Source organism: Oncorhynchus clarkii, chromosome 17, assembly GCF_045791955.1.
Source record: "Oncorhynchus clarkii lewisi isolate Uvic-CL-2024 chromosome 17, UVic_Ocla_1.0, whole genome shotgun sequence".
Taxonomy (NCBI): Eukaryota; Metazoa; Chordata; class Actinopteri; order Salmoniformes; family Salmonidae; genus Oncorhynchus; species Oncorhynchus clarkii.
In genome coordinates, this window is record NC_092163.1 from 81722205 (window position 1) to 81866383 (window position 144179).

Consider the following 144179-nt stretch of genomic DNA (forward strand, 5'->3'; position numbering starts at 1 on the left):
TATTGTGTTGTAGTGTTCCTATTGGTTGTGTGATGTATTGTGTACGGTAGTGTTCCTATTGGTTGTGTTGTAGTGTTCCTATTGGTTGTGTTGTAGTGTTCCTATTGGTTGTGTGATGTATTGTGTACGGTAGTGTTCCTATTGGTTGTGTGATGTATTGTGTACGGTAGTGTTCCTATTGGTTGTGTTGTAGTGTTCCTATTGGTTGTGTGATGTATTGTGTACGGTAGTGTTCCTATTGGTTGTGTGATGTATTGTGTACGGTAGTGTTCCTATTGGTTGTGTGATGTATTGTGTATGGTAGTGTGTGATGTATTGTGTACGGTAGTGTTCCTATTGGTTGTGTTGTAGTGTTCCTATTGGTTGTGTGATGTATTGTGTACGGTAGTGTTTGATGTATTGTGTACGGTAGTGTGTGATGTATTGTGTATGGTAGTGTTCCTATTGGTTGTGTGATGTATTGTGTACGGTAGTGTTTGATGTATTGTGTACGGTAGTGTGTGATGTATTGTGTATGGTAGTGTTCCTATTGGTTGTGTGATGTATTGTGTATGGTAGTGTTCCTATTGGTTGTGTGATGTATTGTGTAGGATGGTGTTCCTATTGGTTGTGTTGTAGTGTTCCTATTGGTTGTGTGATGTATTGTGTAGGATGGTGTTTGATGTATTGTGTATGGTAGTGTGTGATGTATTGTGTACGGTAGTGTTTGATGTATTGTGTACGGTAGTGTTCCTATTGGTTGTGTGATGTATTGTGTAGGATGGTGTTTGATGTATTGTGTATGGTAGTGTGTGATGTATTGTGTACGGTAGTGTTTGATGTATTGTGTACGGTAGTGTTCCTATTGGTTGTGTGATGTATTGTGTAGGATGGTGTTCCTTTCCTATTGGTTGTGTTGTAGTGTTCCTATTGGTTGTGTGATGTATTGTGTAGGATGGTGTTTGATGTATTGTGTATGGTAGTGTGTGATGTATTGTGTACGGTAGTGTTTGATGTATTGTGTACGGTAGTGTTTGATGTATTGTGTATGTTGGTGTTCCTATTGGTTGTGTGATGTATTGTGTAGGATGGTGTTTGATGTATTGTGTATGGTAGTGTGTGATGTATTGTGTACGGTAGTGTTTGATGTATTGTGTACGGTAGTGTTCCTATTGGTTGTGTGATGTATTGTGTAGGATGGTGTTTGATGTATTGTGTATGGTAGTGTGTGATGTATTGTGTACGGTAGTGTTTGATGTATTGTGTACGGTAGTGTTCCTATTGGTTGTGTGATGTATTGTGTAGGATGGTGTTCCTTTCCTATTGGTTGTGTTGTAGTGTTCCTATTGGTTGTGTGATGTATTGTGTAGGATGGTGTTTGATGTATTGTGTATGGTAGTGTGTGATGTATTGTGTACGGTAGTGTTTGATGTATTGTGTACGGTAGTGTTCCTATTGGTTGTGTTGTAGTGTTCCTATTGGTTGTGTGATGTATTGTGTAGGATGGTGTTTCTATTGGTTGTGTGATGTATTGTGTACGGTAGTGTTTGATGTATTGTGTACGGTAGTGTTCCTATTGGTTGTGTTGTAGTGTTCCTATTGGTTGTGTGATGTATTGTGTAGGATGGTGTTTCTATTGGTTGTGTGATGTATTGTGTACGGTAGTGTTTGATGTATTGTGTACGGTAGTGTTCCTATTGGTTGTGTTGTAGTGTTCCTATTGGTTGTGTGATGTATTGTGTATGGTAGTGTTCCTATTGGTTGTGTTGTAGTGTTCCTATTGGTTGTGTGATGTATTGTGTACGGTAGTGTTCCTATTGGTTGTGTGATGTATTGTGTACGGTAGTGTTCCTATTGGTTGTGTTGTAGTGTTCCTATTGGTTGTGTGATGTATTGTGTACGGTAGTGTTCCTATTGGTTGTGTGATGTATTGTGTACGGTAGTGTTCCTATTGGTTGTGTGATGTATTGTGTACGGTAGTGTTCCTATTGGTTGTGTTGTAGTGTTCCTATTGGTTGTTTGATGTATTGTGTACGGTAGTGTTCCTATTGGTTGTGTTGTAGTGTTCCTATTGGTTGTGTGATGTATTGTGTTGTAGTGTTCCTATTGGTTGTGTGATGTATTGTGTTGTAGTGTTCCTATTGGTTGTGTGATGTATTGTGTACGGTAGTGTTCCTATTGGTTGTGTGATGTATTGTGTACGGTAGTGTTCCTATTGGTTGTGTGATGTATTGTGTACGGTAGTGTTCCTATTGGTTGTGTTGTAGTGTTCCTATTGGTTGTGTGATGTATTGTGTACGGTAGTGTTCCTATTGGTTGTGTGATGTATTGTGTACGGTAGTGTTCCTATTGGTTGTGTTGTAGTGTTCCTATTGGTTGTGTTGTAGTGTTCATATTGATTGTGTGATGTATTGTGTATGATGGTGTTCCTATTGGTTGTGTGATGTATTGTGTAGGATGGTGTTCCTATTGGTTGTGTGATGTATTGTGTATGTTGGTGTTCCTATTGGTTGTTTGATGTATTGTGTACGTTGGTGTTCCTATTGATGTTTTGTTTTGCTCTAACCCTTGATCGTGACTTTCAGTTCCATTACACATAAGAGTCATTGGACTAAGGTGTCTTCTGAATTAACCTCTGAAAAATGTGTATTTTATAAGTATTTTCAAAGAAATTTCGCTTACTGGGACTAATCTAGTTTTGTGGGGTAAAGGAGGAGGGCATTTCTTTTGTCTCACCCAGGGCGGCAGAACGGACAGGACTTGGCCTGACTACATGCAACTCCTCTGCTGAGAAGTCTTCCAGTCCCAGGAACTGACGATTCCACAATGATGGATGGCTATTTTCCTGGTCTTTTGCTCCACTTTGGCAGTGCCGTTATCCACCATATCTATAAAGGCCACACAAAGTCTACCTTCTTGACATATAAAATATCTGGGTCCTGCTTTTCAACCCCTGCCGCCACCATGCGATCATTCTCTTCTACATCGACAGTTAAAATCAAATGATCAAACAGTATTTGTCACATGCGCCGAATACAACCAAGAAATGTTTACTTACTAAGCCCTTAACCCACAATACAGTTCAAGAAGAGTTACGAAAATATTTACCAAATCATCTAAAGTGAAAAATAAAATGTAAAAAAGTTACACAATAATAAGGCTATAAACAGGGGGTACCGAGTCAACGTGCGGGGGTACAGGTTAATTCATTGAGATGATTTGTACATGTAGGTAGAGGTGAAGTGACTATGCATACATAGTAAACAGTGATTTAGCAGCAGTGTAAAAACAAAGGGGAGGGATGTCAATGCAAATTGTCCGGGTAGCCATTGGATTAATTGTTCAGCAGTCTTATGGCTTCGGGGTAGAAGCTGTTAAGGAGCCTTAAGGTCCTTAAGGCTTGGCACTCCGGTACCACTAATTACCACTGTTCTAGCAGAGAGAACAGTCTTTAACTTGGGTGACTCAAGTATTTGACAGGACCTATAAACCGCCAAGTATAATAGGTCCTGGATGGCAGGAAACTTGGCCCCAGTGCTGGGCAGTACACACTACCCACTGTAGTGCTTTCTGGTTGGATGCCGAGCAGTTGCCATACCAGGTTGTGATGCAACCAGTCAGGATGATCTCGATGGTGCAGATGTAGAACTTTTTAAGGATCTGGGTACCCATGCCACATCTTTTTAGTTTCCTGAGGGGGAATAGGCTTTGTCGTGCCCTCTTTACGACTGTCTTGGTGTATTTGGGCCACGATAGTTTGTTGGTGATGTGGACACCAGGGAAATTGAAACTCGACCCGCTCCACTACAGACCTGTCGATGTGAATGGGGGTGTGTTCGGTCCTCCTTTTCCTGTAGGCCATGATCATCTCCTTTGTCTTGATCACGTTGAGGGAGAGGTTGTTATCCTGGCACCACACTGACAGGTTTCTGACCTCCTCCCTATAGGCTGTCTCATCGTTGTCGGTGATCAGGCTTACCACTGCTGTATCGTCAACAAACTTAATGATGGTGTTGGAGTCGTGCGTGGCCACGCAGTCGTGGGTGAACAGAGAGTACAGGAGTGCACTGAGCACGCACCCCTGAGGGGCCCCGTGTTTAGGATCAGTACGGCAGATGTGTTGTTACCTACCCTTACCACCTGGGGGGTGGCCTGTCAGGAAGTCCAGGATCCAGTTGCAGAGGGAGGTGTTTAGTCCCAGGGTCCTTAGCTTAGTGATGAGCTTCGTGGGCACCATAGTGTTGAACATTGAGCTGTAGTCAATGAACAGCATTCTCACATAGGTGTTCCTTTTGTCCAGGTGGGAAAGGGCAGTTTATAGTGTGATTGAGATTGCGTCATCTGTGGATCTATTGGAGGGGTATGCGAATTGGAATGGGTAATTTAGGCAGATTACCTTCACTTTCTTGGGCACAAGGACTATGGTGGTCTGCTTGAAACATGTAGGTATTACAGATTCGGTCAAGGAGAGGCTGAAACCTCAGGGAAAGGTTGACCCGCGCATGCTCTGAGTACACCTCCTGTTAATCCGTCTGGCCCTTGTGTATGTTGACCTGTTTAAAGGTCTTGCTCAAGGCTATGGAGAGCGTGATCATACAGTCATCCAGAACAGCTGGTGCTGTCATGCATGCTTCAGTGTCGCTTGCCTTGAAGCGAGCATAAAAGGCATTTAGCCTATCTGGTAGGTTCGAGTCGCTGGGCATCTCGCGGGAGCTCTAGCCTTTAGCTCGGTGTGGATGTTGCCTGTAATCCATGGCTTCTGGTTGGGATATGTACGTACGGTCCCTGTGGGAATGACGTAATCAAATCAGTTATTGATGAAGCCAATGACTGAGGTGGTGTATTCCTCAATGCCATTGGATGAATTCTGGAACATATTCCAGTCTGTAGCGTAGCATCCGCGTCATCTGACCACTTCCGTATTGAGCGAGTCACTGGTACTTCCTGCTTTAGTTTTAGCTTGTAAGCAGGAATCAGGAGGATAGAACCATGGTCAGATTTGCCAAATGGAGAGCGAGGGAGAGCTTTGTGCGCGTCTCTGTGTGTGGAGTAAAGGTGGTCTAGAGTTTTTTTCCCTCTGGTTGCACATGCAACATGCTGGTAGAAATAAGGTCAAACGGATTTAAGTTTGCCTGAATTAAAGTCCCCGGCCACTAGGAGAGACGCTTCTGGATGAGAATTTTCTTGTTTGCTTATGGCCTTATAGGAGTTGGTTGAAAGCAGTCTTAGTGCCAGCGTCGGTTTGTGGTGGTAGATGGCTAAAAATATAGATGAAAACTCTCTTGGTAGATAGTGTGGTCTAGACATCTAGCTGTTATTGACAAACACCCCTAGCCCTCGTCTTACCGTACGTAGCTGTTCTGTCCTGCCGATGAAAACACAGCCATGTTTTTGTTCAGCCATGACTCTGTGAAATATAAGATTTTAAAATGTTTTATGTCCCGTTGGTAGGATAGTCTCGAATGGAGCTTATCCAGTTCATTCTGGATAAGTGGTTACGCCAACAAATTCTCACAAGGCACCCTGATCTCCGCCCCTTGTAATTCCTTATTTTCTTCACGCGAATGACAGGGATTTGGGCCTTGTCTGGGAGCAGCATTATATCATCTGCGGAAGACTCATTAAAGAAAAACAAAATTGTTCGAGGTGAGTCGCTATTCTGATATATCCTGAAGCTCTTTTCTGTCATTATAGATAGTAGCATAATCATTATGTACAAAATAAGTTACAAACAATGCGAAAAAAAACACATAAAATAGCACAATTGGTCAGGAGTAAAACGACGGCCATCCCCCTCCAGCACCATTCTCTTCAATGATGAAACGCTGTTGCAGACCTGCTGTTGACTCACTACCGCCACCTGCAGTAAGCTTTTTATAAATTATAGATTTCCACAACTAAATGGAGACAAAGTCAAAATCAAATCTCTGCTCATTTACTGACTATGGGCCTTATTCATGAAGCAGGTCCGAGTAGGAGTGATTATCTAGGATCCATTTTAACTTTTGGATCAAAATTAACAATATATTACATGGACATGGGGACCCCCCTGATTCTAGAACCGCACTCTTACTCTGAGATGCTTGATACATACGACCCTAGAAGTTTCTTTGGTAAAGAAACTTTGCTACACTTTTGTGAAAACGGCCTTTGAATGTTTTGGTACACCAACTGGAGAGCTCTTCTTTGTCTACACCCAGTCAGCATTGTTCACACCCTCATCGTTCACACCCTCTTAAACTATAGCCCCGCTCGTAAACTCAGAGCTAGTCAGATAGTCCGTTTGTAAATTCAGAGCGTTTTCGCTTTTCGTTTTAAACTGGACGCTCTGGCCGAGGAGTAGGGTTGATCCTAACAACTGCAGTCAAGGACGCATACCTCTCCTAGTCCTACATCTCCTAGTCCTACCTCTCCTAGTCTTACCTCTCCTAGTCAAGCCTCTCCTAGTCCTACCTCTTCTAGTCTTACCTCTCCTAGTCTTACCTTTCCAAGTCTTACCTTTCCTAGTCTTACCTCTCCTAGTCTTACCTCTCCTAGTCTTACCTCTCCTAGTCTTACCTCTCCTAGTCCTACCTCTCCTAGTCCTACCTCTCCTAGTCCTACCTCTCCTAGTCTTACCTCCCCTAGTCTTACCTCTCCTAGTCTTACCTCTCCTAGTCTTACCTCTCCTAGTCTTACCTCTCCTAGTCTTACCTCTCCTAGTCTTACCTCTCCTAGTCTTACCTCTCCTAGTCAAGCCTCTCCTAGTCAAGCCTCTCCTAGTCCTCTCCTAGTCCTACCTCTCATAGTCTTACCTCTCCTAGTCTTACCTCTAATAGTCCTACCTTTCCTAGCACTACCTCTCCAAGTCCACTCCAAATCCTACCTCTCCTCGTCCTCTACTAATCTTACCTCTCCTAGTCCTCCCTTGATAGTCCTGCCTATCCTAGTCCTAAATCTCCCAGTCCTACCCCTTCTAGTCCTCTCCTAGTCCTACCTCTCCTAGTCCTACCTCTGTTTTACCTCTCCTAGTCCTACCTCTGTTTTACCTCTCATAGTCCTACCTCTGTTTCACCTCTCCTAGTCCTCTCCTAGTCTTACCTCTCCTAGTCCTCTCCTAGTCTTACCTCTCCTAGTCCTCTCCTAGTCCTCTCCTAGTCTTACCTCTCCTAGTCTTACCTCTCCTAGTCTTACCTCTCCTAGTCCGACCACTCCTGGTCCCACCTCTCCTAGTCCAATCTCTCCTAATCTTACCTCTCCTAGTCCTACCTCTCCTAGTCCTACCTCTCCTAGTCCTACCTCTCCGGGTCTTACCTCTCCGGGTCTTACCTCTCCCAGCCCTCTCCTAGTCCTCTCCTATTCTTACCTCTACTAGTCCTACCTCTCCTAGTCCTACCTCTCCTAGTCCTACCTCTCCTAATCCTCTCCCAGTCCCAGTAGATCGTGTCCACACACTAACAGATAGAGTGTCGGCATCCCAAATGGCACCTTATTCCCTATATAGTGCTTTAGACCAGAGCCCTATGGCACTCTATTCCCTTATATCGTGCACTACTTTCGACCAGGGTCCATAGGTCTGTAGAAGGATGAAGGTGCCATTTGGAAGTTACCATTGACTCCTCATAGAAAGATGATATGTGGAAACAGAAACAGTGAGTAACTAGAAGTGTGTGTCTGGACATGAATCAAACTAGAGAAGGTTAAAATAATGACTAGAACGTCAAGTCCCTGTGTTTAAGTGTTTTTGAAGCAGCTAAAACTGTTAATTTTTTTGTTCATATTTAGTTTATAAATCAGCAGTGAGACATGTATAACTCAAATGGTAGAAATTACCCAGATGTATTAGACAAGACTTTGAAGTAACTAATGACTTTGTATTGTTGACTAGTTACCGTGTTCGTCTCTAAGTATGTACATGATTTATTATTAGTTTCTAGTAATCTTTTGTGTCTCAAGAGTTCTTACGTTTCACATTGCTTCTGTGATTTACGATTCATAAAATGAATAACACAGAGATTCATTCCAGGTTCACATGCCATGCCAAATCTAGAGCCATGCCTGTAGATAAGATCTCTTTAATTCGGATAGCAGTTACTCTCAATCGGCTAAGGCTTCTCTTCATAGCGACCGATAAAACACCTCGTCACGCAGTGTTCTTTAGGGTTTCCTAGCGCCGGACAGGCGTGATAAAATCACTATATAAATGACTATGTCTGCTTCTCAAAATGGTTCTATATAGTGCCAACTTCTTTGGCTTGTAACCATAGAAGAAGAAACCCTTTTCGATGATAAATGGAAACTTTGTTTCAAGGTTCAATAAAGAACCATGCTCATATGGTGCTATAAAATAACCAATTCCTAAGGTTCTGTAACGAACCATTATAAAACAGTTTATATATCACACCAAAAAAGGGTTCCGCTATGGCTACAACCCTTTTTTTTTATGGAGAATGGTTCTATAAAGAACCTTTCTCAATCTCAAAAGGTTCTTTGTAGAACTGTACAGTTTTCTTCGTTAATAATCTTTATTATTGTGTTCATTAACAAGTTGAAAACTCTGGAATAGCTGAGGGTCCCTGATGAGAGAATTATAAGAACTACTGACTAAATCAACCGTTCTCAAATGACACAAGGCCGTACATGACTCGTTCACAAAACACTGTCCATATTCATATACATTGCACTAAGAAAGTATTCAGATCCCTTGACTTTTTCCAAGTTTTTTTTACTTTACATTCTTATTCTACAATGTATTAAACAGTTGTTTCCCTCATCAATCTACACAGAATACCCCATAACGACATCACAATACCCCATAATGACATCACAACACCCCATAATGACTAAGCAGAATACCCCATAATGACTAAGCAGAATACCCCATAATGACTAAGCAGAATACCCCATAATGACTAAGCAGAATACCCCATAATGACTAAGCAGAATACCCCATAATGACTAAGAAGAATACCCCATAATGACTAAGCAGAATACCCCATAATGACTAAGCAGAATACCCCATAATGACTAAGCAGAATACCCCATAATGACTAAGCAGAATACCCCATAATGACATCACAATACCCCATAATGACTAAGCAGAATACCCCATAATGACTAAGCAGAATACCCCATAATGACATCACAATACCCCATAATGACTAAGCAGAATACCCCATAATGACATCACAATACCCCATAATGACTAAGCAGAATACCCCATAATGACATCACAATACCCCATAATGACTAAGCAGACTACCCCATAATGACATCACAATACCCCATAATGACTAAGCAGACTACCCCATAATGACATCACAATACCCCATAATGACTAAGCAGACTACCCCATAATGACATCACAATACCCCATAATGACTAAGCAGAATACCCCATAATGACATCACAATACCCCATAATGACTAAGCAGACTACCCCATAATGACATCACAATACCCCATAATGACTAAGCAGAATACCCCATAATGACTAAGCAGAATACCCCATAATGACTAAGCAGAATACCCCATAATGACTAAGCAGAATACCCCATAATGACTAAGCAGAATACCCCATAATGACTAAGCAGAATACCCCATAATGACTAAGCAGAATACCCCATAATGACTAAGCAGAATACCCCATAATGACATCACAATACCCCATAATGACTAAGCAGAATACCCCATAATGACTAAGCAGAATACCCCATAATGACATCACAATACCCCATAATGACTAAGCAGAATACCCCATAATGACTAAGCAGACTACCCCATAATGACATCAAAATACCCCATAATGACTAAGCAGAATACCCCATAATGACTAAGCAGAATACCCCATAATGACTAAGCAGAATACCCCATAATGACATCACAATACCCCATAATGACTAAGCAGAATACCCCATAATGACTAAGCAGAATACACCATAATGACATCACAATACCCCATAATGACTAAGTAGAATACCCCATAATGACTAAGCAGAATACCCCATAATGACTAAGCAGAATACCCCATAATGACTAAGCAGAATACCCCATAATGACTAAGCAGAATACCCCATAATGACTAAGCAGAATACCCCATAATGACTAAGCAGAATACCCCATAATGACTAAGCAGAATACCCCATAATGACATCACAATACCCCATAATGACTAAGCAGAATACCCCATAATGACTAAGCAAAATACCCCATAATGACATCACAATACCCCATAATGACTAAGCAGAATACCCCATAATGACTAAGCAGAATACCCCATAATGACTAAGCAGAATACCCCATAATGACTAAGCAGAATACCCCATAATGACTAAGCAGAATACCCCATAATGACTAAGCAGAATACCCCATAATGACATCACAATACCCCATAATGACATCACAATACCCCATAATGACTAAGCAGAATACCCCATAATGACTAAGCAGAATACCCCATAATGACTAAGCAGAATACCCCATAATGACATCACAATACCCCATAATGACTAAGCAGAATACCCCATAATGACTAAGCAGAATACCCCATAATGACTAAGCAGAATACCCCATAATGACTAAGCAGAATACCCCATAATGACTAAGCAGACTACCCCATAATGACATCACAATACCCCATAATGACTAAGCAGAATACCCCATAATGACTAAGCAGAATACCCCATAATGACTAAGCAGAATACCCCATAATGACTAAGCAGAATACCCCATAATGACTAAGCAGAATACCCCATAATGACTAAGCAGAATACCCCATAATGACTAAGCAGAATACCCCATAATGACTAAGCAGAATACCCCATAATGACTAAGCAGAATACCCCATAATGACTAAGCAGAATACCCCATAATGACTAAGCAGACTACCCCATAATGACTAAGCAGACTACCCCATAATGACATCACAATACCCCATAATGACTAAGCAGAATACCCCATAATGACTAAGCAGAATACCCCATAATGACTAAGCAGAATACCCCATAATGACTAAGCAGAATACCCCATAATGACTAAGCAGACTACCCCATAATGACATCACAATACCCCATAATGACTAAGCAGAATACCCCATAATGACTAAGCAGAATACCCCATAATGACTAAGCAGAATACCCCATAATGACTAAGCAGAATACCCCATAATGACTAAGCAGAATACCCCATAATGACTAAGCAGAATACCCCATAATGACTAAGCAGAATACCCCATAATGACTAAGCAGAATACCCCATAATGACTAAGCAGAATACCCCATAATGACTAAGCAGAATACCCCATAATGACTAAGCAGACTACCCCATAATGACTAAGCAGACTACCCCATAATGACATCACAATACCCCATAATGACTAAGCAGAATACCCCATAATGACTAAGCAGAATACCCCATAATGACATCACAATACCCCATAATGACTAAGCAGAATACCCCATAATGACTAAGCAGAATACCCCATAATGACTAAGCAGAATACCCCATAATGACTAAGCAGAATACCCCATAATGACTAAGCAGAATACCCCATAATGACTAAGCAGAATACCCCATAATGACTATGCAGACTACCCCATAATGACATCACAATACCCCATAATGACTAAGCAGACTACCCCATAATGACATCACAATACCCCATAATGACTAAGCAGAATACCCCATAATGACTAAGCAGAATACCCCATAATGACTAAGCAGAATACCCCATAATGACTAAGCAGAATACCCCATAATGACTAAGCAGACTACCCCATAATGACATCACAATACCCCATAATGACTAAGCAGAATACCCCATAATGACTAAGCAGAATACCCCATAATGACTAAGCAGAATACCCCATAATGACTAAGCAGAATACCCCATAATGACTAAGCAGAATACCCCATAATGACTAAGCAGAATACCCCATAATGACTAAGCAGAATACCCCATAATGACTAAGCAAAAAGAGTTTTGTAAAATTATTTCAAAATGTATTTAAAAAAAATACAATAATAGGAAATGTCACATTTACATAAGTATTCAGACCCTTTACTCAGTACTGTGTTAAAGCACCTTTGGCAGCGATTACAGCCTTGAGTCTTCTTGGGTATGACGCTACAAGCTTGGCACACCTGTATTTGGGGAGTATTTCTCCCATTCTTCTCTGTAGATCCTCTCAAGCTCGGTCAGGTTGGATGGGGAGCGTCGCTGCACAGCTATTTTCAGGTCTGTCAAGAGATGTTCGATCAGGTTCCAGTCAGGGCTCTGGCTGGGCAACTCAAGGACATTCAGAGACTTGTCCTGAAGCCACTCTTGCATTGTCTTGCCTGTGTGTTAAGGGTCGTTGTCCTGTTGGAAGGTGAACCTTCACTCCAGGTTTTGAGCAGGTTTTCATCAAGGATCTCTCTGTACTTTGCTATGTTCACCGTTCCGTTGATCCTGACTAGTCACACAGTCCCTACTGCTGAAAAACATCCCCACAGCATAATTCTGCCACCATCATGCTTCACCGTAGGGATGGTGCCAGGTTTCCTCCAGACGTGACGCTTGGCAGTCAGGCCAAAGAGTTTCATCAGACCAGAGAATGTTGTTTGTCATGGTCTGAGAGTTCATTCAGGCCAAAGAGTTTCATCAGACCAGAGAATGCTGTTTGTCATGGGCTGAGAGTTCATTCAGGCCAAAGAGTTTCATCAGACCAGAGAATCTTGTATCTCATGGTCTGAGAGTCTTTAGGTGCCTTTCGGCTTCCGTCTGGCTACTCTACAATAAAGGCCTAATTGGTGGGGTGCTGCAGAGATGGTTGTCCTTCTGGAAGGTTCTCCCGTCTCCACTGAGGAACTCTGAAGCTCTGTCAGAGTGACCATCGGGGCATAAACTGGGTACGTGCCACACCCTAGTTCAACACCAACAATTTAAAATAGATCCACCAAAATCATGCCAATCCCCATTAAAAGACAAAACGCAGGTTAGTCTTTAGCACCATGTGGATGTCTGGGAGTGGAGGGAAGGCCGTTTGTTTGGCTGGCTGGCTGGCTGGCGAGGGCATCAATGAAGCTACAGGGAACAGCACAACTTTTTCTCTCAAAACAGAGCCAAAGTAAAGGTGGCTGTAGTAGATTGCTTTGGCTCTGTAACTGCTGTTTGACTTGACATGAAACTAAACCGAAAGGTTTTAATCCCGGATGCTGAGCTGGTGTTCAGCAGGCAGCTAATTATTGCATGAGGTGTTTGTAGAATGGTATGTCCCCCGTGGACTGGTGAATGACGCATCAGTAACAAGGTTATAAAGGCTGCGTTGACTGAGGTTCGTTAAACCACTAAAGCAGCTTAAAGAGCCCTGGCAATCGTCCTTACGCAACGCCAGCGTAGAATAATATTATAAAGCATGGCATTGGGCATCTCATCTGAGCTGGAAATAGATAATCAACCTGAATAAAGAACATTCCATCTCCATTATGTTATGCAGTTCGGCCCCCCAAAATAGCAGCCTGCATAGCTCCATTTCAATCCTATGAAATATCACAATCATTTATTTTGTCTCTTTCTTTTTTTTATCCAGGAAGGAAATGGGTAGGTCTGGTTAATTGTGGATGACGTAAGGACCTGACAATGTAGAATGAGTTCTAGAAGGTGGAATATCAGGGATTCTTACTGGGGCTATGTCAACACACATGGGTTATTGTTAGCCCTGCAGTCTGTCATCAAATAAAGAAGCATGGGTTTAGGGTCTAAGTTATCTTATCGCTTGCCAACTAACTAACTGTCTGTCTGTCTGTCTGACACTGACTGTCTGATACTGTCTGTCTGTCTGACTCTGTCTGACTCTCTCTCTGTCTGACACTGTCTGTCTGACACTGTCTGTCTGACACTGTCTGTCTCTCTGACACTGTGTCTGTCACTGTCTGTCACTGTCTGTCTGTCTGACTCTGTCTGTCTGTCTGACTCTGTCTGTCTGACTCTGTCTGTCTGTCTGACACTGTCTGTCTGTCTGTCTGACTCTGTCTGACACTGTGTCTGACTCTGTCTGACACTGTCTGTCTGACTCTGTCTGACACTGTCTGTCTGTCTGACTCTGTCTGTCTCTCTGACACTGTCTGTCTGTCTGACTCTGTGTCTGACACTGTCTGTCTGTCACTGTCTGTCTGTCTGACTCTGACTCTGTCTGACTCTGTCTGTCTGTCTGTCTGTCTGACTCTGTCTGTCTGTCTACCCATCCTCCCGTCCGTCAGTCTGTCCGTCCGTCTACCCATCCATCTGTCTGTCTGTTTACCCATCTGTCTGTCTGTCTGTCTGTCTGTCTGTCTGTCTGGATGGATGGGTAGACGGATGGATGGGTAGACAGACAGGCAGACGGAGTCAGCAGGAGGGGATACGAGAGGCTAGGACCATTTACCTGTCTGTCTGTCTTTGAGGTTAGGTTCTGAGGTATCCTATCACTTGCCAAGGAACTGGAATCCAAGAACTGTAAAATCAAGAAGAAAGTATCCTGCGTGTTGATGCTTAGCTGGGCAGTGGTGCATAGTAAAAATGGTCCATGTTCCAAGCCAGCAAACACACTCACATATGCACACACACAAAATATACTGACAGGTACCAGTTGATCTCATGCAGCAATCAAGTAGCACCTTGTTTTTTTTTTATGTATTGGGCACCGTAGCCACAGAGTGATGTGGATATTTAGACTACGGGGGCCCATGCGGGACATTATTGTGGCTGAGGATCAAAACAGATGTCCTTTCGCGGACCAATGCCAGGAGTTTAGGAGGTTTGGGGAGAATTAAATCAATACTCCTTTCCGAAGCCCCAGATATGACTTGAGCGAATGTCAAAACCAACATCACAGGGTGTGTCCCAAATGGCAACCAATTCCATATTTAGTGCCCTGATGACTTTAGGGCCCATCTGGTCAAATGTAGTGCTCTACATAAGGACGGAGTGCCATTTGGGACACAGGGTACAGACTCTCAGGTCTGTGCAAATAAAAAGCTAAGCCACAGAGTCTGAAATTCCACTTGGTTTAGGTTTTATGTCCCTCATATGACTTGGATAAATGGATGTATGGATACATGCCAATGAGATCTCACGTTCTCACTTCAGTATTCAACGTTTGTCCAGGGGGGGGGGTAAACGTCTATGAGTGAAAGTAGGTAAGGGATATGTGATCTCGCTGTACTGTATATGCACAACTGCACATTGTCCAAATGTGTTATTTGGGGTTCTGGGACTGATGTGAGAGATTTTTTAACAACAGTAAATGTTTGATGTTTTTTACAGCAGATGGCAATTCATTAAAATTATCAAGCACAGAGGAGTTTAAAGTGAAACTAATTTCACTCAACAAAATGCAGCTGTTTTTCGTTTGTTTTTCATTAGTTTCAAGGAAATACACTAGGTACAGTGGGGCAAAAAAAGTATTTAGTCAGCCATCAATTGTGCAAGTTCTCCCACTTAAAAAGATGAGAGGCCTGTAATTTTCATCATAGGTACACTTCAACTATGACAGACAAAATGAGAAAAAAAAATCCAGAAAATCACATTGTAGGATTTTTTATGAATTTATTTGCAAATTATGGTGGAAAATAAGTATTTGGTCAATAACAAGAACATTCCATGCCCTTGCTGATGGAAGGAGGCTTTCACTCAAAATCTTACGATACATGGCCCCATTCTTTCCTTTACATGGATCAGTCGGACGACTCTCTCAGTTCATCATGATCACACAAAATCTCTCCCTTCTAAATGGCTCCTTATTACTCCAGCATAGGAAATGCATTCCAAATGGCCCCCTAATCGCTTGTACATGTAGTGCACTACATTCGACCAAGGGCCCGTTATGTTCCGGACAAAAGTAGTGTCCTGTATAGGGAATGGAAAGCTTTTTCCTACCATGTGTCCTTGTGATCTAAATATCTCTCCTACTGTGCGTGAGGACGCCATGTAGTTTATTTATTTATCTTTAATTCACCTTTATTTAACCAGGTATTTATATATATAACCCTAACCCTTTATTTAACCAGGTATTTATATATATAACCCTAACCCTTTATTTAACCAGGTATTTATATATATAACCCTAACCCTTTATTTAACCAGGTATTTATATATATAACCCTAACCCTTTATTTAACCAGGTTGGCCAGTTGAGAACCAGTTCTCATTTACAACTGCGACCTGGCCAAGATAAAGCAAAGCAGTGCAACACAAACAGAGTTACACTTAAACAAACGTACAGTCAATAACACAATAGAAAAATCTATATACAGTGTGTGCAGGTAGAGGATTGCATTCAAACACACATATACACACACAGACACACACTCTCGTGAACTGAAGGAAATATATATATATTTTTTACAAAGGTTGCCACGGTGCCTCCATCCCATAATACACAGGGAACCTAGAAGGGAAGGTGACGGACAGAGCATGCTCAGTACAATGGAAAAGAAATGGAGCTCATTTGTCCTTCTTTGTGGAACCTCTTTAGAACTTAAACAAGATGGTGGAAGCTGTCTTTTTCACCTGGTCAGTTATTTCAGATCAGTGCAATGAGAATTAATTATTTTCCAGTAAAAAATGAAGACAAAATAATGAGCTGAAGTGAAGATGTCAGCTTAATGATGTGGTCGTTATCTGTTTATTAAGATGCTTATGGTATGCATTTTTAGACTTGTGGATATATTGGTGTTTAATTAAATACAACAGTTGTTTTGGACCACCAGGCTGCTGATGTCAGCCTGTAGTTTCTGTGTTGATACTTTTTCATAATGACAAGTTTGATGTCAGATGACATGATCTAATATTGAGAAAGTCTCAAGGTTTTACTCTCCTGAGGTAGAGTATCTCATGATAAGCAATAGACCTATTTACCAAGATAGTTCATCTATATTTTTCATAGCTGTCTATTTACCACCACAAACCGATGCTGGCACTAAGACCGCACTCAACCAGCTCATCCAGAGGCGGTGCTCCTAGTGGCCGTGGTTTTGACCCTTGCATGCCCCTGACCCTGAGCCTGCCTGTCTGCTGACCTGTACCTTTGCCCCACCTCTGGCTTGTTGACCTCTGCCTACCCTGACCCTGAGCCTGCCTGTCTGCTGACCTGTACCTTTGCCCCACCTCTGGCTTGTTGACCTCTGCCTACCCTGACCCTGAGCCTGCCTGCTGTCCGGTACCGTTGCACACACTCTGGTTTACTGACCCCTGCCTGACCCCTGCCTGACCCCTGCCTGCCTTTGTCTATTTCCTGCCCCTGTTGGAAAAATAAACTATTACCAATTACCTTGATTACCTTGATTCCTGATAGTCCCCACAGTGACCGTACGTACATACCCCAACCAGAAGCCATGGATTACAGGCAACATCCACACTGAGCTAAAGTGTAGAGCTGCCACTTTCAAGGAGTGGGACTCTAAACCGGATGCTTATAAGAAACCCCGCTATGCCCTCAGACGAACCATCCAACAGGCAAAACGTTAATACAGGACTAAGATTGAATCATACTACACTGGCTCCGACCCTCGTCGGATGTGGCAGGGCTTGCAAACTATTAGACTACAAAGGGAAGCACAGCCGTGAGCTGCCCAGTGACACAAGCCAACCACCACGAGCTAAATTACTTCTATGCTTTCTTCAAGGCAAGCAACACTGAAGCATGCATGAGAGCATCAGCTGTTCCAGATGACTCACGCTCTCTGTATCCGATGTGAGTAAGACCTTTAAACAGGTCAACATTCACAAGGCCGCAGGGCCAGACGGTTTACCAGGAAGTGTACTCTGAGCATGCGCTGACCAACTGGCAAGTGTCTTCACTGACATTTTTAACCTTTCCCTGACTGAGTCTATAATACTAACATGTTTCAAGCAGACCACCATAGTCCCTGTGCCCAAGAACACTAATGTAACCTGCCTAAATGACTTCCGACCCATAGATCTCATGTCTGTAGCCATGAAGTGCTTTGAAAGGCTGGTCATGGCTCACATCAACACCATTATCCCAGAAACCCTAGACCACTTTGCATACCGCCCCAACAGATCCAAAGATGATGCAATCTCTATTGCACTCCACACTGCCCTTTCCCAACTGGACAAAAGGAACATTCATTGACTACAGCTCAGCATTCAACACCATAGTGCCCTCAAAGGACCCTGGGACTAAACACCTCCCTCTGCAACTGGATCCTGGGCATCCTGACGGGCCGCCCCCAGGTGGTAAGGCTAGGTAACAACACATATGCCATGCTAATCCTCAACACAGGGCCACTCAGGGGTGAGTTCTCATTCCCCTCCTGTACTCCCTGTTTACTAATGACTGCACGGCCAGGCACGACTCCAACACCATCATTAAGTTTGCCGACAACACAACAGTGGTAGGCCTGATCACCGACAACGGTGATCCCCCCAGGAGACTGAAGAGCCCCCCCCCCCCAGGAGACTGAAGAGCCCCCCCCCCAGGAGACTGAAGAGCCCCCCCCCAGGAGACTGAAGAGCCCCCCCCCCCCAGGAGACTGAAGAGCCCCCCCCCCCCAGGAGACTGAAGAGCCCCCCCCCCCAGGAGACTGAAGAGCCCCCCCAAGAGACTGAAGAGCCCCCCCAAGAGACTGAAGAGCCCCCCCAAGAGACTGAAGAGCCCCCCCCCAGGAGACTGAAGAGCCCCCCCCCCAGGAGACTGAAGAGCCCCCCCAAGAGACTGAAGAGATGAGCTACTGTGTACTGGACTCCACCATGGATTTATTCCCTATCCTTTGCACAATGTAGATTGTCTGGTTCTAAACCAGCTCAGATGGCATTTTACTGTATATGACCTTTTATATAGCTCTAAGGATTGATGTTTAATTCTGTGTGTGTGTGAACAATGAACGTTTGTGGAACAATGAATAAAAACTCTGACCAATAAGACTGTATTCTGACACATTGACGTTTATAACACCAAGAAAATCAAATCAAACATAAAGACGGGATCAAAATACTTTTATTATATTATCTATAATAAAAATACAAACCAAGAGAAACTATACTTACTATATGTAGAGAGGTAAGAAGAAAGTACATGAAAAAAAATTAACAAAATGTACTTCTACAAGGCAAATATTGAGCACGATCACATGCAAACAATAATGACATTATTATTTGGGAGAATCAGGTTAATATAAATCGTTTTAAAAACTTTTACATGCTTTGCAAGAAGAAAGATATCTGCAATCAGTCTACTGATTGTCAATTTTCTGCATTTATCAAAAGTCCAATCAGAATAAAACGTTACACCACAGTGACAATGTGACTATTTGATTCCGAGTTCGGGACATATAAAAAGTTTGTATGCGATAACTTTTTATAAAAACATGTACATTCAGTTTTTCACCAACTCACTTTACTCACAGACTTTACTGGCACATACAGAGGGAGGCTTGCGTTGCTGATGCTGGCACACGTGCCGCTCCAATACACCCCTGGGACTCCGATTTAAACAGTTTACTTGTATTAACAATTTGAAAGATTGTTCAGAAAACCAGGTGTTTTTTTAAATCGGTGTCTTGCTTACTTCGATTTTGACGCTGATTAATTAAGACAAGCAGAATAAAGGCGTTTACATGACTAACGCCATACTCTGCCTTCTACCATAATCAATTTAATATCAGATTATTAGTGTGCATGTAAACGTACTCATTGTCAAATTGCAAAAAAAGAGCTCACAGTCATCTACTGTTTTAAAACAAACACCACAACATATTAACTTTCTTATCTAACAAGATAACTAACCATAGAACTAAAGTTTCAACAAAAACTGCTTTAGATCACTTTAATTATACTACTATTACATGTCAGAAGCATTTCTGAAAGCAGAAGCCCATCCAAGACACATTTGTTCGTTTTAGTCCATATCCACACGAACACTCCTGGAGAAAAAAATTCTGAACATATTATGATCCTAAAACCTAATAGAGTAGTCAAATAACAAAGTAATAAAAACTGGAGAATTTATTAAAAATGTGTATTTAAAAAAAATATTCTGCTTTGGGGAATTCCAGGTGTCTACCACTTAATTCCAGTTTTATGAACAAAAATCTGGTTCCCAAACGGCACTCTATTCCCTATATAGTGCACTACGTTAGACCAGGGCTGGCACCCTATTCCCTATATAGTGCACTACGTTAGACCAGGGCTGGCACCCTATTCCCTATATAGTGCAGTACGTTAGACCAGGGCTGGCACCCTATTCCCTATATAGTGCACTACGTTAGACCAGGGCTGGCACCCTATTCCCTATATAGTGCAGTACGTTAGACCAGGGCTGGCACCCTATTCCCTATATAGTGCACTACGTTAGACCAGGGCTGGCACCCTATTCCCTATATAGTGCAGTACGTTAGACCAGGGCTGGCACCCTATTCCCTATATAGTGCACTACGTTAGACCAGGGCTGGCACCCTATTCCCTATATAGTGCACTACTTTAGACCAGGGCTGGCACCCTATTCCCTATATAGTGCACTACTTTAGACCAGGGCTGGCACCCTATTCCCTATATAGAGCACTACTTTAGAGCAGGGCTGGCACCCTATTCCCTATATAGTGCACTACTTTAGAGCAGGGCTGGCACCCTATTCCCTATATAGTGCACTACTTTAGACCAGGGCTGGCAACCTATTCCCTACGTAGCGCACTACTTTACACCAGGGCTGGCACCCTATTCCCTACATAGTGCACTACTTTAGACCAGGGCTGGCACCCTATGCCCTACATAGTGCACTACTTTAGACCAGGGCTGGCACCCTATGCCCTACATAGTGCACTACTTTAGACCAGGGCTGGCACCCTATTCCCTACATAGCGCACTACTTTACACCAGGGCTGGCACCCTATTCCCTATATAGTGCACTACTTTAGACCAGGGCTGGCACCCTATTCCCTATATAGTGCACTACTTTAGACCAGGGCTGGCACCCTATTCCCTACATAGTGCACTACTTTAGACCAGGGCTGGCACCCTATTCCCTACATAGTGCACTACTTTAGACCAGGGCTGGCACCCTATTCCCTACATAGTGCACTACTTTACACCAGTGCTGGCACCCTATTCCCAATATAGTGCACTACTTTAGACCAGGGCTGGCACCCTATTCCCTATATAGTGCACTACTTTACACCAGGGCTGGCACCCTATTCCCTATATAGAGCACTACTTTAGACCAGGGCTGGCACCCTATTCCCTATATAGAGCACTACTTTAGACCAGGGCTGGCACCCTATTCCCTATATAGAGCACTACTTTAGACCAGGGCTGGCACCCTATTCCCTATATAGAGCACTACTTTACACCAGGGCTGGCACCCTATTCCCTATATAGTGCACTACTTTACACCAGGGCTGGCACCCTATTCCCTATATAGTGCACTACTTTACACCAGGGCTGGCACCCTATTCCCTATATAGTGCACTACTTTAGACCAGAGCCCTATTCCCTATATAGCGCACTACTTTAGAGCAGGGCTGGCACCCTATTCCATATATAGTGCACTACTTTAGAACCGTCTAAAGGGAACAGGGTGCCATTTGGGACACAGTCCAGGTCTACTAACTACTCTACATCATCCCAGGTCTACATCATCCCAGGTCTACTAACTACTCTACATCATCCCAGGTCTACATCATCCCAGGTCTACTAACTACTCTACATCATCCCAGGTCTACTAACTACTCTACATCCTCCCAGGTCTACTAACTACTCTACATCATCCCAGGTCTACTAACTACGCTACATCATCCCAGGTCTACGTCATCCCAGGTCTAACTAACTGCATCATCCCACGTCTACGTCATCCCAGGTCTAACTAACTACATCATCCCAGGTCTACTAACTACTCTACATCATCCCAGGTCTACTAACTACTCTACATCATCCCAGGTCTACTAACTACTCTACATCATCCCAGGTCTACGTCATCCCAGGTCTAACTAACTGCATCACCCCAGGTCTACGTCATCCCAGGTCTAACTAACTACATCATCCCATGTCTACGTCATCCCAGGTCTAACTAACTACATCATCCCACGTCTACGTCATCCCAGGTCTAACTAACTACATCATCCCAGATCTATTAACTACTCTACATCATCCCAGGTCTACTAACTACTCTACATCATCCCAGGTCTACTAACTACTCTACATCATCCCAGGTCTACGTCATCCCAGGTCTAACTCACTACTCTACATCATCCCAGTTCTAACTAACTACATCATCCCAGATCTATTAACTACTCTACATCATCCCAGGTCTACTACCTACTCTACATCATCCCAGGTCTACTAACTACTCTACATCATCCCAGGTCTACGTCATCCCAGGTCTAACGCATTACATCATCCCAGGTCTACGTCATCCCAGGTTTAACCAACTGCTCTACATCATCCCAGGTCTACTCACTACATCATCCCAGGTCTACATCATCCCAGGTCTACGTAATCCCTGTTCTACTAACTACATCATCCCAGGTCTATGTCATCCCAGGTCTACTAACTACTCTACATCATCCCAGGTCTATGTCATCCCAAGTCTACTAACTACTCTATATTCTCTACCCACAACCTCTGTGTGTGTGTGTGTGTGTGTGTGTGTGTGTGTGTAACGTAGGCACATGAGAGGGCAAGCGAGACAAAGCCTGTTAGAACATTTTAGACCATCTCTGGCAAGACTTACTAACTTCTGAACCAGAGAGGAAGTGTCTTTGATCTTTAAAAATAGACCCACATCAGGCTAATGACCTTCTTTCATCTCTGGACTGTAATGATCATTAGGACCATTATAAAAGGAAGTAAAACTACAAGAGAGTGGAGGGTGCTCTACAAAAAAAATAACATTTTATTTCTCTAACATGGTCATCTTCTTAAAATGGTTTCATCATGTCATAAAGATACACAATGGACAACCTCATGACTGAGAGGCAGACATACATTTTTATCTACAACTGTGACAGACAAACCCAATGTGAATAGGAGACAGACGGCAGGCCTGAGTGTTCCTAATGTTTCGAATACTCAGTGTATAGTGCTCTACTTTTATCCAATGCTCTGGGTAGTGAATCTGGTCCAATAAGGACTTCAGGACAGGACTCCAGGACAGGACTCCAGGACTTCATAACAGGACTCCAGGACTTCAGAACAGGACTCCAGGACTTCAGAACAGGACTCCAGGACTTCAGAACAGGACTACAGGACAGGCCGTCATTGTAAATAAGAATTTGTTCTTAACTGGACTTGCCTAGTTATATTTTGTTTAATTACATTGTTTTCTTTAGGAATGTAGTGAAGTAAAATTATGTCATTTTTACTCCATACATTTTCCCCTGACACCCAAACGTACTCGTTACATTTTGAATGCTGAGCTGGACAGGAAAATGTTCTATTTCGCACAATCATCAAGAGAACATCCCCGGTCATCCCTACTGCCTCTGATCTGGAGGACTCACTAAACAGAGAACATCCCTGGTCATCCCTACTGCCTCTGATCTGGAGGACTAACTAAACAGAGAACATGCCTGGTCATCCCTACTGCCTCTGATCTGGTGGACTCAGTAAACAGAGAACATCCCTGGTCATCCCTACTGCCTCTGATCTGGTGGACTCAGTAAACAGAGAACATCCCTGGTCATCCCTACTGCCTCTGATCTGGTGGACTCAGTAAACAGAGAACATCCCTGGTCATCCCTACTGCCTCTGATCTGGAGGACTCACTAAACAGAGAACATGCCTGGTCATCCCTACTGCCTCTGATCTGGAGGACTCACTAAACAGAGAACATCCCTGGTCGTCCCTACAGCCTCTGATCTGGAGGACTCACTAAACAGAGAACATCCCTGGTCATCCCTACTGCCTCTGATCTGGAGGACTAACTAAACAGAGAACATACCTGGTCATCCCTACTGCCTCTGATCTGGTGGACTCAGTAAACAGAGAACATCCCTGGTCCTCCCTACTGCCTCTGATCTGGAGGACTCACTAAACAGAGAACATGCCTGGTCATCCCTACTGCCTCTGATCTGGAGGACTAACTAAACAGAGAACATGCCTGGTCATCCCTACTGCCTCTGATCTGGAGGACTCACTAAACAGAGAACATCCCTGGTCATCCCTACTGCCTCTGATCTGGAGGACTCACTAAACAGAGAACATCCCTGGTCATCCCTACTGCCTCTGATCTGGAGGACTCACTAAACGGAGAACATCCCTGGTCCTCCCTACTGCCTCTGATCTGGAGGACTCACTAAACAGAGAACATCCCTGGTCATCCCTACTGCCTCTGATCTGGAGGACTCACTAAACTGAGAACATCCCTGGTCCTCCCTACTGCCTCTGATCTGGAGGACTCACTAAACAGAGAACATCCCTGGTCATCCCTACTGCCTCTGATCTGGAGGACTAACTAAACAGAGAACATGCCTGGTCATCCCTACTGCCTCTGATCTGGAGGACTCACTAAACAGAGAACATCCCTGGTCATCCCTACTGCCTCTGATCTGGAGGACTCACTAAACAGAGAACATCCCTGGTCATCCCTACTGCCTCTGATCTGGAGGACTCACTAAACGGAGAACATCCCTGGTCCTCCCTACTGCCTCTGATCTGGAGGACTCACTAAACAGAGAACATCCCTGGTCATCCCTACTGCCTCTGATCTGGAGGACTCACTAAACTGAGAACATCCCTGGTCCTCCCTACTGCCTCTGATCTGGAGGACTCACTAAACAGAGAACATCCCTGGTCCTCCCTACTGCCTCTGATCTGGAGGACTCACTAAACAGAGAACATCCCTGGTCATCCCTACTGCCTCTGATGTGGAGGAGAACATCACTAAACACAAATGCTTCCTTTGTAAATGATGTCTGAATGTTGGAGTTTGCCCCTGGCTCTCTGTAATTAAACAAGAAAACATCTGGTCTGCTTTATATAAGGAATTTGTAATGATTTATACTTTTGATACTTAAGTATATTTTATAAATTACATTTACTTGTGATATTTAAGTATATTTAAAACCCAAATACTTTTATTCAAGTAGTATTTTATTGAATGACTTTCACGTTTACTTGAGTAATTTTCTATTAAGGCATCTTCACTTCTACTCAAGTATGAACATTGGGTACATTTTCCACCCTGCTGCAATATGAGGGAGGTGGAGACTGTTGATGATAATCATTGAGTCAGTGCATAAAGTATTCGAGTGCAATAGACGGAGGCTCACTGAGAAGAGCACACATAACAAGGAAACACTACCAGAAGTATGTGGACACCTGCTCGTCAAACATCTCATTCCAAAATCATGAGCATTAATATGGAGTTTGTCCCCCCCATTTACTGCTATAACAGCCTCCACCCTTCTGGGAAGGCTTTCCACTAGATGTTGGAACATTGCTGCTATAACAGCCTCCACTCTTCTGGGAAGGCTTTCCACTAGATGTTGGAACATTGCTGCTATAACAGCCTCCACTCTTCTGGAAAGGCTTTCCACTAGATGTTGGAACAATGCTGTGGAGACTTGCTTCCATTCAGCCATAAGAGCATTAGTGAGGTCGGCCACTGATGTTGGACAATTAGACCTGGCTTGTTCCAATTCACCCCAAAGGAGATTGATGGGGTTGAGGTCAGGGCTCTGTGCAGGCCAGTCAAGTTCTTCCTCACGATCTCAACAAACCATTTCTGTATGGACCTTGCTTTGTGCACTGGGCATTGTCATGCTGAAACAGGAAAGGGCCTTCCCCAAACTGTTATCAAAGGAAGAACAGAATCTAGAATGTCATTGTATGCTGTAGCATTTAGATTTCCCTTCCCCGAAATTTAGGGGCCAAGCTTGAACCATGAAAAACAACCCCAGACTACACAGTTGGCACTATGCATTCGGGCAGGTAGCGTTCTCCTGGCTTCCGCCAAACCCAGATTCGTCCGTCTGACTGCCAGATGGTGAAGTGTGATTCATCACTCCAGAGAACACATTTCCATTGCTCCAGGGTCCAAAGGCAGTGAGCTTTACACCACTACAGCTGACCCTTGGCATTGCCCATGGTGATGCTTGTGTGCGGCTGCTCGGCCATGGAAACCCATTTCATGAAGCTCCCGACGAACAGTTATTGTGCTGACGTTGCTACAAGAGGCAGTTTGGAACTCGGTAGTGAGTGTAGCAACCAAGGACAGACGATTTTCAGAGGTCCTGTTCTGTGAGCTTGTGGCCTACCACTTCGCGGTTGAGCCGTTTTTGCTCCTAGACATTTCCACTTCACAATAACAGCACTTACAATTGACCTGCTTTAGCAGGGCAGAAACTTTACAAACTAACTTGTTGGAAAGGTGGCATCTTATGACATTGCCACATTGAAAGTCACTGAGCTCTTCAGTAAGGTGATTCTACTGCCAATGTTTGTCTATGGAGATTGCATAGCTGTGTGCTTATACACCTGTCAGCAATGGGTGTGGCTGAAATAGCCGAATCCACTCATTTGAATGGGGTGTCCACATACATTTGTATATATATAGTGTATTTCTGGATAATGTATAGTGGTGAACCTCCCGAGACAGCCCTTCCTAATGACTACCTGATACTGCCAATATAAGCTAGTTACTGCATTCTAACATGGCACCCATGACTAGTCATGTATGCGTTTCAGCCTCTAAGGAAGAGCCCTTAGTTCACAACCAATCACTGAGGACTTTATTAAAGGTTTAAAAGGAAATTAATGGAAATCCTGCAGGGGTACTGTAGGTCCCCGAGAGAAGGGTTAGCTCAGTGACATCATTATCATATACATATTATGTGATTTTATCTCTAGAAGATGGCCAGCCTTGGTGTAATGGCTTTGCTGGTGGGTGGGTAAAGGGGGAGTTTAAACCAGTCTTGGTGTTTGGTGTAAAGAGCATGGGCCTGTCAAACTGGTCTTGGTGTTTGGGGACAGGAACTGTCAGAAGCGGTCTTGGTTACGGCTGGGTGGTGGAGGGCCTAAACAGGCTTGGGGCTGGGTGTTTGGGGACAGGAACAGGGGCTGTCAAGACTCTGGCCACACCGCCAGCAGCAGTAATGGTCCTGGTGCCACGCCTGGCCATCTCCCCCCTTCTTGTAGTCCTCACAGAAGATCAGCTGCAAACCAGAGGAGAAAAGATACACACATCCTAAGGGTTCTTTATTGGATCAAATGTTTCTCTAGGGAACCAAAAAAACAGATCAAAATACTGCATCTGACTGCAGAGATGCCGTTTCTGGACTGCAGAGATGCCGTTTCTGGACTGCAGAGATGCAGTTTCTGGACTGCAGAGATGCAGTTTCTGGACTGCAGAGATGCCGTTTCTGGACTGCAGAGATGCCGTTTCTGGACTGCAGAGATGCCGTTTCTGGACTGCAGAGATGCCGTTTCTGGACTGCAGAGATGCCGTTTCTGGACTGCAGAGATGCCGTTTCTGGACTGCAGAGATGCCGTTTCTGGACTGCAGAGATGCAGTTTCTGGACTGCAGAGATGCCGTTTCTGGACTGCAGAGATGCCGTTTCTGGACTGCAGAGATGCCGTTTCTGGACTGCAGAGATGCCGTTTCTGGACTGCAGAGATGCCGTTTCTGGACTGCAGAGATGCCGTTTCTGGACTGCAGAGATGCCGTTTCTGGACTGCAGAGATGCAGTTTCTGGGCTGCAGAGATGCAGTTTCTGGGCTGCAGAGATGCAGTTTCTGGGCTGCAGAGATGCCGTTTCTGGGCTGCAGAGATGCCGTTTCTGGGCTGCAGAGATGCCGTTTCTGGACTGCAGAGATGCCGTTTCTGGGCTGCAGAGATGCCGTTTCTGGACTGCAGAGATGCCGTTTCTGGACTGCAGAGATGCCGTTTCTGGACTGCAGAGATGCCGTTTCTGGACTGCAGAGATGCCGTTTCTGGACTGCAGAGATGCCGTTTCTGGACTGCAGAGATGCCGTTTCTGGACTGCAGAGATGCCGTTTCTGGACTGCAGAGATGCCGTTTCTGGACTGCAGAGATGCCGTTTCTGGACTGCAGAGATGCCGTTTCTGGATTGCAGAGATGCAGTTTCTGGACTGCAGAGATGCAGTTTCTGGACTGCAGAGATGCCGTTTCTGGACTGCAGAGATGCCGTTTCTGGACTGCAGAGATGCCGTTTCTGGACTGCAGAGATGCAGTTTCTGGACTGCAGAGATGCAGTTTCTGGACTGCAGAGATGCAGTTTCTGGACTGCAGAGATGCAGTTTCTGGACTGCAGAGATGCAGTTTCTGGACTGCAGAGATGCAGTTTCTGGACTGCAGAGATGCAGTTTCTGGACTGCAGAGATGCAGTTTCTGCGGTCGTCTCCCATAGAATCAGAATGAATAGCACTGGGATCCCTCATTCAATTAATGTATTTTGTCTAGTGTGTAATGTACAGTCGTGCCCAAACGTTGAGAATGAAACAAATATACATTTTCAAAGTCTGCTGCCTCAGTTTGTATGATGGCAATTTGCATATACTCCAGAATGTTATGAAGAGTGATCAGATGAATTGCAATTAATTGCAAAGTCCCTCTTCGCCATGCAAATGAACTGAATCCCCCAAAAAACATTTCCACTGCATTTCAGCCCTGCCACAAAAGGACCAGCTGACATCATGTCAGTGGTTCTCTCGTTAACACAGATGTGAGTGTTGACGAGGACAAGGCTGGAGATCACTCTGTCAAGCTGATTGAGTTCAAATAACAGACTGGAAGCTTCAAAAGGAGGGTAGTGCTTGGAATCATTGTTCTTCCTCTGTCAACCATGGTTACCTGCAAGGAACATGTGCCATCATCATTGCTTTGCACAAAAAGGGCTTCACAGGCAAGGATATTGCTGCCAGTAAGATTGCACCGATCCTGCAGCTGAATCAACTTTAGGAGCCGGTCCTGGTGCTTGCTGGACTTTCTTGGGCGCCCTGAAGCCTTCTTCACAACAATTGAACCGCTCTCCTTGAAGTTCTTGATGATCAGATAAATGGTTTATTTAGGGGCACCACCAGTACAGAGCTTGCTCAGGAATGGCAGCAGGCAGGTGTGAGTGCATCTGCACACACAGTGAGGCAAATACTTTAGGAGGATGGCCTGGTGTCAAGAAGGGCAGCAAAGAAGCCACTTCTCTCCAGGAAAAACATCAGGGGCAGACTGATATTCTGCATAAGGTATAGGGATTGGACTGCTGAGGACTGGGGTAAAGTCATTTTCTCTGATGAATCCCCTTTCCGATTGTTTGGGGCATCCAGAAAAAAAGCTTGTCCGGAGAAGACAAGGTGAGTGCTACCATCAGTCTTGTGTCATGCCAACAGTAAAGCATCCTGAGGCCATTAATGTGTGGGGTTGCTTCTCAGCCAAGGGAGTGTGCTCACTCACAATTCTACCTAAGAACACAGCCATGAATAAAGAATGGCACTAACACATCCTCCGAGAGCAACTTCTCCCAACCATCCAGGAACAGTTTGGTGATGAACAATGCCTTTTCCAGCATGATGGAGCACCTTGCCATAAGGCAAAGTGATAACTAAGTGGCTCGGGGAACAAAACATCAATATTTTGGTTCCATGGCCAGGAAACTCCCCAGACCTTAGGTGGGTGAACAAACAAGAACCCACAAATTCAAGAATGGGCTGCCATCAGTCAGGATGTGGCCCAGAAGTTAATTGACAGCATGCCAGGGCGAATTGCAGAGGTCTTAAAAAAGAAGGGTCAACACTGCAAATATTGACTCTTTGTATCAACTTCATGTAATTGTCAATAAAAGCCTTTGACACTTAGAAAATGCTTGTTATTATACTTCATAGTTCCGTAGTAACTTCTGACAAAGATATCTAAAGACACTGAAGCAGCAAACTTTGTGAAAAAACATATTTGTGTCATCTTCAAAACTTTTGGCCACGACTGTACAGAGTCTATTTTGTATACAGCAGTTCTGTGTCTCAAAGACAATTTTCCCGTTGGGACAATAATGTTCATCCTATTTCCATGAGTCTCCCCTCACCTCGTCAGACCCTGAACAGCGTGTTCTGGTCCTCTGGCAGTACCATCTTCCACAGAGTACCCTGCTCCGCCCCCCTCCTGCCCCCCTTCCTCTCCGTCCCCCCCCCCCCCCCCCCTCACCTCATCACATCCCGAACAGCGTGGTCTGGTCCTCTGGCAGTAGTGTCTTCCACAGAGCAGCTCTCCCTCCCTCCAGTAGTACACAAGATCCACCAGAGCCTCTCCACACTCTGAACACACGAAGCAGGTCGGGTGCCACTGCTTGTCGTAGCCCGCCCACTCTGCATACACCACAGGACTGTCCAGGGGGGCGAGCTCCCCGCAACCACTGCAATGCTGTAGGAGGGGAGAGTCGAGGGAGAATTGGGGGGGGGGGGGGGGGGGGGAGTGGAAAGAGAGGGAACAGGGGGAGACAAAAACAACTCCATTGAGCAAACTGACACCACAGGAATGGGGGGTGGGGGGGGGGGATAACCCACTTGCCAGTATATTGTCAAATCCACACAACATGATGATCGTGCATCGTCCTCTCTCAAAGCCCACATCACCACAGCACTAAGGCCAAGCCCGAAACATGGTGCAATGTTATGATACAAGCAATCAAAGGCAGATGTTTAGTCAGCCTTTAAAATCATTTTCATACTGCTCTCCGTCTGTTTGCTGTCGTCCTCTCTCGTAATGATGGCCTGTGTACTACATAGAAGTTTTTTTATATAGCGTTCGATGGAGCCACAATGACAATCAGTTGAAAGCAATGTCAACGTACAGTCACTTTGTAGTGAGACTAACATCTGAAGCTAAAGGATTGTCCACACTTGAGCGCACACACACACAGAGAGAGATGGAGACAAAGACAGAGAGAGAACAGAACTCCTCCGCCCACATTTGTAAGACATTTGTAGCCAGCAGGGTTTATTCCGTTGATATTTTAGCATAAACACGTCCTTTCCTTAGCAGCTGAACACAGACTGCCTCACTGAGTCATAAATCCTTGGTTTTATCACCATCCACAAACGCACTGACTAGGGTGAAAAGACAAGGGCCCTACAGGCACTTACAAAGTTGTGTCCCAAAATGTGCCCCATGGGCCCTGGTCAAAGAGCCCAGTGGGCCCTGGTCAAAGAGCCCAGTGGGCCCTGGTCAAAGAGCCCAGTGGGCCCTGGTCAAAGAGACAAATGGGCCCTGGTCAAAGAGCCCAGGTCAAAGAGACAAGTGGGCCCTGGTCAAAGAGCCCAGGTCAAAGAGACAAGTGGGCCCTGGTCAAAGAGACAAATGGGCCCTGGTCAAAGAGCCCAGTGGGCCCTGGTCAAAGAGACAAATGGGCCCTGGTCAAAGAGCCCAGGTCAAAGAGACAAATGGGCCCTGGTCAAAGAGCCCTGGTCAAAGAGCCCAGGTCAAAGAGACAAATGGGCCCTGGTCAAAGAGCCCAGGTCAAAGAGACAAAATGGGCCCTGGTCAAAGAGCCCAGTGTGCCCTGGTCAAAGAGCCCAGTGTGCCCTGGTCAAAGAGACAAATGGGCCCTGGTCAAAGAGCCAAGTGGGCCCTGGTCAAAGAGACAAATGGGCCCTGGTCAAAGAGACAAATGGGCCCTGGTCAAAGAGCCAAGTGGGCCCTGGTCAAAGAGACAAATGGGCCCTGGTCAAAGAGACAAGTGGGCCCTGGTCAAAGAGCCCAGTGTGCCCTGGTCAAAGAGACAAATGGGCCCTGGTCAAAGAGACAAATGGGCCCTGGTCAAAGAGCCAAGTGGGCCCTGGTCAAAGAGACAAATGGGCCCTGGTCAAAGAGACAAATGGGCCCTGGTCAAAGAGCCAAGTGGGCCCTGGTCAAAGAGCCAAGTGGGCCCTGGTCAAAGAGCCAAGTGGGCCCTGGTCAAAGAGCCAAGTGGGCCCTGGTCAAAAGTACTGTATTATAAAGGGAACCATTTGGACCTCAGTGTGTGAAGACAACCCATTCACCGCTTCCTTCTTATGAGTTCAAGAATCCTACCTGGGTTTTTCCCATCGTCACTGTCGGGTGGATTGAAGAAAAAAAAAAACAGTAACTACGTGTAAAACTGTTCTGGTTTGGAGATCAGATGTTTTCATCTGACAACAACGCTAGAAGACAGCGTGTCTCATGACTGTTTCAGATGTGAACTACTTGCATACATTTGCTGTATGTGCTGTGCTTTTACCAAAATGATTGTCCACAATACAAAATTAACCGAAAAAAAAAAGAAAAAACATCTATATCTATCTTGTCATAATCCTAGACTATAGTATAACTGTCACTCTGAAAAGGCTTGATAGACATTGTTTTATAACGTCTATTTGGTATTGGCTATTTTATTAGGATCCCCATTAGCTGTTGCTTAAACAGAAGCTACTCTTCCTGGGGTCCAACACAGAACATGACATAACACAGAACATTAATGGACCAGAACAGCTCCAGGATAAAACTACATACGATGCATTCAGAAAGTATTCAGACACCTTGACTTTTTCCACTTTGTTACATTAAAGCCTTGATGACAATTTTTTTTTCCATATCCACACACACACACACACAAAAACAGGTTGACATTTTTTTGCAAATTACAAAGACAGAAATACCTTGTTTACGTAAGTATTCAGACCCTTTGCTATGACACTCTAAATTGAGCTCAGGTGCATCCTGTTTCCACAGTTCACCTGTGGTAAATTCAATTTATTGGACGTGATTTGGAAAGGCAAACACCTGTCTATATAAAAAATAAATTTAAAAAAAGTGACTAGTTTCAGGAAACTAGGCGTATGTCGCAAGTCACGACTTCACATGTTTATTTTGCTTTATCCAAATGCTTTTTTTTGGGCAGAAATGCCTTCTGGAACATTTGATCTTTCATGTGCCTTAACAAATGTGTATGTCATCTGTAAATATGAATAAACTTGTTAAATTATGAGCCTAGTTGGTTTAGCCACAGAAAAAAAAAAAAAAAGATAGGAACCTTCCCGCTAGCCATGATTGGCTGAGACCGGCAACAACCAGTGCCCCCGCACATCGACTCCTGTATATAGCCTCAATTGTTATTTTATGGCTGCAGTTTAATTATTTAACTTTTAATTTATTTTTTTATCTGAAAACTTCTTAATAACATCTTGTTGGTTAAGGGCTTGTAAGTAAGCATTTCACTGTAATGTACAACACCTGTTGTATTCGGCGCATGTGACAAATGCACATAACGAGCAGTTAATTTTATGTACAAATGATGCTACACGGCAGACCATTCCGAAAAGCATCTCCTCTCGCCATGTCCAGCCCGATTCATTATCAAATTGTATTCATTTCTACTGCAGCTTTTTATTTTTTTTCAAAATATATAAAAAAACATTAGCCATGGAGAACTGCAAATGTGTTGCTACTGCTCTCAATAACGTCGCTGCCCTGAATTTATCAGGCGCTATCGACAAAGATCAGTGGGAGAAAGTTGTGACGGACTACTTTCTGCACGCGGTCAGTGTGAACCGGAGTGACTTGACACAACAGCACAGGACAGCTTATTTAATGAAAGGGGTTCCGGTCTGCCGTGAAGCGTTCATCCATGTATACAGGTAAGAGTCTAGATACAGTTTCAGATATTATATGTTGTTACGCACGCCTCTATGAAGAGGGAACGCAACACCCTGCTACAACTCAACTCTCCGTGAAGTGAAAGAGGTATGGACTGTAGGCGTAAGCAAGGATGACAACAGACAGAATGTGGTACCGTTTACAAGGACTTTATTCCTTTACACGGTAATATGGGGAAAAGGGGCTGGACGGAACCAAAGCAAAGAAAGTAAATCTCAAAGCCCCCCCCTCTCCTATCTTACCTGCCTACCCACTACTTACCTAATTTAGCACCACCTGGTGCCCTAACCTAAAAATACAGGGGGTGGTCCACCCAGGTCTTACCTTTTGTGCCTAGACAGTGAATATACTACGGGTATATGTATGCCCGCGGGCCTCTTGCCTAAACACTCCCTAGGTGCCTTCCCCTTCCCCCCCGGGAACAAATCATTTCCCAAACAAACTAAGAAACAAAGGACATCAAATAAGCTCTATCTGAGCAACTCACTCACAGAACATACCAACTGCTACCAACAACTAACACAGCAAATTATCCACAGCCATCAGCCTCCTCTCTCTGCACTGACCTCCCTCACATTCAATCTCTCTGAACTGACCTCCCTCACATTCAATCTCTCTGCAATGACCTCCCTCAGATACAATCTCTCTGCAATGACTTCCCAGCAATGAATCTCCCTCACATTCAATCTCTCAGCAATGACCTCCCTCACATTCAATCTCTCTGCAATGACTTCCCAGCAATGAATCTCCCTCACATTCAAACTCTCTGCAATGACCTCCCTCACATTCAATCTCTCTGCAATGACCTCCCAGCAATGAATCTCCCTCACATTCAATCTCTCTGCAATGACCTCCCAGCAATGATCTCTCTCAACAATCCCTATCTCCAAAAATCTCTCTCTCCTGAACAGAACACTGGCTTTTATATAGCTTCAGAAGGAATGGGTAATTGGAGACAGCTGCGTCTTGACGAGGGGGCGGGGTCAGCTCTCCAATTAGCCATGGAGTTGACCAATCAGCTGCTTGAGGGATTTCAGGAAGCCATTTCTTGAAATAAAACACATGCAAATACACGAACTACAACAGAAACTGGGGAACTTAACATACGTTTCTGAATTTTGTCAGAAAGTTATTTTTCATTGCAAGTTAAAGCTTAATGGTTAGCTAGCCAGCTGACATTAGATGGCTGTCTCTCTAGCTAAAATTACATGTATGATCTGTGTAGTAATAGTATCTCAGAAATCCATTTGCATTGCTAGCTAACATTGAACCTATTTGATTAGCCAGCTAAAGTTATGACAATCGGTTTGTATTGCTAATACTCTATGGATTGCATTATGGTTCATTGTTTAGCTAGTAGCTAGCTACAAGTCTAAACAAAAGACTCCACTTCACCAGAAGATCATGACCCATCAAGTTAGCCAGGTGTGTGACTGATTGCGGGTATCCATTCTATAATAATGGAATTTGCATTTCTGTTCCTAGAACGCGCCCGACTATATTACTCTCCTCAGTAATACAAGGAGATCTAATGACAGGTGGTTTCTGAGATGCTTTGTCTATTTATGTAGTGTTGTCTCGTCTCACACACCGTTCAAAAGTTTGGGGTCACTTAGAAATGTCCTTGTTTTTTTTTAAAGAAAAAAACTATTTTTTGGTCCATTAAATTAACATCAAATTGATCAGAAACACAGTGGAGACATTGGTAATGTTGTAAATGAATATTGTAGCTGGAAACGGCAGATTTTCTATGGAATATCTACATAGGCGTACAGAGGCCCATTATCAGCAACCGTCACTCCTGTGTTCCAATGGCACGTTGTGTTCGCTAATCAAAGTTTATCATTTTAAAAAGGCTAATTGATCATTAGAAAACACTTTTGCAATTATGTTAGCACAATTGAAAACTGTTGTCCTGATTAAAAAAAGCAATAAAACTGGCCTTCTATAGACTTGTTGAGTATCTGGAGCATCAGCATTTGTGGGATTGATTACAGGCTTTCCTGTATAAAGCCACTATATTGTGATCCCTGCATCCAATGGGTTCAGATACAGGTTTAGAACTAAGTTCTACAGTATTAGTAAACATGTGATCGATACATGTGGATGATCTTGTTCCTGTAGTGTTTGTAAACACCCTGGTAGGTTGATTAATAACCTGAACCAGATTACAGACACTGGTTACAGTGAGAAGCTTCCTCTTGAGAGGACAGCTTGATGAAAACCAGTCAATATTCAGGTCCAAGAAAGTAGACCTCACTGTTTACATCACACACACTATCAAGCATTTCACACATTTAGATACTGAATGTTACCACTTGGTGGCCTATAGCGACACCCCAAAAGAAAAGGCTTTAGATGTGCCAAGTGAACCTGCAACCACAACACTTCAATAACACTTGACATAAGATCTTCTCTAAGCATTACAGAGATGTGGTTCTAAATATATACAGCAACACCTCCCCCATGAGATCTCCTCTAAGCATTACAGGAATATGGCTCTGAATATATACAACAACACCTCCCCCATAAGCATTTATGTCTCTTCTATAGATGTTATATCCTTGTATTGCTACTGCTGTATCGTCAAATGAATTATCTAAGTGAGTCTCAGAAATGGCTAATATACAGTACCTTGCAAAGGTATTCATCCTCATTGGTGGTTTTCCCATTTTGTTGCAGTACAACCTGTCATTTAAATATATTTTTGATTTCATGTATTGGACACAAAATAGTCCAAATTGGTGAAGTGAATTTTTATTTATTATTTAAAACGGAAAAGTGGTCTGGTCATATGCATTCACCCCCTTTGCAATGAAGCCCCTAAATCAGATCTGGTGCAACCAATTACCTATAAAAGTCACATAATTAGTGAAATAAAGTCCATCTCTGTGCAATCTATGTCACATGATCTGTCACATGATCTCAGTATATATACACACACCTGTTCTGAAAGGCCCCGGAACCTGCAACACCACTAAGCAAGGGGCACCGCCACTAAGCAAGGGGCACCGCCACTAAGCAAGGGGCACCGCCACTAAGCAAGGGGCACCGCCACTGAGCAAGGGGCACCACCACTAAGCAAGGGGTACCACCACTAAGCAAGAGGTACCACCACTAAGCAAGGGGCACCGCCACTAAGCAAGGGGCACCACCACTAAGCAAGGGCCACCACCACTAAGCAAGGGGCACCATGAAGACCAAGGAGCTCCCCAAACAGGTCAATGATAAAGTTGCGGAGAAGTACAGATTGGGTTATAAAAAAAAATATCAGAAACTTTGAACATCCCACAGAGCACAATTAAATCCATTATTAAAAAATTTAAAGAATATTGCACAACAAACCTGCCAAGAGAGGGCCCGCCCAACAAAACTCACAGACCAGGCAAGAAGGGCATTAATCAGAGGCAACAAAGAGACCAAAGATAACCCTGAAGGAGCTGCAAAGCTCCACAGCGGAGATTGGAATATCTGTCCATAGGACCACTTTAATGCACACACTCCAGAGCTGGGCTTTACATAAGAGTGGCCAGAAAAAAAAGCCATTGCTTAAAAAAAAAAAAAAAAAAAAAACAAGTTTGGTGTTCGCCAGAAGGCATGTGGGAGACTCCCCAAACATATAGAAGAAGGTACTCTGGTCAGATGAGACTAAAATGTAGCTTTTTGGCCATCAAGGAAAACGCTGTCTGGCGCAAAGCCAACACCTCTCATCACCCCGAGAACACCATCTCCATGGCAGCATCATGCTGTGGGGATGTTTTTCCATCGGCAGGGACTGGGAAACTGATGGATGGCGCTAAATACAGGGACATTGAGGGAAACCTGTTGTTTCAGTCTTCCAGAGATTTGAGACGGGGACAGAGGTTCAACTTCCAGCAGGACAATGACCCTAAGCATCCTGCTAAAAGCAACACTCGGGCGGTTTAAGTGGAAACATTTAAATGTCTTGGAATGGCCTAGTCAATGCCCAGACCTCAATCCAATTGAGAATCTGTGGTATGACAAAGATTGCTGTACACCAGTGGAACTTGAAGGAGCTGGAGCAGTTTTGCCTTGAAGAAATGGGCAAAAATCCCAGTGGCTAAATGTGCCAAACTTAGAGACATACCCCAAGAGACATGCAGCTGTAATTGCTGCAAAAGGCGTCTCTACAAAGTAGGTTGAATAGTTATGCATGCGCAAGTTGTTTTTTTATTTTTATTTCACAATAAAGATTTTTATTGTAGAGAAACTTTTTATTTTATATCTTCAAAGTGGTAGGCATGTTGTGTAAATCAAATGATACAAACCCCACCAAAAATCAATTTTAATTTCAGGTTGTATGGCAACAAAATAGGAAAAACGCCAAGGGGGTGAATACTTTCGCAAGCCACTGTTTTAAGATGTTAGCAAGTTATTGATTTCATTAACTGGCCTATTTTCAGCCCTTTCCTGGGCAGCTTATCAGAGATAGACATAATATGGAAAAGAGTAAACAAAGCAAGATAATATATTTTGTGGCATACAGCAGGTCAGCCACCAGGGGTAGACTCGTCGAGGCCTGGTAGCAGATGGAGTGTACATCACGAGGCGATGGCTCCATCTGCTCAACGTGCCAGGTCTCGACGGGCTCCCCAGCCATGACTAATTGGGGCTGATTGGGGAGTTGGTGAGTAATCAAGGGCTGATTGCTCACCAGCTGTGCAAGGCCCATAAAGCTGCCAGAAGGGCAGCACACAAGGGGACTGGGGGAAGTAAGGTGACTTCTGTGTAGTTGGAGACAGTGCCTGAGCGGAAACGAGGGAATTTGAGCGTGTGTGCCAAACAGGATACAGCAAGACCCATAGACCAGAAGACGGTATCCCGGAGAGGGTCTCATGGGGGATACAGCAAGACCTGGAGGTCAGAAGACGGTATCCCGGAGAGGGTCTCATGGGGGATACAGCAAGACCCGGAGGCGGGAAGACGGTATCCCGGAGAGGGTCTCATGGGGGATACAGCAAGACCCGGAGGCCAGAAGACGGTATCCCGGAGAGGGTCTCATGGGGGATACAGCAAGACCCGGAGGCCAGAAGACGGTATCCCGGAGAGGGTCTCATGGGGGATACAGCAAGACCCGGAGGCCAGAAGACGGTATCCCGGAGAGGGTCTCATGGGGGATACAGCAAGACCCGGAGGCCAGAAGACGGTATCCCGGAGAGGGTCTCATGGGGGATACAGCAAGACCCGGAGGCCAGAAGACGGTATCCCGGAGAGGGTCTCATGGGGGATACAGCAAGACCCGGAGGCCAGAAGACGGTATCCCGGAGAGGGTCTCATGGGGGATACAGCAAGACCCGGAGGCCAGAAGACGGTATCCCGGAGAGGGTCTCATGGGGGATACAGCAAGACCCGGAGGCCAGAAGACGGTATCCCGGAGAGGGTCTCATGGGGGATACAGCAAGACCCGGAGGCCAGAAGACGGTATCCCGGAGAGGGTCTCATGGGGGATACAGCAAGACCCGGAGGCCAGAAGACGGTATCCCGGAGAGGGTCTCATGGGGGAGACCTATTATTTTCTTTCATAACTATTATTTAAATAAACACCCTTGAAACTAATCCTTCTCTGTCCGTGTCTGATCTGGGTAAACGTCTTGACCAAACCCCCTGGTCTGCCACAATATATACATTCAGCAGTCCATTAAGTAAATAAGTGTGTGTGTTGCAGGGTAGAAGCTACAAACGCATAGCCTTGGCTCCCTCATCCCTTCCAGGCTTTTGGATGGGAGGGTGGACAATGAGCCCGTCATAGCGGATGTACAGGGATATGGCTCTGAATATATACAGCAACAGCAACGTTGCTGGTGGTGGGTTTTTCAGTTCTGGCAGCTTTCATGGCTGGGATCAGTTCTTTCCTCTTCTGGCGCACAGCTTCAGGATAGTTCTAGTAGAGGAATATATACCTTCCTCTCAAGTTCTTGGCTCTTTCCAGAACAGTTACATTTTCCTTGAATCTCAGGAACTTGACCACCAAGTGCCTGGGCCTGTCACTTGGGCCAGTGGTGGGTTTTTCAGTTCTGTGGGTGCGCTCCATCTCAAACTTCCTGTGGTCCATCTTCAGTTACTCATTTTGTCCTCAGACTCTGTCCAGGTCTCGTGTGGAGATTCTGCAATTCCGTCCACAACCATGTTGTTCCTCCTCGATTGGAAGAAAATCAGATTTCTCTCATTATCATGGATTCACATACAGAACAGATGTTCTCTTAATGACTTAAATATCTTCTATAGGTCCAGACCCTCTTCAGTGATGTACTGGGCCGTATGCACTACCCTCTATAGTGCCTTGCGGTCGGAGGCCGAGCAGTTTGCCATACCAGGCAGTGATGCAACCAGTCAGGCAGGATGCTCAAGTTCCTGAGATTCAAGGAAAATGTAACTGTTCTGGAAAGAGCCAAGAACTTGAGAGGAAGGTATACATATATACACACATACACACACCTCTACATAGCCTCCACATTGACTCTGTACCGTAACACCCTGTATATAGCCTCCACATTGACTCTGTACCGTAACACCCTGTATATAGCCTCCACATTGACTCTATACCGGTACCCCCTGTATATAGCCTCCACATTGACTCTATACCGTAACACCCTGTATATAGCCTCCACATACATACATGCATATATATATCCTACAAACACTCCAGGCCCCGTTTTTCCCCCACTTCACCTTAGCCTTACTATCTACCCAATAGGAAACTGCTAGCAGTAACAGCAACAGAATCTGACGAGGGAAAATGTCTAGTTCATACCAGGAGAAAAATACACTACATCTACATTACCTGGAGTTAAAGACAAACAGTTGAAGTCGGAAGTTTACATACTTAGGTTGGCGAAATTAAAACTTGTTTTTCAACCACTTCACAAATTTCTTGTTAACAATCTATAGTTTTGGCAGTTCGGTGAGGACATCTACTTTGAGCATTACATAAGTCATTTTTCCAACAATTGTTTACAGACAGATTATTTCACTGTGTCACAATTGCAGGGGGTCAGACGTTTACATTCACTAAGTTGACAGTGCCTTTAAACAGCTTGGAAAATTCCCGACATTATGTCATGGCTTTAGAAGTTTCTGATTGGCTAATTTACATCATGTGAGTCAAATGGAGGTGTACCTGTGGATGTATTTGAAGGCCTACCTTCAAACTCAGTGCCTCTTTGCTTGACATCATGGGAAAATCAAAAGAAATAGGCCAAGACCTCAGAAAAAAACTGCAGACCTCCACCAGTCTGGTTCATCATTGGGAGTAATTTCCAAATGCCTGAAGGTACCACGTTCATCTGTACAAATAATAGTACACAAGTATAAACACCATGGGACCATGCAGCAGTCATACTGCTCAGGAAGGAGACGCATTCTATCTCCTAGAGATGAACGTACTTTGGTGCGAAAAGTGCACATCAATCCCAGAACAGCAGCAAAGGACTTTGTGAAGATGCTGGAGGAAACAGGTACAAAAGTATCTATATCCACAGTAAAACGAGTCCTATATCAACATAACTTGAAAGACTGCTCAGCAAGGAAGAAACCACTGCTCAAACGTCCAGAAAAAAGCCAGACTACGGTTTGCAACTACATATGGAGACAAAGATCGTACTTTTTTGAGAAATGTCCTGTGGTCTGATGAAACAAAAATGGAACCGTTTGGCCATAATGACCATCATTATGTTTGGAGGAAAAAAGGGGAGGGCTTGCAAGCCGAAGAACACCATCACAACCGTGAAGCATGGGGGTGGCAGCATCATGTTGTGGGGGTGCTTTGCTGCAGGAGGGACTGGTGCACTTCACAAAATAGATGGCATCATAAGGTTGGAAAATGATGTGGATATATTGAAGCAACATCTCAAGACATCAGTCATCAGTCAGGAAGTTGAAGCTTGGTCGCAAATGGGTCTTCCAAATGGACAATGACCTCAAGCATACTTCCAAAGTTGTGGCAAAATGGCTTAAGGACAACAAAGTCAAGGTATTGGAGTGGCCATCACAAAGCCCTGACCTCAATCCTATAGAAGATTTGTGGGCCGAACTGAAAATGCGTGTGCGAGCAAGGAGGCCTACAAACGTGACTTAGTTACACCAGTTCTGTCAGGAGGAATGGGCCAGAATTTACCCAACTTATTGTGGGAAGCTTGTGGAAGGCTACCAGAAACATTTGACCCAAGTTACACAATTTAAAGGCAATGCTACCAAATACTAATTGAGTGTATGTAAACTTCTGACCCACTGGGAATGTGATGAAAGAAATAAAAGCTGAAATAAATCTCTACTATTACTCTAACATTTCATATTCTGAAAATAAAGTGGTGATCCTAACAGACCTAAGACAGGGAATTTTTAATATGATTAAATGTCAGGAATTGTGAAAAACTGAGGTTAAATGTATTTGGCTAAGGTGTATGTAAACTTCTGACTTCAACTGTATACGTATGTTTCTAATGTCCTCTTCCTTCAAGTGCTGTATTTTCACCCACAGCAACCAACCCACCATTCAATCTAATCTTAACTCCTATATGTCAACTTTATGGTTCAACATAATTAAAACGTGAAGAGAACTAAGCATTTGTAATATGAATGTCAAAACAAAGATATACATTTTCTGTAAAAAAAATAATTTAAAAAAAAATCTAATTATTCTTGTAGGAAAACATCTCTCCTTCAGAGTCCAGGGGTGCTGAGATAAAAGTAAGGAATGGAGTAGTGAAAGAGAAACGTAAAGTAGCCTAAGGCTTGAAGGGGTTGGAGTGGAGTAGGAGGCCATCTCTTTAGAGCAGGCAGAGCCTGAGGATGGGTGAGAGACGGGGTCAAAACAGACCTGGGTTCAAGTACTATTAGAAATCAAAAACTTAATCTGTGCTTGATTGAACCAATCGAATAGTTACTCCCAAAAACTGCAAAACCCGCCCATCTGACACGTCAGGCAAGCTAAAGCAAACCTTCCTGTAAATATTGTAGTTACAATGACACGATGACTTACATATTACAATGACTTACATATTCACTTTTACAGCAGTCAGTCCCATTGGTGGTAGGAGTATCAACGGGGTCTGGCTGGACATTGGTGGCCTGCCCATTCCCAGTTCCGTCCTTCTGCTTTTCTCCTTTGACGACGGGCGGAGGGTTAGCGCCTCCCTCCCCAGGCAGCGCCACCTCCCCTACTCCTAGAGCCTCCTCTTTGTAGCGCTTCGTGAAGACAGACATGGCCTGGAGCTGGTGGAAGGAACATGACCAAAGATGGGAAATAAATGTTCTGTCTATGAGGTGTGTATATTCCATCCTCAACTATGATTTAATGAATGTAATGAGGCTTCACTGGTATATATAATTGTTGTATAATTAATAAATATGAAGCTTCACTAGCAGTATCAAACATTACATTCATTAAATCATAGTTGAGGATGGAATATACACACCTTATAGACCGTAATTAATTATTTATTAATTAAACTAAATTAATGTCAAATGTATGTTAAAATAAATAATGGGTCTGCGCTCTTTAAAAAGGTTCTTCATATCAAATCGCGTCTGTTCAGGTGTGTGAGGTTTGAAACTAAGAACCTAACTGAAGTGATGGAGCACACTATCAAACATGTGGACAAATCCAAAAAATATAGGATTTATTTATTTGGACAAGTAGTGAATCAAATCAAATCTAACCTGATCCTCTGGTAGTGGCCCGTGGCACTGGGAGGGGTCCTGGTCGTAGACAGGCAGCTGTCTCATCAGCTGCCTGCGCCGGTACATCGCTCCCTCAGTCCCTGCTACAGGACGCTTTTCTTCTGGGAGCAACTCCATATACAGCATGGCCTGGAAAGGAGAGAGCGAGAGAGAGCGAGAGAGAGCGAGAGAGCGAGAGAGCGAGAGCGAGAGAGAGCGAGCGAGAGAGAGCGAGAGAGAGAGAGAGCGAGAGAGAGCGACATAGGTAGGGATGGAGAGAGGACAGAAAGAGGGAGTAAGAAGAGAGAGAGACAGAGGTAGGGACAGAAAGAGGAGTGAAGACCGAAAGAGGGAGTAAGAAGAGAGACAGACACAGGTAGGGACGGAGAGAGGACAGAAAGAGGGAGTAAGAAGAGAGAGAGAGGCCGTAAATCCTAAACCACCCCCTCGCTCATATCAACTCGCTCTGAGGGGCTCCATTAATTCATCACTTTTGGGACACACTCCCGACTTGAATGATGCAATTCATGTTCCACGTTTAAATAATAAAACAAAATCATGAAATTCAAATGAACAAATCCCCCCCCCTCCCGTCGCTTTACAAGATATACACTGAGTATGCCAAACATTAGTAGAAACACCTTCCTAATATTGAGTTGCACTGGCAACAATAGCCCCAGATCTAACATGTCCAGACAAGTATTTGTGTTACTTTTAGGAGCTGGGTAAAATACTTGAGTATTTTGCTTCAGCTAAACGGTAGAGTTTCATCTTTGATTGGTTCTGTTTGTTAAAAATAAGGACTGTATAGTCAGCAGCAGCTATAAGTGGCTTTGGGACCTGAGATTGGTTCCTTTAACATGAGAAAAGCATTTTAAAAAAAGAAACTGCGCAACATCCTACAGCGGCACCTAAACAGCACCCTATTCCCTAGGTGGTGAACGACTTTAGACCAGGGCCATATGGGAGACAACCGCGGCGTGTTCCCCCATTCCCGGTAGTGGAGAAACACAACCTCTAGTTCAGTGGTTCCTAACCTTTAAAATCAGTTACTGTACCTCCAACTGAATTTTGCTCTGCCTAGATTACTACTACCCCCCCTTCGTGTGCATTTTACCCCCTGTGGCTAGACCAAGTGCCCCCAGGGGTCCCTATTACCCCTGGTTGGGAACCACTGCTCTAATCGACAGGGTCCCTGTTAGGGAACAGAGCACAGAGAGGTCCATTCATACTGTAGTTCTCCGAGGCCCATCTCCCTGTGCTGCCCCATACACACCCACACCGCAGCAGACCGCATTACCCACGCTGCAACACTGACTCGTTGTTATTAACAGAGCAGCCTTTATGGTGATGTTTAATACCACCACTTTAAGAGCAGTCTAACTAGCGTTAAGACAAATAAAACCTCTTGGCAGACATTTTTATTTATTGGGGGGGGGGAGGGGCACGCACACACACACACATTCCAGAGCGGTTCCACAGTGCTGGCCAATCAGCTAACCCTCACAGTGCTGTGAGAGAGCTGGGGGACCATCACTCTCTCCTTCAGCCTTCAGGCTGCTGTCAACACAATGTTGCCTCGCTAGCAGAGCCTTCCATCCCTACCTCACTAATCAAACCAACCACCACGACTATTGGGCCTACCAAACCACAGCTGTGACCTAGGACAACCCTGCTTCTCTTCTGTCAGCGCTCTGTGTCCTGGCACGCCACTCTATTCCTCTTCTCTCCATCTCTAACAAAAACGTATCTAGCTAGTCTCTCAAAACAGCCAATCATCCTTCATCTCTCCCCTAATAACAGATGTCAAACACATTCCTAACAGCCTCTGTAAATAGTAGACGTCTGTCAGAAAACCCAATGTGACTGAGGTTTTCTTTGTAAGCACATCTAGGATGGATAGGGTGGGCTACAGCACTCTTTAAGGGGTAAGCTCTGCTCACCACTCTCTGTCTGCCTCACACTCTACAATCCTGGGGTAAAGCTCACCACTCACCATTCCACCACTCTACAATCCTGGGGTAAAGCTCATCACTCATGCCTGTCATTAGAGTGTCCTGATGAAGGATTCCTGGAAGGCCAGCCCTGGCTTTAAGAGCATGAGGGAGACAGGCAGGAGAGGCCCACACACACACACAGGCTTTAGCAGGCAGGCTGGATCCTGTTTCTCGCTGCATCATACAACTGAGGTATTCTTATAGAGAGACCACTAATATTCACTGTACCACTAACAGAAATATACATCAGCTGTACAGTGTCAGAAAAAAAACGCAAAGCAAAGACTACATTGAGATCATATAACAGATGAAATGAAACTCTCAATCCGATGTAGTTTTCTGTTGTGTAGGTCAGACTAGGTGATGCAGAGCCCATTCTACAGGTGGAACATTACGGTTTCTACATTAACATGACACTACAACATTCTATAACAGCCATGTTAGAACCTCATTAACATGACACTACAACATTCTATAACAGCCATGTTAGAACCTCATTAACATGACACTACAACATTCTATAACAGCCATGTTAGAACCCCATTAACATGACACTACAACATTCTATAACAGCCATGTTAGAACCTCATTAACATGACACTACAACATTCTACAACAGCCATGCTAGAACACCATTAACATGACACTACAACAATCTATAGCAGCCATGTTAGAACTCCATTAACATGACACTACAACATTCTATAACAGCCATGTTAGAACCCCATTAACATGACACTACAACATTCTATAACAGCCATGTTAGAACCTCATTAACATGACACTACAACATTCTATAGCAGCCATGTTAGAACCCCATTAACATGTTAGCTTCCCCAGTGGTATAAAGTACTTACATAGTACTTCAAAGTATTTTTTTTACTTAAGTAGTTTTTGTAAGGGTATCTGTCAGGGACAGACATTCGCCATTTTAAATAAAAAAATAGGTGATCTTTGTCATTCGCGTAAATCCCATGAGAAGGGGGGGGGGCTTTGGCTGTAAGCGAACGAGTGATGCGTTTGGATCACTACTGGCTGTATCCAAGGCTCAGCCAATGGGGCTAGGGTCAGTTTGTTATATCTGGAGTACTTCTCCTGTCCTATTCGGTGTCCTGTGTGAATTTAAGTGTGCTCTCTCTAATTCTCTTTCTTTCTCTCTCTCGGAGGACCTGAGCCCTAGGACCATGCCTCAGGACTACCTGACATGATGACTCCTTGCTGTCTCCAGTCCACCTGGCCGTGCTGCTGCTCCAGTTTCAACTGTTTTGCCTTATTATTATTGGACCATGCTGGTCATTTATGAACATTTGAACATCTTGGCCATGTTCTGTTATAATCTCCACCCAGCACAGCCAGAAGAGGACTGACCACCACACATAGCCTGGTTCCTCTCTAGGTTTCTTCCTAGGTTTTGGCCTTTCTAGGGAGTTTTTCCTAGCCACCGTGCTTCTACACCTGCATTGCTTGCTGTTTGGGGTTTTAGGCTGGGTTTCTGTACAGCACTTTGAGATATCAGCTGATGTACGAAGGGCTATGTAAATACATTTGATTTGATTTTTGAGTTTACATTACAGAACGCAGCACACGACTGAAGAGAGAAGAGACAACCGATGTGCTAGTTACAGTATCAGAGCTCGCTCTGGAAAGACAGCTTGTCAATTACAGCAGCGCGTCCCCTGAACGAAAACTGAGAGGTAGGTGAGATGCCTGACCACGGAGACCGGGGGTGAGAAGGTGATGAACCATACTTCATGAGCTGTAACCCGAAAAACAACTGGCATTTGGAAAGTTTGAGGTGATAATTTTAAGGCATCTTGCTAGCTAGATTACATTCTCCGTTAGCTAGCCAGAGAAATGTTGATCAACATCAGCCAACTTAACTGATCAAATACTTGAGTTTATGGTGTATATAGAACAGGGTACTTCATCCACCACTGAGCTCCCCATTAACATTAAATGGGGAATAGAAACAAACATGCTATGTACCTGAATATCTAGAATAAGAAGAAAACAAACATGCCATGTACCTGAATATCTAGAATAAGAAGAAAACAAACATGCTATGTACCTGAATATCTAGAATAAGAAGAAAACAAACATGCCATGTACCTGAATATCTAGAATAAGCAGAAAAACAAACATGCTATGTACCTGAATATCTAGAATAAGCAGAAAAACAAACATGCTATGTACCTGAATATCTAGAATAAGAAGAAAACAAACATGCCATGTACCTGAATATCTAGAATAAGAAGAAAACAAACATGCTATGTACCTGTATCTAGAATAAGAAGAAAACAAACATGCTATGTACCTGAATATCTAGAATAAGAAGAAAACAAACATGCTATGTACCTGAATATCTAGAATAAGAAGAAAACAAACATGCTATGTACCTGAATATCTAGAATAAGAAGAAAACAAACATGCTATGTACCTGAATATCTAGAATAAGAAGAAAACAAACATGCTATGTACCTGAATATCTAGAATAAGAAGAAAACAAACATGCTATGTACCTGAATATCTAGAATAAGAAGAAAACAAACATGCTATGTACCTGAATATCTAGAATAAGAAGAAAACAAACATGCTATGTACCTGAATATCTAGAATAAGCAGAAAAACAAACATGCTATGTACCTGAATATCTAGAATAAGAAGAAAAACAAACATGCTATGTACCTGAATATCTAGAATAAGCAGAAAAACAAACATGCTATGTACCTGAATATCTAGAATAAGCAGAAAAACAAACATGCTATGTACCTGAATATCTAGAATAAGCAGAAAAACAAACATGCTATGTACCTGAATATCTAGAATAAGCAGAAAAACAAACATGCTATGTACCTGAATATCTAGAATAAGAACAAAACAAACATGCTATGTACCTGAATATCTAGAATAAGAAGAAAACGAATCTAAAAAGAGCCGAACTCTAAACATACGGCTCTGTGGTGATGGTGGCTGTGGACGGACTAGTTCTGACTGACTAAAGGTGGGAAATGCCTGGAACCGTGTTGACCTCTACGACATCACACCTCAATGCTGCCTCTGGCTGAGGCTCACTGCTGTTACAGTCAGGTCCTAATCTGGAAGAGAGCAAATCTTTAATGGAGCTCTTTAAAAATGTAGGCGCTGGACCAGGTCCGACCAGGCCTTTTGTCCACAGGGACCCTTGAGGCCTCGTGTCAGAGCAGAGAGGAGCGCGTTAGCAGGACAGAAAGACATAAGGTCTGGAAATAAACCTTGTGGTTCTTTCGTCGGCTGACATGCAGGAAGTGTGCCCACTGTGTGTCAGGGTGACCCCCCCTCCCTCCTCACCAGTTTCTGTGTGAGTCCTGGCGGGGCCCAGTCGTAGGTGATGGTGTTGAAGGTGGGGTCCTTCCTGGACACCACAGGGTTGGTGATGACCATACGGTTCCGTTTGTACACTCGGATGCCCTTCACCTGTTACACAACGGAAACGGAAATGGATTTATGGCCTTCGGGTGGTCAGAGGGTCTAAACTGATGGCTCCAGAATACACATCCTGTTGTAGCTGGGTTCCACGCCGACCCCCTGTGCTATTTCTCCTCTATCCTTCATGTCTCTCTAATCCAGGCTTGGGTAACTCCTCAGGGGGGGGCCTGACTGCGGTCACTTTTTATCCCCCAGCCAACACACCGAACTCCAAAAATCAACTATTCGTATTCTTTAGTTAAATATGCAAATAGTTTTAAAAAATCAGGTGTGTTTGCTAGAGATGGGGGGGGATGATACCAATCAGACCCCCCTCCCCCCCGAGGACTGGAATTGCCCAGACCTGCTCTATCCAATAAAATAACATGATTTATTTATCTGATGAAGTCCCATTGACGTCAGAAGACCTCTTTTACCAGGGATGCAGAACAACTTAATCTCCTTGAAGATATGAAATGCAGTGAAATGCAGTGTATCCACCTGAATTGTGGTTTTGAAAATGTTCAAAAGCATCAAATCAAAAAGACCACCTTGGCTGTCAGGTGGACGTATTTGGAGTTGGCGAGGAGACGACCCATCTTGTGATCGTCCTCCAGGTCTGAGCGGTGACCGTGGTCTTCCACACCGCAGCCACACTGGGTACAGGCTTTTCTGGAGGCAGAGAATAGGTCATATGAAAAGGTAAAGTCATCCTCCAGGGTCTGGACACCCTGCATGCTTTCCTGATGGGGGGGGGGGGGGGGGCTGAACCGATCAGGGCAGAGTAGAACAGGGCAGAGCAGAGTAGAACAGGGCAGGGCAGAGTAGAACAGGGCAGAGTAGAACAGGGCAGAGTAGAATAGGGCAGGGCAGAGTAGAACAGGGCAGAGTAGAACAGGGCAGAGTAGAATAGGGCAGGGCAGAGTAGAACAGGGCAGGGCAGAGTAGAACAGGGCAGAGTAGAACAAGGCAGGGCAGAGTAGAACAGGGCAGAGTAGAACAGGGCAGGGCAGAGTAGAACAGGGCGGGGCAGAGTAGAACAGGGCAGAACAGGGCAGAACAGGGCAGAACAGGTGATGATATAAAATAGCTAACATACATTCTTGTACAAAACACTTCCACTCTGTGATGGATGGGTGTGTGCTCGTTTCTGATTGGTCCTTCGATCAGAACCAGCGACCTATGGATCTACTTGATCCCTCCAATGTATCTGTTTTTTTGTTCCTCTAATCAGGGACTGATTTAGACCTGGGACACCAGGTGGGTGATTCCTTTCTAATCAGGGACTGATTTAGACCTGGGACACCAGGTGGGTGATTCCTTTCTAATCAGGGACTGATTTAGACCTGGGACACCAGGTGGGTGATTCCTCTCTAATCAGGGACTGATTCCGACCTGGGACACCAGGTGGGTGATTCCTCTCTAATCAGGGACTGATTCCGACCTGGGACACCAGGTGGGTGATTCCTCTCTAATCAGGGACTGATTCCGACCTGGGACACCAGGTGGGTGATTCCTCTCTAATCAGGGACTGATTTAGACCTGGGACACCAGGTGGGTGATTCCTCTCTAATCAGGGACTGATTTAGACCTGGGACACCAGGTGGGTGATTCCTCTCTAATCAGGGACTGATTCCGACCTGGGACACCAGGTGGGTGCAATTTATTATCAAGTAGAACAGAAAACCAGCAGTGTTCCGGAACATGGGGTAGGATTTCAATACCCCGGCCTAGGTTGGAGACCTAGGTTAGAACGAGTCATATTCACAAGCTTTGGAAAATAAACGGATTCATGTCTAGAATTTTCCTCATTCATGCAAAGAGTTATGGGATATTAGAAGCATTCTGAACTTGAAGGATGAGTCTTCCAACTAAAAGATGTGCAGGAAGTACCTCTCCATATCCACAGCAATAGAACAAAATCTATTTTTGTTTGGTTCAGCTGAACAACTATCAAAAGTAGTTTAGCCCCAAAGCTAAAAAAAAAAAGAAACACAAAATACGTCTTAGGAAGAGTTGAATGGGAGCCGTGGATTCTGGTCAGTTCTAGAACGGTGTGAATATCATCGATTAGTCAGTGGCTGAGTGCCAAATAGCCCCGCTGCCTATATAAGGCACCACTGTTTGCCCGGGGGAGGGGGGGGGGGGGGGGGGCAAACAGTGGTTCCCCCTCCCCGGCCCTTTAGGGGGGCTCTGGTCAGAAGTAGTCTAGGAAAAGGGTGCCATTCGGTAAAAGGACAACATTTCAGGACCATTCATCTTCCACTATATATAACTCCAAACAAAAACACTCCATTATGGCCATCGGCGGCAGCGAGGCAGTCGAGGCAAATGGAGCAAAACATTCCAGAACCGTTAGGGGAGAACTAAAGGGAACTTAGGAAGCCATCCTGCTTTACACCACTGCTTGTGTGTGTGTGTGTGTGTGTGTGCGCGTGCGTTAACGTTGGGGATAAACTACCTCCAGGAATGGGGGAGAAATCCAGAGCAGATCCCTTTACATGACAGACACGTTGCACCCTTCCCTACTACAGCCGCTGACCACATCTGGGGAGAGAGAGAGAGGAGACAGACAGAGAGAGAAGGGGGACAAATGATTAGACAAGTAATCCAGGGAGGAAAAACACTCAGTGGACACCCGACTGGAGCCTCAGGGCCCTTTGAAAGCTCCGTAGCCTCAACTCATAAAGCATACACCCCTGTGTGACGCGATTTATTAGGATCCTCATTAGCCTTGACCGCAGGTTTGTTTATTCTGTGTGTAACTCTGTTTGTGTGTCACAGTGCTTTTCTTTATCTTGGCCAGGTCTCAGTTGTAAATGAGAACTAGTTCTCAACTGGACCTACCTGGGTAAATAAAAATAAATAAACAGCTTGTCTTACTGGGGTCACAACAAAACATACTTTACAGATAAAAAAAATACTTGACATATGTTTAAAAACAGTAATATGTAGTGTGTGTGTGTGTGTGTGTGTGCGCATCTATCAGCTACATGTCAGAACATACATACAACACGTGGGTCACATGGAGGTTGTGTTCTGCTTTATCAGTTTAATTATAATTTTTTTTTAAAACCAGGTTTAATGTTTATTTGAGCTATATAAAAGATGGGAGTTCCATGCATTCATGGCTCTGTAAAATACTGTACATTTCCTTGATGTACAGCCCCTCTGTTCACAATGAAGAGCCAAAACGTGCCGCTCTGTTCTGGGCCAGCTGCAGTATCACCAGGTCTTTCCAACACTGGACCTGGGAATTATCAAGATAAAACTAGAAACTGCAGGAACTTGCTTTGTGGAATGCAGAGCATCTCTTTATTACGGACAGACCTCTCCCCATCTTTACGGTTGAATCATCAGTATACATGGACACACATGCGTTGTTTAATGCCATTGGCAGATCATATAGAACACACACTCACAGGGCCGTACACACACACACACACACAGAATAACAGTGAAGACATCAAAACTATGAAATAACACATATGGAATCCTGTAGTAACCATAAAAGTGTTAAACAAATCAAAATATATTTTACAGCCACCATTTTAGAGTCCTAAAACATTAGAAGGATGAGCAGAGTGATGTCACGGATTACAGATACACCACGACTAGAATGATGTCATCGAGACTGAAAAAAAAAAAATCATGACTGTTGACACAATTATATCCAATAGTAACCTGAAAGCATTGAGGGAAAAAAGGAACACACAACAGTTTACGGGAAATTGTGTTAATCTGTGTGTTAATCTGTATGCAGTTTGTACAGGGACGCTGATGAAGCAGCCCTGTCCTGTGTCTCCTGCAGCAGCGTGCTAACTCCCCGAGGTGCCTTATTGCTTACACACCGTGTGTCTGAACGCGTGATCCTCCAGTAGAATTCTGTAGTGTCGGACTATAAGCCAACTCTTCCTTAAATGCTTCAACTCAGTCTAAACAACAAGCTCATGAATGAACGGCTTAGAATAGACTTGAAGATGTTTATTTTAACTTGGGACCTGAGCCAGGTTGTTTTAGTCTCTCTCTGTTGGACAAAGCCTGATGGGTGGGGGGGGGGGTTCCTTGTTCTGAGAGACTATGGCCCTTATTCACAAAGCGTACTGATCTAGAATCATCCCCCGCCCCCCCCTCCCCCATATACATTGCCTTGCAAGAGTATTCACCCACCTTGGCATTTTTCCTATTTTTTTCCCTTACAGCCTGTAGTTTGAATGGATTTCATGTCATTGGCATACCCAAATAGTCCAAATTGGTGGAGTGAAAAGAAAAAAAACTTGTTTCAGAGAAAAAAGAAAAAAAAACTGAAGTGGTGAGTGCATTTGTATTCACCCCCTTCGCTATGAAGCCCCTAAATAAGATCTGGTGCAACCAATTACCTTCAGAGGTAACATAATTAGTTAAATTGCACACAGGTGGACTTTATTTAAGTGTCACATGATCTCAGTAATATATAGAAATATAAAAACACACCTGTTCTGAACGGCCCCAGAGTTTGCAACACCACCAAGCAAGCGGCACCATGAAGACCAAGGAGCGCTCCAAACAGGTCAGGGACAAAGTTGTGTAGAAGTACAGATCAGGGTTGAGTTATAAAAACATATCCGAAACTTTGAACATCTCACAGAGCTCCATTAAATCCTTTATAAAAAAAAATGTAAAGAATATGGCGCCACAACAAACCTGCCAAGACAGGGCCGCCCACCAGAACTCACAGACCAGGCAAGAAGGGCATTAATCAGAGGCAACAAAGAGGACAAAGACACATTTAAATGTCTTGGAATGGCCTAGTCAAAGCCCAGACCTCAATCCAATTGAGAATCTGTGGTATGACTTAAAGATTGCTGTACACCAGCAGAACCCATCCAACTTGAAAGAGCTGGAGCAGTTTTGCTTTGAAGAATGGGCAAAAATCCCAGTAGTTTGATGTGCCAATCTTATAGAGACATACCCCAAGAGACTTGCAGCTGTAATTGCTGCAAAAGGTGGCTCTACAAAGTAGGGTGGTGAATAGTTATGTTCAAGTTCTGTTTTTTTTCTTCTTATTTTCTAGTTTGTTTCACAATCAAATGATACAAACCCCCCCCAAAAATTCCAGGTTGTAAGGCAACAAAATAGGAAAAATGCCAAGGGGGGGGTGAATACTTTCACAAGCCACTGTAGACTCCTTCATTGAGATCTAAAAGGCAAAAAAAAAAACTCATCCAAGATCAGCACTCCTACTCGGAGACGCTTTTCTGAAGAGCGACCAATGAGTAGAGCATCGTGCGCCTGACCCCTCCCTCCCCTCCCGGTCTATTTATAATCCATGATGTTACAGAGTGGACTGCCAGCTCTGCTTTATGTACAACGATCGATCACGCTGTCCGACACAGGAATAACAGAGAAGAGACACGACAGAGACAGGGGACTCGAAGGACACACAGGGCAGAGGGCCCGTCCAAAATGGCACCCTAATCCCTATATAGGGCACTACATTAGACCAGGACTGGCACCCTAATCCCTATATAGGGCACTACTTTAGACCAGGACTGGCACCCTAATCCCTATATAGGGCACTACTTTTGGCCAGAGATCATAGGGGTGCCAACCCCAAGCAGTCCTTCTGTTCTGAAAGGTGTCTGTTGAAAAGGTTAAGCAGACAGCATTAGAGAGAGGAGAGCAACAAAACAAACTAGGAGGGCAACCATGGTATCAAATCCCTTTTATAATCCACAGCTCTGATGGCCGTCGGTCAGGGTAAATAGGTGTCAACGCAGGCAGCCACTTCGGAGTCTGTTATGCACTAATGAGACCGCCAAAGTAAACAACTGTCTGAATGACAATGTTGTTCAGAGGTGGCGCACACACACAATTTACAGACGATCACACACACACACACTGCAGGTTCTCTCAAACCAGAAAAAAAGTGTGATTTATAGAGCCACAATAACCCAATCAGTCTTATTGCTTGGAGTATAAATACATAACGAGTGAGATATGCTAGTAACATTTTGCTGCCTAAATAGTGAGATATGCTAGCTACATATTTGTCCATAAATAGTGAGATATGCTAGCTACATATTTCTGCGTAAAATAATGAGATGTTGGCTACATATTTCTCCGTAAATAGTGTTGCTATGAAAAGTAAATAGACATTCATTGCAACCACATTAGGGTGTGAAAATAAGAAAAATGGTGTGCTGCCTTAAAACCAATGTTGCTTTAGTCGGACGGGAAGAGAGAGCAAAGCAAAAGGAAGTGTGGAGGATCTATGTTTCGTTGTAAAGGACCAGGGCTGTAATGTTGTAACAGCGCTGTCATTCTAAACACGTTAAGTATGAAGTTAGGAACTCAGCCAGAGCCGGGGGGGGGGGGGGGGGGGGGGGGGGGGGCTGAAGGGCCTAATAACTCATAGGAAAGACTTGGATGGAGGAGGACACATCTAAACTGAAGTGGGTCAGCTCAAGGGCCTCTCTAGTGTCCAATAAGCACACGCTGACACATCCAATCAACTATAGAGAGATGATTGTAGATTAATAAAATACCACACTGTTCTTTTGTGGTAACATTGTATTTATTCTAGCTTCCTGTTTCATCAAAAACTCAGTTTATTGATTGGACTGTGGAATACTTCGTTTCTGAAACACTGAGGGTCTTTCGTGAACCGTTCCTTCCCTATTGTGGAGTCGAGGAGTTCAGCGTGGGGTTCAGGACCGTTTCCAGAGTTTGTTAAAATGTGTCACTCGTCAATTTAACAACATTGTGGGAGTACAAGAACACGGTTGGGGTTGTTGTTGAAATGTGGATAAGCATTTTAACGGGCCTGTCCTGTTGAAATGATGTGTTCCGTCTTAGTCTCTAGTGTGACAGGAGGAATAGCTGTGACAGAGACAGACTAGACCTAGACGCCATCCCATAAAGGCACCCTATTCCCTATCTAGCACACTTCTTTACCCAGGACCCATAGGGCTCTAGTCAATAGTAGGGCACCTCCCACAGGGAGGGAGAGGTATTTTTTTAATGGTATCATCTGCAGCACAACAATGTGTGAATTCAGGATAAATCCGTGGGGACGGTCAAGTAAGAGAGAGAGAGAGAGACGGTCAAGATATTTCAGAGATGATTTTAGAAAGGTCGTGGCTTAGTTTTGGTATTTCCAACGGTCTAAAGCCGGTCAACATTGACAGGTGAATGTTAGAGGACAGACCTTTCAACACCGCAGCCAGTGGAAAGTCTTTGTTAGAGGACACTGCTTTCAATATGTGTATTTATTATGAGATCCCCATTGCTCTTCCTTTGGGGTCCAGGTAAATGAAGGCAAGTTTATACCATTTTAAAAACATTACAATACATTCACAGATTTCACAACTCAGGCCTTTTACACCACCACTACCACATATCTACAGTACTAAAGCCATGTGTATATAGTGCATATGTAACCGTGTGTGCAGTACTCATGTGTCCATTCCCGCTGTTCCAATAAGATGACACCGTTCAACACATGCATACCAGTCAAAAAGTAGCACGCTTTCTTTTAGCCTTCCATTAAACATAAGCCGTGTCTGAAATGACCCATAGAGGTCTGGTCAAAACAAAATGCACGGAAAGTACTCAGACCCCCATGACTTACACAATTTGTTAAAGTTATTATTAATTCTAAAAGTGGATTAAATTGTTTCTCTCCACCCCCTCATCAATCTACACACAGCATCCTGTAATTACAGAAAAAAAGAAACAAGTTCATACAGTTTTGCAAATTAATAAAATAACGGAAATATAACTATTCAGACCCTTTACTCACTACTTTGGCAGCGATTACAGTCTCAAGTCTTCTTGGGTATGACGCTACAGGCTTGGCACACCTGTATTTGGGGAGTGTCTGCCATTCTTCTCTGCAGGTCCTCTCAAGCTCTGTCAGGTTGGATGGGGAGCGTTGTTGCACAGCTATTTTCAGGTCTCTCCTGAGATGTTAGATCGGGTTCAACTCCGGGCTCTGGCTGGACATTCGGAGACTTGTATTGAAGACACTCCTGCGTTGTCTTGGCTGTGTGCTTAGGGTCGTTGTCCTGTTGGAAGGTGAACCTTCACCCTAGTCTGAGGTCCTGAGCGCTCTGGAGCAGGTTTTCATCAAGGATCTCTTTACTTTTCTCCGTTCAGCTTTCCCTCGTTCATCTTTCCCTCCTTCCTGACTAATCTCATCCAATCAAGTTGTAGAAACATCTCATCCAATCAAGTTGTAGAAACATCTCAAGGATGATCAATGGCAACAGGATGCACCTGAGCTCAATTTCAAGTCTCATAGCAAAGGGTGAGAATAAATGTAACAAAGGTATTTCTGTGTTTTCGCTTTGTCATTATGGGGGGGGTAGTGTGTGTAGACTGATGAGGGGGAAAGAAATATAAGGCTGTAACGTAACAACATGTGGTGAAGGGGTCTAAATGATTTCTCGAATGCAGGGAGATCGACTGATGTTTATATATATATATATATATATATATATATATATAAATATAAAAAAGGGTTTTGGAGGATTACTGGTCAGAATATAAAGTGTTGCATTCCTATGAGAAACCCCATCCCCACCGTTCCACACAAAAACAGACTAGTACAGAACAGCAGTGGAAAACACGACAGGAAATATGGAAGATTATGCATAGATTTTGTGGTTGCTGCTACAATTATCTTCTTTTTTATTTTATTTTTTAAAACACTTATTTTTGTTGTTGTTGTTGATGATGACGAAAACATTTACAAGTGTGTTTCACTCACCTGCTCTACCCCAGAGGTCAAATCCATAGTTCTCAAGTTGTAGGGCTGAGATACAGGTCCAAAGAGAAACGGAGCCTATCTGAAGGTGTGTCGGATAGCTCTGCTCTCTTCAGAGAACTGTGGTGAACTCCACTGCACCACTATGATTTTCTGCTGCACACGAGCCTCACAAAGAAGGCTTAAATGACTGGCCACTGGGATTCCCTGGAACACTGGTGCCAACCCAATCACAGCAAAGTAAAACACCCCACAACCAATAGAATTCCAGTGGTATTTTCCCCTCCTCCTCCCACTTTTTTTCCCTTTTTTTTCCCCCCCCTCTCTCTTTCCTACAAATTGGGAACACCCATTGTCTGGAACAGATAGAGACATGACCTCACTGGTGAGTGAGGATACAATATCAGGCCCCAGGAATGCGCTAGTCACATAGTACCCGTCCCAAGAGGCACCCTGCCCCTGCCCCCCCCCCCCCCCCCCACCCCCCCTACACAGTGCACTACTTTGACCACAGCCCATAGGCTCCTAACGTAGAGACTAGGGTGCTTAATTGGGACACCTTAATAGTTGTGATCTCTTGCTGTTAGGGAGATGTTTCCTGTGCGTTTAAACCAAACAGCTTTATTTTGCCTTTTTATGGAAGTGGGTGAACAGGAGTACAGACCCAAACCAATGCTCAGCAGTTTAGATTATTGGGCCACACCACACACACACACACACACACACACACACACACACAGAAGTTAAATTACAGGTTGCCCGATCGAGACAGTCATGCACACAAACTCTAGTAATGATACATTATTATAACCTCATTCCAACGTTGTGTTTTTCAAAACATCTGTGACTGAGCCCCACGTTGCATAAAAAGCCATACAATTGTTCTACCACAAGTCGTACAGGATGACCCATTCATCCAGAGAACTTTCCAGAGATAAGACACGGCCTCAAAGAAGGCACGGCAGATTTTTTTTATTGATTTAAAATGTTTGAGCGACACTTTTGAGACCCATATTGAATATTATTGATATAGATCATATCACAACAAAGTCATGAAAAAGTTGCATTGTATAGAAAACTTAAACCAAAATTGAACCATGAAGTGTTCACTTCGATTGGACATGGACACGTCAGCGGTATCATCAATACGGTAATTGATTGAAAGGTCCACTGCTTTGCTTTGGCGCCATGGCGATTGCGTCAATCTCCAGTTATACATGGGATACTGTACATCGAACTCTTCACAAAAAAATCCCTCACCTTTCTTTTACCATCTCGACCTGTGCTAACCCCTCGATCTTACAGAACTCTAGTTCTCCTGGGGGGCGGTGGTACATCTACAAAGAGACAAACATAACAATATTGGCTTCTGAAAAGATGTCGAGGAGACGGGATGAATCTCAAATGACATTTCCCTTTGATTTAGCTCTCACATCTTCTGCTCAGCTTTTTCTCAAAAAAAATGTGAGACAGGATGAGAGGAAATTGAGGAAGGACTTTTTAAAAGATGTATCCTTTTTGGATCAGGAAATGAGAATGGCTGGCAAGTGAAGTTTCAGACAGTGTTGGACTAAAACACCAGCTCAACAGAACCCATCCGATCTAAACAGTCTTCAACAGAACCCATCCGATCTAAACAGTCTTCAACAGAACCCATCCGCTCTAAACAGTCTTCAACAGAACCCATCCGATCTAAACAGTCTTCAACAGAACCCATCCGATCTAAACAGTCTTCAACAGAACCCATCGGATCTAAACAGTCTTCAACAGAACCCATCCGATCTAAACAGTCTTCAACAGAACCCATCGGATCTAAACAGTCTTCAACAGAACCCACCCGATCTAAACAGTCTTCAACAGAACCCACCCGATCTAAACAGTCTTCAACAGAACCCATCCGATCTAAACAGTCTTCAACAGAACCCACCCGATCTAAACAGTCTTCAACAGAACCCATCCGATCTAAACAGTCTTCAACAGAACCCATCGGATCTAAACAGTCTTCAACAGAACCCATCCGATCTAAACAGTCTTCAACAGAACCCATCCGCTCTAAACAGTCTTCAACAGAACCCATCCGATCTAAACAGTCTTCAACAGAACCCACCCGATCTAAACAGTCTTCAACAGAACCCATCCGATCTAAACAGTCTTCTATTGTTTTGACCAATGATGGTCCGAATCAATAGAGAAAAGACACTGGCAACAGAACAAGAGGTTGGCATCAGAGCATAAAGATTGCATCCTAAACAGCACCGTATTCCCTATATAGTACACTACTTTTGACCAGGGCCCAACAGTAGTGCACTGCATAGGGAATAGGGTGCCATTTGGGAAGCAGACAATAAAGACACCAGAAACATTTAAAAACAGTAAAAACTCCAAGGCAAATTGCCTCAAGGCTTGAAAATCCTCCTTTAACCCGTCTGCTCTTCATCCACACTGATTGAAGTGGATTTAACAGGTGACATGTAGAACTACATGATAATGGTTCAGACATAGTCGGTGATTGACTTGTGAAGAAGCACGTTGGCACCGTTGAGGTAGAGCTCATCGTTCACGATAACATCCTCCCCCAGGACCGTCACATTCTCCATACACACCAGAGAGAGAAGACACACACACACACCTGAGAGAGAAGACACACACACACACCTGAGAGAGAAGACACACACACACACCTGAGAGAGAAGACACACACACACACCTGAGAGAGAAGACACACACACACCTGAGAGAGAAGACACACACACACACCTGAGAGAGAAGACACACACACATAGAATATATTTAAAGTGTTTGAGATGAGGTGCATTTGATGATTTGGCTTGATGTTGGGAGTAATATTTACTCCCCGACCGGGGGGTCCGGTTACTCCCCGACCTGGGGGTCCCGTTACTCCCCGACCTGGTTTCTCCCCGACCTGGGGGTCAGGTTACTCCCCGACCTGGGGGTCCCGTTACTCCCCGACCTGGTTTCTCCCCGACCGGGGGGTCAGGTTACTCCCCGACCTGGGGGTCCCGTTACTCCCCGACCTGGTTTCTCCCCGACCGGGGGGTCCGGTTACTCCCCGACCTGGGGGTCCCGTTACTCCCCGACCTGGTTTCTCCCCGACCGGGGGGTCCCGTTACTCCCCGACCAGGGGGTCCCGTTACTCCCGACCTGGTTTCTCCCCGACCAGGGGGTCCCGTTACTCCCCGACCAGGGGGTCCCGTTACACCCCGACCTGGTTTCTCCCCGACCTGGGGGCCCCGTTACTCCCCGACCAGGGGGTCCCGTTACTCCCCGACCTGGGGGTCCTGTTACTCCCCGACCTGGTGGTCCCGTTACTCCCCGACCTGGTTACTCCCCGACCTGGTTACTCCCCGACATGAGGGCCCCGACCTGGTTACTCCCCGAACTGGGGGTCCCGTTACTCCCCGACCAGGGGGTCCCGTTACTCCCCGACCTGGGGTCACATACTGGACATTACGGGAAATATTTTCAAAATGATTTCAAGAACAGTGAGGGACAGAAAGCGCTATCAGGGATGACACACAGACATATATAATATTTTCAGTTTTATTTGGCTAGATATTCAGTTATAGATCAATCAGACCTGGCTCACATGCTGTATGTATAGTGTAGACAAAACATTAGGAACACCTGCTCTTTCCATGACAGAGACTGACCAGGTGAATCCAGGTGAAACCTATGATCCCTTATTGATGTTACCTGTTAAATCCACTTCAATCAGTGTAGTTGAAGGGGAGGAGACGGGGTTAAATAAGGATTTAAAAGCCTTGAGACAATTTAGACATGGATTGTGTATGTGTGCCATTCAGAGGGTGAATAGGCAAGACAAAATATTTAAGAGCCTTTGAACGGGATATGGTAGTAGGTGCCAGGCACACCGGTTTGGGTCAAGAATTGCAATGCTGCTGGATTTCTCACACTCAACAGTTTCCCGTGTGTTTCAAGAAGGGTGGTCCACCACCCAAAGGACATCCAGCCAACTGGACACAACTGTGGGAAGCATTGGAGTCGCCATGGGCCAGCATCCCTGTGGAACGCTTTCGACACCTTGTAGAGTCCAATGCCCCGACGAATTGAGCAATGACAGGTTAGAACAGGGCATGTTTTCATAAACCTGATCTAGGATCAGGTCCTGTCCATATAAAATTAGCTTAAAACAGGGCATGTTTTCATAAACCTGATCTAGGATCAGGTCCTGTCCATATAAAATCAGGTTAAAACAGGGCATGTATTCATAAACCTGATCTAGGATCAGGTCCTGTCCATAGAATCGTATTCATTTTGATCTAAAAGGCGTGTGAAGTCCTGTTCTCCTGCTGGTCCTGAGGCGCCCTCTTGTGGGACGTACGTGTAAATGTGTGGTTACAGTGTGTATGGGCCTGAAACCTTCTACCACCGTCTACTAGTGCACTTTCAGAAACAACCCCTAGCCTCTAATCCTTCCACACTAGTGTAGATCTGAAAGGAAGGATAAGGTGTCAGCAATATAGAGGAAATACCACCAAGCCAACCAGAGCACAGCAATATGGAGGAAATACCACCAAGCCAACCAGAGCACAGCAATATAGAGGAAATACCACCAAGCCAACTAGAGCACAGCAATATAGAGGAAATACCACCAAGCCAACCAGAGCACAGCAATATAGAGGAAATACCACCAAGCCAACCAGAGCACAGCAATATGGAGGAAATACCACCAAGCCAACCAGAGCACAGCAATATAGAGGAAATACCACCAAGCCAACCAGAGCACAGCAATATGGAGGAAATACCACCAAGCCAACCAGAGCACAGCAATATAGAGGAAATACCACCAAGCCAACTAGAGCACAGCAATATAGAGGAAATACCACCCCTAGTTGAGAGGTGATGAGACTCAGGTACCCCCATTGGTTCTGGTATAGACAAGGTGCAAATAACGTTTGCAATTTGGCAGACCCCGTGTAACACCTGCACAGGATCGGTACATCCGAACATCACACCTACAGGACAGGTACAGGATGGCAACAACAACTGCCCGAGTTACACCAGGAACGCACAATCCTTCCATCAGTACTCAGACTGTCCGGAATTGGCTGAGAGAGGCTGAACTGAGGGGCTTGTAGACCTGTTATAATGCAGGTCCTCACCAGACATCACCGACAACAACATCGCCTATGGGCACAAACCCACCGTTGCTGGACCAGAGACAGGACTGGCAAAAAGTGCTCTTCACTGACGAGTCACGGTTTTGTCTCACCAGAGGTGATGGTCGGATTCGCGTTTATCATCGAAGGAATGAGCTTTACACCGAGGCCTGTACTCTAGAGCGGGATCGATTTGGAGGTGGAGGGTCCATCATGGTCTGGGCGGTGTTTTACAGCATCATCAGACTGAGCTTGTCGTCATTGCAGGCAATCTCAACGCTGTGCGTTACAGGGAAGACATCCTTCTCCCTCATGTGGTACCCTTCCTGCAGGCTCATCCTGACATGACCCTCCAGCATGACAATGCCACCAGCCACAATGCTCGTTCTGAGTGTGATTTCCTGCAAGACAGGAATGTCAGTGTTCTACCATGGCCAGTGAAGAGCCCGGACCTCAATCCCATTGAGCACGTCTGGGACCTGTTGGATCGGAGGGTGAGGGCTAGGGCCATTCCCCCCAGAAATGTCCAGGAACTTGCAGGTGCCTTGGTGGAAGAGTGGAGTAACATCTCACAGCCAGAACTGGCAAATCTGGTGCAGTCCATGAGGAGGAGATGCACTCCAGTACTTAATGCCTAGTGGATACACCAGATACTGACTGTTACTTTTGATTTTAACCCCCCCCCCCCCATCAAAACAAAACCCCGCCTGGTCACTGACTGACTCTACCTTTCCTAATACCTCCTAGACTATATGTTCTGGTGAAAGACATTTCATGAATGGCCTCATGCATTATTGCTTAATCAGGATACTTCTAGAAGGATCAGATTAGCCTGTGGCATATTTAATATGATATACAGGGTCGGAAGTTTACATACACTTAAGTCGGAGTCATTAAAACTCGTTTTTAAACCACTCCACACATTTCTTGTTAACACACTATAGGTTTTGGCAAGTCGGTTAGGACATCTACTTTGTGCATGATGCAAGTCATTTTCCCAACAATTGTTTACAGATTATTTCACGTATAATTCACTGTATCACAATTCCAGTGGGTCAGAAGTTTACATTCACTAAGTTGACTATGCCTTTAAACAGCTTGGAAAATTCCAGAAAATTATGTCATGGCTTGAGAAGCTTCTGATAGGCTAACTGACATCATTTGAGTCAATTGCAGGTGTACCTGTGGATGTATTTCAAGGCCTACCTTCAAACTCAGTGCCTCTTTGCTTGACATCATGGGAAAATCAAAAGAAATCAGCCAAGACCTCAGAAAAAAAACTGCAGACCTCCACCAGTCTGGTTCATCATTGAGAGCAATTTTCAAATGCCTGAAGGTACCATGTTCATCTGTACAAATAATAGTAAGCAAGTATAAACACCATGGGACCACGCAGCCATCATACCGCTCAGGAAGGAGACGCGTTCTGTCTCCTAGAGATGAATGTACTTTGGTGCGAAAAGTGCAAATCAATCCCAGAACAACAGCAAAGGACCTTGTGAAGATGCTGGAGGAATCAGGTACAAAAGTATCTATATCCACAGTAAAACGAGTCCTATATCAACATAACCTGAAAGGCCGCTCAGCAAGGAAGAAGCCACTACTCCAAAACCGCCATAAAAAAGCCAGACTACGGTTTGCAACTGCACATGGGGACAAAGATGGTACTTTTTGGAGAAATGTCCTCTGGTCACATGAAACAAAAATAGAACTGTTTGGCCATAATGACCATCGTTATGTTTGGAGGAAAAAGGAGGAGGTTTGCAAGCCGAAGAACACCATCCCAACCGTGAAGCATGGGGGTGGCAGCATCATGTTGTGGGAGTGCTTTGCTGCAGGAGGGACTGGTGCACTTCACAAAATAGATTGCATCATGAGGATGGACAAATATGTGGATATATTGAAGCAACATCTCAAGACATCAGTCAGGAAGTAAAGCCTCTAGCAGCCCAAAGAAGACTCTAGCAGTCCGAAGAAGACTCTAGCAGCCCGAAGAAGACTCTAGCAGCCCGAAGAAGACTCTAGCAGCCCGAAGAAGACTCTAGCAGCCCGAAGAAGACTCTAGCAGCACGAAGAAGACTCTAGCAGCACGAAGAAGACTCTAGCAGCACGAAGAAGACTCTAGCAGCACGAAGAAGACTCTAGCAGCACGAAGAAGACTCTAGCAGCACGAAGAAGACTCTAGCAGCACGAAGAAGACTCTAGCAGCACGAAGAAGACTCTAGCAGCACGAAGAAGACTCTAGCAGTTGAAACATGTTGCAGTTGATTTTAGACAGTAAGAATGAAATACAAAATAAGAGACGAAAAAAAACAGACACAGAAACATTTTTTTCTTAAATAAATGGTTTTATAGCTCACATTCAAAGTTGTCATAAAGATGTCATATTATAATTCTTAAAAAATATCCATCCATGCAACAACAACAAAAGGAAAAAGATACTCTCGGCTAATATATATATATATATATATTTTTCTTCTACAAGTAATTTCTCAGATCTATGGAAACACTGATAACATCAACCACAGAGGAAGAATTCCCACTTCTTCTTCTCCTCCCTTTATTGACTCGTGTGGATTTTCCTTTTCATCTTTTGTAACATTTTGATTAGTATATTCCATTATCTTTGTTCAAAATGGCACCCTATTCCCTATATAGAGCACTACTTTTGACCAGGGACCATTGGGCTCCCGAGTGGTACTGCATATCAGTGCTAGAGGTGTCACTACAGACCCTGGTTTGATTCCAGGCTGTATAACAACCGACCGCGATTGGGAGTCCCAAAGGGCGGCACACAATTGGCTCAGCATCGTCCGGTTTTGGCCGTCATTGTAAATAAGAATTTGTTCTTAATTTACTTACCTAGTTAAATAAAGGTTAAATTAATAAAAATACAAGTAGTACACTATAGGGAATCGGGCTCTGGTCTAAAGTAGTACACTATAGGGAATAGGGCTCTGGTCTAAAGTAGTACACTATAGGGAATAGGGCTCTGGTCTAAAGTAGTGCACTATAGGGAATAGGGCTCTGGTCTAAAGTAGTACACTATAGGGAATCGGGCTCTGGTCTAAAGTAGTACACTATAGGGAATCGGGCTCTGGTCTAAAGTAGTACACTATAGGGAATAGGGCTCTGGTCTAAAGTAGTGCACTATAGGGAATAGGGCTCTGGTCTAAAGTAGTACACTATAGGGAATCGGGCTCTGGTCTAAAGTAGTACACTATAGGGAATAGGGCTCTGGTCTATAGTAGTACACTATAGGGAATAGGGCTCTGGTCTAAAGTAGTACACTATAAGGAATAGGGCTCTGGTCTAAAGTAGTGCACTATAAAGGGAATAGGGCTCTGGTCTAAAGTAGTGCACTACATAGGGAATAGGGCTCTGGTCTAAAGTAGTGCACTAAATAGGGAATAGGGCTCTGGTCTAAAGTAGTGCACTATAGGGAATAGGGCTCTGGTCTATAGTAGTACACTATAGGGAATAGGGCTCTGGTCTAAAGTAGTGCACTATAGGGAACAGGGCTCTGGTCTAAAGTAGTGCACTATAGGGAATAGGGCTCTGGTCTAAAGTAGTGCACTATAGGGAATAGGGCTCTGGTCTATAGTAGTACACTATATAGGGAATAGGGCTCTGGTCTAAAGTAGTGCACTATAGGGAATAGGGTGCCATTTGGAACGTGCTGTCGTCTCTGGTGGTTTGTTTGGCCGCAAACTAAAACACATTTTCCTTTAGGAAACAATAAATAAGAAGGAGAGTGACTTGACTTTTTAAATAATAGCTGTGGAGGAGAGTGACTTGACTTTTTAAATAATAGTTGTGGAGGAGAGTGACTTGACTTTTTAAATAATAGTTGTGGAGGAGAGTGACTTGACTTTTTAAATAATAGCTGTGGAGGAGAGTGACTTGACTTTTTAAATAATAGCTGTGGAGGAGAGTGACTTGACTTTTTAAATAATAGCTGTGGAGGAGAGTGACTTGACTTTTTAAATAATAGTTGTGGAGGAGAGTGACTTGACTTTTTAAATAATAGCTGTGGAGGAGAGTGACTTGACTTTTTAAATAATAGTTGTGGAGGAGAGTGACTTGACTTTTTAAATAATAGTTGTGGAGGAGAGTGACTTGACTTTTTAAATAATAGCTGTGGAGGAGAGTGACTTGACTTTTTAAATAATAGCTGTGGAGGAGAGTGACTTGACTTTTTAAATAATAGCTGTGGAGGAGAGTGACTTGACTTTTTAAATAATAGTTGTGGAGGAGAGTGACTTGACTTTTTAAATAATAGCTGTGGAGGAGAGTGACTTGACTTTTTAAATAATAGCTGTGGAGGAGAGTGACTTGACTTTTTAAATAATAGTTGTGGAGGAGAGTGACTTGACTTTTTAAATAATAGTTGTGGAGGAGAGTGACTTGACTTTGTAAATAATAGTTGTGGAGGAGAGTGACTTGATTTTTTAAATAATAGTTGTGGAGGAGAGTGACTTGACTTTTTAAATAATAGTTGTGGAGGAGAGTGACTTGACTTTTTAAATAATAGTTGTGGAGGAGAGTGACTTGACTTTTTAAATAATAGTTGTGGAGGAGAGTGACTTGACTTTTTAAATAATAGTTGTGGAGGAGAGTGACTTGATTTTTTAAATAATAGTTGTGGAGGAGAGTGACTTGACTTTTTAAATAATAGTTGTGGAGGAGAGTGACTTGACTTTTTAAATAATAGTTGTGGAGGAGAGTGACTTGACTTTTTAAATAATAGTTGTGGAGGAGAGTGACTTGACTTTTTAAATAATAGTTGTGGAGGAGAGTGACTTGACTTTTTAAATAATAGTTGTGGAGGAGAGTGACTTGACTTTTTAAATAATAGTTGTGGAGGAGAGTGACTTGACTTTTTAAATAATAGTTGTGGAGGAGAGTGACTTGACTTTTTAAATAATAGTTGTGGAGGAGAGTGACTTGACTTTTTAAATAATAGTTGTGGAGGAGAGTGACTTGACTTTTTAAATAATAGTTGTGGAGGAGAGTGACTTGACTTTTTAAATAATAGTTGTTTCTCCATAAACGCCAATATCCAGAAACAAGGGAGCACAAATGGAAACACAAATAGAACCGAATAGAATTGGTTCTAGAACCGAATAGAATTGGTTCTAGAACCGAATAGATTTGGTTCTAGAATCAGAATAGAATGTAGTAGATACATCTCTAAACCTTAAGTCAGTCATTCAACAGTTTTGTTATGTTGAGCTAATCTGACTGCAGTAGTAATAAGTGGTTTTATAATTCTGGACACGTCTAAAAAGTCAGTTCACGTGCTTGTGTAGAATTAGAGCATAGATAGACTTAAAGATAAAATATTATAGCACAGTAGTGCTTTTAGTCAGAGTAGGGTTGCAAAGTTCTGGTAACTTCCCCCCCAAAACCCATAGGTTTTTCCAGAACTATTGATAGAAGGATTCCGGATTTCCTGCTTTACGCCATCCATGATTCTGAGAACCTTCCAACTGGGGTTTCTCGATAAAACCTGGGAATTTTGGGGACGTTTATTTTTATTTTTTAGAAAGGTTGTGTGGTCATACGCACGTCCTTAAAAACTTTGTGACTGGGCTGTGTCGGATTGAAACGTTGTCGATAAAGCGCGTGGAGCATCAACAGTGTGAGGGCCTTCCTGTTCTTTACACATTTGGGGAAAGTTACCAGAAAGTGTGCACACACCTATCAGTGATATTCAACTGAAAAAAAGACCAGACCTGCATCCTGCCAGAGCATGCTGCTCTTCTCTATTTTACAGTAAAGCTCTCGTCTCTAACAGCAGAGGGGGGAAAAAGACCAGACCTGCATCCTGCCAGAGCATGCTGCTCTTCTCTGTTTTACAGTAAAGCTCTCATCTCTAACAGCAGAGGGGGAAAAAGACCAGACCTGCATCCTGCCAGAGCATGCTGCTCTTCTCTGTTTTACAGTAAAGCTCTCATCTCTAACAGCAGAGGGGGAAAAAATTATCCACATGAACTGTTATGATTTATGGCTACAGTGCAACATTCTACAACCAATCTACACAGAGAAACACCCTAACCAAATGACTGCCTCTCACTCCATGGTGAGTAGGCTGGGGGACAAAGGGAGGACACAGAAGAGGAAGAGAGTAGTGGAGGAAGAGTGGACAATCTCTTACTAACTTTCTGCTACATGTGTTAAAATGGAGGACCAAGGGTTCACTGTGTATCGGTGGTGAGAGAGTAGCAGACCTGGGTTCAAGTACTACTTCATAATCAGAGAGGACATAACAGGACTGTAGATGCTCCCTGTACGTTTCTCAAAATCTTTTAAATGCTTTGAGTGTTGAATTCAGTGTGCCTGTTGTTCCAGATCACGGGCAGGAGGATTTGCAGTTTTATGACAATTCTATTTGTTTCATTTTGCCATGCAAGCTCAATCAAGCCCTGCTTAAAGTATCTGAAATGATTTGAATCCAGGTCTGGCGAGAAGTCCGCCCCTTGACGTGACTTAATACCGCCAGAAGAAAATAAGTAACATTTAAAAAATAAAATAATAATAATAATCATGCTTTGATGCTTTCAATTCACCTTCTACAGTGCAAATTTTTTTTTTTAAAGGAAAGAGATATTTGATATTTTCAAGATCATAAAATCAGAGAAAGTTGTAAGGATGACGGGAGTCCCAATGGGACATGGCCCAGACATACCTGGGCTGGGACCGGCCTAAATACCAGACACTGGTAGAGGGAGGGACTGACCAAGATCAGGAACTAAATATATTTAAATAATTACATTCTACAACTTTAAATGAAACGGTCGGTTTTTGGAACTGAATAAGAGAGATGAGTATAAAAAGCAACAATATATAACGGATCGGTTTCTAAATTAGATGACCGACAGACAGACAGACAGACAGAGACAGACAGACAGAGACAGACAGAGAGACAGAGACACAGACAGACAGAGAGACAGAGACACAGACAGACAGACAGACAGACAGACAGACAGACAGACAGACAGACAGACAGACAGAGACAGACAGAGAGACAGACAGACAGACAGACAGACAGACAGACAGACAGACAGACAGACAGAGACAGACAGAGAGACAGACAGACAGACAGACAGACAGACAGACAGACAGACAGAGACAGACAGACAGGCAGAGCTGCGTGGTATTTCAGCCTGAAGGTTGCATCCCTTAATAGCACACTATTCCCCATGTAGGTCACTACTTATGACCAGGTTCCATAGGGCTCTGGTGAAAAGTAGTGCACTAGATAGGGAATAGGGTGCTATTTCAGCCACACACGTGGGTTGTATTTATTTTTCTACTTATTGTAATCAAGAGGCAGAGCCAAGTATTTCCTGTTTAGCCCACTTCTTTGTTTTTACAGTAAAGCTCTCATCACTCACAGCTGCCTGGAAGAAAGACCTCACCCTAACCAACCCACCCATACACTGTCCCCACCAACCCTCATCACTCACAGCTGCCTGGAAGAAAGCTGCTCTTCTTTTGAAGCCCTGATAGGAATACTGCTATAAGGGACTTAGCTAAGTCCCCAAGACCTCAACCTAACCCAACCCAACCCACCCCACCCACACACTGTCCCCACCAACCCTCAACACACACAGATAGACAGATCGCTCTTCCCTGTACCAGTCCCACACCGGAGACAGGCTAAAATGGCAATATTCCCTATATAGTTCACTACTTTAGACCAAAGCCTTATGGGTTTCCCTATGGGCCCTGGTACAAAGTAGTGCACTATAAAGAGAATAGATTGACATTTGGGACAAAGACAAGGACCTGGACTTGCCCTGAGCAGTGGCAGCTTTACTTTCAAACCAAACCCTGCAATACTTCAGCTGGCCACATAGCGGCGACAAACCCACAAGGCAAACAGACATTGCCCCTCTGTTTTCCTTCAGAGGAATGGCAGCCATCTCTGTCCAGGAGGAGAGGATATAACAGGACTGTAGATGCTCCCTGTACGTTTCTCATGAGTCTACCCTAGCAGAGAGGATATAACAGGACTGTAGATGCTCCCTGTACATTTCTCATGAGTCTACCCTAGCAGAGAGGATATAACAGGACTGTAGATGCTCCCTGTACGTTTCTCATGAGTCTACCCTAGCAGAGAGGATATAACAGGACTTTAGATGCTCCCTGTACATTTCTCATGAGTCTACCCTAGCAGAGAGGATATAACAGGACTGTAGATGCTCCCTGTATGTTTCTCATGAGTCTACCCTAGCAGAGAGGATATAACAGGACTGTAGATGCTCCCTGTACATTTCTCATGAGTCTACCCTAGCAGAGAGGATATAACAGGACTGTAGATGCTCCCTGTACGTTTCTCATGAGTCTACCCTAGCAGAGAGGATATAACAGGACTGTAGATGCTCCCTGTACGTTTCTCATGAGTCTACCCTAGCAGAGAGGATATAACAGGACTGTAGATGCTTCCTGTATGTTTCTCATGAGTCTACCCTAGCAGAGAGGATATAACAGGACTGTAGATGCTCCCTGTACGTTTCTCATGAGTCTACCCTAGCAGAGAGGATATAACAGGACTGTAGATGCTCCCTGTACGTTTCTCATGAGTCTACCCTAGCAGAGAGGATATAACAGGACTGTAGATGCTCCCTGTACGTTTCTCATGAGTCTACCCTAGCAGAGAGGATATAACAGGACTATAGATGCTCCCTGTACGTTTCTCATGAGTCTACCCCTAGAAGGAGCACAACAGTCAGAGAGTGACCTTTACAGCCTAAGTTCATGACCTTTAACCTTTACATTCAAGACAGTAGCCTTCCACTTCATCACTCAGGTTCTTCTCGTTTCATATTAATTCTGAACTTTTCTTTCTTTCTCCAAATATAATCATGAAGGACAGGGTAGTAGCACTTAGGGAGAGGAGGAGGATGAGGAGGGTGGAGAGATCTGAAGACGCAGGATGAAGATGTGTCAGGTTACAGCTACAGGTTCTCTTCTCCTGAAAAGATGGCCATCGATACATCCCAAATGGCACCCTATTCCCTACATAGTGCACTTATTTTGACCCGAGCCCTGTGGGTCCTGGTGAAAGAGCCCTGTGGGCCCTGGTGAAAGAGACAAGTGGGCCCTGGTGAAAGAGACAAGTGGGCCCTGGTCAAAGAGACAAGTGGGCCCTGGTCAAAGAGACAAGTGGGCCCTGGTCAAAGAGACAAGTGGGCCCTGGTCAAAGAGACAAGTGGGCCCTGGTCAAAGAGCCCTGTGGGCCCTGGTCAAAGAGCCCTGTGGGCCCTGGTCAAAGAGCCCTGTGGGCCCTGGTCTAAAGTAGTGCACTATAAAGGGAATGGGGGATACCATTTGAGACACACCCTATGTGTCAGTCCCAGGTTCTACCGCTACAGGTTCTCCTCCCTTATGCCCTCCAAGATCTTGATGAGGCTCTCCAATCCAAACACGTAGCCTCGGTCCGGCCCGTCGTGCACCGTCTGGTCGTCACGGAAACCTTTGAAGGTGCTGTGGGCAAAGTCTATCATGCGGACGTCCACACTGATGCTGGGGCTGGAGGGGCGGGGTGGAGGACGAGGGGGGCCGTGAGGGTCCGAGGGAGGCTGCTGTGGCTGTGGAGGGGTGGGGAGGAAGTGTGGTGGTGGTAGGAGAGCCTGGGGGAGCTGGAGGGGTTCTTCGGTCGGTCTCTGGACCGTTTGGAGATCCAATACTAAACCCGGTCCCTGGACACCCGTTCCTACTCCTGGGTTGACCAGCACCACCTCCTCCTTCTCTGAGGGCATCTCAGCGGCTGGCTGTGGTACAAGCCGTGGTGCTTTCTGCCAGACGTAGGCCAGCTCAGGCTCCTTCCCCTCATAGATGATGAGCAGGGAGGATGAATAGAAGCGGTAGGTGGTCTGTTTCTCCAGAACGGCCTTCAGGCTGCGTAGTTTACACAGCATGGGTTCAAACAGGTCCTTCCTGAGCGACGCCCCGTTGTGCAGGTATTGGTGGAGAGCGTGGCGGAATCCCTCGATGGACAGGCTGCGGCCGTAGTACTTGTTCCTGCACAGATAGTGGCCCGTATCCATCTGGTACACCTGGACCATAGAACCACAGAAAGAACAGAGGTTACACGTGGACCACAGAACCTGGCCCATACACTACACAGACCGGTGCAGCTAACCAATCAGATTTGCAGTAGGCCTATATGCAAATTGACCATTGTCAAAAACAGATCTGTGCCATTTACTTTGAACTGGACCGTGTTTACAGCATGAGTGGTCGTGAGTAGATGCACTAGACTGTGTTTACAGCATGAGTGGTCGTGATCAGATGAGTAGTTGTGCTTGTTTTGTTCATATCCTTTGCTAGCTAGTGAGTTATTAGCCCAGTTATAGATAATCTAATCAGCAATGGGAGTGATTGCTCCCTACATTTAATTGAAAAGCGAGTCAGGTAAAGAGCTTTCGTGTTGTACTTTGAGACAGGATTGAATAAGCTAAGTAGCTAATAGGCAGAGGGTAGCATCATGTGTCTAATTCTCTGTAATAATGGTATGGGAATAAGGAATTTCATTTTGTAAAGTGGTTTCTTGCATCCAACAACATTTTCAGTCACCTTGTCTGAAGGACAAGTGGATAAATAGGTTAATGCCCTGCATGTTTTTTTTTCAAAAGTCTCATGGAATGTAGGCCTACACTATAATCCACTATAGTATTTTTCTACGGCTGGCCATGCTTTCCACCTAGCTACCCCTACCCTGGTCAACAGCCCTGCACTCCCCACAGCAACTCGCCCAAGACAAACCCCATTTCTCCTTCACCCAAATCCAGATAGCTGATGTTCTGAAAGAGCTGCAAAATCTGGACCCCTACAATTCCGCCGGGCTAGACAATCTGGACCCTTTCTTTCTAAAATGATCTGCCGAAATTGTTGGCAAACCCTATTACTATCCGGTTCAACCTCTCTTTCGTATTGTCTGAGATTCCCAAAGATTGGAAAGCTGCCGCGGTCATCCCCCTCTTCAAAGGGGGAGACACTCTAGACACAAACTGCTACAGACCTATATCTATCCTACCCTGTCTTTCTAAGGTCTTTGAAAGTCAAGTTAACAAACAGATTACTGACCATTTCGAAACCCACCATACCTTCTCCGCTATGCAATCTGGTTTCATCAGAGCTGGTCATGGGTGCACCTCAGTCACGCTCAAGGTTCTAAACAACATCATAACCACCATAAGAGACATTACTGTGCAGCCGTATTCATCGACCTGGCCAAGGCTTTCGACTCTGTCAATCACCACATTCTTATTGGCAGACTCAACAGCCTTGGTTTCTCAAATGATTGCCTCGCCTGGTTCACAAACTACTTCTCTAATACAGTTTGGTGTGTCAAATCGGAGGGCCTGCTGTCCGGACCTCTGGCAGTCTCTATAGGGGGTGCCACAGGGTTCAATTCTCGGGCCGGCTCTCTTCTCTGTATACATCAATGATGTTGTTCTTGCTGCTGGTGATTCTCTGATCCACCTCTACGCAGACGACACCATGCTGTATACTTCTGGCCCTTCTTTGGACACTGTGTTAACTAACCTCCAAACGAGCGTCAATGCCATACAACTCTCCTTCCGTGGCCTCCAACTGCTCTTAAATGCTAGAAAAACTAAATGTATGCTCTTCAACCGATCGCTGCCTGCACCTGCCCGCCTGTCCAGCATCACTACTCTGGACGGTTCTGACTTAGAATACGTGGACAACTATAAATACCTAGGTGTCTGGTTAGACTGTAAACTCTACTTCCAGACTCACATTAAGCATCTACAATCCAAAATTAAATCTAGAATCGGCTTCCGATATCGCAACAAGGCATCCTTCACTCATGCTGCCAAACATACCCTCGTAAAACTGACCATCCTACCGATCCTCGACTTCGGTGATGTAATTTACAAAATAGACTCCAACACTCTACTCAACAAATTGGACGCAGTTTATCACAGTGCCATCCGTTTTGTCACCAAAGCCCCATATACTACCCACCACTGAGACCTGTACGCTCTCGTTGGTTGGCCCTCACTTCATTTTCGTTGCCAAACCCACTGGCTCCAGGTCATCTATAAGTCTTTGCTAGGTAAAGCCCCGCCTTATCTCAGCTCACTGGTCACCACAGCAGCACCCACTCGTAGCACGCGCTCAAGCAGGTATATCTCACTGGTCACCCCTAAAGTCAATTCCTCCTTTGGCCACATTTCCTTCCAGTTCTCTGCTGCCAATGACTGGAACGAACTGCAAAAATCACTAAAGCTGGAGACCCATATCTCCCTCACTAACTTTAAGCACCAGCTGTCAGAGCAGCTCACAGCACCTGTACATAGCCCATCTGTAAACAACCCATCTATCTACCTCAACCCCATACTGTATTTAATATTTATCTTGCTCCTTTGCATGCCAGTATCTCTACTTGCACATTCATCTTCTGCACATCTATCACTCCAGTGTTTAATTGCTATATTGTCATTTACTTCGCCGCCATGGCCTATTTATTGCCTTATCTTACCTCATTTGCATGTCACTGTACATAGACTTTTGTTCTACTGTATTATTGACTATGTTTTGTTTATTTCCATGTGTAACTCTGTGTTGTTGTTTGTGTCAAACTGCTTTGCTTTATCTTGGCCAGGTCGCAGTTGTAAATGAGAACTTGTTCTCAACTGGCCTACCTGGTTAAATAAAGGGTTAGAGTTATATATATAAATACCTGGTTAAATAAAGGGTTATATATATAAATACCTGGTTAAAGTTAAATACCTGGTTAAAGTTGAAATAAAAATAAATAAAATACATTATAACAGACAAATAGAGGTTAGACCTCTACCATTATAACAGACAGACAGAGAGGTTAGACCTCTACCATTATAACAGACAGACAGAGAGGTTAGACCTCTACCATTATAACAGACAGACAGAGAGGTTAGACCTCTACCATTATAACAGACAGACAGAGAGGTTAGACCTCTACCATTATAACAGACAGACAGAGAGGTTAGACCTCTACCATTAAAACAGACAGAAAGAGAGGCCATAAAAGAGATGAGAACACTGGTGAACGATCCATCTGATTTATCACAGTATAAATGGAGGGGGAGAGAAGGCCTTTTGAAGCTGGATGGAGGATAAATGCTGTGGCCATTGTCCTGTCTATGCTGCTGTTCTAGGCTCTACATTGCAAACAGACAGTCAGTCACGCCATCCGTCCCCCTGTAATTAATGTGTTGCTTCTAAACGTGTGTCTGGGAGTGTTGGGATAAAGGTGAAAGATTCATTTCAATTCCAATCGAATGGACAATAAAGCATCTATTCCATTCCAGTTGATAGGACATTCACCATTCTCTCTTCTGTCCTGCTCTGGTTACTGCTGTGGGTTTTTTGTCTGAGCCTAGGTGTTAGGAGAAATATAGAGACGCAAGTAAAGAATCTACAGCGTAGTAGGAGCTACTGTGTCTAGAGAGAACCTCAGAATCTACGGCGTAGTAGGAGCTACTGTCTAGAGAGAACCTCAGAATCTATGGCATAGTAGGAGCTACTGTGTCTAGAGACAATCATGCTCCTTCAGCATCCTTCTCCAATCAATCCATCAAGCTCCAGAACAGACAAATCAAGAAAGCTAATCAAGACTGCTAATACAGTGGGGCAAAACCATATTTAGTCAGTCACCAATTGTGCAAGTTCTCCCACTTAAAAAGATGAGAGAGGCCTGTAATTTTCATCATAGGTACAGAAAATCACATTGTAGGATTTTTAATGAATTTATTTGCAAATTATGGTGGAAAATAAGTATTTGGTCACCTACAAACAAGCAAGATTTCTGGCTCTCACAGACCTGTAACTTCTTCTTTAAGAGGCTCCTCTGTCCTCCACTCGTTACCTGTATTAATGGCACCTGTTTGAACTTGTTATCAGTATAAAATACACCTGTCCACAACCTCAAACAGTCACACTCCACTATGGCCAAGACCAAAGAGCTGTCAAAGGACACCAGAAACAAAATTGTAGACCTGCACCAGGCTGGGAAGACTGAATCTGCAATAGGTAAGCAGCTTGGTTTGAAGAAATCAACTGTGGGAGCAATTATTAGGAAATGGAAGACATACAAGACCACTGATAATCTCCCTCGATCTGGGGCTCCACGCAAGATCTCACCCCGTGGGGTCAAAATGATCACAAGAACGGTGAGCAAAAATCCCAGAACCACACGGGGGGACCTAGTGAATGACCTGCATAGAGCTGGGACCAAAGTAACAAAGCCTACCATCAGTAACACTACGCCACCAGGGACTCAAATCCTGCAGTGCCAGACGTGTCCCCCTGCTTAAGCCAGTACATGTCCAGGCCCGTCTGAAGTTTGCTAGAGAGCATTTGGATGATCCAGAAGAAGATTGGGAGAATGTCATATGGTCAGATGAAACCAAAATATAACTTTTTGGTAAAAACTCAACTCGTCGTGTTTGGAGGACAAAGAATGCTGAGTTTCATCCAAAGAACACCATACCTACTGTGAAGCATGGGGGTGGAAACATCATGCTTTGGGGCTGTTTTTCTACAAAGGGACCAGGACGACTGATCCGTGTAAAGGAAAAAATGAATGGGGCCATGTATCGTGAGATTTTGAGTGAAAACCTCCTTCCATCGGCAAGGGCATTGAAGATGAAACGTGGCTGGGTCTTTCAGCATGACAATGATCCCAAACACACCACCCGGGCAATGAAGGAGTGGCTTCGTAAGAAGCATTTCAAGGTCCTGGAGTGGCCTAGCCAGTCTCCAGATCTCAACCCCATAGAAAATCTTTGGAGGGAGTCCGTGTTGCCCAGCAACAGCCCCAAAACATCACTGCTCTAGAGGAGATCTGCATGGAGGAATGGGCCAAAATACCAGCAACAGTGTGTGAAAACCTTGTGAAGGGTATATAACAAAGTATTGAGATACATTTTTGTTATTGACCAAATACTTATTTTGCACCATAATTTGCAAATAAATTCATTAAAAATCCTACAATGTGATTTTCTGGATTTTTTTTCTCATTTTGTCTGTCATAGTTGAAGTGTACCTATGATGAAAATTACAGGCCTCTCTCATCTTTTTAAGTGGGAGAACTTGCACAATTGGTGGCTGACTAAATACTTTTTTGCCCCACTGTATATAATTGATGGTACATATTTTAAGCATAATGCATCCATTGAATGGTAGGGAGCATGATTGTTCGTTGACATGTCTTCTTGGCTTGGTATCCCTTGCATAAGACGTCTCCTAACTTCAATGAGACTTCCATGTGAAATAAAGTTTAACAGAAGGTCACAATTTCCTGAAGAAATGTGGGTGTTTGCTTCAGCTGTCTGAAAGCCTTTAGTGGAAAAACATCAATATTAACAAATGGTAAACAAACAATAAGTAGGACAGCCCTCACCTGCATTCCACAGACTCGCACCCCCAGCGTGGCGGAGGTGCTCTGTTCACACTTCTTCATCTGCCTGGCTGCCTTCTCCTCCGAGGCATCATCCCCGTGCTGCCGCGTGCCCATCTTCAGGTCCAGGATGCACGGGTAGCTGAAGTGATGGACCACGTTCTCCAGGAGCAGGAACTCTAGGAGGGGTCAGAGGTCAAGGAGAACAACGCTCTCTCTCTCTCGCTCTCTTCGTGAACAGGGAATTAGCTAAACAGTCAAAGTAATGTTCATTCAGGGTCCTAAGACTGTGGAGGAGGTGAGTTGGACTCACGTTATGAGATAGTTCTGACTGCTACTTCAAATCCGTGTCACCCTCGGTCCAAGAGGGCATTTCCTCTTGTTCTGACGGTGTGTCTATTAGAGCGTATATCTTCCTGGGTTCAGAGCTTACTGACTCAAACACTTTGTAGAAATAGTGTAAGTCCGGGCAGCAGGGTAGCCTAGTGGTTAGAGCGTTGGACTAGTAACCGGAAGGTTTGCAAGTTCAAATCCCCGAGCTGACAAGGTACAAATCTGTCGTTCTGCCCCTGAACAGGCAATTAACCCGCTGTTCCTAGGCCGTCATTGAAAATAAGAATTTGTTCTTAATAACCTGTTGAATCTAGGGGGCACTATTTTAATTTTTGGAAAAATAACATTCCCAAAGTAAACGGGCTATTTTGTCAGGACAAGATGCTAGAATATGCATATAATTGACAGCTTAGGATAGGAAACACTCTAAAGTTTCCAAAACTGTAAAAATATTGTCAGTGAGTATAACAGAAGTGATATTGCAGGTGAAAGCCTGAGAAAAATCCAATCAGGAAGTGACTCATGTTTTGAAAACTCTGCGTTCCGATGCATCCCTATTGAGCAGTGAATGGGCTATCAACCAGATTAGTTTCACGCCTTTATGTTGAAGAATGAGCGTAAGCGCCTACACTGCGTAAGTGTCCGGCTGAGGGCTCTCAGAGTAATTATTGCGTAATAGACAGAGGTAGCCATTTTTCCTTTCGCTCCTACTGAAAAACCAAATGTCCCGGTGGATATATTATCGAATAGATATTTGAAAAACACCTTGAGGATTGATTATAAACAATGTTTGCCATGTTTCTGTCGATATTATGGAGCTAATTTGGAATATTTTTCGTAATACCACAGTGGATAACACCCAGCCATCTTAATACCACAGTAGATAACACCCAGCCATCTTAATACCACAGTGGATAACACCCAGCCATCTTAATGCTATACAGTCATTATAACACCCAGCCATCGTAATACCACAGTGGATAACACCCAGCCATCATAATGCTATACAGTCATTATAACACCCAGCCATCGTAATGCTATACAGTCATTATAACACCCTCCCAGCTGCTGTTTATCTTCTCTTATATCACAGCTGTGCAGCCAAACCTCTATAAAACTCCTTCTGATCTACTAGTTCAATCCAATTTGTACTGGTCCAGAACCTTCCAGCATTCTTTGAACAACAGTCATATCTTTAGTGGTAATTCTATAGGTCATTCTGGATTGGCCCATGCAGCTGGATCTACAAAACAGATGGCATGGTGAGACTAATTGAGTGTATGAACCCTAGATGACTGACAGGGGGCGCTGTTTTGAAGACACAATGCAGCCATTTTAATGTACTTATTTTGAAAGCTATAGAAGTGCACTGTTTGTCTACATTCTATTTTTCCAAGTATATTAATGCATACTTTTAAGTTATATTATGTCAATTGAAGATTTAATTATTATTATTTGAGGATCTTCCCTTTGAACCCAAGTGTAGGAGTCAAGTCACAGTAAAATGTCCCCTTTTCCTCTCACTGGGCAGAAGGCTGAGCAGGAATGTGTGAGCACAGTGGAAACTGTAATCTGCCCTTGACGTGTGTAGTTTCTACTTGCGTTGCAGCTGTACGTGTCAGACTGAGGGACAGTGTTTCCCTTTAACATGGGAGGGGCTCCAGGGCTCATGTCTATTAAGCATTTCAAACAAATTAGAAAAAAGGTTTACTGCAATGTATCCGGTCGCCTACTCCTCTTCTTTCTTTACACAAAGTAAAAAGACAGAGTCTGTGTCAGCAATGGCACCCTATCTCATAGCGCACTACTTTTGACCAGGGCCAATAGGGAGCACTACTTTTGACCAGGGCCAATAGGGAATAGGGTGCACTACTTTTGACCAGGGCCAATAGGGAATAGGGTGCACTACTTTAGACCAGGGCCAATAGGGAATAGGGTGCACTACTTTAGACCAGGGCCAATAGGGTGCACTACTTTAGACCAGGGCCAATAGGGAATAGGGTGCACTACTGTAGACCAGGGCCAATAGGGAATAGGGTGCACTACTTTTGACCAGGGCCAATAGGGAATAGGGTGCACTACTTTTGACCAGGACCAATAGGGAATAGGGTGCACTACTTTTGACCAGGGCCAATAGGGAATAGGGTGCACTACTTTTGACCAGGAACCATTGGGAAATTAGGTCCCATTTGGGATGCAGAAGAGATAGACAGTCAGGTACACAGTGAACTTGATCTAACCGCCTCAACCACCCACTCCTAGGCCACCGGAGACAGAGACTAAGGTTGTGGCCAAAATGGCACCCTATTCCCTACTGTGCACTACTTTTGACCAGACACATAAGTCGAGGACATCACATTCCAACACTGAGAATGTGCAGTACAACATTTCTTCAGATAATATTTGGTTCCTGTGGTCTGTCTTGATACGGTCGGGGGAGAACCTGGCACTATGACAGTAAAGGGGAGAACCTGACACTACTTTGACAGTAAAGGGGAGAACCTGGCACTACTTTGACAGTAAAGGGGAGAACCTGGCACTATGACAGTAAAGGGGAGAACCTGGCACTACTTTGACAGTAAAGGGGAGAACCTGACACTACTTTGACAGTAAGGGGGAAACCTGGCACTATGACAGTAAAGGGGAGAACCTGGCACTACTTTGACAGTAAAGGGGAGAACCTGGCACTACTTTGACAGTAAAGGGGAGAACCTGACACTACTTTGACAGTAAGGGGGAAACCTGGCACTATGACAGTAAAGGGGAGAACCTGGCACTATTTTGACAGTAAAGGGGAGAACCTGGCACTACTTTGACAGTAAGGGGGAGAACCTGACACTACTTTGACAGTAAGGGGGAGAACCTGGCACTATGACAGTAAGGGGGAGAACCTGGCACTACTTTGACAGTAAAGGGGAGAACCTGACACTACTTTGACAGTAAAGGGGAGAACCTGGCACTACTTTGACAGTAAAGGGGAGAACCTGGCACTACTTCGACAGTAAAGAGGAGAACCTGGCACTACTTCGACAGTGAGGGGGAGAACCTGGCACTACTTCGACAGTAAGGGGGAGAACCTGACACTACTTTGACAGTAAGGGGGAGAACCTGGCACTACTTTGACAGTAAGGGGGAGAACCTGGCACTACTTTGACAGTAAAGGGGAGAACCTGGCACTACTTTGACAGTAAAGGGGAGAACCTGGCACTACTTTGACAGTAAAGGGGAGAACCTGGCACTATGACAGTAAAGGGGAGAACCTGGCACTACTTTGACAGTAAAGGGGAGAACCTGGCACTACTTTGACAGTAAGGGGGAGAACCTGGCACTACTTTGACAGTAAGGGGGAGAACCTGGCACTACTTTGACAGTAAAGGGGAGAACCTGGCACTACTTTGACAGTAAAGGGGAGAGAACCTGACACTACTTTGACAGTAAAGGGGAGAACCTGTCACTACTTCGACAAGTGTCACGTTAGTCTACAGATCATACACTTAACATTAACATTAGCTAGCGAACCAGCAAGCTAATGTTCACTAGCTAACAAACAGTACACTTTACCCTGCAATGAAAATGTTCAATCTGAAATTGTAGCTAGACTCTTAACCGTATACACGGATGAGCGCTTCACGACAGACTGGAACCATTTAACTCCGTCTTGTTTGGCCAGCGTTGTGTCAAGTCACTCCGGTTCACACTGACCGTGGCGTGTGCAGATAGTAGCCCATCACTTGTTCCGACTGATCTTTGTCGATAGCGCCTGCTACATTCGGGGCATTAATGTTGTTAAAATAATAAAAGTAGCAAAACGTATGGAGTTCTCGATGGCTAACGTTATATCTTTTAAAAATGGCGCGGTTAGAAAGGACTGTCAACACATACTGAACAGCTCACGTTATAGACAGAAGCGATGATACATGGCACACCAATCCAAACTCATCTCTCTGCATGTCCAGCCCACTCATTATCTCAGCCAATCATGGCTAGCGGGGAAGGTTGCTCCCTTTTTCAGTGGCTAAACCAACTAGGCTCGTAATTTAACCCTTTTATTTGTATTTACAGATGGAATACGAGTTCATTATTGAGGCACATGAAAGTTAACATGTTCCAGAAGACATTTCTGACAAAAAAGCACATTTTGATGATAAATAAATGTTTACGTTTAAATGCTTCTCCAGGGAAGTAATGATGTGCGACCTACGCCTTGGTTCCTGAAACGAGTCGGCTACACAGAGTCATTTCTGCATCCCAAATGGCACCCTATGACCTATATAGGGCACTACTCTTTTTTTTTTTGACCAGAGATCTGAAGTCGTGCACTAGACAGGGAATAGGGTTCCATTTGGGATGGGAACGTTGCCTCTTTTTTTCCCCCCACAGGCTATTCTGACATCAGAGCATTCCGGGATCTCTGCCGTCATAACACGAGCAACAGTGTTGTGACACTAACCTTGACCAATGTCTTTCTGAGGGTAATGAAGACTGTGTTTATGTTGATCCGGTCACCTTCCCTCTACATCTGGTTAGGTTACGTGTGACTAGAGAACTGAAATAACTAAATCAATGAGGGAAACAGTCCCAAGCACCTCATCATGGATAGTGTTTAATAACTTAACGTGGTCAACTCTTTCCCCTCTGTTAATATACCTTTTGGCCGTTTCTATTTATCTGGTTGTGTACACGGAAGACTGATGTTTTCCCTCATTGGTTGACTCGGTCAGTCAGTCTCAGACTCATCATGAAGTTCGATGGTGATCCCTAGATTGATAGTGTATCCTGTTTTTCCACATTCACCCATTAGGACTGTCCTAGTATGTGATTCTGCTGAGCTTCCAGCAGTACTCCTGACTCCTGTCTTATCGGGTTGGTAAAACGACCTGAGAAAAGGGATACTGTAGAGCTTCCTGTCCTTGGACTCTGATCTCATGCGGCTGAGCTGCTGCCTGTGACAGCGGAGGCTCCAGGGGTTGTGGCTGATCTTCTCTGAGCCCAGGCCGCTGTTGTTATCCAGCATCTGGAAGGGAATATCACTGTAGATCTGGAGCTCTAGACGAGGACTCTTCAGCTCCTGGAGACTGGAGGGAGAGGACACAGGGACAAAAGGGTTAACAGCAGAGAGAGGGCACAGGTTAACAAACAGGTTAACTAACAGGTTGACTAACAGGTTGACTAAAAAGTTAACTAGAGCACCACAACAAGTCACTGTGGATCTGGAGATCTAGACGAGGACTCTTCAGGAGACTGGACGGGGAGGACAATATATTGACAAGATAGTCGAGTGACCGCGCTAACAATGGAAATATATGTCCTCAAAGATGAAAGGCAGGCGGGAAGAGGCGCGATCAGGTAGGACCATTCTAGCCAATGAGAGTGCAGACACGCGTGTGAACAAAAGGCAGAACTGAGACGATTTTCTCAAAGTTGAGGTGTCAACAGTCTTTAGACATAGTTTCAGGCTTTTATTTTGAAAAATGAGCGTGAAGGATCACATTGCGTAGGTGGAGAGGTGGGGGCTCTCAGAGTGAGTTTGTGCGCAATTGAGTAAAGCCGCCATTGCTCCTCCCGCTGTTATGGAAAAAGCTACTCACTCGGTCGATATATTATCGAATATATATTTTAAAAACTACCTGAAGATTGATTAGAAAAAACGTTTGACATTATTTGACTGTGGCGCTATGCTATTCAGCGGTTGGTAATGACAATTATCCCGCTACCAGGATGGGTAGCATCAACAAGTTAAATGGAAAAAATACCTGGTTCTACCAAAGACCTGCTACCAATTCTGCCATTTTACCAAAGACCTGCTACCAATTCTGCCATTTTACCAAAGACCTGCTACCAATTCTGCCATTTTACCAAAGACCTGCTACCAATTCTGCCATTTTACCAAAGACCTGCTACCAATTCTGCCATTTTACCAAAGACCTGCTACCAATTCTGCCATTTTACCAAAGACCTGCTACCAATTCTGCCATTTTACCAAAGACCTGCTACCAATTCTGCCATTTTACCAAAGACCTGCTACCAATTCTGCCATTTTACCAAAGACCTGCTACCAATTCTGCCATTTTACCAAAGACCTGCTACCAATTCTGCCATTTTACCAAAGACCTGCTACCAATTCTGCCATTTTACCAAAGACCTGCTACCAATTCTGCCATTTTACCAAAGACCTGCTACCAATTCTGCCATTTTACCAAAGACCTGCTACCAATTCTGCCATTTTACCAAAGACCTGCTACCAATTCTGCCATTTTGTGTGTGTTTTCTTTTACACTGATCTTAACTTTTTTGGTACATAATGTCTCCCTTATCATTTCCTGTGACTGAAGAGAGAGGAGATCAGAACAGCGATCACTAACCTCAATTTGGAAGACAATTTCTACTTTAACGAGTCAGCAGCTCTGGATATTCTGCTTACTCTGGGCCAAGCCCTGATCCCCCGGGACACACACACACACACACACACACACACACACACACACACACACACACACACACACACACACACACACACACACACACACACACACACACACACACACACACACACACACACACACACACACACACACACACACACACACACACACACACGGCTTCTCACTAATTTCTCAGTGCTGTCACTCCGGTGTGCGGGGCCGGTCGTCTTTTGTCTCTCTGGTAGACACACACCATTCCATATCCCCACTGCTCTACTCACTTCTCAGTGCTGTCGCTCTCGTGTGGTAGCCTCTCCTCCTTGATCTCAGAGGTAGAGCGGAGGAGGCTCCGTCGGGAGTGTTTCCTCCGGGGTTGGTCCCTCTCCGGTAGGTCCTCGTGGTCCAGGCCCTCGCTCTCCACGTACGGGTACGCCACCAGGTTGATGTAGCCGTCTATGTCCCCCTCGAAACATACCAACACCATGCCTGGAGGAGCAAAGAGTAGGGATATGATCGGCACAACAATAACAGGATTTTGGCCAAGGGGATAGGTCCGTTTCAGAAACGAACGGAGGACAAATGTCAGAACACATCCCTGAGAGAGGGAGAAAGAGGAACAGAGTCATTTCAAAAGGTGTTTCAGTGTGAGGAGGTTGGTACCAGACAAAGACAAAGCACATTCTATGCCATTGGGTCTACCATGTACTAATTCAAATTCAAAGCAATTGGAGACCATAGATGACATCACAGAGCAAGTGTGACATCACAGAGCGAGTGTGACATCACAGAGCAAGTGTGACATCACAGAGCAAGTGTGACATCACAGAGCAAGTGTGACATCACAGAGCAAGTGTGACATCACAGAGCAAGGGTGACATCACAGAGCAAGGGTGACATCACAGAGCAAGGGTGACATCACAGAGCAAGGTGACATCACAGAGCAAGGTGACATCACAGAGCAAGGTATTGTCAGACACCTTCCGCCAGAGGAAAAAAACACTCTGCCAGGAAGAAGATTAATTTGTATTTTCTCACGACAGCTTTGAGATACACTATATATACAAAAGTATGTGGACACCCCTTTCAAATTAGTTGATTCGGGTATTTCAGCCACACCCGTTGCTGACAGGTGAATACAATTGAGCACACAGCCATGCAATCTCCACAGACAAACATTGGCAGTAGAATGGCCTGTACTGAAGAGCTCAGAGACTTTCAACGAGGCACCATTATAGGATGCCAACCTTTCCAACAAGATAGTTCGTCAAAAAACAGCTACAATAGTCATTTACAACATGAACAATGCTTACACTATATTTATGATAAATTAGATGTTATTTTAAATGGACCAAAAAAAACGGTGCTTTTCTTTAAAAAACAAGGACATTTCTAAGTGACACCAAATTTTTGAAAAAAAAAAAGGCTGTGTTTATGTTCTGCATGAGTTAGCAAAACAAAAGACGCCCGATTGATACAAATCATCATGACATCATATCATTCTGCCGGGTAAGTCAAGTTTGTAGTTATCATTTCATTTGGAAAGTTTGATGGGAAAGCCTTTAGAAATGACTGTTTTGGCATCGCTAACTGGCTGCACAAAGGGGTAGACAGTCATTGGGTCTTCAGAAAGTCATAAGCACAATGTCTTGAGTCAAAGCCAAATTGACCAAAACATTGCCCGACTGATCATATTGCCACCCTACACAACCCGATAGATAAACCATAAGACCAAATGGTACGCTGGCTTTAAAACATTTGATTCTATTTGGCATACAGGACTGTTCTACAAAGTTATTGAAAGTGGTGTGGGGGGTAAAACATGACATAATTAAATCAATGTATGCTGGTAATACGTGCAGCATCACAATTGGGAAGAAAATAACAGAATTCTTTAACCAGGGGCAGGGCCTTCGTCAGGGTTGCAATCTGAGCCCTGCACTCTTCAATATTTACAACGAATTGGCCACTATTCTAGACGAATCCTCAGCCCCTGGTGTTAGTCTCCACAATTCAGAGGTTAAATGCCTGCTCTTCTCAGATGACCTATGCCTGCTGTCACCCACAGCACATGGTCTACAGCAGAGCCTGGACCTGCTAGAGCAGTACTGCCAGACCTGGGCCCTGGCAGTAAACCCCAAAAAGACTAAAATAATGATTTTCCAGAGAATATCCAGATCTCAGCGAATTAGACCAAAGTTCTCAGTTGGTACGAAATATATGGAGTACTGCACACACTACAATTACTGAGGTTTAAATATATAGAGTACAGCACACACTATAATTACTGAGGTTTAAAATAAGCTCAACTGGACACCTTAATGAGGCAGTGAATGAACTGAGAGAGAAAGCACGCAGGGCATTCTACACCATTAAAAATGAATTAAAATTGAAATACCTATTAAAATGTGGCTAAAACTAATGGAATGTGTCATTGAACCAATTTCACTTTATGGCAGCGAGGTGTCCACTTGCAAAACAAGATTTCACCCAATGGGACAAACACCCCATTGAAACCCTGCATGCAGAGTTCTGTTAAATTACCCCACATGTCCAGAGGAAAACTACAAACAGTGAATGCAGGGCAGAATCAGGCCCATTTCCACTAATAATACAACATACAAAAATAGCAATGAAGTTTTGGAAACATGTAAAACACAGTGACCCTGTCATATCTTTACCAAGCCCTGCAATGCCAAGAGCTGAGCAAAGAAGAGAGTCCCCTCATCCAGCTGGTCCTGGGGCTGAGTTCACTAACCTGTCCTACTAACACACCGAAGCCTCAGGACCCTCATCCAGCTGGTCCTGGGGCTGAGTTCACTAACCTGTCCTACTAACACACCGAAGCCTCAGGACCCTCATCCAGCTGGTCCTGGAGCTGAGTTCACTAACCTGTCCTACTAACACACCGAAGCCTCAGGACCCTCATCCAGCTGGTCCTGGAGCTGAGTTCACTAACCTGTCCTACTAACACACCGAAGCCTCAGGACCCTCATCCAGCTGGTCCTGGGGCTGAGTTCACTAACCTGTCCTACTAACACACCGAAGCCTCAGTCCCCTCATCCAGCTGGTCCTGCGTTCACTAACCTGTTCTACTAACACACTGAAGCCTCAGTCCCCTCATCCAGCTGGTCCTGGGGCTGAGTTCACAAACCTGTCCTACTAACACACCGAAGCCTCAGTCCCCTCATCCAGCTGGTCCTGCGTTCACTAACCTGTTCTACTAACACACTGAAGTCTCAGTCCCCTCATCCAGCTGGTCCTGGGGCTGAGTTCACAAACCTGTCCTACTAACACACCGAAGCCTCAGGACCCTCATCCAGCTGGTCCTGGGGCTGAGTTCACAAACCTGTCCTACTAACACACCGAAGCCTCAGGACCCTCATCCAGCTGGTCCTGGGGCTGAGTTCACAAACCTGTCCTACTAACACACCGAAGTCTCAGGACCCTCATCCAGCTGGTCCTGGAGCTGAGTTCACTAACCTGTTCTACTAACACACCGAAGTCTCAGGACCCTCATCCAGCTGGTCCTGGGGCTGAGTTCACAAACCTGTCCTACTAACACACCGAAGCCTCAGGACCCTCATCCAGCTGGTCCTGGGGCTGAGTTCACAAACCTGTTCTACTAACACACTGAAGCCTCAGGACCCTCATCCAGCTGGTCCTGGGGCTGAGTTCACTAACCTGTTCTACTAACACACTGAAGTCTCAGTCCCCTCATCCAGCTGGTCCTGGGGCTGAGTTCACTAACCTGTTCTACTAACACACTGAAGTCTCAGTCCCCTCATCCAGCTGGTCCTGGGGCTGAGATCACTAACCTGTTCTACTAACACACTGAAACCTCAGGACCAGAACATCCAATCAATCAGAATAAAACAAATTACAACACAGTCAAAACAACACTACATTGCTTATTGGGAAACACAAGCACAAAGTAAAATGCAGTTCTATCTGGCAAACTATTTGACCATGGTTACTGATCAAAACCTTAAAAAAACCTTGACAAAGTACAGGCTCAGTGAGCACAGCCTTGCCATTGAGAAGGGTAGACACAGGAAAACCTGGCTCCCTGTAGAGGAAAGGCTGTGCAACAACTGCACAACAGCAGAACCTGAGACAGAGCTGCATTTCCTGACTAAATGTAAAAAATGTCAAAGACCTCTCTGGTGAGAGTAGGCTTCCCGTCCTGTTGGGGGAGGACGCAGAGAGCTGTGGGTTGGCAGCGCGCTACATTGCTACCAGCTATAAAATGAGGGCCAGTGGTTGGTCTGAAAGACCAACCAGCCTGCACACTCTTGTATCCTCTCCTGCTGACTCCGTCTGCCCGCCTGTCTACCCATCATCTCCTGCTGACTCCGTCTGACCGCCTGTCTACCCATCCTCTCCTGCTGAATCCGTCTGTCTACCCATCCTCTCCTGCTGACTCCGCCTGTCTACCCATCCTCTCCTGCTGACTCCGCCTGTCTACCCATCCTCTCCTGCTGACTCCGTCTGCCCGCCTGTCTACCAATCCTCTCCTGCTGACTCCGTCTGTCTACCAATCCTCTCCTGCTGACTCCGTCTGTCTACCCATCCTCTCCTGCTGACTCCCTCTGCCCGTCTGTCTACCCATCCTCTCCTGCTGACTCTGTCTGCCCGTCTGTCTACCCATCCTCTCCTGCTGACTCCGTCTGTCTACCCATCCTCTCCTGCTGACGCCGTCTGCCCGCCTGTCTACCCATCCTCTCCTGCTGACTCCGTCTGCCCGCCTGTCTACCCATCCTCTCCTGCTGACTCCGTCTGCCCGTCTGTCTACCCATCCTCTCCTGCTGACTCCGTCTGCCAATCTGTCTACCCATCCTCTCCTGCTGACTCCGTCTGTCTACCCATCCTCTCCTGCTGACTCCGTCTGCCCGCCTGTCTACCCATCCTCTCCTGCTGACTCCGTCTGTCTACCCATCCTCTCCTGCTGACTCCGCCTGTCTACCCATCCTCTCCTGCTGACTCCGTCTGTCTACCCATCCTCTCCTGCTGACTCCGTCTGCCAATCTGTCTACCCATCCTCTCCTGCTGACTCCGTCTGTCTACCCATCCTCTCCTGCTGACTCCGTCTGCCCGCCTGTCTACCCATCCTCTCCTGCTGACTCCGTCTGTCTACCCATCCTCTCCTGCTGATTCCGCCTGTCTACCCATCCTCTCCTGCTGACTCCGTCTGTCTACCCATCCTCTCCTGCTGACTCCGTCTGTCTACCCATCCTCTCCTACTGACTCCGTCTGCCCGCCTGTCTACCCATCCTCTCCTGCTGACTTCGTCTGTCTACCCATCCTCTCCTGCTGACTCCGTCTGTCTACCCATCCTCTCCTACTGACTCCTTCTGCCCGCTTGTCTACCCATCATCTCCTGCTGACTCCGTCTGCCCGCCTGTCTACCCATCCTCTCCTGCTGACTCCGTCTGCCCGCCTGTCTACCCATCCTCTCCTGCTGACTCCGCCTGTCTACCCATACTCTCCTGCTGACTCCGTCTGCCCGCATGTCTACCCATCCTCTCCTGCTGACTCCGTCTGCCCGTCTGTCTACCCATCCTCTCCTGCTGACTCCGCCTGTCTACCCATCCTCTCCTGCTGACTCCGCCTGTCTACCCATCCTCTCCTGCTGACTCCGCCTGTCTACCCATCCTCTCCTGCTGACTCCGCCTGTCTACCCATCCTCTCCTGCTGACTCCGCCTGTCTACCCATCCTCTCCTACTGACTCCGTCTGCCCGCCTGTCTACCCATCCTCTCCTGCTGACTCCGCCTGTCTACCCATCCTCTCCTGCTGACTCCGCCTGTCTACCCATCCTCTCCTGCTGACTCCGCCTGTCTACCCATCCTCTCCTGCTGACTCCGCCTGTCTACCCATCCTCTCCTGCTGACTCCGTCTGCCCGCCTGTCTACCCATCCTCTCCTGCTGACTCCGTCTGCCCGCCTGTCTACCCATCCTCTCCTGCTGACTCCGTCTGCCCGTCTGTCTACCCATCCTCTCCTGCTGACTCCGTCTGTCTACCCATCAACTCCTGCTGACTCCGCCTGTCTACCCATCCTCTCCTGCTGACTCCGCCTGCCCGCCTGTCTACCCATTCTCTCCTGCTGACTCCGTCTGCCCGCCTGTCTACCCATCCTCTCCTGCTGACTCCGTCTGCCCGTCTGTCTACCCATCCTCTCCTGCTGACTCCGTCTGTCTACCCATCCTCTCCTGCTGACTCCGTCTGCCCGCCTGTCTACCCATCCTCTCCTGCTAACTCCATCTGCCCGTCTGTCTACCCATCCTCTCCTGCTGACTCCGCCTGTCTACCCATCCTCTCCTGCTGACTCCGTCTGTCTACCCATCCTCTCCTGCTAACTCCGTCTGTCTACCCATCCTCTCCTGCTGACTCCGTCTGTCTACCCATCCTCTCCTGCTGACTCTGTCTGCCCGCCTGTCTACCCATCCTCTCCTGCTGACTCCGTCTGCCCGCCTGTCTACCCATCCTCTCCTGCTGACTCCGTCTGCCCGTCTGTCTACCCATCCTCTCCTGCTGACTCCGTCTGCCCGCCTGTCTACCCATCCTCTCCTGCTGACTCCGCCTGTCTACCCATCCTCTCCTGCTGACTCCGCCTGTCTACCCATCCTCTCCTGCTGACTCCGCCTGTCTACCCATCCTCTCCTGCTGACTCCGTCTGTCTACCCATCCTCTCCTGCTGACTCCGTCTTCCCGCCTGCCTACCCATCCTCTCCTGCTGACTCCGTCTGTCTACCCATCCTCTCCTGCTGACTCCGTCTGTCTACCCATCCTCTCCTGCTGACTCCGTCTGTCTACCCATCCTCTCCTGCTGACTCCGTCTGTCTACCCATCCTCTCCTGCTGACTCCGTCTGCCCGTCTGTCTACCCATCCTCTCCTGCTGACTCCGTCTGCCCATCAGTCTACCCATCTGTCCGTCCGTCCAAATAGACAGACAGACGGGTAAACAGACAGACGGACGGGCAAACGGATGGACATACAGATGGACATACAGATGGACAGACAGGTGGATGGATGGAAGCAGCTAAGGCTTTTAGAGCTCTCTGATCACTCGGTGAGGTCATCAACAGCCAGGCCACAACACCGCTAATGAATGGAGAAAGGGCTGATGTCAGACCAGTGGTGTGTGTGTGTGTGTGTGTGTGTGGCCTGTAGCTGGATGTTCAGCAGGATTACACAGTGACTGGTTCCCATATTATCCATCCTCTCAGATGGGAGAAGAGGTGATGTTGAGTCCTGAAGAAAGGTTCTAGTTCAACCAAATGCACCTACCTACCTACCTACATATCCACCCATTCACCAACCTACCCATCCATCCATCCACCCATCCATCTACCCATCCACCCATTCAACCACCCACCCGCCTACCCATCCACCTACCCATCCATCCATCCACCCACCTACCTACCCATCCATCCATCCATCCATCCACCTACCCATCCATCCACCTACCCATCCATCCATCCATCCATCCACCCATCCATCTACCCATCCACCCATCCATCCATCTACCCATCTACATACCCATCCATCCATCTACCCATCCACCCATCCATCCACCTACCCATCCATCCATCCACCCATTCACCCACCCACCCACCCACCCATCCACCTACCCATCCATCCATCCATCAACCTACCCATCCATCATCACTAGAACAGACCTCTCCATTCAAGTCAATGAAGCGGGACTCTAACCCGGAAGTTTATAAGAAATCCCACTACGCACTCTGATGACCCATCAAACAGGCAAAGCGCCAGTATAGGACAAAGATTGAATCGTACTACACCGGCTCCGATGCTCGTCGGATGTGGCAGGGTGTGCAAACTATTACAGACTACAAAGGGAAGATCAGCCACGAGCTGCCCAGTGACACGAACCAACCAGACAAGCTACACTACTTCTATAAACACTTTGAGGCAAGTAACACTGAAACATGCATGAGAGCACCAGCTGTTCCGGACGACTGTGTGATCACGCTCTCTATTGCACTCCACACTGCCCTTTGACACCTGGACATAAGAAACACCTATGTGAGAATGCTATTCATTGACTACAGCTCAGCCTTCAACACCATAGTGACCTCAAAGCTCATCACTAAGCTAAGGACCCTGGGTCTAAACACCTCCCTCTGCAACTGGATCCTGGACTTCCTGACGGGTCGCCCCCTGGTGGTAAAGGTGGGGAACAACACAGCCGCCACGCTGATCCTCATCTCATCCTCACCTCCTCAGGGGTGCATGCTCAGTCCCCTCCTGTACTCCCTGTTCACTCAGGACTGCATGGCCAGGCATGACTCCAACACCATCATCAAGTTTTCCGATGACACAACAGTGGTAGGCCTGATCACCGACAATGATGAGACAGCCTATGGGGAGGAGGTCAGAGACGTGGCCGTGTGGTGCAAGGACAACAACCTCTCCCTCAATGTGATCAAGACAAAGGAGATGATTGTGGACTACAGGAAAAGGAGGACCGAGCACAACCCCATTTTCATCGACGGGGCAGTAGTGGAACAGGTTGAGAGCTTCAAGTTCCTTGGTGTCCACATCACCAACAAACTAGAATAGTCCAAAACACACCAAGACAGCCGTGAAGAAGAATGCATGAGAAAGCCTATTCCCCCTCAGGAGACTAAAAAGATTTGGCATGGGTCCTCAGATCCTCAAAAGGTTCTATAGCTGCACCATCGAGAGCATCCTGAGTGGTTGCAACACTGCCTGGTATGGCAACTACTCGGCCTCCGACCGCAAAGCACTACAGAGGGTAGTGTGTACGGCCCAGTACATCACTGGGGCCAAGCTTCCTGCCAACCAGGAACTCTTTTCGGTGTTAGAGGAGGGCAATAACAATTGTTAAAGACTCCAGCCACCCTAGTGTCGTGGCTGAATCAGAGTTAGATAGGTAACATAGATAAATAAGATGTTTTATCTTATTCTTGGACTATATTGTTGGCAGTTGCAGTTATCCCTTCTCAGCTAGTGCTCAGTCACTTGGGGCCCAGAGAGGGGAGAGGTCAGGCTTGTCTTCATATGTCAATGTATCTGTTAAACCATGTGATGCTATGAAGAATATCAGAAGGGGAGGAGGACAGAATGGAGGCTTGTCTTCTTATGGGAATGTGTCTAACTATTGTATGTCCCCTCTGAGGTTGCCCTTATCTTGATCTAGTATATGACCTAAGAGGCTCACTGTCTCCGTGAGCTTGTCCAGGAGAGATTGTATTTGAGATGAGAGTATCTAGAATTGACAATTGATATATGCCATCAAATGAGGTAATGCTTGGTCCTAAGTGGTACCAAGAACGAGATTAGACTCTTGTCTAAAGAGACCAAACTGAACGATAATTTATAGCCAATGCTGTCTGGCTATGGGATGCTCCTCTCTCAATTAAAAGTCTTCCTTTGTAATGTTCCTAAGATCTGTTATTCGTCATGTGAGTTGAGAGGGGTGTGTCTTGGCTATAAATGATACTAAGAATTGTTTTGTAAGGACTCTCAGAGAATTCATTTATAGACACTGAATTGATCTGAGAGTCACAGGGCTATGGTGAAGCTCATACAGTGGGGCAAAAAAGTATTTAGTCAGCCACCAATTGTGCATGTTCTCCCACTTAAAAAGATGAGAGAGGCCTGTAATTTTCATCATAGGTACACTTCAACTATGACACACAAAATGAGAAAAAAAATCCAGAAAATCACATTGTAGGATTTTTTATGAATTTATTTGCAAATTATGGTGGAAAATAAGTATTTGGTCACCTACAAACAAGCAAGATTTCTGGCTCTTCTTTAAGAGGCTCCACAACCTCAAACAGTCACACTCCAAACTCCACTATGGCCAAGACCAAAGAGCTGTCAAAGGACACCAGAAACAAAATTGTAGACCTGCACCAGGCTGGGAAGACTGAATCTGCAATAGGTAAGCAGCTTGGTTTGAGGAAATCAACTGTGGGAGCAATTATTAGGAAATGGAAGACATACAAAACCACTGATAATCTCCCTCGATCTGGGGCTCCACGCAAGATCTCACCTCGTGGGGTCAAAATTATCACAAGAACGGTGAGCAAAAATCCCAGAACCACACGGGGGGACCTAGTGAATGACCTGCAGAGAGCTGGGACCAAAGTAACAAAGCCTACCATCAGTAACACACTACGCCGCCAGGGACTCAAATCAAAAGTGTAGGGGATGTAACAGGCCTCCTCCAACAGGAACCCAGGTCTTTTTATAAACTGTCCAACTCCACATGATTGATTACACCAAACGATGCCATCCCAAACACAGGTGGCTGGCTGGCAGGGTGCTGCTCTCGTTTGGTGTTTTAACCACTTCCTGTCTCCTCCTCTTAATCTATGATAAATAGCAGAGCAGAGGACACTGTAGCCTGGTTTCATATCTGTTTGTACCATCTTGCAAACTCCTAGTCCTTGGATCTGATAACAAGACTGATCTGGCACCAGGCTAAGACAGTGAAACAGTGTTTCTGTTTTAAACACTTCCTCTCTCTCTCTCTTCCTGCTCTCTCCATGTTAATGGCTTGGTTCCGTCTGTCTAATCCACTGACACACTGCCTAACACGTTCACAGGATTGGTTAACACTTGAGGTTCCTGGGGGGTCTCCACCGAGCAAATCTGCTTTTAGTTTTAATGCACCATATGGCTGGAACAAAATTCTAAATACATTTCATCCTGATGTGCCGTTAGGGCAATAGAATATAGAATATATAAATACATATTTATATATAATATAAAGTATTGATTCAGGACTTATCAACTTTTTCTGGGTGATGTTTTATTTGTGCTTTATTTTAATGTGTATCCACCACCGTTCAAAAGTTTGGGGTCCCTTAGAAATGTCCTTGTTTTTGAAAGAAAAGCACATTTTTTGACCATTAAAATAACATCAAATTGATCAGAAACACAGGTGTAGGCATTGTTAATGTTGTAAATGACTGTTGTAGCTGGAAACGGCTGATTTTTTAAATGGAATATCTACATAGGTGTACAGAGGCCCATTATCAGCAACCATCACTCCTGTGTTCCAATGGCACGTTGTGTTAGCTACTAAGTTTATCATTTTAAAAGGCTAGTTGATCATTAGAAAACCCTTTTGCAATTGTGTTAGCACAGCTGAAAATGGTTGTGCTGATTAAAGAAGCAATAAAACTGGCCTTCTTTAGACTAGTTGAGTATCTGGAGCATCAGCATTTGTGGGTTCGATTACAGGTTCAAAATGGCCAAAAACAAAGAAACTCGTCTTCAGAAACTCGTCAGTCTATTCTTGTTCTGGGAAATGAAGACTATTCCATGCGAGAAATTGTCAAGAAACTGAAGACCTCGTACAACGCTGTGTACTACTCCCTTCACAGCACAGAGCAAACTGGCTCTAACCAGAATAGAGAGGGAGGCCAACTGAGGAAGAGGACAAGTACATTAGTGTGTTTAGTTTGAGAAACAGACACCTCACAAGTCCTCAACTGGCAGCTTCATTAAAAAGTACCGCAAAACAGCAGTCTCAACGTCAACAGTGAAGAGTTGGTGCGACTCCGGGGTGCTGGACATCTAGCAGAGTTGCAAACAAGATCTCAGACTGGCCAATAAAAAGAAAAGATAAAGATGGGCAAAAGAACACAGACACTGGAACTCTGGACAGAGAATCCCGGAGTCGCCTCTTCACTGTTGACGATGAGACTGGACAGAGGAACTCTGGACAGAGCATCCCGGAGTCACCTCTTCACTGTTGACGTTGAGACTGGACAGAGGAACTCTGGACAGAGAATCCCGGAGTCACCTCTTCACTGTTGACGTTGAGACTGGACAGAGGAACTCTGGACAGAGCATCCCGGAGTCACCTCTTCACTGTTGACGTTGAGACTGGACAGAGGAACTCTGGACAGAGAATCCCGGAGTCACCTCTTCACTGTTGACGTTGAGACTGGACAGAGGAACTCTGGACAGAGAATCCCAGAGTCACCTCTTCACTGTTGACGTTGAGACTGGACAGAGGAACTCTGGACAGAGAATCCCGGAGTCACCTCTTCACTGTTGACGTTGAGACTGGACAGAGGAACTCTGGACAGAGAATCCCGAAGTCGCCTCTTCACTGTTGACGATGAGACTGGACAGAGGAACTCTGGACAGAGAATCCCGGAGTCACCTCTTCACTGTTGACGTTGAGACTGGACAGAGGAACTCTGGACAGAGAATCCCGGAGTCACCTCTTCACTGTTGACGATGAGACTGGACAGAGGAACTCTGGACAGAGAATCCCGGAGTCACCTATTCACTGTTGACGATGAGACTGGACAGAGGAACTCTGGACAGAGAATCCCGGAGTCGCCTCTTCACTGTTGACGATGAGACTGGACAGAGGAACTCTGGACAGAGCATCCCGGAGTCACCTCTTCACTGTTGACGATGAGACTGGACAGAGGAACTCTGGACAGAGAATCCCGGAGTCGCCTCTTCACTGTTGACGATGAGACTGGACAGAGGAACTCTGGACAGAGAATCCCGGAGTCGCCTCTTCACTGTTGATGTTGAGACTGGACAGAGGAACTCTGCCTAGAAGGCCAGCATCCTGGAGTCACCTCTTCACTGTTGACAATGAGACTGGACAGAGGAACTCTGGACAGAGAATCCCGGAGTCGCCTCTTCACTGTTGACGATGAGACTGGACAGAGGAACTCTGGACAGAGAATCCCGGAGTCGCCTCTTCACTGTTGACGATGAGACTGGACAGAGGAACTCTGCCTAGAAGGCCAGCATCCTGGAGTCACCTCTTCACTGTTGACGTTGAGACTGGACAGAGGAACTCTGCCTAGAAGGCCATCATCCTGGAGTCATCTCTTCACTGTTGACGATGAGACTGGACAGAGGAACTCTGCCTAGAAGGCCAGCATCCTGGAGTCACCTCTTCACTGTTGACGATGAGACTGGACAGAGGAACTCTGGAGAGAGAATCCTGGAGTCGCCTCTTCACTGTTGACGATGAGACTGGACAGAGGAACTCTGCCTGGACGGTCAGCATCCCGGAGTCACCTCTTCACTGTTGACGATGAGACTGGACAGAGGAACTCTGCCTGGACGGTCAGCATCCCGGAGTCGCCTCTTCACTGTTGACGTTGAGACTGGACAGAGGAACTCTGCCTGGACGGTCAGCATCCTGGAGTCGCCTCTTCACTGTTGACGATGAGACTGGACAGAGGAACTCTGCCTGGACGGTCAGCATCCCGGAGTCACCTCTTCACTGTTGACGATGAGACTGGACAGAGGAACTCTGGCTGGACGGTCAGCATCCCGGAGTCACCTCTTCACTGTTGACGATGAGACTGGACAGAGGAACTCTGCCTGGACGGTCAGCATCCCGGAGTCACCTCTTCACTGTTGACGTTGAGACTGGACAGAGGAACTCTGCCTGGACGGTCAGCATCCTGGAGTCGCCTCTTCACTGTTGACGATGAGACTGGACAGACGAACTCTGCCTGGACGGTCAGCATCCCGGAGTCACCTCTTCACTGTTGACGATGAGACTGGACAGAGGAACTCTGCCTGGACGGTCAGCATCCCGGAGTCACCTCTTCACTGTTGACGATGAGACTGGACAGAGGAACTCTGCCTGGACGGTCAGCATCCCGGAGTCACCTCTTCACTGTTGACGATGAGACTGGACAGAGGAACTCTGCCTAGAAGGTCAGCATCCCTGAGTCACCTCTTCACTGTTGACGTTGAGACTGGACAGAGGAACTCTGCCTAGAAGGTCAGCATCCCTGAGTCACCTCTTCACTGTTGACGTTGAGACTGGACAGAGGAACTCTGCCTAGAAGGTCAGCATCCCTGAGTCACCTCTTCACTGTTGACGTTGAGACTGGACAGAGGAACACTGCCTAGAAGGCCAGCATCCTGGAGTCACCTCTTCACTGTTAACGTTGAGACTGGACAGAGGAACTCTGCCTAGAAGGCCAGCATCCAGGAGTCGCCTCTTCACTGTTGACGTTGAGACTGGACAGAGGAACTCTGCCTAGAATGCCAGCATCCTGGAGTCGCCTCTTCACTGTTGACGTTGAGACTGGACAGAGGAACTCTGCCTAGAAGGTCAGCATCCCTGAGTCACCTCTTCACTGTTGACGATGAGACTGGACAGAGGAACTCTGCCTAGAAGTCCAGCATCCCTGAGTCACCTCTTCACTGTTGACGATGACACTGGACAGAGGAACTCTGCCTAGAAGGTCAGCATCCCTGAGTCACCTCTATACTGTTAACGATTAGACTGGACAGAGGAACTCTGCCTAGAAGTCCAGCATCCCGGAGTCACCTCTTCACTGTTGACGTTGAGACTGGACAGAGGAACTCTGCCTAGAAGGTCAGCATCCTGGAGTCGCCTCTTCACTGTTGACGATGAGACTGGACAGAGGAACTCTGCCTAGAATGCCAGCATCCTGGAGTCGCCTCTTCACTGTTGACGTTGAGACTGGACAGAGGAACTCTGCCTAGAAGGTCAGCATCCCTGAGTCACCTCTTCACTGTTGACGATGAGACTGGACAGAGGAACTCTGCCTAGAAGTCCAGCATCCCTGAGTCACCTCTTCACTGTTGACGTTGAGACTGGACAGAGGAACTCTGCCTAGAAGGTCAGCATCCTGGAGTCGCCTCTTCACTGTTGACGATGAGACTGGACAGAGGAACTCTGCCTAGACGGTCAGCATCCTGGAGTCACCTCTTCACTGTTGACGTTGAGACTGGACAGAGGAACTCTGCCTAGAAGTCCAGCATCTCAGAGTCGCCTCTTCACTGTTGACGTTGAGACTGGACAGAGGAACTCTGCCTGGACGGTCAGCATCCCGGAGTCGCCTCTTCACTGTTGACGTTGAGACTGGACAGAGGAACTCTGCCTAGAAGTCCAGCATCCCGGAGTCACCTCTTCACTGTTGACGTTGAGACTGGACAGAGGAACTCTGCCTGGACGGTCAGCATCCCGGAGTCGCCTCTTCACTGTTGACGTTGAGACTGGACAGAGGAACTCTGCCTAGAAGTCCAGCATCCCGGAGTCACCTCTTCACTGTTGACGTTGAGACTGGACAGAGGAACTCTGCCTAGAAGGTCAGCATCCTGGAGTCGCCTCTTCACTGTTGACGTTGAGACTGGACAGAGGAACTCTGCCTAGAAGTCCAGCATCCCGGAGTCACCTCTTCACTGTTGACGTTGAGACTGGACAGAGGAACTCTGCCTAGAAGGTCAGCATCCTGGAGTCGCCTCTTCACTGTTGACGTTGAGACTGGACAGAGGAACTCTGCCTAGAAGGCCAGCATCCTGGAGTCTCCTCTTCACTGTTGACGTTGAGACTGGACAGAGGAACTCTGCCTAGACGGTCAGCATCCCGGAGTCTCCTCTTCACTATTGACGTTGAGACTGGACAGAGGAACTCTGCCTAGACGGTCAGCATCCCGGAGTCGCCTCTTCACTGTTGACGATTTAGACTGGACAGAGGAACTCTGCCTAGACGGTCAGCATCCCGGAGTCGCCTCTTCACTGTTGACGATGAGACTGGACAGAGGAACTCTGCCTAGACGGTCAGCATCCTGGAGTCACCTCTTCACTGTTGACGTTGAGACTGGACAGAGGAACTCTGCCTAGAAGTCCAGCATCTCAGAGTCGCCTCTTCACTGTTGACGTTGAGACTGGACAGAGGAACTCTGCCTGGACGGTCAGCATCCCGGAGTCGCCTCTTCACTGTTGACGATTTAGACTGGACAGAGGAACTCTGCCTAGAAGGTCAGCATCCTGGAGTCGCCTCTTCACTGTTGACGATGAGACTGGACAGAGGAACTCTGCCTAGACGGTCAGCATCCTGGAGTCACCTCTTCACTGTTGACGTTGAGACTGGACAGAGGAACTCTGCCTAGAAGTCCAGCATCTCAGAGTCGCCTCTTCACTGTTGACGTTGAGACTGGACAGAGGAACTCTGCCTGGACGGTCAGCATCCCGGAGTCGCCTCTTCACTGTTGACGTTGAGACTGGACAGAGGAACTCTGCCTAGAAGTTCAGCATCCCGGAGTCACCTCTTCACTGTTGACGTTGAGACTGGACAGAGGAACTCTGCCTAGAAGGTCAGCATCCTGGAGTCGCCTCTTCACTGTTGACGTTGAGACTGGACAGAGGAACTCTGCCTAGAAGGCCAGCATCCTGGAGTCTCCTCTTCACTGTTGACGTTGAGACTGGACAGAGGAACTCTGCCTAGACGGTCAGCATCCCGGAGTCTCCTCTTCACTATTGACGTTGAGACTGGACAGAGGAACTCTGCCTAGACGGTCAGCATCCCGGAGTCGCCTCTTCACTGTTGACGATTTAGACTGGACAGAGGAACTCTGCCTATACGGTCAGCATCCTGGACTCGCCTCTTCACTGTTGACGATTTAGACTGGACAGAGGAACTCTGCCTAGACGGTCAGCATCCCGGACTCGCCTCTTCACTGTTGACGATGAGACTGGTGTTTTGCAGGTACCATTTAATTAGCTTTTCTTTCAAAGTGAGCCCAAACTTTTGAACGGTAGTGTATATTTAGGCATAATGTGTACATTTGTGTTGTATATATTTTTATATATGTATTTATTTAACCCTTATTTTACCAGGTAAATTGCATGAGAACACATTCTCATTTACAGCAACGACCTGGGGAATAGTTACAGGGGAGAGGAGGTGGGCGAATGAGCCAATTGTAAACGGAGGATTATTAGGTGGCCATGTTAGTATGAGGGCCAGATTGTAAACGGAGGACTATTAGGTGGCCATGTTAGTATGAGGGCCAGATTGTAAACTGAGGATTATTAGGTGGCCATGTTAGTATGAGGGCCAGATTGTAAACACAGGATTATTAGGTGGCCATGTTAGTATGAGGGCCAGATTGTAAACGGAGGATTATTAGGTGGCCATGTTAGTATGAGGGCCAGATTGTAAACGGAGGATTATTAGGTGGCCATGTTAGTATGAGGGCCAGATTGTAAACGGAGGATTATTAGGTGGCCATGTTAGTATGAGGGCCAGATTGTAAACTGAGGATTATTAGGTGGCCATGTTAGTATGAGGGCCAGATTGTAAACGGAGGATTATTAGGTGGCCATGTTAGTATGAGGGCCAGATTGTAAACGGAGGATTATTAGGTGGCCATGTTAGTATGAGGGCCAGATTGTAAACGGAGGATTATTAGGTGGCCATGTTAGTATGAGGGCCAGATTGTAAACGGAGGATTATTAGGTGGCCATGTTAGTATGAGGGCCAGATTGTAAACGGAGGACTATTAGGTGGCCATGTTAGTATGAGGGCCAGATTGTAAACGGAGGATTATTAGGTGGCCATGTTAGTATGAGGGCCAGATTGTAAACGGAGGACTATTAGGTAGCCATGTTAGTATGAGGGCCAGATTGTAAACAGAGGATTATTAGGTGGCCATGTTAGTATGAGGGCCAGATTGTAAAAGGAGGATTATTAGGTGGCCATGTTAGTATGAGGGCCAGATTGTAAACGGAGGATTATTAGGTGGCCATGTTAGTATGAGGGCCAGATTGTAAACTGAGGATTATTAGGTGGCCATGTTAGTATGAGGGCCAGATTGTAAACGGAGGATTATTAGGTGGCCATGTTAGTATGAGGGCCAGATTGTAAACGGAGGATTATTAGGTGGCCATGTTAGTATGAGGGCCAGATTGTAAACGGAGGATTATTAGGTGGCCATGTTAGTATGAGGGCCAGATTGTAAACAGAGGATTATTAGGTGGCCATGTTAGTATGAGGGCCAGATTGTAAACTGAGGATTATTAGGTGGCCATGTTAGTATGAGGGCCAGATTGTAAACGGAGGATTATTAGGTGGCCATGTTAGTATGAGGGCCAGATTGTAAATGGAGGATTATTAGGTGGCCATGTTAGTATGAGGGCCAGATTGTAAACGGAGGACTATTAGGTGGCCATGTTAGTATGAGGGCCAGATTGTAAACAGAGGATTATTAGGTGGCCATGTTAGTATGAGGGCCAGATTGTAAAAGGAGGATTATTAGGTGGCCATGTTAGTATGAGGGCCAGATTGTAAACGGAGGATTATTAGGTGGCCATGTTAGTATGAGGGCCAGATTGTAAACGGAGGACTATTAGGTGGCCATGTTAGTATGAGGGCCAGATTGTAAACAGAGGATTATTAGGTGGCCATGTTAGTATGAGGGCCAGATTGTAAAAGGAGGATTATTAGGTGGCCATGTTAGTATGAGGGCCAGATTGTAAAAGGAGGATTATTAGGTGGCCATGTTAGTATGAGGGCCAGATTGTAAACGGAGGATTATTAGGTGGCCATGTTAGTATGAGGGCCAGATTGTAAACGGAGGATTATTAGGTGGCCATGTTAGTATGAGGGCCAGATTGTAAACGGAGGATTATTAGGTGGCCATGTTAGTATGAGGGCCAGATTGTAAAAGAGACCTAGGTTTCAATAACTTTTCCCCTGTTAAAATAAAGGTTAAATAAAACTAAAATAATATGAACGTATAATGCTATAGTTAAGCAATAAGGCCAGAGGTGGTGTGGAATACGGCCAATATACCACGGCTAAGGGATGTTTATAGGCATGAGGCAACGCCCTTAGCCGTGGTACATTGGCCATATTCCACAAACCCCAGAGGTGCCCTATTGCTGTTATAAACTGGTTACCAACATAATTAGGGCAGAACAAATACAGGTTTTGTCATACCTGTGGTATACGGTCTGATATACCAATCAGCATTCAGGGCTCGAACCACCCAGTTTATAATGTCTGATATACCACAGCTTTCAGCCGATCGGCATTCAGGACCCAAACCAACTGGTTAATAATTATAGTTATAACATCCTCACATCACACTCCCTGTAGTATCAGCCCTGTCAAGAGAGAGAAAACTCCCTGTAATGTCAGCCCTGTCGAGAGAGAGAACACTCCCTGTAATGTCAGCCCTGTCGAGAGAGAGAACACTCCCTGTAATGTCAGCCCTGTCGAGAGAGAAAGAACACTCCCTGTAATGTCAGCCCTGTCGAGAGAGAGAACACTCCCTGTAGTATCAGCCCTGTCGAGAGAGAGAACACTCCCTGTAATGTCAGCCCTGTCGAGAGAGAGAGAACACTCCCTGTAATGTCAGCCCTGTCGAGAGAGAGAGAACACTCCCTGTAATGTCAGCCCTGTCGAGAGAGAGAGAGAACACTCCCTGTAATGTCAGCCCTGTCGAGAGAGAGAGAGAACACTCCCTGTAATGTCAGCCCTGTCATGAGAGAGAGAACACTCCCTGTAATGTCAGCCCTGTCGAGAGAGAGAACACTCCCTGTAATGTCAGCCCTGTCGAGAGAACACTCCCAGTAATGTCAGCCCTGTCAAGAGAGAGAACACTCCCTGTAGTATCAGCCCTGTCGAGAGAGAGAGAGAACACTCCCTGTAATGTCAGCCCTGTCGAGAGAGAGAGAGAACACTCCCTGTAATGTCAGCCCTGTCATGAGCGAGAGAACACTCCCTGTAATGTCAGCCCTGTCGAGAGAGAGAACACTCCCTGTAATGTCAGCCCTGTCGAGAGAACACTCCCAGTAATGTCAGCCCTGTCAAGAGAGAGAACACTCCCTGTAGTATCAGCCCTGTCGAGAGAGAGAACACTCCCTGTAATGTCAGCCCTGTCGAGAGAGAGAGAACACTCCCTGTAATGTCAGCCCTGTCGAGAGAGAGAGAACACTCCCTGTAATGTCAGCCCTGTCGAGAGAGAGAGAACACTCCCTGTAATGTCAGCGCAGTCGAGAGAGAGAACACTCCCTGTAATGTCAGCCCTGTCATGAGAGAGAGAACACTCCCTATAATGTCAGCCCTGTCGAGAGAGAGAACACTCCCTGTAATGTCAGCCCTGTCGAGAGAACACTCCCAGTAATGTCAGCCCTGTCAAGAGAGAGAACACTCCCTGTAGTATCAGCCCTGTCGAGAGAGAGAACACTCCCTGTAATGTCAGCCCTGTCGAGAGAGAGAGAACACTCCCTGTAATGTCAGCCCTGTCAAGAGAGAGAACACTCCCTGTAATGTCAGCCCTGTCAAGAGAGAGAACACTCCCTGTAATGTCAGCCCTGTCAAGGGAGAGAACACTCCCTGTAATGTCAGCCCTGTCGAGAGAGAGAACACTCCCTGTAATGTCAGCCCTGTCAAGAGAGAGAACACTCCCTGTAATGCCAGCCCTGTCAAGAGAGAGAACACTCCCTGTAATGTCAGCCCTGTCGAGAGAGAGAGAACACTCCCTGTAATGTCAGCCCTGTCGGGAGAGAGAACACTCCCTGTAATGTCAGCCCTGTCAAGAGAGAACACTCCCTGTAATGTCAGCCCTGATTGGCTCAAACACATGAAGACATTTTTATGGAAATAAATTCCACAAATTAACTTTCACCCCACTACCACTATCAGATTAGCGACATAAAGGAGACTAGTCATCTACCACCCCACTACCACTATCAGATTAGAGCCATAAAGGAGACTAGACATCTACCACCCCACTACCACTATCAGATTAGAGACATAAAGGAGACTAGACATCTACCACCCCACTACCACTATCAGATTAGAGCCATAAAGGAGACTAGACATTTACCACCCCACTACCACTATCAGATTAGAGCCATAAAGGAGACTAGACATTTACCACCCCACTACCACTATCAGATTAGCGACATAAAGGAGACTAGTCATCTACCACCCCACTACCACTATCAGATTAGAGCCATAAAGGAGACGATGCATCTACCACCCCACTACCACTATAAGATTAGAGCCATAAAGGAGACTAGACATTTACCACCCCACTACCACTATCAGATTAGAGCCATAAAGGAGACTAGACATCTACCACCCCACTACCACTATCAGATTAGAGCCACAAAGGAGACTAGACATTTACCACCCCACTACCACTATCAGATTAGCGACATAAAGGAGACTAGTCATCTACCACCCCATTACCACTATCAGATTAGAGCCATAAAGGAGACTAGACATCTACCACCCCACTACCACTACTGTTCTCATCATGAAATGATTTACCCTTTATATCTAAAAATGACCATATACACAGTGATCATTTGAAGCAAAACTATTACTGATGGTGAACCTGAACAATCAAAATGTTTTGTAAACCCAGTTCAGCAGGTATAGACAGATGAGCGTCTCCAGTAGTTGACCTTTATTACAGATCACAACAACCTAACAAATGTTATACAGTATCAGTCAAGGGTTTCTCTTATTTAAAAAAAACGATTTTCTACATTGCAGAATAATAATAATAACAACAACAACAACAACAACAACAATAAAACTGATGTAGTAACCAAAGAAAGTGTTAAACAAATCAAATATATTTTAGAATCTTCAAAGTAGTCACCCTTTTCCTTGATGACAGCTTTGCACACTCTCGGCATTCCCTCAACCAGCTTCATGAGGTAGTCACCTGGAATGCATTTCAATTAACATGCGTCTCTTGTTCAAAGTTCATTTGTGGATTTTATTTTCATAAAAATGTCTTCATGTGTTTGAGCCAATCAGTTGTGTTGTGACTAAGGTAGGGGTGGTATACAGAAGACAGCCCTATTTGGTTAAAGACCAAGTCCATATTATGGCAAGAACAGCTAAAATTTAAAGAACTTTAAAAAGTTTGTTCAAGTGCAGTCGCAAAAACCATCGAGCGTTATGATGAAACAGGAAAGGAAGACCCAGAGTTCCCTCTGCTATGATGAAACTGGCTCTTATGAGGACCGCCACAGGAAAGGAAGACCCAGAGTTCCCTCTGCTGCAGAGGATAAGTTCACTAGAGTTACCTGTCTCTCATGAGGACCGCCACAGGAAAGGAAGACCCAGAGTTACCTCTGCTGCAGAGGATAAGATCATTAGAGTTACCTGTCTCTTATGAGGACCGCCACAGGAAAGGAAGACCCAGAGTTACCTCTGCTGCAGAGGATAAGTTCATTAGAGTTACCTGTCTCTCATGAGGACCGCCACAGGAAAGGAAGACCCAGAGTTCCCTCTGCTGCAGAGGATAAGTTCATTAGAGTTACCTGTCTCTCATGAGGACCGCCACAGGAAAGGAAGACCCAGAGTTACCTCTGCTGCAGAGGATAAGTTCATTAGAGTTACCTGTCTCTCATGAGGACCGCCACAGGAAAGGAAGACCCAGAGTTCCCTCTGCTGCAGAGGATAAGTTCATTAGAGTTACCTGTCTCTCATGAGGACCGCCACAGGAAAGGAAGACCCAGAGTTCCCTCTGCTGCAGAGGATAAGTTCATTAGAGTTACCTGTCTCTCATGAGGACCGCCACAGGAAAGGAAGACCCAGAGTTACCTCTGCTGCAGAGGATAAGATCATTAGAGTTACCTGTCTCTCATGAGGACCGCCACAGGAAAGGAAGACCCAGAGTTACCTCTGCTGCAGAGGATAAGTTCATTAGAGTTACCTGTCTCTCATGAGGACCGCCACAGGAAAGGAAGACCCAGAGTTACCTCTGCTGCAGAGGATAAGTTCATTAGAGTTACCTGTCTCTCATGAGGACCGCCACAGGAAAGGAAGACCCAGAGTTACCTCTGCTGCAGAGGATAAGTTCATTAGAGTTACCTGTCTCTCATGAGGACCGCCACAGGAAAGGAAGACCCAGAGTTCCCTCTGCTGCAGAGGATAAGATCATTAGAGTTACCTGTCTCTTATGAGGACCGCCACAGGAAAGGAAGACCCAGAGTTACCTCTGCTGCAGAGGATAAGTTCATTAGAGTTACCTGGCTCTCATGAGGACCGCCACAGGAAAGGAAGACCCAGAGTTACCTCTGCTGCAGAGGATAAGATCATTAGAGTTACCTGTCTCTCATGAGGACCGCCACAGGAAAGGAAGACCCAGAGTTCCCTCTGCTGCAGAGGATAAGATCATTAGAGTTACCTGTCTCTCTCAGGAAAGGAAGACCCAGAGTTACCTCTGCTGCAGAGGATAAGATCATTAGAGTTACCAGCCTCAAACTGCAGCCCAAATAAATGCTTCACAGAGTTCAAATACCAGACACATCTCAATATCAACTGTTCAGAGGAGACTGCGTGAATCAGGCCTTCATGGTCGAATTGCTGCAAAGAAAACACTACTAAAGGACACCAATAAGAAGAAGAGACTTGCTTGGCCAATGAGCAATGGACATTAGACGGGTGGAAATCTGTCCTTTGGTCTGATGTCTTTGTGAGACGCAGAGTAGGTGAATGGATGATCTCTGCATGTGTGGTTCCCATTGTGAAGCATGGAGGAGGAGGTGTGATGGTGTGGGGGTGCTTTGCTGGTGACACTGTCAGTGATCTATTTAGAATTCAAGGCACACTTAACCAGCATGGCTAAAACAGTATTCTGCAGCAATACACCATCCCATCTGGGTTGCACTTAGTGGGACGATCATTTGTTTTCAACAGGACAATGACCCAATACACCTCTAGGCTGTGTAAGGGCTATTTTACCAAGAAGGAGAGTGATGGAGTGCTGCATCAGATGACCTGGCCTCCACAATCCCCCGACCTCAACCCAATTAACATGGTTCGGGATGAGTTGGACTGCAGAGTGAAGCAAAAGCAGCCAAAAAGTGCTCAGCATATGTGGGAACTCCTTCAAGACTATTGGAAAAGCATTCCAGGTGAAGCTGGTTGAGAGAATGCCAAGAGTGTGCAAAGCTATCATCAAGACAAACGGGTGGCTTTTTGAAGAATCTCAAATCTCAAATATATTTTCATTTGTTTTGGTTACTACACTTTTTTGGTTACTACATGATTCCATATGTGTTATTTCATAGTGTTGATGTCTTCACTATTATTCTACAATGTAGAAAATAGTAAAAAATAAAGAAAAACCCTTGAATGAGTAGGTGTGTCCAACCTTTTGACTGGTACTGTAGGTTGCCCTCAACTAATAAAGACTAATATCACGCAAGCCATTTTAGCATTTCAATGCCACGCAGATGTGCAAGATCAGGAACAGGCGCTGACTAGTGCCGTGTTCTGCATGAGTCATATACCTGAATATGTTGTTGAATGATCTGCGTGGGCCATATACCTGAATATGGTGTTGAATGATCTGCATGAGCCATATACCTGAATCTAATTATTTTTAAAAGCCTAATGTTCTCGTGTCTTTCCGTTCGATAAGAATGTGACTTCAGTTTTACGCATCCTGACTTACTCCCGCGGTGCTCTTTATCTCAGAAAGTTTTTACGTTTTTTTAATAACCTACAAATATGTCAGGCCTAAAGGGAATGACGAGAGAGAGAGAGAGAGAGAGAGAGAGAGAGAGAGAGAGAGAGAGAGAGAGAGAGAGAGAACAAACAATAGCAAGACAGAAACATCTAATGAGTAAGTTTGAACAGAGTTGAACAAAGCTTAGTCTAATAGAACGAATGCATCCCTAACAGCCAAATTCTACAAATTGAAATGTCATAAAAGTATTAGGGCAAATAAAAGTCATGAGGCTCTAACGTCAGCATCTATAGACACACAGCTTGGTTTTAAATGACAAACATTACAGGCAACAACAAAGTATAATTGAGCAAAACAAATTCAAGATGGAAAAATCGAACAATAAATCAAAAATAACAAAAATTCTGAAAGAAATGAAGGGTAAATTGGTTATGTTAGAATATTATTGTACAGCCTACCTACAACACATAGAATCCTAGACCTAATGAAACAGGAAGATGAGGTGAAAACGTTTATTATTGAAATAAGGATCCTGTTCTGGGGACAGCAGTATTGCGTGGTCTATAGCCAGGCCCTTGATGATTTATCCAACCCCGGCACACAACGCACAGCCAGCGAGTCTCCTTCACTGTCACTTGCTCTATTCTGCACACATCGGCACACACAGACAGACACACTCTTTCCTGCCACAGCTCCAAGAAAAGATTTGGCTTCAAAATATATGTCATAATTCCTTCCCGGAACTGAGCTCGCGGTCTAAACGTTTTTGTGATTGTTTTAAACATTTTTTTAGTTGGCTGCTACGGGCGATAAGATCGTATATCAGGCGATTGTACAAGTACAGAATCATTAGGGTACAGCACAAACCTGGTAGACACTCCTCTCACACCTTTGTCCTCTGGTTTAAATTCCTTCATCTCAGGCAGGGACTCATAAAAGGTTAAGGTTAGCGGTTAGGGTCACAAGATTAGAGGTCAAGGTTTAACTCTTACCTTTGTACTCTGCTGTGAACTCCTTCATCTCAGGCGGCAGGGACTCGTAGAAGCGCTGCTCCCGGGTGATGAGTGGTTTACACACCGTGTGGTCGTCGTAGCGCATCATACTGGTGTGTCCTCCCACCTGGTGTACGAAGGGTTCTAGAGGCACCCCTCCACACCGCCTGCCCCCCAGCCCCAGGCCTGTCCCAAACCCCAGCCCTAACCCTGCCTGGCCCCCCAGCCCTAACCCTGCCTGGCCCACCAGTCCTAACCCTGCCTGGCCCACCAGCCCTAACCCTGCCTGGCCCACCAGTCCTAACCCTGCCTGGCCCTGGCCCAGTGCCCCACGTCCTAGCCCTGCCTGTCCCCCCAGCCCTAGCCCTGCCTGGCCCCCCAGCCCTAGCCCTGCCTGGCCCCCCAGCCCTAGCCCTGCCTGGCTCGCTCCGTTCTTCCCTGATGCTCCTTCCATGGTGTGGGAGAGGCACATGGCGTTAGAGGACCTGGTGGGGGTGGCAGGGGCGCGGGCTGGGGGGCGCAGGGCGCGGGCTGGGGGGCGCACGCTGCTGCCGGGAGGGGGAGGAGCCAGCCCGTCGGCCGCAACCAAACAGATCAATTAGATCTCAGCTCCTCGATGAATAGCACTGGGCGAGGATGTCACACCTTCACCAGTCACCTGAGAGATGGAAGGAAAGAGAGAGGGAACACAGAGAGAGAGAGACAGAGAGAGAGAGAGAGAGAGAGAGAGAGAGAGAGAGAGAGAGAGAGAACAGAGAGAGAGAGAGAGAGAGAGAGAGAGAGACAGAGACAGAGAGAGAGAGAGAGAGAGAGAGAGAGAGAGAGAACGAACGTCAGGCAGAAGTTCTACTGATTTAGGCCTAACCATTATTTAAGCAGGTAAACCAATTAGGATGAGCTGAGTTGACACAGACATCAGCATGAGAAATCAGAACCACAACACGGCAGGTTACTTCCTCCTCCCATGCTCTCTAGGGATTGGCTAATGGTGGGTGGATGCCAGAGAGAGATGTGTATCTGTCTGTGTTTAGGCTAAATGGTAGCTAGCCATCTGCCATCTGCAGAGCTCACTGCTCTGCCTGGCTACCCTGTCCTGTTGACACTTCATTACATTAGCCTGGTCCATGTCAGCACGCACAAACACACACACACACAGTCCCCACTCTCACACACCTAACAGTCAGTCTGACACTCTCTTACAGAGACAAACAAACATGAGTACCAGCATCTCTCAACCACCACAGGCCTGCCCCCCCCCCCTCCCTCATCGTCAACCTTGAAGCCCAGACAAACAAACATGAGTACCAGCATCTCTCAACCACCATCTCTCAACCACGCTCAGAGGAGAGTCGGGGGGGGGGGGGACACAGGGCTCAGAGGAGAGTCAGGGATCTGGGACCGAACCTTGACATGACAACATAGGCTGCCAGTGGGCTCAGAGGAGGCGGGGACACAGGGCTCAGAGGAGAGTCAGGGATCTGGGACCGAACCTTGACATGACAACATAGGCTGCCATTGGGCTCAGAGGAGGGGGGGGACACAGGGCTCAGAGGAGAGTCAGGGATCTGGGACCGAACCTTGACATGATAACATAGGCTGCCAGTGGTCTCAGAGGAGGGGGGACGACACAGGGCTCAGAGGAGAGTCAGGGATCTGGGACCAAACCTTGACATGACAACATAAGCTGCCAGTGGGCTCAGAGGAGGGGGGGGGACACAGGGCTCAGAGGAGAGTTAGGGATCTGGGACCGAACCTTGACATGACAACATAGGCTGCCAGTGGGCTCAGAGGAGGGGGGGGGACACAGGGCTCAGAGGAGAGTCAGGGATCTGGGACCGAACCTTGACATGACAACATAGGCTGCCAGTGGGCTCAGAGGAGGGGGGGGGGACACAGGGCTCAGAGGAGGGGGGGGGGGGACACAGGGCTCAGAGGAGAGTCAGGGATCTGGGACCGAACCTTGACATGACAACATAGGCTGCCAGTGGGCTCAGAAGAGGGGGGGGACACAGGGCTCAGAGGAGAGTCAGGGATCTGGGACCGAACCTTGACATGACAACATAGGCTGCCAGTGGGCTCAGAGGAGAGTCAGGGATCTGGGACCGAACCTTGACATGACAACATAGGCTGCCAGTGGGCTCAGAGGAGAGTCAGGGATCTGGGACCGAACCTTGACATGACAACATAGGCTGCCAGTGGGCTCAGAGGAGAGTCAGGGATCTGGGACCGAACCTTGACATGACAACATAGGCTGCCAGTGGGCTCAGAGGAGAGTCAGGGATCTGGGACCGAACCTTGATGACAACATAGGCTGCCAGTGGGCTCAGAGGAGAGTCAGGGATCTGGGACCGAACCTTGACATGACAACATAGGCTGCCAGTGGGCTCAGAGGAGAGTCAGGGATCTGGGACCGAACCTTGACATGACAACATAGGCTGCCAGTGGGCTCAGAGGAGAGTCAGGGATCTGGGACCGAACCTTGACATGACAACATAGGCTGCCAGTGGGCTCAGAGGAGAGTCAGGGATCTGGGACCGAACCTTGACATGACAACATAGGCTGCCAGTGGGCTCAGAGGAGAGTCAGGGATCTGGGACCGAACCTTGACATGACAACATAGGCTGCCAGTGGGCTCAGAGGAGAGTCAGGGATCTGGGACCGAACCTTGACATGACAACATAGGCTGCCAGTGAGCTCAGAGGAGAGTCAGGGATCTGGGACCGAACCTTGACATGACAACATAGGCTGCCAGTGGGCTCAGAGGAGAGTCAGGGATCTGGGACCGAACCTTGACATGACAACATAGGCTGCCAGTGGGCTCAGAGGAGAGTCAGGGATCTGGGACCGAACCTTGACATGACAACATAGGCTGCCAGTGGGCTCAGAGGAGAGTCAGGGATCTGGGACCGAACCTTGACATGACAACATAGGCTGCCAGTGGGCTCAGAGGAGAGTCAGGGATCTGGGACCGAACCTTGACATGACAACATAGGCTGCCAGTGGGCTCAGAGGAGAGTCAGGGATCTGGGACCGAACCTTGACATGACAACATAGGCTGCCAGTGGGCTCAGAGGAGAGTCAGGGATCTGGGACCGAACCTTGACATGACAACATAGGCTGCCAGTGGGCTCAGAGGAGAGTCAGGGATCTGGGACCGAACCTTGACATGACAACATAGGCTGCCAGTGGGCTCAGAGGAGAGTCAGGGATCTGGGACCGAACCTTGACATGACAACATAGGCTGCCAGTGGGCTCAGAGGAGGGGGGGGACACAGGGCTCAGAGGAGAGTCAGGGATCTGGGACCGAACCTTGACATGACAACATAGGCTGCCAGTGGGCTCAGAGGAGGGGGGGGACACAGGGCTCAGAGGAGAGTCAGGGATCTGGGACCGAACCTTGACATGACAACATAGGCTGCCATTGGGCTCAGAGGAGAGTCAGGGATCTGGGACCGAACCTTGACATGACAACATAGGCTGCCAGTGGGCTCAGAGGAGGGGGGGGACACAGGGCTCAGAGGAGAGTCAGGGATCTGGGACCGAACCTTGACATGACAACATAGGCTGCCATTGGGCTCAGAGGAGAGTCAGGGATCTGGGACCGAACCTTGACATGACAACATAGGCTGCCAGTGGGCTCAGAGGAGAGTCAGGGATCTGGGACCGAACCTTGACATGACAACATAGGCTGCCAGTGAAACATTTATGGAAAAGGGTTGGATGCATGTATCTATAGGTTTAATCTGCCGAAAGCCAATCAGGCTCCTTTTCCATGAAACAAAGAGACTCAGCTCACCTGACTCACTGGATTATTAATCTGACATGAAACAGAAAGACACTCAGCTCACCTGACTCACTGGATTATTAATCTGACATGGAACAGAGAGACTCAGCTCACCTGACTCACTGGATTATTAATCTGACATGGAACAGAGAGACACTCAGCTCACCTGACTCACTGGATTATTAATCTGACACGTAACAGAGAGACTCAGCTCACCTGACTCACTGGATTATTAATCTGACATGGAACAGAGAGACACTCAGCTCACCTGACTCACTGGATTATTAATCTGACATGGAACAGAGAGACACTCAGCTCACCTGACTCACTGGATTATTAATCTGACACGTAACAGAGAGACTCAGCTCACCTGACTCACTGGATTATTAATCTGACATGGAACAGAGAGACACTCAGCTCACCTGACTCACTGGATTATTAATCTGACATGGAACAGAGAGACACTCAGCTCACCTGACTCACTGGATTATTAATCTGACATGGAACAGAGAGACTCAGCTCACCTGACTCACTGGATTATTAATCTGACACGTAACAGAGAGACTCAGCTCACCTGACTCACTGGATTATTAATCTGACATGGAACAGAGAGACTCAGCTCACCTGACTCACTGGATTATTAATCTGACATGGAACACACAGAACATGTAGGCTACACCTCACAACAACATGTAGGCTACACCTCACAACAACATGTAGGCTACACCTCACAACAACATGTAGGCTACACCTCACAACAACACACAACATGTAGGCTACACATCACAACAACATGTAGGCTACACCTCACAACAACATGTAGGCTACACCTCACAACAACATGTAGACTACACCTCACAACAACACACAACATGTAGGCTACACCTCACAACAACATGTAGACTACACCTCACAACAACACAGAACATGTAGGCTACACCTCACAACAACATGTAGACTACACCTCACAACAACATGTAGACTACACCTCACAACAACATGTAGGCTACACCTCACAACAACATGTAGGCTACACCTCACAACAACATGTAGGCTACACCTCACAACAACACACATCATGTAGGCTACACCTCACAACAACATGTAGGATACACCTCACAACAACATGTAGGATACACCTCACAACAACATGTAGACTACACCTCACAACAACACACAACATGTAGGCTACACCTCACAACAACATGTAGGATACACCTCACAACAACACAGATCATGTAGGCTACACCTCACAACAACATGTAGGATACACCTCACAACAACACAGAACATGTAGGCTACACCTCACAACAACACAGAACATGTAGGCTACACCTCACAACAACATGTAGACTACACATCACAACAACACACATCATGGAGGCTACACCTCACAACAACATGTAGGATACACCTCACAACAACATGTAGACTACACCTCACAACAACATGTAGACTACACCTCACAACAACATGTAGACTACACCTCACAACAACATGTAGGCTACACCTCACAACAACATGTAGACTACACAACACAACAACACACAACATGTAGGCTACACCTCACAACAACATGTAGACTACACCTCACAACAACACACAACATGTAGGCTACACCTCACAACAACACACAACATGTAGACTACACCTCACAACAACACACAACATGTAGGCTACACCTCACAACAACATGTAGACTACACCTCACAACAACACACAACATGTAGACTACACCTCACAACAACACACAACATGTAGGCTACACCTCACAACAACACACAGAACATGCAGGCTACACCTCACAACAACACACAGAACATGTAGGCTACACCTCACAACAACATGTAGACTACACAACACAACAACACACAACATGTAGGCTACACCTCACAACAACATGTAGACTACACCTCACAACAACACACAACATGTAGGCTACACCTCACAACAACATGTAGGCTACACCTCACAACAACACACAACATGTAGACTACACCTCACAACAACACACAACATGTAGGCTACACCTCACAACAACATGCAGACTACACCTCACAACAACACACAACATGCAGGCTACACCTCAAAACAACACACCGAACATGTAGGCTACACCTCACAACAACACACCGAACATGTAGGCTACACCTCACAACAACACACAGAACATGTAGGCTACACCTCACAACAACACACAGAACATGTAGGCTACACCTCACAACAACATGCCGGCTACACCTCACAACAACATGTAGGCTACACCTCACAACAACATGTAGGCTACACCTCACAACAACATGTAGGCTACACCTCACAACAACATGTAGGCTACACCTCACAACAACATGTTGGCTACACCTCACAACAACATGTTGGCTACACCTCACAACAACATGTTGGCTACACCTCACAACAACACAGAACATGTAGGCTACACCTCACAACAACACAGAACATGTAGGCTACACCTCACAACATGTAGGCTACACCTCACAACAACACAGAACATGTAGGCTACACCTCACAACAACATGTAGGCTACACCTCAGAACATGTAGGCTACACCTCATAACAACACAGAACATGTAGGCTACACCTCACAACAACACAGAACATGTAGACTACACCTCACAACAACACAGAACATGTAGACTACACCTCACAACAACACAAGCTCTCCAAATAACCTACTGTTACTTTCATCGTGAGAAAAATCAGGAAGTAGACCTACTTCACCAAAACAGAACACTACGTTTTTCTTTGATGCTGCTATGGCTGATATACCAGTTTTACAACCCAGAGGCAAAAACATTAGACAAATATAATAAAATGTATTGCAAAGACATTAGATTAATATAATAAAATGTATTGCAAAGAGCATCCAATACAGAGCAGAGCAGCTGGACAATGATACACTTGTTATTGCCACAGTATCAGTTGTAGGATTTGTGAGCCCTAGGCTTCAACCCCTAATGTTAACGGACCTGTGCTGTGCCAGTCCTTCAGTAAGCAGCCTAATCACAACCTATCAGTGTACACCAGACAAAACCTGTTGGTGGGAAGGTGGCTACTGATGGATATTAAGTTGAACAATAGGTGGCCCATTTAAACACCTAACTCAGTCAGTAGCAGAAATGTATTTTGGAAGCTGGGGTTGGAGAAGCTGGGGGTGGAGAAGCTGTGGGTGGAGAAGCTGGGGGTGGAGAAGCTGTGGGTGGAGAAGCTGGGGGTGGAGAAACTGGGGGTGGAGAAGCTGGGGGTGGACAAGCTGGGGGTGGACAAGCTGGGGGTGGACAAGCTGGGGGTGGACAAGCTGGGGGTGGACAAGCTGGGGGTGGACAAGCTGGGGGTGGACAAGCTGGGGGTGGACAAGCTGGGGGTGGAGAAGGTGGGGGTGGAGAAGGTGGGGGTGGAGAAGCTGTGGGTGGAGAAGCTGTGGGTGGAGAAGCTGTGGGTGGAGAAGCTGGGGGTGGAGAAGCTGGGGGTGGAGAAGCTGAAGCTGGGGGTGGAAGCTGGGGGTGGAAGCTGGGGGTGGAAGCTGGGGGTGGAAGCTGGGGTGGCATAATTGCCAGCTATGCCCCACTAACTAATAGATTGTCTGAAAAACTGTAGATCAGAATGTAATTTATAGGAAGAATAGGGAGGAATATGACTAGCAGAGATTAAAATAAGTAGGTAGACTAGGGTTTACAGCAGAGATTAAAACAAGTAGGTAGAAGCTGGGGGTGGAGAAGCTGGGGGTGGACAAGCTGGGGGTGGACAAGCTGGGGGTGGACAAGCTGGGGGTGGACAAGCTGGGGGTGGACAAGCTGGGGGTGGACAAGCTGGGGGTGGACAAGCTGGGGGTGGACAAGCTGGGGGTGGAGAAGGTGGGGGTGGAGAAGGTGGGGGTGGAGAAGCTGGGGGTGGAGAAGCTGTGGGTGGAGAAGCTGTGGGTGGAGAAGCTGTGGGTGGAGAAGCTGTGGGTGGAGAAGCTGTGGGTGGAGAAGCTGGGGGTGGAGAAGCTGGGGGTGGAGAAGCTGGGGGTGGAGAAGCTGAAGCTGGGGGTGGAGAAGCTGGGGGTGGAAGCTGGGGGTGGAAGCTGGGGTGGCATAATTGCCAGCTATGCCCCACTAACTAATAGATTGTCTGAAAAACTGTAGATCAGAATGTAATTTATAGGAAGAATAGGGAGGAATATGACTAGCAGAGATTAAAATAAGTAGGTAGACTAGGCCTTACAGCAGAGTACAAAATAAGTAGGTAGGTAGAAAGGCTAGGCCTTATAGCAGAGTACAAAATAAGTAGGTAAGTAGAAAGGCTTTATAGCAGAGTACAAAATAAGTAGGTAGGTAGAAAGGCTTTATAGCAGAGTACAAAATAAGTAGGTAAGTAGAAAGGCTTTATAGCAGAGTACAAAATAAGTAGGTAGGTAGAAAGGCTTTATAGCAGAGTACAAAATAAGTAGGTAAGTAGAAAGGCTTTATAGCAGAGTATAAAATAAGTAGGTAAGTAGAAAGGCTTTATAGCAGAGTACAAAATAAGTAGGTGAGTAGAAAGGCTTTATAGCAGAGTACAAAATAAGTAGGTAAGTAGAAAGGCCTTATAGCAGAGTACAAAATAAGTAGGTAAGTAGAAAGGCTTTATAGCAGAGTACAAAATAAGTAGGTAAGTAGAAAGGCTTTATAGCAGAGTACAAAATAAGTAGGTTAGTAGGTAGGCTAGGGTTTACAGCAGAGTAAGAAACAAAGCAAAACATTGGTGGTTGGTAAGGTGGGTACTGTAAATCAGCAGTATTGGGAACACATAATAAAGCCAGCAGTACTGGGAACAGACAGTCAAACCAGCAATATTGGGAACAGACAGTCAAGCCTGCGCTGCCCAGTGTACCCTCAGCCCTACCCTACCCACCCCACCCTACATTCCACACTCCCTGCCCACCCTCCAACCTCTGCTCTTTCACTGGCATCTCCAACCAGTCCAGCACAGAACTTCCTGCCAGCGGCGAATCACATGAGTCTCAGGAGGGGAGTCATGGTGGCTTCTCGGTGGCTTCTCGGTGGCTTCTCTGTGGCTGGGCCTGTGGCTGGGCCTGTGGCTGGGCCTGTGGCTTGGCCTGTGGCTGGGCCTGTGGCTGGGCCTGTGGCTGGGCCTGTGGCTGGGCCTGTGGCTTCACTGTGGCTGGGCCTGTGGCTTCACTGTGGCTGGGCCTGTGGCTTCACTGTGGCTGGGCCTGTGGCTTCACTGTGGCTGGGCCTGTGGCTTCACTGTAGCTGGGCCTGTGGCTGGGGGTAACAGTGACATCACCTTGACCCGGCCCTTTCGGTTGGATTTGCATCACCATGAAGGCATGTGAGCCTCTGGGAGCGGCAGAGACAGCAAAGCCACAAGTCTACACTAAATTTACGACATTAAAAAGGACTAATGCCAGAGGGCGACGGATTAACACGGCCTGACAAAGACTATAAATAGGCACCGACAGCTTCTATCGATTCATAATTCTACTACTATAGATATATTCATTCTACTACTACTACTACTATAGATACATTCATTCTACTACAATAGATACATTCATTCTACTACTACTACTATAGATACATTCATTCTACTACTATAGATACATTCATTCTACTACTACTATAGATACATTCATTCTACTACTATAGATACATTCATTCTACTACTATAGATACATTCATTCTACTACTATAGATACATTCATTCTACTACTACTACTACTACTACAACAATAGATACATTCATTCTACTACTACTACTACTATAGATACATTCATTCTACTACTATAGATACATTCATTCTACTACTATAGATACATTCATTCTACTACTACTATAGATACATTCATTCTACTACTATAGATACATTCATTCTACTACTACTATAGATACATTCATTCTACTACTATAGATACATTCATTCTACTACTACTATAGATACATTCATTCTACTACTATAGATACATTCATTCTACTACTATAGATACATTCATTCTACTACTATAGATACATTCATTCTACTACTACTACTACTACTACTACTACTATAGATACATTCATTCTACTACTATAGATACATTCATTCTACTACTATAGATACATTCATTCTACTACTATAGATACATTCATTCTACTACTATAGATACATTCATTCTACTACAATAGATACATTCATTCTACTACTATAGATACATTCATTCTACTACTATAGATACATTCATTCTACTACTATAGATACATTCATTCTACTACTATAGATACATTCATTCTACTACTATAGATACATTCATTCTACTACAATAGATACATTCATTCTACTACTATAGATACATTCATTCTACTACTATAGATACATTCATTCTACTACTATAGATACATTAATTCTACTACTATAGATACATTCATTCTACTACTACTATAGATACATTCATTCATTCTACTACTACTACTACTACTACTACTACTATAGATACATTCATTCTACTACTACTATAGATACATTCATTCTACTACTACTACTACTACTACTATTATAGATACATTCATTCTACTACTACTACTACTATAGATACATTCATTCTACTACTATAGATACATTCATTCTACTACTACTACTATAGATACATTCATTCTACTACTATAGATACATTCACTCTACTACTATAGATACATTCACTCTACTACTATAGATACATTCATTCTACTTAAATAACTAGATTATATGGTTTAGGGTCCATACAAAATATTCCAAATTGATCTTGACAGCTTCTGTCCATATTTACATTTTAGTCCCTCAGCAGACGCTCTTGTCCAGAGGGACTTACAACAGTGACTTTTTATACAGATATCTATAGGTATATTCTACATACAGAACTGCATAAGCTACAGCCATTCATACAACACGATGCATTTCACGCAGACACCCGACTGTCAATTCCTATTCTACTTACAAACGACTATAGCAAGCTACAGACAGACACTCTGGGTCAAAATATAAGTGTTTTAAAATGTTGGGTGGCTCCCCGTCCATTGCCTCGATACCCATTTACAGCTAGACCCCCCCTGGTAGATCTGGGTTAGGGTTTGAGTGACAGCTAGAGATCATAAGGAAAGGAACGGGACCATGCGACAGTCCTGACTTGTTTGGTCCAGTTGAAGACTATAAAAAATAACTGCGGGAGGTCAGACACAAAGCGACACGCAATGGCAGTCTACTTCAGAAGACGTTCAGTAGACTGTACATTAGTAATTCAGTAGACTGTACATTAGTAATTCAGTAGACTGTACATTAGAGATTCAGTAGACTGTACATTAGAGATTCAGTAGACTGTACATTAGTGATTCAGTAGACTGTACATTAGTGATTCAGTAGACTGTACATTAGAGATTCAGTAGACTGTACATTAGTGATTCAGTAGACTGTACATTAGTGATTCAGTAGACTGTACATTAGTGATTCAGTAGACTGTACATTAGTGATTCAGTAGACTGTACATTAGTGATTCAGTAGACTGTACATTAGTGATTCAATAGACTGTACATTAGTGTTTCCATTAGGCCTAAATCCTGACCCAGGCATTAAAGCAGAAGACATTTAAAAAATGTAATTGATTTAAAAAATGGACAAGACCTCTGTCATTGCCAACAAAGGGTATATAACAAAGTATTGAGATAAACTTTTGTTATTGACCAAATACTTATTTTCCACCATCATTTACAAAATAAATTCATTAAAAATCCTACAATGTGATTTTCTGGATTTTTTATCTCTCATTTTGTCTGTCATGGTTGAAGTGTACCTATGATGAAAATTACAGGCCTCTCTAATCTTTTTAAGTGGGAGAACTTGCACAATTGGTGGCTGACTAAATACTTTTTTTCCCCACTGTATCGTATCGTATGTATATATGTTTTTAAAAAAAGTTCCTCTCCTCTAAAGATCTAATTTAACTGTAGTGTATATGAAGTGTATAAATACTATTTCTGCTGTCTTTCATATATACAACTCTTATTTAATGTTTTTATGTAATATCTTATGTTGTCCATTACGGTTCTGTACTTTGTCATGTATTTGTCAGTTTTGTGTGGACCCGGGAAGAGTAGCTGCTGCTTGTGCAGTAGCTACATGGGGATCAAACTAAACAACCAGTGGCATTTACAACGTCACTCTACACAGGTTCTGCTTATGCTATTATTTATTAAGGCAGACAACTTCCCACTAATGCTATAGCTAACCTAGGTATTACTACAGAGTCCTAGGTATTACTACAGAGTCCTAGGTATTACTACAGAGTCCTAGGTATTACTACAGAGTCCTAGGTATTACTACAGAGTCCTAGGTATTACTACAGAGTCATAGGTATTACTACAGAGTCCTAGGTATTACTACAGAGTCCTAGGTATTACTACAGAGTCCTAGGTATTACTACAGAGTCCTAGGTATTACTACAGAGGTCTAGGTACTACTACAGAGACCAAGGTATTATAACAATCTCATTGAGTGGTGAGGAGCAGACCATTTTATTGAATGTATATGACAGCTCCCTGAAGCACAAGAATTTTGAACGCTCTGAGGCCACAGTCGGAGGCCGCAGTCGGAGGCCGCAGTCGGCTTGACCATGCAAAGCCTTCACAGGTGATGTCTGAGCCTCTCTCCCCCTGGTCTCACCCTCCTCTTCCCCCGTGAGAGAGAAAATGTGTAACACTACAAAGCTCTAATTCAGACTTGGACCATGACAGCAGAGAGTACAGCAACACATCTTCTGGGAGGCAGAGGGCACACACACACAGTACACACACACTTCCCAAACCTGTCAACAGAGCCACTGTAATAAGATAACAGTCAGTGGCCACAAGACACAAATACAGTGAGAAGAAAATCCCTCCAACAGACCAATGTTTTGAAACGACTGGTGACCGAGGCTTTCAGAGTGTAGTCTAAGGGCCACAAATCTGTGTGTAAACAATGAGTTGGATCATTGCTACGCAAAGTGTGAGATACATCAATATGCACATTTGCTTGAGAGTTCAAATTAAAATGTAGGCACAGCCATGACCATGCGTATGTACAGTAGAATTATGGAACTGCTTGTCAAGTAGCTTAGGGAATGGGGAAAATATATTCTGAAAATGTGTGAAATTGAGAGTATTAAGTGAATCATTTATGGATTTAATTGTACTTCCATTTTCCAACATACACTATAAATAAATAATAGAAATAAATAAATATGTATTTATTTATTCATATATATATATATTTTTATTATGTATTTTTATTTATTTATTTTATATATATATATATAATAAAAATAAATAATATAAATATAAATAAATAAATATATAAATAAATATAAATAAATTGGATAAATAAATAAATAAATTATATAAATATATATATACACAAACACACAAAAGTATGTGGACATCCCGACAAATGAGTGGATGCAGGTATTTCAGTTACACCCGTTGCTGACAGGTGCATAGCATTTTATGACGACGTGGGTGTCGTCTATTGCTCCGATCGTATTGGGGAACACCTTGATGGTAACAACAACCTGGCGCTTCCGAGTGGCACTGCATCTCAGTGTCATCTACAGTCCCTGGTTCGAATCCAGGCTGTATCACATCCGGCCGTGATTGTTAGTCCCATAATTGGGCCAGGGTAGGCTGTCATTGTAAATAAGAATTTGTTCTTAACTGACTTGCCTAGTTAAATTAAGGTTACATTTAAAAAAAAAAAAAAAAAAAAACCTGTTGCGCGATAGTGAATGGAAATTGTAAGTTTACTATTCGTTTCCCTAATGATCGCAACCAAAACAGTGGCTCATCGAGGGCTGTGAAACGACGAACGGCAAGCTCCCGCTCAAAAGTGCTTAATGCCAAAAACCTGAGGGTGGACTGCACTTGGATGTGCACCGGAATGGCTTGCGTTTGCCTTTCTAACATAAGTCTTAAATCCTGGCAAAAATCCTATAAGATTAGTTTTGGTAAACGATATCTGACGAGCCAATCTGTACTTCATTTAAAAAAAAAAGTCCCACCTGTGTGCTGAATCATCCAACAAAGCAAGATCAGCAATCTCTCATTCTATTTCCCATTAGATCTGTCTTTGATAATATCTCAATAACGGTTTCACTTTCACACGAGCCTCGAATTGAACAAATTGCTGTACTATATATGGACATACTATCATACTATCGTATGGAATGTATTGATGTCATCAAATTATAGGATATAGCCTGACCAAAGTAAGTGAACGCCTGCTCATCGAACATCTCCAAAATCAAGGGCATTCCTAAGGAGTTTGTCCCTCCATTTGCTGCTATAACTCTTCTGGGAAGGCTTTCCGCTAGATGTTGGAACATTGCTGCTATAACAGCCTCCACTCTTCTGGGAAGGCTTTCCCCTAGATGTTGGAACATTGCTGCTATAACAGCCTCCACTCTTCTGGGAAGGCTTTCCACTAGATGTTGGAACATTACTGCGGGGACTTGCTTCCATTCAGCCACAAGATGTTGGGCGATTAGGCCTGGCTCGCAGTCGGTGTTCCAATTCATCCAAAGGTGTGCAATTGAGTTGAGGTCAGGGCTGTATGGACCTCGCTTTGTGCACGGGGACATTGTCATGTCGAAACAGGACAGGGCCTTCCCCAAACTGTTGCCACAAAGTTGGAAGCACAGAATCATCTAGAATGTCATTGTATGCTGTGGCGTTAAGATTTCTCTTCAATGGAACTATAAGGGGCATGAACCATGAAAAACAGCCCCAGACCAGTATCCCTCCTCCTCTAAACTTTACAGTTGGCACGATGCATTCTGGCAGGTTCCGTCCTCCTGGCACCCCCCAAACCCAGATTAGTCCGTCGGACTGCCAGATGGTGAAGCGTGATTCGTCACCAGAGAATGAGTTTCCACTGCTCCAGATTCCAATGGCGGCAAGCTTTACATCACTCCAGCCGACGCTTGGCATTGCGTATGGTGATCTTAGGCTTGTGTGCGGCCATCGAAAACCCATTTCATTAAAGACAAACAATTATTGTACGGACGTTGCTACCAGAGGCAGTTTGGAACTCGGGAAGGGAGTGTTGAAACCGAGGACAGCACAGCGCACTTCAGCATTCTGCGGTCCCGTTCTGTGAGCTTGTGTGGCCTACCACTTTGGGGCTGAGCCGTTGTTGCTCCTAGACGTTTCCACTTCACAATAACAGCACTTACAGTTGACTGGGGGCAGCTCTAGCAGGGCAGACATTTTACAAAGGGACTTGATGGAAAGGTGGCATCCTATGACGGTGCCACGTTGAAAGTCACTGAGCTCTTCAGTGCAGGCCATTCTACTGTCAATGTTTGTCTATGGAGATTGCATGTCTGCGTGCTTGATTTTTATACAACTGTCTGCAACGGGTGTGGCTGAAATAGCCGGATCCACTAATTTGAAGGAGTGTCCAAAAACTTTGACAGACTTATGCCTCTAGACGTTAATTATCCTTCAATATGTGTGTCAATCATGTCTGGTGTTTAGCCTATATTTATGTAATTAAAAGTCTCAATAAAGTTTGGCAAAATGTTCTTCCACTCCCTCATGTCAGCATCAATTTGGAAATGAGGCTGTAGCCAATATGCATGTAGGCTTTTCTCATTAAATGTACATGCAATTTACATTTGAAAATGATTCCAATGGTGGCCTTTCAGGTACAATTCTGATCAGAGTAATTGTGATGTGTGTGTGATTTATTTTACTTAAATCTATAATCTTCTTGTCCGACTATTTAGATGTTGTTGTTTTTAACTTGTCCCGGACAAAAAGGTCATTAACGTAGAGCACTGCCTTATGTTTTGGGCGAATCCAACAACACATCACAGAGGTTTTTTTATTTTTTTTATTTCACCTTTATTTAACCAGGTAGGCTAGTTGAGAACACCTTTATTTAACCAGGTAGGCTAGTTGAGAACACCTTTATTTAACCAGGTAGACTAGTTGAGAACACCTTTATTTAACCAGGTAGGCTAGTTGAGAACACCTTTATTTAACCAGGTAGGCTAGTTGAGAACACCTTTATTTAACCAGGTAGGCTAGTTGAGAACACCTTTATTTAACCAGGTAGGCTAGTTGAGAACACCTTTATTTAACCAGGTAGGCCAGTTGAGAACACCTTTATTTAACCAGGTAGGCTAGTTGAGAACACCTTTATTTAACCAGGTAGGCCAGTTGAGAACACCTTTATTTAACCAGGTAGGCTAGTTGAGAACACCTTTATTTAACCAGGTAGGCTAGTTGAGAACACCTTTATTTAACCAGGTAGGCTAGTTGAGAACACCTTTATTTAACCAGGTAGGCTAGTTGAGAACACCTTTATTTAACCAGGTAGGCTAGTTGAGAACACCTTTATTTAACCAGGTAGGCCAGTTGAGAACACCTTTATTTAACCAGGTAGGCTAGTTGAGAACACCTTTATTTAACCAGGTAGGCTAGTTGAGAACACCTTTATTTAACCAGGTAGGCTAGTTGAGAACACCTTTATTTAACCAGGTAGGCCAGTTGAGAACACCTTTATTTAACCAGGTAGGCTAGTTGAGAACACCTCTATTTAACCAGGTAGGCTAGTTGAGAACACCTTTATTTAACCAGGTAGGCTAGTTGAGAACACCTTTATTTAACCAGGTAGGCCAGTTGAGAACACCTTTATTTAACCAGGTAGGCCAGTTGAGAACACCTTTATTTAACCAGGTAGGCTAGTTGAGAACACCTTTATTTAACCAGGTAGGCTAGTTGAGAACACCTTTATTTAACCAGGTAGGCCAGTTGAGAACACCTTTATTTAACCAGGTAGGCTAGTTGAGAACACCTTTATTTAACCAGGTAGGCTAGTTGAGAACACCTTTATTTAACCAGGTAGGCCAGTTGAGAACACCTTTATTTAACCAGGTAGGCTAGTTGAGAACACCTTTATTTAACCAGGTAGGGCAGTTGAGAACACCTTTATTTAACCAGGTAGGCTAGTTGAGAACACCTTTATTTAACCAGGTAGGCTAGTTGAGAACACCTTTATTTAACCAGGTAGGCTAGTTGAGAACACCTTTATTTAACCAGGTAGGCCAGTTGAGAACACCTTTATTTAACCAGGTAGGCCAGTTGAGAACACCTTTATTTAACCAGGTAGGCCAGTTGAGAACACCTTTATTTAACCAGGTAGGCTAGTTGAGAACACCTTTTATTTAACCAGGTAGGCTAGTTGAGAACCAGTTCTCATTTGCAACTGCGACCTGGCCAAGATAAAGCACAGCAGTGTGAACAGACAACACAAAGTTACACATGGAATAAACAATTAACAAGTCAATAACACAGTAGAAAAAAAAAAAGAGTAACTGCCTCCTTATTTGAAAGAAGTTAAAAAATAATAATTTAATAATAATGGGCAAACATTGCAGAGCTCTTAGAGACGTACCCAATAAGACTCACAGCTGTAATCACTCTTAGAGACGTACCCAATAAGACTCACAGCTGTAATCACTCTTAGAGACGTACCCAATAAGACTCACAGCTGTAATCACTCTTAGAGACGTACCCAATAACACTCACAGCTGTAATCACTCTTAGAGACGTACCCAATAAGACTCACAGCTGTAATCGCTGCCAAAGATGTTTCTAACATGTGAAGTTTAAAAAAAATAATAATAATAATATAAATTGGAGAGTATTCAGACCCACGCTAACAGAAACTCATTCTTTAATCTCAGGCGTCTCTTCAACATGATTTATTCTCAGAGGTTACCCAACGTGGACCTTGCCGTTATACAGTGGGGCAAAAAAGTATTTAGTCAGCCACCAATTGTGCAAGTTCTCCCACTTAAAAAGATGAGAGAGGCCTGTAATTTTCATCATAGGTACACTTCAACTATGACAGACAAAATGAGAAAAAAAATTCAGAAAATCACATTGTAGGATTTTTTATGAATTTATTAGCAAATTATGGTGGAAAATAAGTATTATCTCGACGCCAAAAAGGCCTTTGACCAATTTGAGAGGTCCAATCTATTTAAGGTCCTACAGAAATGTAATATTGGAGATGGGTTCACGAAATGGACACAGCTTGAAAATAAGAACCCCAGTTGGCTTAGTATAGAATGTGAGAATTGCCACCCCTTTCTCGATTGGCGCGGTGATTTTGGCCCGCAGTGAATTTGGAGATGTCACTTTATAGTAACAGTCCTATTATACAGTCCGTATCTGGAAGCTAATTAACGTCCAGTTTGACCTGAGACCCATATCATTCCTGCTTCCTATGGCTAGGAATCCCTCCTCTGCCCCCACTAACCTTGATAACGCCTTTGAGCGATGGGGAGAGCTAGGGATCAACAACACAGGGGATCTATATATAGAAGGGACCTTTTGCCTCCTTTGATTTGCAGATTGTCTAGCCCAGTTGATTTGTACTGGTCCAGGTTTTGCAGCTCTTTCAGAACATCTGCTGTCTGGATATGGGTGAAGGAGACGCTGGGGAGGCTCGGCGAGTAACTGCAGTGGGTGCGGAGCTGTTGGCCGGGGTTGCAGTAGCCAGGAGGAAGGCATGGCCAGCCGTAGAGAAATGCTTATTGAAATTTTAGATTATCATGGATTTATCAGTGGTGACCGTGTTACCTAGCCTCAGTCAGTGGGCAGCTGAGAGGAGGTGCTCTTGTTCTCCATGGACTTTACAGTGTCCCAAAACTTTTCATTATGGGTTATTGTGATGTCATTATGGGTTATTGTAATGTCATTATGGGGTATTGTGATGTCATTATGGGGTATTGTGATGTCATTATGGGGTATTGTGATGTCATTATGGGGTATTGTGATGTCATTATGGGGTATTGTGATGTCATTATGGGGTATTGTGATGTCATTATGGGGTATTGTGATGTCATTATGGGTTATTGTAATGTCATTATGGGTTATTGTAATGTCATTATGGGGTATTGTAATGTCATTATGGGGTATTGTAATGTCATTATGGGTTATTGTAATGTCATTATGGGTTATTGTAATGTCATTATGGGGTATTGTAATGTCATTATGGGGTATTGTAATGTCATTATGGGGTATTGTGATGTCATTATGGGTTATTGTAATGTCATTATGGGGTATTGTGATGTCATTATGGGGTATTGTGATGTCATTATGGGGTATTGTGATGTCATTATGGGGTATTGTGATGTCATTATGGGGTATTGTGATGTCATTATGGGTTATTGTAATGTCATTATGGGTTATTGTAATGTCATTATGGGGTATTGTAATGTCATTATGGGGTATTGTGATGTCATTATGGGGTATTGTGATGTCATTATGGGTTATTGTAATGTCATTATGGGGTATTGTAATGTCATTATGGGGTATTGTGTGTAGATTGAGGAGGGGGAAAAAAACAATGTAATCCATTTTAGAATAAGGCTGTAACGTAACAAAATATGGAAAAAGAGAAGGGGTCTGAATACTTTCCAAATGCACTGTATATAATTCTTCTTCCTCTTTGACACAGTATTTTCTGTGGATCATTGACAAAAATATTACAATTACATACATATTAATCCCTTTATAACACAAACAAATCCAAGGGGGATGTAGACTTTCTATAGGCACTGTATAAAAGCACTTTAAAGAGTTGCCCCTGTGGGAATGGGATGAAGTTTAGGCCATTGGAATTAATTTAAACACTATTTTACAGTCTGCTCCTCTGTTCAGTACTCTCCTCCTCCTCTGTTCAGTATTCATCTCCTCCTCCTCCTCTGTTCAGTATTCTTCTTCTCCTCCTCCTCTGTTCAGTATTCTTCTCCTCCTCCTCCTCCTCTGTTCAGTATTCTTCTTCTCCTCCTCCTCTGTTCAGTATTCTTCTCCTCTTCCTCCTCCTCTGTTCAGTATTCTTCTCCTCCTCCTCCTCTGTTCAGTATTCTTCTCCTCCTCCTCTGTTCAGTATTCTTCTCCTCCTCCTCCTCTGTTCAGTATTCATCTCCTCCTCCTCTGTTCAGTACTCTTCTCCTCCTCATCTGTTCAGTATTCTTCTCCTCCTCCTCCTCTGTTCAGTATTCTTCTCCTCCTCCTCCTCCTCTGTTCAGTATTCTTCTCCTCCTCCTCCTCCTCTGTTCAGTATTCTTCTCCTCCTCCTCCTCCTCTGTTCAGTATTCTTCTCCTCCTCCTCCTCCTCTGTTCAGTATTCTTCTCCTCCTCCTCCTCTGTTCAGTATTCTTCTTCTTCTCCTCCTCCTCCGTTCAGTATTATTCTTCTCCTCCTCCTCCTCTGTTCAGTATTCTTCTTCTTATCCTCCTCTGTTCAGTATTCTTCTTCTTCTTCTCCTCTGTTCAGTATTCTTCGCCTCCTCCTCTGTTCAGTATTCTTCTTCTCCTCCTCCTCTGTTCAGTATTCTTCTTCTTCTCCTCCTCCTCTGTTCAGTATTCTTCTTCTTATCCTCCTCTGTTCAGTATTCTTCTTCTTATCCTCCTCTGTTCAGTATTCTTCTCCTCCTCCTCCTCTGTTCAGTATTCTTCTTCTTATCCTCCTCTGTTCAGTATTCTTCTTCTTCTTCTCCTCTGTTCAGTATTCTTCTCCTCCTCCTCTGTTCAGTATTCTTCTTCTCCTCCTCCTCCTCTGTTCAGTACTCTTCTTCTCCTCCTCCTCTGTTCAGTATTCTTCATCTCCTCCTCCTCTGTTCAGTATTATTCTTCTTCTCCTCTGTTCAGTATTCTTCTTCTTATCCTCCTCTGTTCAGTATTCTTCTCCTCCTCCTCCTCTGTTCAGTATTCTTCTCCTCCTCCTCCTCTGTTCAGTATTCTTCTTCTTCTTATCCTCCTCTGTTCAGTATTCTTCTTCTCCTCCTCCTCCTCTGTTCAGTATTCTTCTTCTTATCCTCCTCTGTTCAGTATTCTTCTTCTTCTTCTCCTCTGTTCAGTATTCTTTTCCTCCTCCTCCTCTGTTCAGTATTATTCTTCTCCTCCTCCTCCTCTGTTCAGTATTCTTCTTCTTATCCTCCTCTGTTCAGTATTCTTCTTCTTCTTCTCCTCTGTTCAGTATTCTTCTCCTCCTCCTCCTCTGTTCAGTATTCTTCTTCTTCTCCTCCTCCTCCTCTGTTCAGTATTCTTCTTCTTATCCTCCTCTGTTCAGTATTCTTCTTCTTATCCTCCTCTGTTCAGTATTCTTCTTCTTATCCTCCTCTGTTCAGTATTCTTCTCCTCCTCCTCCTCTGTTCAGTATTCTTCTTCTCCTCCTCCTCCTCTGTTCAGTATTCTTCTTCTTCTCCTCCTCCTCTGTTCAGTATTCTTCTTCTTATCCTCCTCTGTTCAGTATTCTTCTTCTCCTCCTCCTCCTCTGTTCAGTATTCTTCTTCTTATCCTCCTCTGTTCAGTATTCTTCTTCTTCTTCTCCTCTGTTCAGTATTCTTCTCCTCCTCCTCCTCTGTTCAGTATTCTTCTTCTTCTCCTCCTCCTCTGTTCAGTATTCTTCTTCTCCTCCTCTGTTCAGTATTCTTCTCCTCCTCCTCCTCTGTTCAGTATTCTTCTTCTTCTCCTCCTCCTCTGTTCAGTATTCTTCTTCTTATCCTCCTCTGTTCAGTATTCTTCTTCTTCTTCTCCTCCTCCTCTGTTCAGTATTCTTCTTCTTATCCTCCTCTGTTCAGTATTCTTCTCCTCCTCCTCCTCTGTTCAGTATTCTTCTCCTCCTCCTCTGTTCAGTATTCTTCTTCTTCTTCTTCTCCTCCTCTGTTCAGTATTCTTCTTATCCTCCTCCTCTGTTCAGTATTCTTCTCCTCCTCCTCTGTTCAGTATTCTTCTTCTTCTTCTCCTCCTCTGTTCAGTATTCTTCTTATCCTCCTCCTCTGTTCAGTATTCTTCTTCTCCTCCTCCTCTGTTCAGTATTCTTCTTCTTCTCCTCCTCCTCTGTTCAGTATTCTTATTCTTCTCCTCCTCCTCTGTTCAGTATTCTTCTTCTTATCCTCCTCTGTTCAGTATTCTTCTCCTCCTCCTCTGTTCAGTATTCTTCTTCTTATCCTCCTCTGTTCAGTATTCTTCTCCTCCTCCTCTGTTCAGTATTCTTCTTCTTCTCCTCCTCCTCTGTTCAGTATTCTTCTTCTTATCCTCCTCCTCTGTTCAGTATTCTTCTTCTCCTCCTCCTCCTCTGTTCAGTATTCTTCTTCTTCTCCTCCTCCTCTGTTCAGTATTCTTCTTCTTCTCCTCCTCCTCTGTTCAGTACTCTTCTTCTCCTCCTCCTCTGTTCAGTATTCTTCTTCTCCTCCTCCTCCTCTGTTCAGTATTCTTCTTCTTCTCCTCCTCCTCTGTTCAGTATTCTTCTTCTTATCCTCCTCCTCTGTTCAGTATTCTTCTTCTTCTTCTCCTCCTCCTCTGTTCAGTATTCTTCTTCTTCTCCTCCTCTGTTCAGTATTCTTCTTCTCCTCCTCCTCCTCTGTTCAGTATTCTTCTCCTCCTCCTCTGTTCAGTACTCTTCTTCTCCTCCTCCTCTGTTCAGTATTCTTCTTCTCCTCCTCCTCCTCTGTTCAGTATTCTTCTTCTTCTCCTCCTCCTCTGTTCAGTATTCTTCTTATCCTCCTCCTCTGTTCAGTATTCTTCTTCTCCTCCTCCTCCTCTGTTCAGTATTCTTCTTCTTATCCTCCTCTGTTCAGTATTCTTCTTCTTATCCTCCTCTGTTCAGTATTCTTCTTCTTCTTATCCTCCTCTGTTCAGTATTCTTCTTCTTATCCTCCTCCTCTGTTCAGTATTCTTCTTCTTCTCCTCCTCCTCTGTTCAGTATTCTTCTTCTTATCCTCCTCCTCTGTTCAGTATTCTTCTCCTCCTCCTCTGTTCAGTACTCTTCTTCTCCTCCTCCTCTGTTCAGTATTCTTCTTCTTCTCCTCCTCCTCTGTTCAGTATTCTTCTTCTTCTCCTCCTCCTCTGTTCAGTATTCTTCTTCTTCTCCTCCTCCTCTGTTCAGTATTCTTCTCCTCCTCCTCTGTTCAGTATTCTTCTTCTTCTCCTCCTCCTCTGTTCAGTATTCTTCTTCTTCTCCTCCTCCTCTGTTCAGTATTCTTCTTCTTCTCCTCCTCCTCTGTTCAGTATTCTTCTTCTTCTCCTCCTCTGTTCAGTATTCTTCTTCTCCTCCTCCTCCTCTGTTCAGTATTCTTCTTCTTCTCCTCCTCCTCTGTTCAGTATTCTTCTCCTCCTCCTCCTCTGTTCAGTATTCTTCTTCTTCTCCTCCTCCTCTGTTCAGTATTCTTCTCCTTCTCCTCCTCCTCTGTTCAGTATTCTTCTCCTCCTCCTCCTCTGTTCAGTATTCTTCTCCTCCTCCTCCTTTGTTCAGTATTCTTCTTCTTCTCCTCCTCTGTTCAGTATTCTTCTTCTTCTCCTCCTCTGTTCAGTATTCTTCTTCTTCTCCTCCTCCTCTGTTCAGTATTCTTCTTCTTCTCCTCCTCTTCTGTTCAGTATTCTTCTCCTCCTCCTCCTCTGTTCAGTATTCTTCTTCTTCTCCTCCTCCTCTGTTCAGTATTCTTCTTCTCCTCCTCCTCTGTTCAGTATTCTTCTTCTCCTCCTCCTCCTCTGTTCAGTATTCTTCTTCTTCTCCTCCTCTGTTCAGTATTCTTATTCTTCTCCTCCTCCTCTGTTCAGTATTCTTCTTCTTCTTCTCCTCCTCTGTTCAGTATTCTTCTTCTTCTCCTCCTCCTCTGTTCAGTATTCTTCTTCTTCTCCTCCTCTGTTCAGTATTCTTCTTCTCCTCCTCTGTTCAGTATTCTTCTCCTCCTCCTCCTCTGTTCAGTATTCTTCTTCTTCTCCTCCTCCTCCTCTGTTCAGTATTCTTCTTCTCCTCCTCCTCTGTTCAGTATTCTTCTTCTCCTCCTCCTCTGTTCAGTATTCTTCTTCTTCTTCTCCTCCTCCTCTGTTCAGTATTCTTCTTCTTCTCCTCCTCTGTTCAGTATTCTTCTCCTCCTCCTCCTCCTCTGTCCAGTATTCTTCTTCTTCTCCTCCTCCTCTGTCCAGTATTCTTCTTCTTCTCCTCCTCTGTTCAGTATTCTTCTCCTCCTCCTCCTCTGTTCAGTATTCTTCTTCTTCTCCTCCTCCTCCTCTGTTCAGTATTCTTCTTCTTCTTCTCCTCCTCCTCTGTTCAGTATTCTTCTTCTCCTCCTCCTCTGTTCAGTATTCTTCTTCTTCTCCTCCTCCTCCTCTGTTCAGTATTCTTCTTCTTCTCCTCCTCCTCTGTTCAGTAGTCTTCTTCTTCTCCTCCTCTGTTCAGTATTCTTCTTCTTCTCCTCCTCTGTTCAGTATTCTTCTTCTTATCCTCCTCTGTTCAGTATTCTTCTTCTTCTCCTCCTCCTCTGTTCAGTATTCTTCTTCTCCTCCTCCTCTGTTCAGTATTCTTCTTCTCCTCCTCCTCCTCTGTTCAGTATTCTTCTTCTCCTCCTCCTCTGTTCAGTATTCTTCTTCTTCTTCTCCTCCTCTGTTCAGTATTCTTCTCCTCCTCCTCCTCTGTTCAGTATTCTTCTCCTCCTCTGTTCAGTATTCTTCTTCTTCTCCTCCTCCTCTGTTCAGTATTCTTCTTCTTCTCCTCCTCCTCCTCTGTTCAGTATTCTTCTCCTCCTCCTCCTCTGTTCAGTATTCTTCTCCTCCTCCTCCTCTGTTCAGTATTCTTCTCCTCCTCCTCCTCTGTTCAGTATTCTTCTCCTCCTCCTCCTCTGTTCAGTATTCTTCTCCTCCTCCTCCTCTGTTCAGTATTATTCTCCTCCTCCTCCTCTGTTCATTATTCTTCTCCTCCTCCTCCTCTGTTCAGTATTCTTCTTCTTATCCTCCTCTGTTCAGTATTCTTCTTCTTCTTCTCCTCTGTTCAGTATTCTTCGCCTCCTCCTCTGTTCAGTATTCTTCTTCTCCTCCTCCTCTGTTCAGTATTCTTCTTCTTCTCCTCCTCCTCTGTTCAGTATTCTTCTTCTTATCCTCCTCTGTTCAGTATTCTTCTTCTTATCCTCCTCTGTTCAGTATTCTTCTTCTTATCCTCCTCTGTTCAGTATTCTTCTCCTCCTCCTCCTCTGTTCAGTATTCTTCTTCTTATCCTCCTCTGTTCAGTATTCTTCGTCCAGAGAGGTCTTCTTCACATGGGGGACTGTGAAGGTTGGAGCCAGGGGTAGAGAATGACAAAGACTGCATCCCAAAAAGGCACCCTATTGCCTACATAGTGCACTACTTTTGAACACAGCGCTATGGGCATTATTATACGGAATAGAGTGACATTTGGGACGTAGCCAGAGACTGGGCACTTAAAGGTTTAGAGAGGAAGTTCACAGGTCAGCGGTTATTGATCAGGGTACTGATGCTCAGCTGAAATATCTCTGTCTAAATTAGAGTTTAGATGACGGACTAAATTACAGATTTATTTTAGATTATTTTAGCAGGTAGGGAATAAAATATGCCATATCATCATCATCCAAGCCCCAGCTGGAACAAACTGTCAATTGAAAGCCAACTCTTTCAGGTGAGCAACAGAACTAGGCAAGGGGGCCCACCTGCCTATACCATGATGGAGAAACGATGCATTGATTAAGCCTGCAGATTCCTTGAACGTCCTGTTCCACAACAAATGTCACACACATAAAGAACAATGTGCAAAAGATGGAAAATGAATATTCACTAATGTAGGGCTACCGCTACTGCTTCAATTGACATAATAATAGACGGCATGACAATCCCCTATTCATGATCTGGATGCTGAACCTAAAAACACACAAAAGGAGCATGAGGACAGAGACCGGACCAGCCCGTTCTGAAACAGCAGCTCTCTGTCGCTCTCTCTCCACTTCATTGTCCATCTCTCAGCTGCTCACGAGTTGAATTCGTCGCATTAGAAATGCAGATTGTCACCGTCACATGTGGAGCGTATGAAAGGTCTTCAGTTTACGTCCCAAATAGCACCGCAAACCCTTCATAGTGCACTACTTTTGACCAGGGAGCATGGGGATCTTTGACCAGGGCGCATAGGGATCTTTGACCAGGGCGCATAGAGCTTTATATACCTCGGGGGGCAAAGCTTTTTTTCAGGTTGCCTAGGTACAAACAGTGTTCATAATATCACACACTCACATACACACACACGGTCAACAGTTTTAGAACACCTACTCATTCAAGGGTTTTTCTTTACTTTTTACTATTTTCGAAATTGTAGAATAATTAGTGATGACATCAAAACAATTAAATAAAACAATTAAATAAAACACATCATGTAGTAACCAAAAAAAGTGTTAAACAAATATATTTGAGATTTGAGATTCTTCAAATAGCCACCCTTTGCCTTGATGACAGCTTTGCACACTCTTGGCATTCTCTCAACCAGCTTCACCTGGAATGCTTTTCCAACGGTCTTGAAGGAGTTCCCACATATGCTGAGCACTTGTTGGCTGCTTTTGCTTCAGTCTGCGGTCCAAATCATCCCAAACCATCTCAATTGAGTTGAGGTCGGGTGATTGTGGAGGTCAGGTCATCTGATGCAGCACTCCATCACTCTCCTTCTTAGTCAAAAAACCCTGAAGGTGAATGGGTCATTGTCCTGTTGAAAAACAAATTATAGTCCCACTAAGCACAAACCAGATGGGATGGCATATTTTTATTTTATTTTTTATTTTTTTGAGAACACATTCTCATTTGCAGCAACAACCTGGGGAATAGTTACAGGGGAGAAGAGGGGGATGAATGAGCCAATTGTAAACTGGGGATTATTAGGTGACCGTGATGGTTTGAGGGTCAGATTGGGAATTTAGCCAGGACACCGGGGTTAACACCCCTACTCTTACGATAAGTGTCATGGGATCTTAAATGACCTCAGAGAGTCAGGACACCCATTTAACGTCCCATCCGAAAGACAGCACCCTACACAGGGCAGTGTCCCCAATCACTGCCCTGGGGTATTGGGATCTTTTTTTAGACCAGAGGAAAGAGTGCCTCCTACTGGCCCTCCAACACCACTTCCAGCAGCATCTGGTCTCCCATCCAGGGACTGAACAGGACCAACCCTGCTTAGCTTCAGAAGCAAGCCAGCAGTGGTATGCAGGATGGTATGCTGCTGGCATGCCACTATTATTCTATATTGCTGCAGATTGCTATGGTAAAAATGCTGGTTAAGTGTGCTTGGAATTATAAATAAATCATAGACAGTGAACCAGCAAAGCACCCCCACACCACCTCCTCCATGCTTCATGGTGGGAACCACACATGCAGAGATCATCCATTCACCTACTCTTCGTCTCACAAAGACATGAGACGAAGACCAAAGGACAGATTAATGTCCATTGCTCGAGTTTCTTGGCCCAGGCAAGTCTCTTCCTTCTTATTGGTGTCCTTTTGTAGTTGTTTCTTTGCAGCAATTGGACCATGAAGGCCTGATTCCCACAGTCTCCTCTGAACAGCTGATGTTCAGATGTGTCTATTACTTGAACTCTGTGAAGCATTTATTTGGGCTGCAATTTCTGAGTCTGGTAACTAATGAACTCATTATTTTTATTTATTTTATTTAACCTTCATCTAGGAAATTCCGTTAAGAACAAATTCTTATTCACAATGACGGCCTACCAAAAGGCAAAAGGCCTCCTGTGGGGACGGGGGCCTGGGATTAAAAATACAATATAAATATCACAACATGTAACTCTGGGTCTTCCTTTCCTGTGGTGGTCCTCATGAGAGCCAGTTTGATCATAGCGCTTGATGGTTTTTGCGACTGCACTTGAAGAAACTTTCAAGGTTCTTGAAATTATCAGGATTGACTGACCTTCATGTCTTAAATTAATGATGGATTGTTGCTTATTGAGATGTTCTTACCATAATTTCGACTTGGTCTTTTACCAAATAGGGCTATCTTCTGTATACCACCCCTACCTTGACACAACACAACTTACACATTAAGGTAAGAAATTTCACAAATTAACTTTTAACAAGGCACACCTGTTAATTGAAATGCATTCCAGGTGACCTCATGAAGCTGGTTGAGAGAATACCAAGAGTGTGCAAAGCTGTCATCAAGGCAAACGGTGGCAACTTTGAAGAATCTCAAATATAAAATATATTTTGATTTGTTTAACACTTTTTAAAAATAATGTTTTATAATATAATATTTGAGAAATAACAATTTCCAAAATAAAAGCGATACAGTCAGGGAGAATAAAAAAATCCCCAAAACAATGAAGTAGCAGTATTTGGTTGAGCAAAAGAAAAGCATTAGCCATGGCAAAACGCATTGAATTTCAGGAAATTTGCTTTGAAACAACAACTTTTTCTCTCCATGCCAGAATATGTAGAATCGCAGGAAATGAGCTTTAAACGTGCTAAATGTTATCTGAACTGCATGGTAACCTGTGTAGAATTGCAGGGAATTTTCTATAAAAAGTGCCAATCGCCATGCCCCCATGGCACACCCACCACCTAGGCTCCATTCTGATTGATAAAACAAACCTTGCCATGAGTGAGCCTGCCTAGCTGGAACAACCAGCCACTATGAACAGTGAGAGGTCTGAAGAGGGGAAAGACCAGACAGTGGAACACCAATCAGCCACTATGAACAGAGAGAGGTCTGGAGAGGGGACAGACCAGACAGTGGAACACCAATCAGCCACTATGAACAGAGAGAGGTCTGGAGAGGGGACAGACGAGACAGTGGAACACCAATCAGCCACTATGAACAGAGAGAGGTCTGAAGAGGGGACAGACCAGACAGTGGAACACCAATCAGCCACTATGAACAGAGAGAGGTCTGAAGAGGGGAAAGACCAGACAGTGGAACACTTCAAATGGAGTGGCCCAACTGCCCTTACCCACCTCTTTCCCCCTCTCTTCACCCTATCCTCAACCCTTCCCATACACTATAACAGCATTCTGTAACATTTCAATACCAGCCTGGTCCCAACACACCTGATTCAACTAGCCAAGAGCTTCATAATTAGTTGCTGAATCAGGATCAGTAGCAGGGCGGGTCGTTCCATGACCTTTCAGCAAGTCATGACACTTACCATCTCAGAATGTTCAGACATTGTTTCTGTAGTTAGAAACAGTTAAGATTAGCATTCCTGCAACATTATTTTGTTGATATATAATTTGATATGAGAAACTAAGTTAAATGATTGCACCCAAATTGGGCCGTTTATATTTATTAGGATTCATATTATATTCAATAAATAAACTACCTGACATCTAGTAGTATGGAGATGCCCCTTGGAGTATTGCTTCTTCATCCTATGTAATGTATTCTCAGTGAATTGTGTGATGTTTTAGTTGAAAGAAATTCAAGTTATAAAGGTTTGTTTCCCATCTTCAAATCCCCGCGCTGACTAGGTACAAATCTGTTGTTCTGCCCCTGAACTACCTTACCTTTGTCTGTACACTATGCCTTGAATCTATGCTATCGTGCCCAGAAACCTGCTCCTTTTACTCTCTGTTCTGAACGTGCTAGACGGCCAGTTTGTATAGTCTTTAGCCGTACCCTTATTCTACTTCTCCTCTGTTCCTCTGGTGATGTGGAGGTTAATCCAGGTCCTGCAGTGCCAAGCTCCACTCCCACCCCCCAGGTGCTCTCATTTGTTGACTTCTGTAAACGTAAAAGCCTTGGTTTCATGCATGTTAACATTAGAAGCCTACTCCCTAAGTTTGTTGGCAAACTCTGCCGACCCAGATGTCTTAGCCGTGTCTAAATCCTGGCTTAGGAAAACCACCAAAAACCCTGAAATCTCCATTGCTAACTATAACGTTTTCCACCAAGATAGAACTGCCAAAGGGGGCGGTGTTACAATCTACTGCAAAGATAGAAAGTAATACAGAACTCTGCAGGCTAAGTCTGTACCAAAACAATTTGAGCTTCTACTTCTAAAAATGCACCTTTCCAGAAACAAGTCTCTCACTGTTGCCGCTTGCTATAGACCTTCCTCTGCCCCCAGCTGTGCCCTCGATACTATATGTGAACTGATTGCCCCCCATATATCTTCTGGGCTCATGCTACTAGGTGACCTAAACCGGGACATGCTTAACACCCTGGCCATCCTACAAACTAAGCTTGATGCCCTCAATCTCACACAAATTATCAATGAACATACCAGGTACAACCCCAAATAAGTAAACACGGGCACCCTCATAGATGTCATCCTAACTAATTCGCCCTCCAAATACACCTCTGCTGTTTTCAATCAAGATCTCAGCGATCACTGCCTCATTACCTGCATCCGTAATGGGTCTGCGACCAAACGACCACCCCTCATCACTGTCAAACGCTTCCTGAAACACTTCTGCGAGCAGGCCTTTCTAATCGACCTGGCCGGGGTATCCTGGAATGACATTGACCTCATCCTGTCAGTAGATGATGCCTGGCTATTCTATAAAAGTGCCTTCTTCACCATCTTAAATAAGTATGCCCCTCTCAAAAGATTTAGAACTAGAAATAGATATAGTCCTTGGTTCACGCCAGACCTGTCTGCCCTTGACCAGCACAAAAACATCCTGTGGCGTTATGCATTAGCATCGAATAGCCCCTGTGATATGCAACTTTTCAGGGAAGTTAGGAACAATTATACAGAAGCAGTTAGAAAAGCTAAGGCAAGCTTTTTCAAACAGAAATTTGCATCCTGTAGTACTAACTCAAAAAAGTTCTGGGACACTAAAGTCCATGGAGAATAAGAGCACCTCCTCCCAGCTGCCCACTGCTCTGAGGCTAGGAAACATCGTCACCAACGATAAATCCGCTATAATTGAGCATTTCTCTACGGCTGGCCATGCTTTCCACATGGCTACCCCTACCCCGGTCAACTGCCCGGCACGCTCCACAACAACCCGCCAAAAACACCACCATTTCTCCTTTACCCAAATAGCCGATGTTCTGCAAAATCTGTACCCCTACAAATCAGCCGGGCTAGACAATCTGGACCATCTCTTTCTAAAATTATCTGCCGAAATTGTTGCAACCCCTATTACTAGCCTGTTCAACCTCTCTTTCGTATCGTCTGAGATTCCCAAAGACTGGAAAGCTGCCGCGGTCATCCCCCTCTTCAAAGGGGGTGACACTCTAGACCCAAACTGCTACAGACCTATATCTATCCTACCCTGTCTTTCTAAGGTCTTCGAAAGCCTAGTTAACAAACAGATTACTGACCATTTCGAATCCCACCATACCTTCTCCGCTATGCAATCTGGTTTCAGAGCTGGTCATGGGTGCACCTCAGCCACGCTCAAGGTTCTAAACGATATCATAACCGCCATCGATAAGAGACATTACTGTGCAGCCGTATTCATCGACCTGGCCAAGGCTTTCGACTCTGTCAATCACCACATTCTTATTGGCACACTCGACAGCCTTGGTTTCTCAAATGATTGCCTCGCCTGGTTTACCAACTACTTCTCTGATAGAGTTCAGTGTGTCAAATCGGAGGGCCTGTTGTCTGGACCTCTGACAGTCTCTATAGGGGGTGCCACAGGGTTCAATTCTCGGGCCGACTCTCTTTTTTGTATACATCAAACAGCTCTGACAGACAGCTCTGACTTAGAATACGTGGACAACTACAAATACCTGGGTGTCTGGTTAGACTGTAAACTCTCCTTCCAGACTCACATTAAGCATCTCCAATACAAAATTAAATCTAGAATCGGATTCCTATATCGCAAAAAAGCATCCTTCACTCATGCTGCCAAACATACCCTCGTTAAACTGACCATCGTACCGATCCTCGACTTCGGTGATGTCATCTATAAAATAGCCTCCAACACTCTACTCAACAAACTGGATGCAGTCTATCACAGTGCCATCCGTTTTGTCACCAAAGCCCCATACAATACCACCATTGCGATCTGTACGCTCTCATTGGTTGGCCCTCGCTTCATACTCGTCGCCAAACCCACTGGCTACAGGTTATCTACAAGTCTCTGCTAGGTAAAGCCCCGCCTTATCTCAGCTCACTGGTCAGCATAGCAGCACCCACTCGTAGCACGCGCTCCAGCAGGTATATTTCACTGGTCACCCCCAAAGCCAATTCCTCCTTTGGTCGTCTTTCCTTCCAGTTCTCTGCTGCCCATGACTGGAACGAATTGCAAAAATTTCTGAAGCTGGAGACTCACATCTCCCTCACTAGCTTTAAGGACCAGCTGTCAGAGCATTTTACAGATCACTACACCTGTACTTAGCCTATCTGTAAACAGCCCATCTATCTACCTACCTCATCCCCATACTGGTATTTATTTATTTATTTTGCTCCTTTGCACCCCAGTATCTCTACCTGCACATTCATCTTCTGCCGATCTACCATTCCAGTATTTAATTGCTATATTGTAATTACTTCGCCACCATGGCCCATTTATTTCCTTAACTTACCTCATTTGCACTCACTGTATATAGACTTTTTGTTTGCCTACCTGGTTAAATAAAGGTGAAATAAATCAAATAAAAAATCTTACAGCCTGATTTTACCTAGTTCTGACCACTAGATGGTGCTGTTCCAGCTGTAAGTGTCCACCGACGCTCATATGGATGGAGTTCCCTGAACATAACTGATCCTTTTAGAAAGCTTGGCCTACCATTACTCTTTCTGTTTGGAACAGTGTAAACTAGAGGCGAAAGAAACGCACACCAATTTAGGCGATGTGCTGGCTAGCGGAGTAGAACACTTGAAAAATTAAAGGAGAGCCGCACACTCTAGAAGCTCAGATGCAATAATTGAATAACCTAATAACCAACGTTTCGACAAACAAGCTGTCTTCATCAGGGTACAACAGTGTAAACATTCAATTTAAAACATTTAAAAAATATATATTTTTATTCAACAAGGCAAGTCAGTTAAGAACAAATTCTTATTTACAATGACGGCCTACCAGGGAACAGTGGGTTAACTGCGTTGTTCAGGGGCAGAACGACAGATTTTTACCTTGTCAGCACGGGGATTCAATCTTGCAACCTTTCGGTTACTGGCCCAACGCTCTAACCACTAGGCTACCTGCTGGTTACTGGCCCAACGCTCTAACCACTAGGCTACCTGCTGGTTACTGGCCCAACGCTCTAAACACTAGGCTACCTGCTGGTTACTGGCCCAACTCTCTAACCACTAGACTTCCTGCTGGTTACTGGCCCAACGCTCTAACCACTAGACTTCCTGCTGGTTACTGGCCCAACGCTCTAACCACTAGGCTAACTGCTGGTTACTAGTCCAACTCTCTAACCACTAGACTTCCTGCTGGTGACTGGCCCAACGCTCTAACCACTAGGCTACCTGCTGGTGACTGGCCCAACGCTCTAACCACTAGGCTACCTACTGTTGACTGGCCCAACGCTCTAACCACTAGGCTACCTGCTGGTTACTGGCCCAACGCTCTAACCACTAGGCTACCTGCTGGTTACTGGCCCAACGCTCTAACCACTAGGCTACCTGCTGTTGACTGGCCCAACGCTCTAACCACCAGGCTACCTGCTGTTGACTGGCCCAACGCTCTAACCACTAGGCTACCTGCTGGTTACTGGCCCAACGCTCTAACCACTAGGCTAACTACTGGTTACTGGTTGCATGCAGCGTGGAGCTCACGGAATCAGTAGGCTATCTGCTGGTGACTGGCCCAACGCTCTAACCACTAGGCTACCTACTGGTTACTGGTTGCATGCAGCGTGGAGCTCACGGAATCAGTAGGCTATCTGCTGGTGACTGGCCCAACGCTCTAACCACTAGGCTACCTACTGGTTACTGGTTGCATGCAGCTTGGAGCTCACGGAATCAGTAGGCTATCTGCTGGTGACTGGCCCAACGCTCTAACCACTAGGCTACCTACTGGTTACTGGTTGCATGCAGCGTGGAGCTCACGGAATCAGTAGGCTATCTGCTGGTGACTGGCCCAACGCTCTAACCACTAGGCTACCTACTGGTTACTGGTTGCATGCAGCTTGGAGCTCACGGAATCAGTAGGCTATCTGCTGGTGACTGGCCCAACGCTCTAACCACTAGGCTACCTACTGGTTACTGGTTGCATGCAGCTTGGAGCTCACGGAATCAGTAGGCTATCTGCTGGTGACTGGCCCAACGCTCTAACCACTAGGCTAACTACTGGTTACTGGTTGCATGCAGCGTGGAGCTCACGGAATCAGTAGGCTATCTGCTGGTGACTGGCCCAACGCTCTAACCACTAGGCTACCTACTGGTTACTGGTTGCATGCAGCGTGGAGCTCACGGAATCAGTAGGCTATCTGCTGGTGACTGGCCCAACGCTCTAACCACTAGGCTACCTACTGGTTACTGGTTGCATGCAGCGTGGAGCTCACGGAATCAGTAGGCTATCTGCTGGTGACTGGCCCAACGCTCTAACCACTAGGCTACCTACTGGTTACTGGTTGCATGCAGCTTGGAGCTTACGGAATCAGTAGGCTATTAAACACTCAAACAGGAAACAGAAGCAGGATCGGTCTTATTTCT

The 144179-nt window shown here is 45.1% G+C and overlaps 3 protein-coding genes across 4 annotated transcripts; all 3 read right to left on the bottom strand.

The window, feature by feature from the left end:
* Nucleotides 1–22799: 22799 nt before the first annotated feature.
* On the bottom strand, nt 22800–57592 carry LOC139371463 (LIM and cysteine-rich domains protein 1-like). Of its 2 annotated transcripts, XM_071111897.1 has the most exons (9): nt 57423–57573; nt 51132–51217; nt 49222–49342; nt 48554–48679; nt 43230–43379; nt 42567–42782; nt 30084–30299; nt 26978–27083; nt 22800–23221 (listed from the first exon to the last, which is right to left on the bottom strand). In XM_071111897.1, exons 1-9 carry the CDS (start codon nt 57447–57449, stop codon nt 23208–23210), a joined length of 1062 nt encoding a protein of 353 aa, XP_070967998.1. In that variant the 5' UTR covers nt 57450–57573; the 3' UTR covers nt 22800–23207. The 2 variants fall into 2 exon arrangements, with proteins under 2 accessions (XP_070967998.1, XP_070967997.1); XM_071111896.1 differs by lacking the exon at nt 22800–23221 and having other exon boundaries at nt 24983–27083; nt 57423–57592.
* Nucleotides 57593–62790: 5198 nt separating this feature from the next.
* LOC139369522 (uncharacterized) lies at nt 62791–69455 on the bottom strand. The gene is made up of 3 exons (XM_071108764.1): nt 68384–69455; nt 66433–68298; nt 62791–62947 (listed from the first exon to the last, which is right to left on the bottom strand). The coding sequence occupies exons 2-3, from the start codon at nt 67608–67610 to the stop codon at nt 62791–62793; spliced, it is 1335 nt and encodes a 444-aa protein (XP_070964865.1). The 5' UTR covers nt 67611–68298; nt 68384–69455.
* A 1378-nt stretch (nt 69456–70833) lies between these two features.
* On the bottom strand, nt 70834–110166 carry LOC139371464 (inositol hexakisphosphate kinase 1-like). Its single transcript, XM_071111898.1, has 5 exons — nt 109987–110166; nt 85018–85222; nt 83208–83389; nt 77985–78160; nt 70834–72627 (listed from the first exon to the last, which is right to left on the bottom strand). Exons 1-5 carry the CDS (start codon nt 110093–110095, stop codon nt 71938–71940), a joined length of 1362 nt encoding a protein of 453 aa, XP_070967999.1. The 5' UTR covers nt 110096–110166; the 3' UTR covers nt 70834–71937.
* Between the last annotated feature and the right edge of the window lie 34013 nt (nt 110167–144179).

What these genes read in the sequence shown, in the direction of transcription:
- LOC139371464 (XM_071111898.1), bottom strand. Translation starts at nt 110,095, where the DNA reads ATGATGCGCTACGACGACCACACGGTGTGTAAACCACTCATCACCCGG. An exon ending in GAGAGCGACAGCACTGAGAA is followed by an intron (nt 83,390 to 85,017) that starts GTGAGTAGAGCA and finishes CTCTCCCTCCAG; the next exon opens with TCTCCAGGAGCTGAAGAGTC. An exon ending in TGCGAGTCTGTGGAATGCAG is followed by an intron (nt 72,628 to 77,984) that starts GTGAGGGCTGTC and finishes TCTATGGTCCAG; the next exon opens with GTGTACCAGATGGATACGGG.
- LOC139369522 (XM_071108764.1), bottom strand. Translation starts at nt 67,610, where the DNA reads ATGGAGAAACAACTATTATTTAAAAAGTCAAGTCACTCTCCTCCACAA. An exon ending in CCACAGCTATTATTTAAAAA is followed by an intron (nt 62,948 to 66,432) that starts GTCAAGTCACTC and finishes AATCACACTCAG; the next exon opens with AACGAGCATTGTGGCTGGTG.
- LOC139371463 (XM_071111896.1), bottom strand. Translation starts at nt 57,449, where the DNA reads ATGGATTTGACCTCTGGGGTAGAGCAG. An exon ending in TGACCTCTGGGGTAGAGCAG is followed by an intron (nt 51,218 to 57,422) that starts GTGAGTGAAACA and finishes CTCTCTCCCCAG; the next exon opens with ATGTGGTCAGCGGCTGTAGT. An exon ending in ACGTCCACCTGACAGCCAAG is followed by an intron (nt 48,680 to 49,221) that starts GTGGTCTTTTTG and finishes GTTGTGTAACAG; the next exon opens with GTGAAGGGCATCCGAGTGTA.